This window comes from Procambarus clarkii, chromosome 31 (genome assembly GCF_040958095.1).
Source record: "Procambarus clarkii isolate CNS0578487 chromosome 31, FALCON_Pclarkii_2.0, whole genome shotgun sequence".
NCBI lineage: Eukaryota > Metazoa > Arthropoda > Malacostraca > Decapoda > Cambaridae > Procambarus > Procambarus clarkii.
In genome coordinates this window covers 12,724,886-12,869,064 of record NC_091180.1, presented here as the reverse complement: position 1 = coordinate 12,869,064, position 144,179 = coordinate 12,724,886, and the positions used below count along the sequence as shown (strand labels likewise).

The 144,179-nt window shown below is 43.5% G+C and overlaps 2 protein-coding genes across 2 annotated transcripts; both read right to left on the bottom strand.

The window, feature by feature from the left end:
- Positions 1-12,506: 12,506 nt before the first annotated feature.
- On the bottom strand, positions 12,507-14,159 carry LOC138370178 (zinc finger protein 99-like). Its single transcript, XM_069334167.1, has one exon. The coding sequence runs from the start codon at positions 14,157-14,159 to the stop codon at positions 12,507-12,509; it is 1,653 nt and encodes a 550-aa protein (XP_069190268.1).
- Positions 14,160-44,365: 30,206 nt separating this feature from the next.
- Cand1 (Cullin-associated and neddylation-dissociated 1) lies at positions 44,366-120,698 on the bottom strand. The gene is made up of 20 exons (XM_045743059.2): positions 120,549-120,698; positions 107,998-108,167; positions 106,914-107,127; positions 101,397-101,689; positions 100,316-100,478; positions 97,187-97,336; positions 95,004-95,112; positions 92,398-92,537; positions 91,470-91,630; positions 89,461-89,666; positions 85,413-85,567; positions 80,110-80,370; positions 64,288-64,456; positions 58,524-58,660; positions 55,252-55,412; positions 53,531-53,729; positions 52,761-53,018; positions 51,299-51,487; positions 50,912-51,156; positions 44,366-45,848 (listed from the first exon to the last, which is right to left on the bottom strand). Exons 1-20 carry the CDS (start codon positions 120,588-120,590, stop codon positions 45,578-45,580), a joined length of 3,693 nt encoding a protein of 1,230 aa, XP_045599015.1. The 5' UTR covers positions 120,591-120,698; the 3' UTR covers positions 44,366-45,577.
- Between the last annotated feature and the right edge of the window lie 23,481 nt (positions 120,699-144,179).

The window sequence follows — 144,179 nt, the reverse complement described above, 5'->3', positions numbered from 1 at the left end:
ACCACAGAGGAGGGAGGGGAGCCAGGGGAAGGAGTCAGAGAGGCCAAAGGAGGAGCAAGGTCGGGGCCCAATGCAGCTGAGGCTACAGAGCCCGGTCTTCCAAGACAGGCCGACTCGGGGGCTTGGTCGCCCACCCCACGAGCCTGAGAAGGTAAAGCAGAAACAGTCAAAACGGGTTATCATCACTACGAAAAGGAATATTCATTCACGAACGTGCCCCCACACCCACCATGGAGCCACAATTAGAGGCAGGACACCCAATAAGAAGCTATCGCCGATCTTGCCGGGGCCCCCGCCAGGGGTGCATCGTGAGTATACGCCCCACAAATGCCACCTTAAGAACCGTGAGTCCGTCGAGAGCGGGTTCAGTGACGAAAGGAGGATTGACAATAAAAGGGTCCCCTTGCTCGAGACGTTGGGTACTACAGTTCTACAGGTGCAAGAGTATGCCTCCTCAAACACCCGAGCGCCAAAACAAAAGGTTGAAAGAATAATCAAAACGGGCAAAAGGTTGGCAGGAAATGACAATGTGATAGGAGAAGCGGGGGAGAAAAATGAAACACGAGTAAAATGAAAAGGGGCCTGGCAAAATTGGTAAAGGCAAGTAAGTAATTATCAAAAGAAGGCACCAAACCGGGAAGGCTATGTAGCACCATCAAATACGCAAAATAATCAGAGGGCGCTAAATATCACCAAGGATGCCAATACGAGAACAAAAACGCATAAGGCGAACGATATCAAAAGTATCCGAGTCACCAAGAATTCTATCGAGGGACAGGTGACCGCGAGGGGCGGTCGGAAAGCAAGACACATGCTCGTCCTGGAAGTCAGGACATTCAAGAAGGACATGCACGACCGTAAGAGGGACAATGCAACTAGGACAATAAGGAGCAGGGCGGCGCTCCATCAAGTGACCATGGGTTAAGCGAGTATGGCCAATACGCAACCTCGCCAGAGCTGTTTCCCACCGCCGGTTACGGTGGAAGGAGGACGGCCATGAGGAAACACAACATTTAAGAGTACGTAGCTTGTTACCAGTAACAGACAACCAAGAAGCCTGCCAACGGGTAAGGACTGAGGAATGGAAAACCGGGTAAAAGTCGGAATACGGAATGCCTTTACGAGAGATGGGACAAGAGCGGACAGCTTCCTTGGCGGCAGCATCCACACGCTCATTTAAAGACACACCAATATGGCTGGGAACCCAACAAAACTCAACCGACTTAAATTTACTGTGAACGAGAAACAGCCAATGCTGGATCTCGACAACTACTGGATGAACCGGATTAAAGGACCCGAGAGCCATGAGGGCACTACGAGAGTCAACAACAACCACAAAGGAAGACTGACAACGAGAAAGCAGGAGACGAAGAGCATAGAGAATAGCATAAAGTTCCGCTGTAAAGATGCTAGTCTCCGGAGGCAAGCGACACATATAAGTGCGATCAGGAAAAACAACAGAGTAGCCAACACCGGCCGCTGACTTAGACCCATCGGTGAAGACAGAAACGGAGCGGGAGTGAGAAGAAAAGTGCTTGAGGAAAAGGCGTTTTAGAACCTTAGGAGGGGTAAAAGCTTTAGTGATACGGGTCAAGGATGTACAAAACCGCGGAATAGGGACCCTCCACGGGGGCAAAGAAGGAACAACACGAGGAGAAACATCAGAAATACGAACGGAAAGAGAATCCTGTAGGCGAGATAACCGGACAGAAAGAGGGAGGTGGTGAAGAGGAACAGGAACCGCAGGAGGGGTAAAAGTTAAAGCACGACAGAGGCGAGAGGAAGGATGTTGCAAGGACCGCGCAAGATAGCGAAGACAGTAGCGATCACGGCGGTCCTGGAGAGATAGGAAGCCAGTGTCAACATACAAGCTAAGGATGGGAGTCGAACGAAAGGCACCAGAACTGAGGCGCAACCCAGTATGGTGCAAAGCATCAAGACGGCGAAGAGTAGAAGGAGAAGCAGACGAGTAAGCAGGGCAACCATAATCGAGCTTAGACAGGACGAGAGAGGAATGTAAAGCAAGGAGAGTGCGCCTATCTGCCCCCCAAGAAGTATGGGACAAGACCCGAAGGAGGGTAAGGGCCTTGGAGCACTCAACACGGAGGTAAGAGATATGGGGAGACCAAGACAAACGAGTGACAAGGAATAACCCCAAAAGCTTCGCGGAATCTTTGTATTCAAGGGGATGACCATAAAGTGACAAAGAGGGACGAAGAACAACCCGTTTCCGCGTAAAAGTCATGGCACAAGTCTTAGATGTAGAGAACTTGAAGCCATGACCTGTGGCCCAAGACGACACGGCATCAATTGCAAGTTGAAGCCGGCGTTGAAGGAGAGGCGAATCATCACCCTGACAACTAAGGGTAAGATCATCGACATAGAGAGTGGAGAAGACACCAGAAGGAAGAGAGGAAAGAAGACCATTGAGGGCAACCAGAAAAAAAGAGTAGTGCTCAGAACACTACCCTGGGGCACACCTTCGTATTGCTGAAAAGAGGGAGAGAGAGCGGTACCAAGGCGCACCCGAAAGAAACGACGAGAGAGGAAGCTGCGGAGAAAGAGAGGGAGATGACCACGAAGGCCAAAAGAATGAAGTTGAGATAGGATATGATAACGCCAATTAATTGGTGTCGTAAGCCTTTTCTAGGTCAAAAAGGACGGCAACAACGGAGGTCTTCGCAGCAAAAGCAGTACGAATATAGACCTCCAAGTTCACCAGGACATCTGTCGTGCTGCGGCACTTGCGGAAACCAAATTGAGAAGGGGAGAGGAGGTGATGGTGTTCCAGGAACCACATCAGACGAACGTTAACCATACGTTCAAAGAGTTTGCAGACACAACTTGTGAGAGCAATAGGGCGAAAGTCCTTAGGGGAAGTACCCAGAGACCCCGGATTGCGAACAGGGAGGACAACGGCATCGAGCCAGTCCTCAGGGACTGACGACGACTCCCAGATCCGATTATACAGACTCAGTAAATACTGAGACGTGCTCGGAGGGAGATGGCGAAGCATCTCATAATGAATACCATCGGAGCCCGCCGCCGTAGAACCGCAGAGGGCCAGGGCAGAACGAAGTTCAGAGAGAGAGAAGGGATCATTATAGGGAAGCTGAAGATGAGTGCAGAAATCTAAAGGACGAGACTCAAGGACAGGTTTACGAAGAAGGAAAGATTGGGGAAGATGAAGACCAGAGCTAACAGAAGAAAAGTGGGAACCCAGTTCGGAAGCGACCTGCAACAGGTCCGCCACAAGAGTATCATGGAGGTGAAGGACCGGTGAAACATCGGGAACGAACTTACCCGCTATCTTGCGGATACGCTTCCAGATCTGGGCCAGAGGGGTTTCGGACGTAATTGTTGAGACATAAGATGCCCAACATTCACGTTTAGCCGTACGGATGGCCCTACGGGCCACCGCACTCGCTTTCCGAAAGAAAAGAAAAGAATCGGTCGTCTGCCGACGGCGGTGCCTCTTCCAGGCTGCACGCTTACAGCGGACAGCCCGAGCACAGTCCGCATTCCACCAGGGAACGCACTTCCGTGGACCCCGAGAGGAAGAGCGAGGAATAGAGCGGAGGGCAGCGTTGAAGACAGTGTCATGAAAAAGGAGGAGAGCGCGAGAGAGAGGCAGAAGGGAGAGGTCAGAGAGAGCAGCACTGAGGGTAAATAGGGTCCAGTCTGCCTTAGCAAACTGCCACCTAGGGAAAGAGAGGGAAGGGCGAAAAGAGAAAAAGGAAACAAGGATGGGGAAATGATCACTTTCATAGAGGTCATCAAGAACCTGCCACGTGAAATCTAAGTAAAGAGAAGAAGAGCAGAGAGAAAGATCAAGACAAGAAAGGGTGCGAGTCCGAGAGTCCAAATGAGTGGGCTCACCAGAATTCAGAGGAGACAGGGAAGAAGAGAGGAGAAACGGCTCAAGGAGGCGACCCCGGGTATTCGTCAGAACGTCACCCCAAAGAGAATGACGACAATTGAAGTCACCCAGCAGGAGCACAGGCTCCGGCAAGGAGTCTAGGAGGTGTTTCAAATCAGGAAGAGAGAGCGGGACACTCGGGGGGAGATAAATGGAACAAACTGTGTACCATTTCCCCACAAAGATACGAGCAGCAGAACAATGGAGAGGCGAAGGAAAAAGTAAAGGAACAAAGGGAACATCAGCCCGAATCAAGAGAGCAGAAGAATTAGAAGCCCCAGCAATGGCTGAAGGGGGGGGGGAGAGAAAGGAATAGCCACGAAAACGACCAGGACGAGCACCAAGCATTGGCTCCTGGAGACAGACACAAAGGGGCGAAAACCGCGAAATCAAAAGTTGGAGTTCGAGGAAATTGGCGTAATAACCTCGAACGTTCCATTGAAGAATGGACAATGACGAGAAGAGAAAGGACAAAAACAGAGAACAAGGAAGAAACAAAGGCGAAAGAGCAACAGAGCACGTTAAAGAATATCAGGGTCGGGATCAGGGTCAGCAAAGTCAGGGTTAGGGGGCATGGGTAAACTGAGCAAAGACAGAGGGAAGGAAACGGGAGAACAGATCAGAGGTGGGCGGGCAGGGTCCGGAGGAGAAAGAGGAGGAGACAACGGAGAGGAGCAGTCAAGGACAGCAGCAGGAAGAGGGGGAGTAGAAAGAGGGGAGCGCACCCCAGCAAGAGCAGCAACCGAAAGGGAAGCAGGGGCCAAAGAAACCTCCATAGCAGGAACAGGGGGCGCAAGCACTGAAACGGGAGGGGAAGGAGCAACAGAGCCAGAAGAAGGAGCTGAGGAAGAAAGCGAAGCCTTCTTACCCGCCGGGGAAGAGGAAGGAGAGGAGCCAGGCTTACGCTTCTGACTTAAAGAGACCGGTGTCCCAGCAACTACGTACCGGGCAACGGATTCCAGTGTCTCAACAGGAGAAGCCGAACGAGAGCACACACGACGGCCGTTAGGAGAGCGATGGACATCCGCCCGCACCGACAGGCGGCGGGGAGAGCCGATAGATGGAGGAAGAGGATGGGAAGGAGGATCGGAGGGGGACGAGGAAGGAGACACAGAAGACACGACAGACCGGGTAGAAGGAAGGGGAACCCCAGACAGAGGACCAGGAGGAGGATCCTTCGGGAGAGAACCCAAAGGGACAGAGGAGGGGGCAGTGGGCGCATCAGGGTCCAAGGCCTGGAAACGGTTGTGAGTCTGAGGAAGGCGGGAAGGACGAGGAGAGGAAGAGCGCAACACGCGAGCATAAGAGATATTAGCATAAGGCGGGAGCCGGCGAACCTGGCGCCTCGCCTCAGGAAAAGATAAACGCTCCCGGTGCTTCAAGTTGAGGACGGCTGCCTCAAGCTTGTAATGGACACACGCACGGGAGAAGGTAGGATGGGCCTCACCGCAGTTGAGGCAACGAGCCTGGGGAGAAGCGCACTCCGACTTAGAGTGACCTTCGCCACCACACAAAGGACAGAGAGAGACAGTCCCGGAGCAGCGGAGGGCACCATGCCCAAACCTCCAGCACTTGTTGCAGAGCCGAGGAGAAGGAATGTACTCCTGGACAGAGCACCTGGCACCAGCAAGAATGACAGAGGGTGGAAGGGTCCTACCATCAAAGGTAATCTTCACAACCCGGAGGGGTTGACGGCGACTACCACGAGGGGGACGAGTAAACGTGTCCACCTGGAGAATAGAATGGCCCTGGGCAGCGAGGATATGTCGAATATCGTCGTGGCAGTCGCGTAGGTCCCGAACACCGGTCGCAACATGGGGCGGGAGCAAAATAGTGCCAACACTGGCATTCAACTGAACGTTCTTCGAGACCCGAACGGGGGTCTCGCCAAGGCAGGATAAGGCAGCCAAGCGGGAAGCAGCATCCTGAGAAGGAGCAGCAACGACACGCGTACCGAGACGAGTGGGGTTAAAAGTAATGGAGGCATCCACGGAATCAATGAGATGTCGATGAAGGGAGAAATCGTCAGGAGGCGCAGAATCAAGAGGGAGGAGATCAAAATATTTGGCCCACGAAGCGGGACCAAACAAGGCTTGATAGGTAGCAGAACTGGAAGGAATCGAGCGAGGGCGGCCGTGACGAGAACGGCGGTGAGAACCCCCAGAGAGAGAGGGGTTAAAAGGCGCAGTAGTTACAACTAGAGAAGGAGCCGCGCCAGGGGATGAGGTAGTCACCACCGGGGGCTTGGGGCTCGACCCAACCACAGAGGAGGGAGGGGAGCCAGGGGAAGGAGTCAGAGAGGCCAAAGGAGGAGCAAGGTCGGGGCCCAATGCAGCGGAGGCTACAGAGCCCGGTCTTCCAATACGGACCGACTCGGGGGCTTGGTCGCCCACCCCACGAGCCTGAAAAGGTGAGCCAGAAGCAGCCGAAACAGGGGTTATCATCTTGACGAAATTACGAATTCACTCACGAATGTGCCCCCACACCCACCATGGAGCCACAATTAGAGGCAGGACACCCAACAAGAAGCTATCGCCGATCTTGTCGGGGCCTCCTAGGGGTGCGTCGTGAGTATACGCCCCACAAACGCCACCTTAAGAAACCGACAGTCCGTCGAGATCGGGTTCAGTGACGAAGTGGGGATTGACAATAAAAGGTTCCCCTCGCTCTCGACGTCGGGTACTGCAGTTCTACGGGTGCAAGAGTATGCCTCCTCAAGCACTCGGGCGTCAAAGTAGAAGAAGTCCAAGGGAAGAACCAGAACGAGCAAAAGGTCGGCAGGAAACGGCAAGCAGATAGGAGAAGAGGGGGGAGAAAAACGAAACAGAAGGAAAAGGAAAAGATGCCCAGCAGAATTGGAGAGGACGGCAGCAGGAGCACAAGGCTAGAAAAAAAAGGACAGAGGACTGTCCCAAGGAGCATCACACTCCGGCAGCCGCCCACTAAGCCCCCAGACGGCGACAACGAGCTGAGCGGGGAGGGGGACTTTATAGGAAAACGTTAAATCCTAAATATATTTTTATTCTTACACTTGAAATATTGTATACTTTGCTCTCTCCATCGTACTTCTTCACCTGCTGGCAAGTGGTGCGGTGTGATTGCAGATGGTGTTCATTACTAGGTGAGCTGGCAGGTGGTGCTCACTGCTAGATGACCTGCTGTTCACCTAGCAGTAAATAGGTACCTGGGAGCTAGTTAATTGTTGTGAGGATGTATATCCTAAGACTCTGTATACAATGTTCACAATAGAACAATGTATAAACATTTCATGGTATACAACACATTGAGAAAGAATGAAGGTTAGATCCAAAAATTAGTTTTTTAATACACTTACACATTTATTGGGTTTTACCTTCACCTTCATTCAAGCACTAGGGTATTAAAATGAGTTTTTCCATTATTATTTAAATATTATTATTATTATTATTAACAGGAGGATGGGGGTGAGGGTATTGGTTCACATGTCCACATTCCAATGCCCCCTTCCCAGGGCTGGGGGTGCGGGGCCGTACAATAAACTACACACCTCCAGTGGTAGCTTGTCGAAGGCGGAAGAGTAGCTTAGGCTGTTTCTCATGATAATTAGTGATGGCTCTTATTTTGATTATGGGTTCATAATCCAGTTAAGCATTTATTCTTAATTTATATTACAATGCTGGTAAAATACACTTCTTGATGATGAGTATGGAGTGCAAATGAACTCATTGTGTATCCTATACTCACAGGATGAGTATAGGGTACACAATGAACTACCACTCACATGATGGGTTTGGGTTGCATAAGAAACTATCGCACAGAGGATGAGTATGGAGAGCAAAGTAAATAAAGATTCACACGATGAGAAAGGGTTGCACAATGTCCTATGACTCTCAGGATGAGTATGAGGTACAATAAACTACAGGTCACAGGATAAGTATGGGTTGCACAATAAATTGCCACAGAGGATGAGTATGGGGTGCACAAACTACTGGTAACAGGATGAGTATGGGTTACACAATAAATTACCACACAGAGGATGAGTATGGGGTGCACATAAATAAAGACTCACAGGATGAATATGGGGTGCACAATAAATTACCACACAGAGGATGAGTATGGGGTGCACGTATATAAAGACTCACAGGATGAGTATGGAGTGCACGTAAATAAAGACTCATAGGATGAGTATGGGATACACAATAAACTACTACTCACAGGACGAGTCTATGACATTCGTGCTCTGTATCAGGGTAACTAAAATACAACTCTGTTTCCAAAATAAATACTTTAATGACAAATATCTGCAAATATATTTTATGTTTCCAATTTTCTGATGATATAGAACATATCATATATATATATATATATATATATATATATATATATATATATATATATATATATATATATATATATATATATATATAAATAAGCCTATGCTTGGTTAAACCACAAGTGAAGATTAACAATCTTTGGACAACACCCACCAGTGGGCCTCGAACCCAGAAAGCACAACTACCTTCCAGTAGCTGCCATAACTAATACGCCTTAACCCACTACACCATCAGACCCTTAAAAGAAGTAGAGACTTCGAGATATATATACACCTCAAATATCTCCACTTCCAAGGGCACTAGACAAGTGAGAGGTTACTATGCGTTTTTCATCAAGCCACTGTTAATGTGGAAGAACTCGTGTCCATGCTATAAGCCTATACTTGCTTAAACCACAAGTGAAGATTAAAGTGATGGTGTAGTGGGTTAAGGCGCACTAGTTATGGCAGCTACTGGAAGGTAGTTGTGCTTTCTGGGTTCGAGGCCAATGGTGGGTGTTGTCCAAAGATATTATATATATATATATATATATTAGTATATTTTGGTAGCAGTCTTTCCTGTAGACATATATTATTAAATATGACCGAAAAAGTAAGATTAATAATTCTAACACGAATTTTCTCAATCTTTCGTACATTTCTTTTCACTGCTGGAGGTAAATCAAAAATCAATTCTCCAAAATTCATTTTTATTTCTAGTCTGACGCGACACGAGCGCGTTTCGTAAAACTTATTACATTTTCAAAGACTTTAGTTCACAAATACACAACTGAATAGAACTTACGCATCTCCGATTTTATATCTACATTTGAGTGAGGTGGAAGGGGTGATGTGGCATTAACACAAGACAGAACAAGATGTGGTATTAATAGGGTATTAATTTCATCAACACAAGACAGAACAAGAGTATTAATAGGGTATTAATTTCATCAACACAAGACAGAACACGAAACAATGGATATTGAATAGAAGTGTTTGTAGAAAGCCTATTGGTCCATATTTCTTGATGCTTCTATATTGGAGCGGAGTCTTGAGGTGGGTAGAATATAGTTGTGCATTAATTGGCTGTTGATTGCTGGTGTTGACTTCTTGATGTGTAGTGCCTCGCAAACGTCAAGCCGCCTGCTATTCCTATGTTTGCTAAGGAAACAAACATAGGAATGTGCCTAAATGCCAACAGCGACTGCCCAGACAGGTACAAGAGGAGTGTTGTTAACGCATATGTCGACCGTGCTCTCAGCCACAGCTCAGAATGGAAGCAAGTCGACGAAGAACTCTGTAGGGTAAGGCAGGTCCTAGTCAATAACGGCTTCTCCAATGGTTTCGTCGAAGACATCATAAGAAGGAAAGTGAAAAGCCATGCAACCTCTGAAGAGACAACTAACACAACACCTATGCCCCCTATTAGACTATTTTACAGGAACTTCTTTTCCACAGCTCATTAAACGGAGGAAAGGGTCCTGAAAGATATTGTTAATAGAAACGTTATCCCTACAGACAAAAATCAGAGGATACAACTGACGATTTACTATAAAACCAGAAAAACGGCCAGCCTACTCATGAGAAACTCTCCAGACACAAAACAGAACGCTTTAAAAGAGACTAACGTCGTCTATGCCTTCAAATGCCCTCTTGGGGACTGTAAGCTCCAAAAAACCCAGTATATAGGCAAGACAACAACATCTCTTTCTAGGCGTTTAACGATGCATAAGCAACAGGGCTCCATTAAGGAACATATAATCTCTTCCCACAACCAAACCATCGCCAGAGAAATCCTAGTAAACAACACAGAAATCATCGATAGATACAGCGATAGCAGGCAGCTTGACGTTTGCGAGGCACTACACATCAAGAAGTCAACACCAGCAATCAACAGCCAATTAATGCACAACTATATTCTACCCACCTCAAGACTCCGCTCCAATATAGAAGCATCAAGAAATATGGACCAATAGGCTTTCTACAAACACTTCTATTCAATATCCATTGTTTCGTGTTCTGTCTTGTGTTGATGAAATTAATACCCTATTAATACTCTTGTTCTGTCTTGTGTTGATGAAATTAATACCCTATTAATACCACATCTTGTTCTGTCTTGTGTTAATGCCACATCACCCCTTCCACCTCACTCAAATGTAGATATAAAATCGGAGATGCGTAAGTTCTATTCAGTTGTGTATTTGTGAACTAAAGTCTTTGAAAATGTAATAAGTTTTACGAAACGCGCTCGTGTCGCGTCAGACTAGAAATAAAAATGAATTTTGGAGAATTGATTTTTGATTTACCTCCAGCAGTGAAAAGAAATGTACGAAAGATTGAGAAAATTCGTGTTAGAATTATTAATCTTACTTTTTCGGTGATATTTATTAATATTAATATTAATATATATATATATATATATATATATATATATATATATATATATATATATATATATATAATATTATATATATATATATATATATATATATATATATATATATATATATATATATATATATATATATATATATATATATATATATATATATATAGGGGGTCAATGTATCTCTCTGAATTACATAATTTTTCAGAATTGTGACGCCTGTATTGCCCGCCTGGCAGAACACTGATGCAGTGTAAGTTTTCATGTGTCCGGACACCGGCGATGGTGTGGTATTGGCTATTTATTTAACCATATCATGGCTTTCATTTAAGATATATTTTCCTTGAAATGTAGTCACAGTATCGTCTACATTTGTGTTTATGCTGACATATAGACCTTTAATGTTACTTTGCATATATGCAAATGAATTACACAATTGATTGGCTTGTTTGCAGGCCTTCACACTCCCCGAGGTAGCCATCACGTAACTTTAAAAAGGCATATATCTTCACTTTCACTTTAGTTATATTTATGCTAAAGTATTAACATGCAGCTTATATTTCTATCTTTATTATGACATGGAAAACTTCGTTTATTACAATGTCTAGATTAAATTAGCATTGATCTTCGAAAGATCATAGTTCCCATCAATAGGGAAAGCGTTGGCCAAGGCCAAGAAACCTTGTTTAAAATATGAATGTTTTTCCTCTCTAATAAGATATAATCTCTATGATGGATTCACAAAAACTATTTTATCTCTGCCTTTCTGATAACATATACAAATATAAGTTTTATTTGTTAATCTCTATTAATTAAGCAATATATCTTGCACCAAGTGAAGCCTATATCTTGCACCAAGTGTAGCCACTATAGGTGTGAAGTGAAGACGTGAAGCCACTATATAGTAAGCTTCAGTGTTCAATGAACGAAAAGGACATGAGTAGTTTAAGTAGTGAACACATACAAACAAATACCGTTAGTATCTATATAACAAAATGATTGTCCTGTAGAATTGATTTAACTTCCACACACATTATTTTAAATAAATATTAAATGTTTTGTGGCTATTTATGAAAGATATTATTACAAATACCCATTCTACTTGTTAATATCATTACTGTAATTAAATTTGCGACAATTTGAGCAAAGAAGTGTGACGACTGGATCACTATGTACAGGAGGCTGATATGGCAGCAAACACTCTCCCAGCGACCATATATCTTGGATAAGTCACTTGGACCGTCGACTTCCTATGGCGTCACCTGCTACATATTTACTTCTAATTTCAATATGAAATTACATTATTTCAGCGTAAAAATAGGTTTGATCATGTTCTATGTGCAGCACCAACATTACAGTAAGTAAATATACCACATTTCTTCATTACTTACGTAATGCTAGGAGGATTTGGGTAGATTTGAGTATATTTGGATAATTCTACGGACCGATCTGTCCAGGGTCAGAGCTCGGCTATTATAAAAGTACATGTATTTTCACTTTGAATTTAAATATGCCCATAGTAAGGCATTTAAAATGAAGCTTATATTTCTATCTTTCTTGTGACATATAAAATTCTTACGTTTATTAAGGAATCTGCGTGAAATAGGGATTGTTCTGAGATGAATGCTGCGAGTTTCGAGCTTGACGAATGATGAAAATGCCACTTTTATACAACTACAAATATCTTTGGTTTTACTTAAAATATTTGTCTGGTAGAGGTTTTACATATACATCGCGCTTCTGTCTTTCTTCTGACTAATAAATAATTTTGGTTCAATAAGTTATCAAGATGTTTTCAACAATATTCTTTCGGAGTTCGTCTACTCCAACATGGGTGACCATTTTGAAAACACGATACATGGATTAACCCATCCCATAGTTGGGTCAGTTTCCATTATGGTTCAGAACAATTAGACGGACACCTCATGAGGTTTGTGACCCGAGTGCACTAACATGTGACGCTTCACATTTCCAAGATGCCTGAATCTCCTCCCACACTCTGGACACTCATGAGGTTTATGACCTGAGTGCACTAACATGTGATGCTTCATACTGTAAAGATGACTGAATCTCCTCCTACACTCTGGACACTCATGAAGTTTGTGACCTGAGTGCACTAACATGTGACGCTTCATATATCCAAGAAGACTGAATCTCTTCCCACACTCTGGACACTCATGAGGTTCATGACCTGAATGAACTAACACATGACCTATTAGAGTTCTACGGTCTTTATATTTTTTGCCACACTCAGCACATTCAAAAGGTTTTTTATCTGTATGCACCATCCTGTGTCTCTTCATATATTCAAGAAGACTGAATCTCTTCCCACACTCTGGACACTCATGAGGTTCATGACCTGAATGAACTAACAAATGACCTATTAGAGTTTTACGTTTTTTATATTTTTTGCCACACACAGCACATTCAAAAGGTTTTTTATCCATATGCAGTATCCTGTGTTTCTTCATATATCTAAGAAAACCGAATCTCTTCCCACACTCTGGACACTCATGAGGTTTAATACCTGAATGCACTAATAAGTGAGTCTTCATATATCCAAGACGACTGAATCTCTTCCCACACTCTGGACATTCATGAGGTTTGTCACCTGAATGCACTAATATGTGATGTAATATTTCTTCACGTCTTTTAAATTTTTTGCCACACTCAGCACACTCAAAAGGTCTTTTATCCGTATGCACTATCCTGTGTTTCTTCATATATCCAAGAAAACTGAATCTCTTCCCACACTCTGGACACTCATGAGGTTTATGACCTGAATGTCTTTTATCCGTATGCACTATCCTGTGTCTCTTCATATTTCCAAGTTGACTGAATCTCTTCCCACACTCTGGACACTCATGAGGTTTATGACCTGAATGTCTTTTATCCGTATGCACTATCCTGTGTCTCTTCATATTTCCAAGTTGACTGAATCTCTTCCCACACTCTGGACACTCATGAGGTTTATGACCTGAATGCACTACTAACATGTGAGTCTTCATATTTCCAAGGCGATTGAATATCTTCCCACACTCTGGACACTCATGAGGTTTGTCACCTGAATGCACTAATATGTGATGTACTATATTATCACGGCTTTTAAATTTTTTACCACACTCAGCACATTCAAAAGGTCTTTTATCCGTATGCACTATCCTGTGTTTCTTCATATTTCCAAGTTTACTGAATCTCTTCCCACACTCTGGACACTCATGAGATTTATGACCTGAATGCACTAACATGTGACGCTTCATATATCCAAGACTGAATCTCTTCCCACACTCTGGACACTCATGAGGTTCATGACCTGAATGAACTAACACATGACCTATTAGAGTTTTACGCGTTTTATATTTTTTGCCACACTCAGCACATTCAAAAGGTTTTTTATCCGTATGCACCATCCTGTGTTTCTTCATATATCCAAGAACACTGAATCTCTTCCCACACTCTGGACACTCATGAGGTTTATGACCTGAATGCACTAACATGTGAGTCTTCATATTTCCAAGGCGATTGAATATCTTCCCACACTGAGGGCACTGGTGAGTCTTCATCTTTATGATAGCTGCAGTTTGTGTGAATTTTCTTCTCCTGATGATGGTTAACCGTCAACGTTGACGGTTAGGCACGACTTTGAGTGTTGTTTAAGTTAGACTTGATGTGGGCACTTGGCGGTCAATGGTGGTGCTTCTTCTTTATGATAGATGCAGTTTGTGTGAAGGTTTTATGCTCCTGCCTGTTCACTGCCGACAAAATGGCGCCCGAGTCCCGACGCTCATACAAGTGTTCCAATGTTTCTTCCATATATCTTATTTTTCCTTCTTCATATATTTGGCTTGTAATTGGATTTCTTCATTGATCAGTATTAATTTTGCTCATCATCTCCAATGAAACACTGTACTTGTAACTCTCTCTTATTCATAATACCATACGATTATATACTTTTTGAAGGAATCAGTTCTCTCCAGGTGGATGGGATACAAGTATTATCGTACACAAGACGATTGTCCTGCGGATTTTGGAACCTATTCAAATTCAAATGTTTATTTAGGTAAAATACATACATACAAGGGTGATACAAAAATTGATGAATTATAGATAAAGCTAGTACATACAATGCCTAAAGCCATTATTACGCAAAGCGTTTCGGGCAGGAAAAACACTAAAGACTAAAACTTAATACTAATTGAGATTAAAGTATAAAATGTGTTGAGAAAATATAAAAAATAAAAAATGGCAGAAAAAAGCAAAAATACAATTTGGTCGACAGACAGCATTGTTTAAAAATAACAGACATGCGTTGACATTAAAGGGGTAAGGTAGGTTACAGGGAGTTAATTTATTTATTTATTTATTTATTTATGCATATACAAGAATGTACATAAGGAATGTGAGGATACAATTATGGTAATTACAGTCTTGTAAAGCCACTAGCACGCGCAGCGTTTCGGGCAGGTCCTTAATCTAAGAAAATTTTAAGGAGGTAAATACTTGCAAAATTTATAGACAAAAAAATGATAACAGATTACATGGAATGAAAAAAAAAAAAAGATGAGAGAAAATTATAGGTACAGTATATTAAAGCACATAGGTAGCTATGATTGATTGCAATGACAGCTTAAAATGGTAGTTGACAACAAATTGGTAGGCACAATACAGCAGAAACAATATAAGATTGATTGCAATGACAGCTTGAATGGTAGTTGACAAAAATTGGTAGTCACAATACAGCATATGGCTAGCACATAAAAGAAGACAGCAATGAACACAATGATAAGGTTGTTTGATATTACATAAAAATTAGGAGATTGGGTACCACTAGGTACAGAGCAAATTTAAAGCTCAGTGTAGGAAACTAAATAGATGAAGTTAGGTACTTTTTGGTTTTGCTTTTAAATAAGGCAAAAGTTTTACAGTTTTTCAATTCACTAGGGAGTGAGTTCCATAGACTAGGTCCCTTAATTTGCATAGAGTGTTTACACAGATTAAGTTTGACCCTGGGGATATCAAAGAGATATTTATTTCTGGTGTGGTGATAATGGGTCCTATTACATCTGTCCAGGGAGAGTTTCAGAGCATGGTTTGCATTTAAGAACAGGGTTTTGTAAATGTAGTTGACACAAGAGAATGTGTGGAGGGAGTTAATATTTAGCAAGTTTAGAGATTTAAACAAGGGAGCTGAGTGTTGTCTGAAAGCAGAGTTAGTTATTATTCTGATAGCAGATTTTTGCTGTGTGATGATGGGCTTAAGGTGGTTTGCAGTGGTAGACCCCCATGCACAGATACCATAATTAAGATAGGGGTAGATTAGTGCATAATATAGTGAGAGGAGAGCAGAGTTAGGAACATAATATCTGATTTTGGAGAGTATACCAACTGTCTTAGAGACTTTCTTAGTTATGTGTTGAATGTGGGTGCTGAAATTGAGTCTCTTGTCTAGGAATAGGCCAAGAAACTTGCCATCATTTTTATTACTGATGTTAATGTTGTCTATCTGTAGCTGAATTGCATTTGATGATTTGCTTCAAAATAAGATGTAGTAAGTCTTTTCGATGTTTAATGTTAGTTTGTTCGTTGACATCCATAAGTGGACTTTTTTTAATTCATTATTCACAACATTATTTAGTGTATGTGGGTTGAGGTTTGAGTAGATAAGGGTAGTATCGTCAGCAAACAATATAGGTTTGAGAATATTAGAGACATTAGGCAGATCGTTTATATATATAAGAAATAGAAGAGGTCCTAAGATGCTGCCCTGTGGCACTCCAACGGTAATTGGTAGAGCAAAGAAGTTGTATCATTGATGGTTACATATTGGTGTCTGTCACTAAGATAGGATCGGATGTAGTCAAGGGCAAGGCCTCGGATTCCATAATGCTGGAGTTTAAATAAGAGGTAGTTGTGATTAACAGTATCAAAGGCTTTTCTTAGGTCAATGAAGAGTCCAATCGGAAACTCATTTTTGTCAAGGGCTGAGTAGATAATGTCAAGGAGACTAATGATTGCATCATTGGTACTCTTTTGGGACCGGAAGCCAAACTGGCAGGGGCTGAGTATGTCGAATTTTACGAGGTAGGAATAGAGCTGTTTGTAAATAATTTTTTCAAATATTTTTGATAGAATGGGTAGATTTGATATTGGTCTATAATTGTTTATGTCCGCCGGATTGCCTCCTTTATGGACTGGCGTTACTCTTGCTTTTTTGAGGATATCAGGGAAGGTGTGATACTCTATAGATTTGTTGAACAGTAGTGCTATGGGTGGGGCAAGGGCATGGGAGGCTCTCTTGTACACAATGGACGGAATTTCACTGGTGTTCCCTGCCTTGGTTTTTAGAGAGTGTATGATGGACACAACATCTGCCGGGCTGATTGGTGAAAGGAGAAGAGAGTTTGGATAGCTGCCTGAGAGATATGTGTTAATATGTGTCTGAGTCTGTGGGATTTTACTGGCAAGATTAGCACCAACCGATGAAAAGAAACTATTAAATTCATTTGCCATTTCTAAATCAGTTGACGGTATATCCCCATCCTTGTAGAGTTTTATTTGGTTATGTGAGTGTTGTTTAGTTCCTAGGATACTAGAGATAGTTTTCCAAGTGTTTTTCATGTTACCTTTTGCTTCATTGAATCTATTCACATAATATGCAAGTTTTGCCTTTCTTATGATACTGGTAAGCATTGATGAGTACCTTTTAGCTACTTCCCTTGAAACTAGGCCAATCCTAACTTTCTTTTCATATTCATGTTTCTTGTTGATTGAGTTGAGAATGCCATTTGTGAGCCATGGATTGTTTAATCTTTTGTCAGTTATTTGCTTTGTAAGAAGGGGACAATGAAGGTTGTAGAGGCTTAGAGTTTTGGAGAGGAAGAGGTTAGCTAATGAATTTATATCATGGGTATTATTGAATTCAGAATCCCAGTTAATATTGTGAAGTGCCTCTGTAAGATTGTCTAAAGCTGATTCACTGTGTAGCCTAAATGAAAATTTCTTGCTTTTTGGTGGTGTTATGTCCATGTTCGCTATGAGAAAGGTAGGATAGTGGTCAGTTGTTCTGTCGTAGATTATACCAGATACAAGGGGAGCTGTTATGTTTGTCCATATGTGGTCCAAGGTAGTGGCTGATGTTTGAGTGACTCGGGTAGGTTTGGTGATAGTGGGGATTAGCATACAGGAGTTCATGCTGTTAAGGAAATAGTCAACTTGAGAGCAGTTTTGTTGACCCAGGTCAATATTAAAGTCTCCTCCCAGAATGATGTGGTTTTTGTTGAGATTGTTGTTTATAATAAGATTCCTTAGGTTGTCTGAGAAAGAAGCTATGTTAGTATTAGGAAATCTATAGATGGCTCCAATAGTCAAAGAGGATTTAAGGGATTTAATTGTAAACTGAGCAAAAGTATATTCACAGTAGTCATCTCTGTCACTAATAACACTGTTGCAGATAAATGTATCTCGGTAATATATAGCTGTGCCACCACCTTTTTTATTAGGCCTACAGTTATGAATGGCTTTATAACCAGCTAAGTTGTAGAGTTGGGTATAGTCTTTATTTAGCCAAGTTTCTGTTAAAATAATGAACGATAGGTTAGTACCTAGTGCTGTGAGTAGTGCATTTAAATCGTCAAAATGTTTACCAAGTGATCTAACATTTTGGTTATAAACTGATAGATAGGTGCTATTTTGGAGTTTGTTTTTAGCCTGGTGTGCTGTGAAATACTTACAATAATGATGATCAATGTGCTGGTTGGTATAGATATGAGACAGAAGATTTTGATCAGGATCAATATCAGTGTGCATAGAGATGCAGAGGGATCACGATACAAGATACACGATAAAGCAAAACACAAGAATAAAAGCAGATACAATAAAATAGTAACAATTTAGAAGTAAAATAAAGATCCAATAGATAGCCAGGGAGGACACAGAAGTTACATAAAATAAAACACAAAAAATCAGTAGAGACTGACAATATAAATGTAAAATAAAAAATAATAAGAAAAATAATAATAATCATAAAAAAATGATCTTGAAGATAATTAGCTTAGTAATGGTTAATTAACAGGGTAATAAAAAGCCCTAGGTTTAGTGACAAGGGGATTAACTAAGAACAAATAATTAAGAGTATAAAACAGGCAAAGATGACAAACAAAAAATAAAGTAAAAATTAAAATAAAAATAAAAATAAACACCTTTGGAAAGGAAAGGCAGAGCTTAAGTACACTTTGGTTGTATGTGAGACTACAAATTATGTTCTGGTTATTCAGCTGATATCCCACAGTCATCCAGGAAAGAAGTGAGGTGTGCCTCAGTGGTTATGACATAAGTTTTTCCAGAGTCAGTCTTCCTAGCTATTATTTTACCATCGCGCACAAAACAATGTTAATTAGGTAGTGCTTAGTTTTTATCTTAAACTGAGAGAGGTACAGTCTTTAACATGGTTGGGAAGGTCATTCCACATTCTGAGTCCCTTGATTTGTAGAGCATTTCTAGTTTGATTATCTCGAACTCTTGGAATATCATAAAGGTATTTGTTTCTGGTGTGGTGGACATGGGTTCTGTTACAGCCTTCAATGAAGCTTTTAAGGTCAAGATTGGCATTACATTTCAGCGTTTCATATATATATATATTTTTTTTTTTAAATTTTGTGAGGGTACCACCTCTGGTGCCAATGTGGGGACCCATAGCCTCGGAGAAGAAAATAAAAAGTATTCATATATATATATATATATATATATATATATATATATATATATATATATATATAGATGAGCTCCTCAGGTCAATATTCAGGAAGGCGCTCAACCTAGATTTAGATGACAGTCAGTGGGACCAAGCAACACTACCAGTGAGATTTGGAGGGATAGGCATACGAAAGGCAACTGAGGTAGCACTTCCAGCATTCTTATCCTCATGTACAGCAGCCAACGAATTGGTAGGGCAGATCCTACCAGAGCGTATGAGAGAGACAGCGGGAACTCATGATCAAACGTTCATCGAAGCAGCCAGACAATGGGACACCATTGCACACCCTCAACCCCGACCACAAGTCCCAAAAGACCACAAGCAGGCCCACTGGGATAGCGCCATAATGGAAAAGACTGTCACAGCAATGATTGACAATGCTGATGCTGAAAACAAAGCCCGCCTCCTAGCGGTAACAGCACCCCACGCCGGGGATTTTCTATTTGCTGTGCCCAATGCAGCCCTGGGAACTCGCCTCAGTCATGACGCTCTCCGCATTGGAGTTGCCCTTCGCCTTGCCGCCCCGATCCTCACCGAACATAGGTGCATCTGCGGAACTGCGATGGCAGACCAATATGGTCGTCATGGTCTGGTATGTCGTAAATCACAGGGTAAAATTGCAAGACATGAAGAAGTCAACGACATCATCAAGAGGAGCCTCGCCACAGCCCGCTGCCCGGCACAAAGAGAACCACACTTATCCAGACCTAACGACCCTCAGAAGCGCCCTGATGGGGTCACCTTGCTACCTTGGAAGGATGGTAAGCAAGTGGTATGGGACTACACGTGCGCTGCCACACTGGCCAGTACCTACCTCCACTACAGCACACGTGAAAGCGGTGGTGCTGCTTCTTTCAGGGAATCGCAGAAAATTATTAAATACAGAGGTCTAGCACACTGCTACAGCTTTGTTCCGATCGGCTCGGAGACCCTCGGTTCGTGGGGAAAATGTGCATTGAAGTTCCTGAAGGAATTGGGGGACAAATTGATCAGCGCTACAAAAGACCAGAGAGCAAAAAGTTTCTTGTTCCAGCGCCTCAGTGTTGCGATTCAGAGGGGAAATGCCTGTTGCGTCTTGGGCACTAGTCCAACTTCAGAGGAATTCGAAGAAGTGTTTGACTTGCAACAATGATCGAACCCGTCTGTGACATTCATCAATGTTTCCCATTGTTGTGTTCTTCAAGAGATCCATAACCTTTAAGCACCTTTTTGCATTATTATTTTTGTATCAACCCATGTATATCTTGTAACCATCAAATGCATAATAAAGCACAAAAAATATTCAAGGAAGGGGGTGGTAGGAGAAAAGCACACAGAAACTGTATTGGAGGGGATCTAAACATTCCCTCTAATGCGTTATGCGTGGTTTCCTCCGAGGCTATGGGTCCCCCTTCTTCCAGCTAGAGGTGGTACTCCCTTCCTATATATATATATATATATATATATATATATATATATATATATGAATGAAAACTCACACCCCAGAAGTGACTCGAACCCATACTCCCAGGAGCAAAGCAACTGGTAACTACAGGGCGCCTTAATCCACTTGGATTAAGGCGCCCTGTAGTTACCAGTTGCTTTGCTCCTGGGAGTATGGGTTCGAGTCACTTCTGGGGTGTGAGTTTTCATTCGCATATAGTCCTGGGGACCATTCAGGCTTGTTCGCATATATATATATTGTGACGATAATCTCCTTCAAGAGATTGAGCCTGCTCTTCCCTCCACAATTACGTCGTTGTGGTTATATAAAACGACTACGGAAGACATGTCCAACAACGACAACAACACCAGCAAGGCTTGCCAGGGTGAGCAAAAACGTATGCAGCCAGCCACCTGTTCGAACCCAAACCACCAAACTACATGTTGATCGCTGCCGGCTCCGCTGATTGGTCGCCGGTCTGGCTGCACCTGCACTCGCCCCCCCATACTACTTGATGTCTGGGGTCGCCCCAACCTCGGACTTCAGAATATTCAGTGCTCTCGTTGTCACCACTCCTCCCGGCTAGACGCTAGCGTGTACTGAGAGAAGTGGTGGCTTAAAGCCAATATTCCAGCTCCTCCCATTTACTTTTGTATTGCACTTCTTGTTATTTTGCCTTAACGTAACTTTTCATTGTGTCATCTAATTATTCTTATTATTTTGATTGATTTTATTATAAGAATTTGTTTGTGCATTTTATTCATGTTTTGATTTAATTAACGTAATTAAAATTTCATTGTTAAAGTTTACTTGTGTTTTGTGTGTCTTCTCCTTACCTTACCACAGACGAAGTTCCAGTTTTTTCTATTTTTTTTTATAACTATGTGACGAGGCCATACCCCTAGCCTTAAACAGCCGAACACCAACGCGTTACCGTCACAAGTTATATGGGGGCCTGTCCTAGGAGCTTCACTCAGGTACTGGTGCCAAGTGGTAATTTATGGTAAGCGTATTTAACTTTGTTAACGTAGCTTTACTATTTTTCATTCAATTTCATTTTTTATAAGGTGCGGTGTATTGTGCATTACGAGAGTAACATATAGTGAAGGTGAGACAACTTTGGATTACGTGGTGACTGTAGGCCGCAGTCATACTCTTAATTGGTCATCTCTCCCTCCGTGTTATTACTCGTGTTTACCATCTATGTCCCTTGAATATTTCTCATTCTGACAGATCATCATATTGGTACCCTGGTACTGTGGTCTGCCCCGGGTCAAGAGTACCCAATCTTCTGCAATCTGACTGTAGGAGGACAAAGAGGGCCATAGTTCCTCTAGCTCGAACTTTAGTTGCTGAATTGGGACCTCAGCAGCAGTTCTCGTCACCAGTTGAGACCTCGCACCCCTACACGTCAGTCAGAGATGATGATACATACAACGGTAGGGAATTAGCTTATTTTTTCAGAGCACAAAAGTTCGCTAATTCTGTAAGTATCATATTAAATTCAGTAGGAAAAACTTGCTTTATGTCCTATAGAGACTTGGCAAGGTATGCCTACATCCTTCGACTACCAATTTTACTTTTGAAGCATTTAACTGTTTCATTTGTTTTCGAAACTTTGTTTCATTTGTTAGTAGGATTTTCTTGCCCTTATTCTCTTACATGAGTACCGGGTACAAGATTTCCTGCGCCCTTGATTTAATTTAATCATTTAACATCTTTTACTTAACTTTAATTGTTAAAGATCACACAGGATAGGTACCAGTTGCCACGTTGTCCTGTTTCTGACATTCACTATTGAATATTCGTGTACCTTTATTTGCTAATTTCACCATGTTTCGTCTCCAAGCTTTCCGTACAAATCCAGCAGGTGAAATAGGGACTTTAAGTCGTGCCAAGAGGACTGAATTACAAACTCTTGCACATGAGTATCAACTAGAAGTTCCCTACCAAGCCAACAAAAATGACCTACACAACCTGTTGCTGGATTACTATTAAGAGCAAGGTAAGATAGACTCTGAAACTCATGAAACTTACTATATTGCAGGAAAAACTGATTTGGCAACGATGAAACTCCAATTGGAACTGGCCAAGATTGAACGTGAGCAGCAAAGGGAAGCCCGCGAACAGCAAAGGGAAGCAGCTGCTTTGAGGGAAGAACAAGAACGAGAAATCACCCTCAGAGAACGTGAAGCTGCCTTGAGGAGAGAAGAACATGAACGTGGACTCGCCCTCCAGGAACGTGAGGTTGCACTACTCCAGGAGCGGGAACGAGTACAGCTTGAAACCAAACGACGCGAGTTGGAGATGCAACGCGAACATGACAAGCAACAAGCGACTCTGGCTCTAGAGTGTCGTCAACGCGAAATCGCCTTGGAAACTTCCCACTTCACTCAACGCCAACAAGCTACTGCCAATCTTCCCGTCAGTTTTAATATATCACATGCAAGTAAGTTAATGCCATCCTTTGTAGAAGCAGAAGTTGATGTGTTTTTCACCACCTTTGAAACCCTTGCTAATCAACTCAGTTGGCCTGTCGACCAATGGGCCACACTTCTCAGAGTCCATCTTACAGGTAGAGCTGCAGTCACACTCAGTACTTTGGCGTCTGAGAATGACTACCACACTCTGAAACAAGCAGTGTTAGACGCCTACCTCCTCTCTACTGAAAGTTATAGAAGGAAATTCCGTGACCACCTGAAGGCAAGTACCACTACCTTCCTTGAGTTTGCTAACACGAAACGGAGGTATTTCATGAAATGGCTGGAAGCAGCACATGTCTCTACTTTTGCAGAACTCGTCAACCTGATGCTTGTTGAAGAATTCTTGAGACGTGTGCCACCTCCTGTCCGCCTCTACTTAGCAGATAAAGAAGAAACCGACTACCTGAAGTGTGCTAAGTCGGCTGACACTTACAGCCTCATCCACCGGCTGACACCTGAACCATCCTCCAGTAAGAAGTCGTGGTACAGTTACGAGAAGGTGAGCCCCGATCAAGCTGGTTCACAACTGTACTGCAAGTATTGTAGACTCTATGGACATACCATAGACAAGTGTGGTAAGTCTCAATACAAGGGAACCACTGACCAACAAAGACCCAAACCAACTCCTCCTAAGTCCGGTAAGCCTGTGATGAATGTTGGTGTTAATGTTAATGATCTTTCTCTTTTCAGTAACCACCTGTATACTGGAACTGTCTCTGCCAACGGTTCAAATCCGGAGGGACGTTTCAAATTGAAGATCTTGAGGGACACAGCGGCTCTACAATCGATCATCTTGAAGTCGGCTGTGCCCAACATAGTCTACACCGGGGAAACAGTCTTCATCACTGACCTCACTGCTACCACTCCATACCCTCTCGCCAGAGTCCACCTGGATTGTCCCTACGTGAACAGAGAAGTCCAAGTCGCCGTCAGGGAAAAGCCTTTTCCCATGCCTGGAGTGCAACTTCTCCTAGGCAACGACTTGGCAGAAGACCTGCAACCGACCAACCTGATCGTCATGGACAAACCCCAGGTGTGTAACTCTGTGCCAATGAACCCTATTCTTGAGTATGTTCCAGCAGAGGTTCAAGAGAGTGATGAAGTTTCTCCTCCGGTTCTCGTGACCACCCGTGCACAAGCCGCACGTCCACAGCCAGCTGACTCTACTGCTACCGCTGTCCCTCAAGACCCTCAGAAACTCCCCCCGCATCTGACCAAGTTGGAGTTCCGTAAGTTGCAGAGGGAAGATCTTACTTTAACACCATTGTTTTTCCAGGCTGAGACTCAACCCGACAGTATTCCTGGGTTCTTCCTAGAGAACGACTTGCTCTACCGCAGATATAGACCCAGTAAACTGAAGGAGGAGGACGATTGGGCCAACATCGAACAACTAGTGATTCCCACCAGCCTGCGGCCCACTATTCTACACCTGGCCCACGGAGCATTCTCCCACTACGGCTTCAACAAGACTTACCATGGGATTCGTCAAGACTACTACTGGCCAGGTATGGTAAACAACGTCAAACAGTACGTAAAACAGTGTCATACATGTCAGATGGCAGGCAAACCGAACGTCTCCATTCCCAGAGCACCACTGATTCCCATACAGGTGCCTGCGGAACCTTTCCACAGACTCATAATAGACTGTGTTGGTCCTTTACCTCGGACCAGTTCAGGTAACGCCTACATCCTAACCATCCTGTGTCCTACCACCAGATTTCCCATAGCAGTTCCAGTGAAGAACATCACGGCTGCTACGGTTATCAAACATCTATTGAAGATCTTCACTCAATACGGATTTCCCAGGGAGATTCAAAGTGACTGTGGCACCAACTTCACCAGTGATCTCTTCAAAAGGACACTGGAGGAGTTCAACATCAAACAGGTATTGTCCAGCCCCTATCATCCTGCTTCACAGGGTTCTCTTGAACGTAGTCATCAGACCATCAAAGCACTCTTGAAAAAGTTTTGTAGTGAAACCTCGAAGGATTGGGACAAGCAGATTGACCTTATAATGTGTATTTTCAGAAGTCTCCCCAATGAGTCCCTAGGAGTATCTCCTTATGAGATGCTCTACGGCCGTAAGTGCCGTACTCCCCTTAAGGCTTTCAAAGACTCTCTCAGAGATGCCACCTTCAGTGAGCATCAGAATGTGCCCCAGTTTCTTCAAAACCTTCAGCACATTCTAGAGAGAGTCCACCGCTTTGCCCATGATAATCTATTGAAAGCCCAGGTGAGAATGAAGACTCATTACGACCAGACCAGCAAAGTAAGAAAATTCAAGCCGGGAGACTTCGTCCTTGCCTATTTTCCTATCCCAGGTTCACCTTTACAAAACAAATTTTCAGGACCCTACTGTGTCAAAGAGTGCAGAAGCAACAACACTTACGTCATAGAGACTCGAGATAGGCGGCGGAAGACCCAGCTGTGCCACGTCAACCTCCTGAAGCAATATAATGGTACTCCTCCCACTGTCTTGACTAACTATTCCACATTCACAGAACCCTACATCCACAGTGAGACCTTCCCAGCTTCTTCTCCCAAAAGCACTGACAAGGAGTCGGCGCTTTCTAATTCTGAAATCCTTAATGATCTTCCCAAATGCTTTCAGGATAATAATCGTGCTCCTATGCCCTCTTCTAATTCCACTCTCACCTCGTCAGATAAGCCCTTCATCCTCCATGTCGACGCCAATGGTACCGACGATGGTGGTGTCGTGATGCAGCAACGAGGCGAGAAGAATACACCTGTCAGCGACTACTGCTACAAGGAACGACGGAACAATTGGCAAGGAGCTACTCTTCCTCATCCTGAAGCTTCAGCACTTCACTCCACCCCTGAAAAGTGCTCGGTCCACCATCAACACGGACCACACCACCCTACACCTCCTGCAGCACGCCCCCTTCTCATCTCAACGTCTTCTACTATGGGCTTGCTAACTGCAGAAATTCAACCTGGAGACACGCTATACCAAGAGTCTGACAACATCTTAGCCCCTGATCTCTCCAGAGTTTATGAAGTAGAAGCGACTCCATCCATTACTCCACCACATAACGACGTACTTCTTCCAGAACCGCAGGCTTCGGGGGAGAGTTGTGACGATAATCTCCTTCAAGAGATTGAGCCTGCTCTTCCCTCCACAATTACGTCGTTGTGGTTATATAAAACGACTATGGAAGATATGTCCAACAACGACAACAACACCAGCAAGGCTTGCCAGGGTGAGCAAAAACGTATGCAGCCAGCCACCTGTTCGAACCCAAACCACCAAACTACATGTTGATCGCTGCCGGCTCCGCTGATTGGTCGCCGGTCTGGCTGCACCTGCACTCGCCCCCCCATACTACTTGATGTCTGGGGTCGCCCCAACCTCGGACTTCAGAATATTCAGTGCTCTCGTTGTCACCACTCCTCCCGGCTAGACGCTAGCGTGTACTGAGAGAAGTGGTGGCTTAAAGCCAATATTCCAGCTCCTCCCATTTACTTTTGTATTGCACTTCTTGTTATTTTGCCTTAACGTAACTTTTCATTGTGTCATCTAATTATTCTTATTATTTTGATTTTATTATAAGAATTTGTTTGTGCATTTTATTCATGTTTTGATTTAATTAACGTAATTAAAATTTCATTGTTAAAGTTTACTTGTGTTTTGTGTGTCTTCTCCTTACCTTACCACAGACGAAGTTCCAGTTTTTTCTATTTTTTTTTATAACTATGTGACGAGGCCATACCCCTAGCCTTAAACAGCCGAACACCAACGCGTTACCGTCACAATATATATATATATATATATATATATATATATATATATATATATATATATATATATGTCGTACCTAGTAGCCAGAACGCACTTCTCAGCCTACTATTCAAGGCCCGATTTGCCTAATAAGCCAAGTTTTCCTGAATTAATATATTTTCTCTAATTTTTTTCTTATGAAATGATAAAGCTACCCATTTCATTACGTATGAGGTCAAGTTTTTTTATTGGAGTTAAAATTAACGTAGATATATGACCGAACCTAACCAACCCTACCTTACCTAACCTAACCTATCTTCATAGGTTAGGTTAGGTAGCCGAAAAAGTTAGGTTAGGTTAGGTAGGTTAGATAGTCGAAAAATAATTAATTCATGAAAACTTGGCTTATTAGGCAAATTGGGCCTTGCATAGTAGGCTGAGAAGTGCATTCTGGCTACTAGGTACGACATATATATATATATATATATATATATATATATGTATATGTCGTACCTAGTAGCCAGAATGCACTTCTCAGCCTACTATGCAATGCCCGATTTGCCTAATAAGCCAAGTTTTCATGAAATAATTGTTTTTCGACTACCTAACCTACCTAACCTAACCTAACTTTTTTGGCTACCTAACCTAACCTATAAAGATAGGTTAGGTTAGGTTAGGTAGGGTTGGTTAGGTTCGGTCATATATCTACGTTAATTTTAACTAAAATAAAAAAAATTGACGTCATACATTATGAAATGGGTAGTTTTATCATTTCATAAGAAAAAAATTAGAGAAAATATATTAATTCAGGAAAACTTGGCTTATTAGGCAAATCGGGCCTTGTATAGTAGGCTGAGAAGTGCGTTCTGGCTACTAGGTACGACATATATATATATATATATATATATATATATATATATATATATATATATATATATATATATATATATATATATATATATATTGTGACGGTAACGCGTTGGTGTTCGGCTGTTTAAGGCTAGGGGTATGGCCTCGTCACATAGTTATAAAAAAAAAATAGAAAAACTGGAACTTCGTCTGTGGTAAGGTAAGGAGAAGACACACAAAACACAAGTAAATTTTAACCATGAAATTTTAATTACGTTAAAGAAATAAAACATGAATAAAATGCACAAACAAATTCGTATAATAAAATCAATCAATCAAAATAATAAGAATAATTAAATGACACAATGAAAAGTTACGTTAAGATAAAATAACGAAGTGCAACACAAAATAAAGGGAAGGTGCTGGAATATTGGCTTTAAGCTACCACCTCTCTCGCTAACGTCTAGCCGGGAGGAGTGATAACCACGAAAGCACTGAATATTCTGAGGTCTGAGGTCGTGGCGACCCCAGACATCAAGTAGTATGGGGGGGCGAGTGCAGGTGCAGCCAGACCGGCGACCAATCAGCGGAGCCGGTAGCGATCAACAGGTTGTTTGGCGGTTTGAGTCTGAACAGGTGTCTCTGGCTGCAACGTTTTGCGCTCTGGCAAACCTTGGAGATGTTGTTGTCGTTGTTGGACATTTCTTCCATAGTAGTTTTATATAATTTCGACGACGTAATTGTGGAGGGAAGAGCAGGCTCAATCTCTTGAAGGAGATTATCGTCACAATATATATATATATATATATATATATATATATATATATATATATATATATATATATATATATATATATATATATATATATATATACTGTACATATATATATATATATATATATATATATATATATATATATATATATATATATATATACATATGTCGTACCTAATAGCCAGAACGCACTTCTGAGCCTACTATGCAAGGCCCGATTTGCCTAATAAGCCAAGTTTTCATGAAATAATTGTTTTTCGACTACCTAACCTACCTAACCTAGCTTTTTCGGCTACCTAACCTAACCTAACCTATAAAGAAAGGTTAGGTTAAGTTAGGTAGGGTTGGTTAGGTTCGGTCATATATCTACGTTAATTTTAACTCCAATAAAAAAAAAAATGACCTCATACATAATGAAATGGGTAGCTTTATCATTTCGTAAGAAAAAAATTAGAGAAAATATATTAATTCAGGAAAACTTGGCTTATTAGGCAAATTGGGCCATGCATAGTAGGCTGAGAAGTGCATTCTGGCTACTAGGTACGACATATATATATATATATATATATATATATATATATATATATATATATATATATATATATATATATCGTACCTAGTAGCCAGAATGCACTTCTCAGCCTACTATGCATGGCCCAATTTGCCTAATAAGCCAAGTTTTCATGAATTAATTATTTTTCGACTATCTAACCTACCTAACCTAACCTAACTTTTTCGGCTACCTAACCTAACTTATGAAGATAGGTTAGGTTAGGTAGGGTTGGTTAGGTTCGGTCATATATCTACGTTAATTTTAACTCCAATAAAAAAAAATTGACCTCATACATAATGAAATGGGTAGCTTTATCATTTCATAAGAAAAAAAAGAGAGAAAATATATTAATTCATGAAAACTTGGCTTATTATGCAAATCGGGCCTTGCATAGTAGGCTGAGAAGTGAGTTCTGGCTACTAGGTACGACATATATATATATATATATATGTCGTACCTAGTAGCCAGAACTCACTTTTTGGCCTACTATTCAAGGCCCGATTTGCCTAATAAGCCAAGTTTTCCTGAATTAATATATTTTCTCTAATTTTTTTCTTATGAAATGATAAATCAACCCATTTCATTATGTATGAGGTCAATTTTTTTTTATTGGAGTTAAAATTAACGTAGATATATGACCGAACCTAACCAACCCTACCTAACCTAACCTAACCTATCTTTATAGGTTAGGTTTGGTTAGGTAGCCGAAAAAGTTAGGTTAGGTTAGGTTAGGTAGGTTATGTAGTCGAAAAACAATTAATTCATGAAAACTTGGCTTATTAGGCAAATCGGGCCTTGCATAGTAGGCTGAGAAGTGCGTTCTGGCTACTAGGTACGACATATATATATATATATATATATATATATATATATATATATGTCGTACCTAGTAGCCAGAACGCACTTCTCAGCCTAATATGCAAGGCCCGATTTGCCTAATTAGCCAAGTTTTCATGATTTAATTGTTTTTCGACTACCTAACCTACCTAACCTAACCTAACCTAACTTTTTCGGCTACCTAACCAAACCTAACCTATAAAGATAGGTTAGGTTAGGTTAGGTAGGGTTGGTTAGGTTCGGTCATATATCTAGGTTAATTTTAACTCAAATAAAAAAAATTTACCTCATACATAATGAAATGGGTAGCTTTATCATTTCATAAAAAAAAATTAGAAAAAATATATTAATTCAGGAAAACTTGGCTTATTAGGCAAATCGGGCCTTGAATAGTAGGCCAAAAAGTGCGTTCTGGCTACTAGGTACGACATATATATATATATATATATATATATATATATATATATATATATATATATATATATATATATATATAAATGGAAATGTTTTGGTGAAATGCTATGCCCAAGATTACCATCCGAGTTGCCGTCGGGGAAGTGGCTCAAATAGCCTTGGCTATCACTTCCTTTTGACGGCCGTGATGGTCAAGTGGATTAAGGCGCCCTGTAGTTACCAGTTGCGTTGCTCCTGGGAGTATGGGTTCGAGTCACTTCTGGGGTGTGAGTTTTCATTCGCATATAGTCCTGGGGACCATTCAGGCTTGTTCGCATTTGTGTTCCTCACGTGTGCCCCAAAGAATGAGGTGATTTGGTGAAATGCTATGCCCAAGATTACCATCCGAGTTGCCGGCGGGGAAGTGGCTCAAATAGCTTCGGCTATCACTTCCTTTGTCCGGCCGTGATGGTCAAGCGGATTAAGGCGCCCTGTAGTTACCAGTTGCGTTGCTCCTGGGAGTATGGGTTCGAGTCACTTCTGGGGTGTGAGTTTTCAGTCTCATATAGTCCTGGGGACCATTCAGGCTTGTTCGCATTTGTGTTCCTCACGTGTGCCCCAAAGAAAAGAACACTGTTTCCCAAAAACGGTGGGTTTTCTGAGTGGAAGAAAACGTATGTCTGGAAGCCGACTTTAACCGCCCCAAGCTGCGCGCGCATTGACCCGAGGTTATATAAACCGGGACGGAGACGGCGTGGGCCCCTTTCCCCAAGCCAGCAGCTGCTCTTACATAACGCCCACCCTCCTCCCGGGATCCTCTGCATCCCCTGTTTTAATTTTGAAAGGGACGGCCCACAGATGTGCTCAAGGGGCACTTGCTCTAGCATGCTAAACATTTGCTGTATCTTTGGGGGTGCTCCGCCGGAACCCCCAAAGTGATAAGCCTGCAGATAGCTAAGAAATATTCCCATGAATTGTAATTAGTCTAATTAATGCAACTTTCATTTACTACCTATGGATGTAGTTATTAATTGTAATTGATCTCTACTTTATCATTAAGGATTATTCATTATAATTATTCCTTAATACTTTATTGTTATGCACTAGTCAATAATTATTTATCATTCATCCAAATTAGCTATTGGATTCATTAAAATAATTGCTTATCATTATACTATTTGTTATTATTATTATTTATTATATAATAATAATTTTATCCATTAATTTGTTATTTATTAATTTATATAATAAATTAATTTATTATATATTAATTTTATATATTAATTTATTATTCATTATAAAATAAACAAGTCCCCAATCTGAGCACGTTTTCTTCCAACCTCAGAAAATGAGGTGATTTGGTGAAATGCTATGCCCAAGATTACCATCCGAGTTGCCGGTGGGGAAGTGGCTCAAATAGCTTCGGCTATCACTTCCTTTGTCCGGCCGTGATGGTCAAGCGGATTAAGGCGCCCTGTAGTTACCAGTTGCGTTGCTCCTGAGAGTATGGGTTCGAGTCACTTCTGGGGTGTGAGTTTTCAGTCGCATATAGTCCTGGGGACTATTCAGGTTTGTTCGCATATTTATATATATATATATATATATATATATATATATATATATATATATATATATATATATATATATATATATATATACATATACATATACATTTTACAAAAAGAAAAAAGATCGACTGCTTGGCTGTTGTCTGTGGTAAAGTAAGGGAAGACACGCAAAGCACATAGTATGAACAATGAAACTTTAATTAACTTAAAAACAAATTATGAATAAGATAATTCCTTGGCTATCTTTTCTACCCTTCACCCCCTTCTCTACCCTTCACCACCTTCTCTACCCTTTACCACCTTCTCTACCCTTCACCACCTTCTCTACCCTTCACCACCTTCTCTACCCTTTACCACCTTCTCTACCCTTTACCCCCTTCTCTACCCTTTACCCCCTTCTCTACCCTTCACCACCTTCTCTACCCTTTACCACCTTCTCTACCCTTTACCACCTTCTCTACCCTTCACCACCTTCTCTACCCTCCACCCCCTTCTCTACCCTTCACCACCTTCTCTACCCTTCACCACCTTCTCTTCCCTTCACCCTCTTCTCTACCCTTCACCCCCTTCTTTACCCTTCACCACTTTCCTTTCCCTTCACCCCCTTCTCTACCCTCCACCATCTTCTCTACCCTTCACCACCTTCTCTACCCTTTACCACCTTCTCAACCCTTCACCACCTTCTCGACCCTTCACCCCCTTCTCTACCCTTCACCACCTTCTCTACCCTCCACCCCCTTCTCTACCCTCCACCCCCTTCTCTACCCTTCACCACCTTCTCTACCCTTCACCACCTTCTCTTCCCTTCACCCTCTTCTCTACCCTTCACCCCCTTCTTTACCCTTCACCACTTTCCTTTCCCTTCACCCCCTTCTCTACCCTCCACCATCTTCTCTACCCTTCACCACCTTCTCTACCTTTTGCCCCCTTCTCTACCCTTCACCACCTTCTCTACCCTTCACCCCCTTCTCTACCCTTCACAACCTTCTCTACCCTTCACCCTTTTCTCTACCCTTCATCACCTTCTCTACCCTTCACCACCTTCTTTTCCCTTCACCCTCTTCTCTACCCTTCACCCCCTTCTTTACCCTTCACCACTTTCCTTTCCCTTCACCCCCTTCTCTACCCTTCACAACCTTCTCTACCCTTCACCACCTTCTCTACCTTTCACCACCTTCTCTACCCTTCACCACCTTCTCTACCCTTCACCACCTTCTCTACCCTTTACCCCCTTTTCTACCCTTCACCCCCTTCTCTACCCTTCACCCCCTTCTCTTCCCTTCACCACCTTCTCTACCCTTCACCACCTTCTCTACCCTTCACCCCCTTCTCTACCCTTCACCCCCTTCTCTACCCTTCACCACCTTCTCTACCCTTCACCACCTTCTCTACCCTTTACCCCCTTTTCTACCCTTCACCCCCTTCTCTACCCTTCACCACCTTCTCTACCCTTCACCACCTTCTCTACCCTTCACCACCTTCTCTACCCTTCACCCCCTTCTCTACCCTTCACCCCCTTCTCTACCCTTCACCCCCTTCTCTACCCTTCACTACCTTCTCTACCCTTCACCAACATCTCTACCCTTCACCATCTTCTCTACCCTTTACCACCTTCTCTACCCTTCACCCTCTTCTCTACCCTTCACACCCTTCTCTACCCTTCACCCCCATCTCTACCCTCCACCACCTTCTCTACCCTTCACCACCTTCTCTACCCTTCACACCCTTCTCTACCCTTCACCCCCATCTCTACCCTCCACCCCCTTCTCTACCCTTCACCCCCTTCTCTCCCCTTCACCACCTTCTCTACCCTTCACCACCTTCTCTACCCTTCACCCCCTTCTCTACCCTTCACCCCCATCTTCCCTTCACCACCTTCTCTACCCTTCACCACCTTCTCTACCCTTCACCCCCTTCTCTACCCTTCACCCCATCTCTACCCTTCACCCCCTTCTCTACCCTTCACCCCTTTTTCTACCCTTCACCACCTTCTCTACCCTTCACCCACTTCTCTACCCTTTACCCCCTTCTCTACCCTTCAACCCCTTCTCTCCCCTTCACCCCCATCTCTACCCTTCACCACCTTCTCTACCCTTCACCCCCCATCTCTACCCTTCACCACCTTCTCTACCCTTCACCATCTTCTCTACCCTTCACCCTCTTCTCTACCCTTCGCCCCCTTCTCTACCCTTCACCACCTTCTCTACCCTTCACCACCTTCTCTTCCCTTCACCATCTTCTCTACCCTTCACCACCTTCTCTACATTTCACCCCCTTCTCTACCCTTCACCACCTTTTGTACCCTTTACACCCTTCTCTACCCTTCACCCCCTTCTCTACCCTTCACCACCTTTTCTACCCTTCAAAACCTTCTCTACCCTTCACCACTTTCTCTACCCTTCACCACCTTCCTTACCCTTCACCACCTTCTCTACCCTTCACCATCTTCTCTACCCTTCTCCACCTTCTCTACCCTTCACCCCCTTCTCTACCCTTCACCATCTTCTCTACCCTTCACCACCTTCTCTACCCTTCACCCCCTTCTCTACCCTTCACCAACTTTTATGTCCTTCACCACCTTCTCTACCGTTCTCCCCCTTCTCTACCCTTCACCCCCTTCTCTACCCTTCACCCCATTCTCTACCCGTCACCACTGTCTTTACCCTTCACCTTCTCTACCCTTCATCACCTTCTCTACCCTTCACCCCCTTCTCTACCCTTCACCCCCTTCTCTACCCTTCACCCCCTTCTCTTGTAACGGGGGGTGGGGGAAATAGCTCTATCTTGTCCATTATTCCACCCCCCAGTTAACTAACGAGGCCGGGGGAAACAGCTCTCTCTAGTCCGTTATCCCGTCCTCAGTTAGCTAACTATTCTAGAGCACCCTCCAGAGTTCCTAAGGCAACCTCTCTCGTTCAACACCTTGTAACCTAGGTATTTGACTACCTAGGTGCTAAGACTACAAGGCGCCGTAACTGGATCAGCTACCCGAAACTCTAGAGAGAACTCTAGAATACAGAATCATTGCCACAAACGTATAAGAGAAAACAAAAGGAAAGAAATGAATAGTGAAGTAATTAGTGAGGGTTTGGGGTGAGAGGTAGGGAAGTGGGAGGAGCGAGGAGGGTCATTAGTTGAAAGTGAGAGTTTAGAGAGGGGTGGAGGGAGAGGTGTAGATAGGTAGAAGGAGAAGAGTAGCTAGTAAAAGTAGAAAGTAGATAGTAGAAGACGAAATGCTGCCACCATCCATTCATGATCATTACATACAAGACAAGGAATGGAACTTGTCTGTATCACAATATTCACCAAAGATGTTATCAAGAGATCATTATTAGTATGGTCCCATCTTTATCATGTACTCATTCTAAACCATGAAACCAGTAACAACAGAGGCTTTCTCACCTCAACTCAAAATCTCTAGGGAACAAAATAAAGTCCATTTAAATAATAAATTCAACAATTATATTTTCCATGATAAGTATCATAACTTAAGCACTCCAATTAAAATGCTAAAGATTAATATTCAAAGTGAGTCATCCTCCAAGAATCTGAGAACACTACAAATGACTGCCCCTGATCTTCACACAACACTTGTAAAACACGACCAAGTCACCTTACTGCTCAACTCACCAAGTGTCTCTGCCTATAGCTGGATAGAGGGGGGGGGGTCTGTAGTTGACAGAGACTCCCGCCCTGCCGGCCGACAGCCTCCCTGCTAGGGCCGTCTCCTCTGCTCTGCTGACTGCCGTTCTGTCTGTTAATGCTTAATGCTCTCGAATCGATAGTTCTCCGAGTATTTATTGGGGAACCTAGTAGCTAACTCCGCCCACAAGTAGATAGCCTCCGGCTTTCTACCAAGCCACTCCTTAAACGTCGGCAAGTTAGAAGGCTACCAGGCTCCAATTAAGAGATTAGTAGAAGCAAGGTGAAATTCGCATGATCTGACCTCAGGTCACTTTGGGTCATTAACGCTTAGAGGTGTGACTTTCCGGTGGACAAACTGGCGCCTTCTCTAATCCGTCTGTGACTCATGTACTCTATGTATGTATTAAACTAAACCAAACACTTATACAGTGTTACACTCTACCCTTCACCCCCTTCTCTACCCTTCACCCCCTTCTCTACCCTTAACCACCTTCTCTACCCTTCACCACCTTCTCTACTCTTCACCACCTTCTCTACCCTTCACCCCCTTCTCTACCCTTCACCCCCTTTTCTACCTTTCATCCCCTTCTCTACCCTTCACTACCTTCTCTACCCTTCACCAACATCTCTACCCTTCACCATCTTCTCTACCCTTCACCATCTTCTCTACCCTTTACCACCTTCTCTACCCTTCACCCTCTTCTCTACCCTTCACACCCTTCTCTACCCTTCACCCCCATCTCTACCCTCCACCACCTTCTCTACCCTTCACCACCTTCTCTACCCTTCACACCCTTCTCTACCCTTCACCCCCATCTCTACCCTCCACCCCCTTCTCTACCCTTCAACCCCTTCTCTCCCCTTCACCACCTTCTCTACCCTTCACCACCTTCTCTACCCTTCACCCCCATCTCTACCCTTCACCACCTTCTCTACCCTTCACCACCTTCTCTACCCTTCACCACCTTCTCTACCCTTCACCCCCATCTGTACCCTTCACCCCCTTCTCTACCCTTCACCCCTTTTTCTACCCTTCACCCCTTTTTCTACCCTTCACCACCTTCTCTACCCTTCACCCCCATCTCTACCCTTCACCACCTTCTCTACCCTTCACCACCTTCTCTATCCTTCACCACCTTCTCTACCCTTCACCCCCTTCTCTACCCTTCACCCCCTTCTCTACCCTTCATCACCTTCCTTACCCTTCACCACCTTCTCTACCCGTCCCAACCTTCTCTACCCTTCACCACCTTCTCTTCCCTTCACCATCTTCTCTACCCTTCAGCACCTTCTCTACCGTTCACCACCTTCTCTACCCTTCACCCCCTTCTCTACCCTAAACCACTTTCTCTACCCTTCACCACTTTCTCCACCCTTCACCACCTTCCCTACCCTACACCCCCTTCTCTACCCTACACCCCCTTCTCTACCCTTCACCCCCTTCTCTACCCTTCACCCCCTTCTCTACCCTTCACCACCTTCTCTACCCTTCACCCCCTCCTCTACCCTTCACCCCCCTTCTCTACCCTTCACCACCTTCTCTACCCTTCACCACCTTCCCTACCCTTCACCACCTTCTCTACCCTTCACCCCCTTCTCTACGCTTCACCCCCTTTTCTACCCTTTACCACCTTCTCTACCCTTCACCCACTTCTCTACCCTTTACCCCCTTCTCTACCCTTCACCCCCATCTCTACCCTTCACCACCTTCTCTACCCTTCACCACCTTCTCTACCCTTCACCATCTTCTCTACCCTTCACCCTTCTCTCTACCCTTCGCCCCCTTCTCTACCCTTCACCACCTTCCTTACCCTTCACCACCTTCTCTTCCCTTCACCATCTTCTCTACCCTAAAGCACCTTCTCTACCCTTCACCACTTTCTCTACCCTTCAAAACCTTCTCTACCCTTCACCCTTCTCTCTACCCTTCGCCCCCTTCTCTACCCTTCACCACCTTCCTTACCCTTCACCACCTTCTCTTCCCTTCACCATCTTCTCTACCCTTCACCACCTTCTCTACACTTCACCCCCTTCTCTACCCTTCACCCTCTTCTCTACCCTAAAGCACCTTCTCTACCCTTCACCACTTTCTCTACCCTTCAAAACCTTCTCTACCCTTCACCACTTTCTCTACCCTTCACCACCTTCCTTACCCTTCACCACCTTCTCTACCCTTCACCATCTTCTCTACCCTTCGACACCTTCTCTACCCTTCACCATCTTCTGTACCCTTCACCACCTTCTCTACCCTTCAACTTTTCTGTCCTTCACCACCTCCTCTACCCTTGACCACCTTCTCTACCCTTCACCCCCTTCTCTACCCTTCACCCCATTCTCTACCCTTCACCCCCTTCTCTACCCTTCACCCCATTCTCTACCCTTCACCCCCTTCTCTACCCTTCACCCCATTCTCTACCCTTCACCATCTTCTCTACCCTTCGACACCTTCTCTACCCTTCACCACCTTCTCTACCCTTCACCATCTTCTGTACCCTTCACCACCTTCTCTACCCTTCACCCCCTTCACCAACTTTTCTGTCCTTCACCACCTTCTCTACCCTTAACCACCTTCTCTACCCTTCACCACCTTCTGTACCCTTCACCCCCTTCTCTACCTTTCACCCCCTTTTCTACCTTTCATCCCCTTGTCTACCCTTCGCTACCTTCGCTACCCTTCACCAACATCTCTACCCTTCACCCCCTTCTCTACCCTTCACCCCTTTTTCTACCCTTCACCACCTTCTCTACCCTTCACCACCTTCTCTACCCTTCACCCCCTTCTCTACCCTTCACCCCCTTCTCTACCCTTCATCACCTTCCTTACCCTTCATCACCTTCCTTACCCTTCACCACCTTCTCTACCCTTCCCAACCTTCTCTACCCTTCACCACCTTCTCTACCCTTCACCATCTTCTCTACCCTTCACCACCTTCTCTACCCTTCACCACCTTCTCTACCCTTCACCCCCCTTCTCTACCCTTCACCCCCTTCTCTACCCTTCACCCCCTTCTCTACCCTTCACCACTTTCTCTACCCTTCACCACCTTCTCTACCCTTCACCACCTTCTCTACCCTTCACACCCTTCTCTACCCTACACCCCCTTCTCTACCCTTCACCACCTTCTCTACCCTTCAACACCTTCTCTACCCTTCACCACCTTCTCTACCCTTCACCCCCTTCTCTACCCTTCACCCCCTTCTCTACCCTTCACCCCCTTCTCTACCCTTCACCACCTTCCCTACCCTTAACCACCTTCTCTACCCTTTACCACCTTCTCTAGCCTTGACCCCCTTCTCTACCCTTCACCACCTTCTCTACCCTTCACCCCCTTCTCTACCCTTCACCCCCTTCTCTACCCTTCACCACCTTCTCTACCCTTCACCACCTTCTCTACCCTTCACCCCCTTCTCTACCCTTCACCCCCTTCTCTACCCTTCACCCCCTTCTCTACCCTTCACCCCCTTCTCTACCCTTCACCACCTTCCCTACCCTTAACCACCTTCTCTACCCTTTACCACCTTCTCTAGCCTTGACCCCCTTCTCTACCCTTCACCACCTTCTCTACCCTTCACCCCCTTCTCTACCCTTCACCCCCTTCTCTACCCTTCACCCCCTTCTCTACCCTTCACCCCCTTCTCTACCCTTCACCACCTTCTCTACCCTTCACCCCCTTCTCTACCCTTCACCCCCTTCTCTACCCTTCACCACCTTCTCTACCCTTCACCCCCTTCTCTACCCTTCACCCCCTTCTCTACCCTTCACCCCCTTCTCTACCCTTCACCCCCTTCTCTACCCTTCACCCCCTTCTCTACCCTTCACCCCCTTCTCTACCCTTCACCCCCTTCTCTACCCTTCACCCCCTTCTCTACCCTTCACCCCCTTCTCTACCCTTCACCACCTTCTCCACTCGTTGCCTATTAGACAAAACCAGCAGACCTCAGCCATGCCCAACAAAACTATCACCTAAAGCAATATTATGAATAAAAACTGCCAGAAACTCTTCAAATATATTAGATTTACATTAAAAAATAAGAAAGATCTACAAGTATATACAAGGTCTAAAAATGTTGAATATCGGATCAGAACAAATTGAAGTCTCAGATTTTCTGTTAAGCTGATTAATAGCGTATTTTGGGCAGCCTTGAACAGAATACATGAAGAACCCCCAGTTAAGGCACGAAGTAATTTACAAGAAAGACAATGTTCCTGAACTTTAAATAGGATATTTTGATTTCATATTGATCTTATTATTACTGCCACACCACACCTGACACTGTATATTGCCCTCATGTTCCTTTAACTAAAACATATATAAATAACTGGCCATCACTTTCCATAATGGTGACTGAGCTCTTGGACCACACTAAAATTTTGCCCATTGGCATACTTTGGATAACATTTCAATGAATATTCCATCTATTGACTTGATTGTGGTACTATTTTATAAATAATTTCCTCTTCCAACACAAAGTGGATGCATTTTCAAAAATTGTATTTAACGCTTTTTTTTTATTCTACTTACAAACAAATAGTAGTTTAGGTGACCAAGGACTGATGATGACACAACCCTGCTGGTGCGAGGTGAGCAACACAGCACCTGGCGGAGCCTTCATGTAAACCACACAAAACGGAGTACTGTACTGTACTATATACACAGTTCACTCAATTTTGCACAAGTGGAACAGAGCTTGATGTAACAAGATACATCAGAGGTGGTCCACAGAGCTTGATGTAACAAGATACATCAGAGGTGGTCCACAGAGCTTGAAGTAACAAGATACATCAGAGGTGGTCCACAGAGCTTGATGTAACAAGATACATCAGAGGTGGTCCACAGAGCTTGAAGTAACAAGATACATCAGAGGTGGTCCACAGAGCTTGATGTAACAAGATACATCAGAGGTGGTCCACAGAGCTTGAAGTAACAAGATACATCAGAGGTGGTCCACAGAGCTTGATGTAACAAGATACATCAGAGGTGGTCCACAGAGCTTGATGTAACAAGATACACCAGAGGTGGTCCACAAAGCTTGATGTAACAAGATACATCAGAGGTGGTCCACAGAGCTTGAAGTAACAAGATACATCAGAGGTGGTCCACAGAGCTTGATGTAACAAGATACATCAGAGGTGGTCCACAGAGCTTGATGTAACAAGATACATCAGAGGTGGTCCACAGAGCTTGAAGTAACAAGATACATCAGAGGTGGTCCACAGAGCTTGATGTAACAAGATACATCAGAGGTGGTCCACAGAGCTTGAAGTAACAAGATACATCAGAGGTGGTCCACAGAGCTTGATGTAACAAGATACATCAGAGGTGGTCCACAGAGCTTGAAGTAACAAGATACATCAGAGGTGGTCCACAGAGCTTGATGTAACAAGATACATCAGAGGTGGTCCACAGAGCTTGATGTAACAAGATACACCAGAGGTGGTCCACAAAGCTTGATGTAACAAGATACATCAGAGGTGGTCCACAGAGCTTGAAGTAACAAGATACATCAGAGGTGGTCCACAGAGCTTGATGTAACAAGATACATCAGAGGTGGTCCACAGAGATTGATGTAACAAGATACATCAGAGGTGGTCCACAGAGCTTGAAGTAACAAGATACATCAGAGGTGGTCCACAGAGCTTGATGTAACAAGATACATCAGAGGTGGTCCACAGAGCTTGATGTAACAAGATACACCAGAGGTGGTCCACAAAGCTTGATGTAACAAGATACATCAGAGGTGGTCCACAGAGCTTGAAGTAACAAGATACATCAGAGGTGGTCCACAGAGCTTGATGTAACAAGATACATCAGAGGTGGTCCACAGAGCTTGATGTAACAAGATACATCAGAGGTGGTCCACAGAGATTTAAGATACAAAATACACCCAGCGGTGGTCCACAGAGATTTAAGATACAAAATACACCCAGCGGTGGTCCACAAAGCTTTATGATACAAAATGCACCCAGCGGTGGTCCACAAAGCTTTATGATACAAAATGCACCCAGCGGTGGTCCACAAAGCTTTATGATACAAAATGCACCCAGCGGTGGTCCACAAAGCTTTATGATACAAAATGCACCCAGCGGTGGTCCACAAAGCTTTATGATACAAAATACACCCAGAGGTGAAGAACTATGCATATCCAAATAAAGCAAAAGCTCACAACTGGATATTTCCAGCAGTACCATATGTCCACCTTAGAAGTACAGTACAGTACAGTAATGCTCTAAGCTCCTCAAACTTATCTTAAGAAAATGTTTAAGGTAAAAACAAAAATTACTACTAAAACATGTAAAAACACTTGAGTAACTTTCCCATTATAACACTGACAACTCCTGACATTAAAACACCTTGTGCTTATACTATCCTTTACTTTATTTATGATAAAATAATAGGGTTAGGTTGCATATATATAAACAATAATATATTCAACGCATTCTGTACAGTTTACACAGCCAAGGAATGAAGGCTGGGTCACTGCTAACACCTCTATATACACAATGATAATGCACCAGGTACAATAGCTGAGGTGGTTTCTCTACAACTGGAGCTCACTCCCTGTAGACACAATTAGGCAAGAACACTATCTATAGTATCATTTATAGATTCCTGCATTAATAAACATTTTATTTATTAACCATTTTACTCTTATTATTTATGAAATAGTAAAGATAGTTTGATATGGTGCAAAAACAGTACAGATCTATAATGCATGACAATGAAAATACTGTAGTGTGATGAAGTCAAAAACACTCTACTGCCCCGATGCCTTACTTCCTCTGGACAGCCCCCATTAAGGGGTGGCCATAACAGAAGTTTATCCACCAGGCTTTATTACTACACAATCTTTCACTCGTTCAAGCAACCTGATGTACTTCCCTGCTCTTATTTTTCATTTACGGACTCACTACTTGATACCTGCTGGGAGGAGTTCTACTCCCCAAGCCCAGCTTGTGGCCAGGCTTGACTTTTGGGAGCTTAGTCAAACAGGCTGTTGCTTGGAAAGGCCCGCAGGCCCCACATATCCATCACAGCCTGGTTGGTCTGGCACTTCTTGAAGAAAACTATGTAGTTTTCTCTTGAAGATGTCCACGGTTGTTCCCGCAATATTTCTTATGCTCGCTGGGAGGATGTTGAACAACCGTGGACCTCTGATGTTTATACAGTGTTCTCTGATTGTACCTATGACACCCCTGCTCCTCACTGGTTCTAGTTTGCATTTTCTTCCATATTGTTCACTCCAGTAAGCTTTTATTTTACTATGTAGATTTGGGACCTGGCTCTCACTTTTCCTTCCAAGATACAGGTCATCGCCTCTTCCATCTGATCCACTTATTTTACCTTTGTACACTCTTCTTAAACAATTCTCCAGCATTCTATTACTGCATCCATGCAACCTTAGTGCATTGTGCTTCACCTATCTCACACACTTCCTCATTATTATACCCATCCCATATACTCATACCATCTACTGCTCTCAAACGAAAAAAAATGACTGCTGGCACTCTTGAGCACGCTGCCATTCTCCCTGCCCAAGCTTCACTGTTGTCTCGGCTTGATGCGAGACATCTCTTCCGTACCTCTCATCATTCCTTCCTTTCTTTATACTTGTCATCTCAACCATTTATCTATTCAACACTTCCTGCTTGTGTTATTGTTAGGCTTGGTTAAGTTCATTTTGGTAAGGTTAACTATGTTAGGTTGTTAAAGTTTGCTTGAGAGCAAATTTGAAAGGGGGCAACTTGACCTATAAACATTCATTCAAAATATATGAATGATACTCTGAGGGTGATCAGTTCTGCCTCCATATATAGTAGTTAATTTGTGTTTTTACTCATTTTCAATACCACAATCATAATTCGCAAGTAGAATATTTTGAGCGATTATCATAATTATGGTAAAGAAAGATACTAGCTCCCTTGTTTAAACAATAATGATGATTATATTCTTCAAATATGTTCTATGGCTGTCTTATAAAACAACTGTAGGAATGATTAGCTTTCACTTTCATCATATAAAATACACTTGTCATATCTAAGGTCAGTTGTATTCATATTTTGCAATAGAACTCAATTATGCTGCGTTACCCTAGTAGACACATCATGTTCTTGCTCATAATCATAAAGAGTGGGCAAACCACGCTTCATTTTGTCTTTAAACTCATCAACTAAAGATGACAAAGTCAGCCTACCAATAAGAAATTGGTAATAATCATGACAATTAACTGGAATGGAAAATGCACAAAATGCCATTCCAATCCAGAAAATTTAAGATGGATGCATCTTGTGAACACACGAGTACAATATTCTATTTTGCCATAGAAAATGTGGATGATGATGACGATGATGACATCCACATCCTGATGAATGTGCGTGATGAATAGAATATCCTGCACAAATATGAGCAGTACTTTGATTTTCCTTGCGTAAGAAGTAGAATCCATCTGTCAAAAACTGCTTACATGACATCATAGCCCATCCAGATTGATACTAGGAGGAATAAATCAAAATACCATAGTAGTTAACTGTCTTCATAATGATGATTCCCCAAGTTCTTGTGGAAGAATGTCTTGAAGTCGACTACTGGTGAGAAGGACCACTCAGTTTGGGTCAGTGGTGTGAAAGTGTAGCAGTGTAAAGTAGATTGTGTACAGTTTCTCCAAACTTAAACTAGAAACAATGTTTAAAATCATAACTTGGGAACTGTGATGAATCTTAGGGCAACAAGCAACCAGAAATAAAACAATACCAGAAAGTTCATACTATATTACAAGTAATAAATGTAGATATAAACAGACCAATTACCAACATCAAACAGAGAAACTGGATGGGAAATTAAGGTCCAAGATACTTTTGAGGATTAAGATGTCAACTTTTGCAAAACAAAAAAAACAGGAAGGAAAAAATTCAGTCATCAGAAATAGATTTACAGTGTGTTTAAAGTTTAAGGATAGCATTTGGGAGCGAGATGAGTGCAGCCAACACAGGAGGTGACACCTGAGTTGTAACTATCATGCTCCAAGTATTTGTCAACATTACTGCAAGTAATGCCCACCATTTTTAGGTATCAACCACTGTTATTGAACTGGTTCACTTTAAATGTTCACATCAGTAAATTTCCTAATCTGAAACGATTTTTTAAGTAAATTAGAATCATTGCTGCCTCATTGAATCTCGTAATTTCGGGCAATAAACCAAGGCAAACGAATACAAAATAAGGATTAATAAAAAGGCTACAGATACATTCTAGCACACAGCAAGCTGGGATCATCACAGGCTTCTTGGTGCTTTATATAGCTTAATTTGCTGTACATCAGCCAACCTGCATCCAAGATGGTATCTAGGAAAGCTCACCTCCAAAGGGCCCGAAAGGTAAATATTTCACACAGAGGAGTTCATATCAGTACTGAAGCTGTCAACTGTACATTTGTCAACTAATTCTTGCTACTAACTTTTTATTTTCATTAATGCATTGTTTTTACATTTTTCCTTCTAGGCCAGAGCTAAGGATTCACCAGGAAGATTTCCAAACAAATGAAGACAATAGGTGGTGAATACTGAAGTTGCCAAATGGCCATAACAACAATGTGGGACTTCACAGTTTTTCAACCAAATCATCTTTTAACAAAATAATTCCTGCTGAATTAGTTCAGGTAATTGTATCACAAGAACAACCTGCTCAGCAAACTGCAAACAGATGCGTCATAAAGATTTATTTATATAACTTGACTCTGCCTTATTCATTGTGAATCCAACATGGACAACACAAGAGAAACATATGCATGTCAACTGTATAAATCATGCAGCATAAATGCACAGTTTCACTCGACCTGGATCCATTTTGACAACATGCATACGGTTTCTCATTCTATTTCAAATTCAAGAGTAACCTTGTATGCACATTTAAATTCAATAAAAGTCTGACCCAGCATCATTAACACCTCACACAAGTTACAGCGTCATTCAACTCAAATCCATCATGGCATCGTGTGTAGGGCAGGCATCCCGCTGGATTGACTCGAAGAGAGATTGTAGTTCTGGAGTAGACTTGATGTGAGCAACAAATTCAGACAACTGGGGATTTTTGTCGGCATCTGGGATGGTGAGGAGAGCCGCAACGGCTCTCATGGCCGACCGCTTCAACTCGTCCTGCTTCTCATATTCCTGCTTAACTGAATTTGCTTTTACCTTAGTTGTCACAGTTGTGCGGAGTGGTTCAACTAATCTCTCAAGTCTGAAACACAAAAATAATATGCATTAGCAAAACTAGGGTGTGGACAAAATTGTGCATAAACAATAAAACAATAAGCCATACCTAAAGTCAAAGAATCTTAAACAAGTACTGTATTAGGCATCTTTCAGTTACGGGAGACCATGGAGTTGCACTCTGGTTGTCAAATCCTGGTGCAGCGTCTAGTGTGACTGATAAGGCCAATCCGAGAATGGCAGTCCATCCCACACTGAGCACAAACGAAGTCTGATTCTGGTCTGTCTTCCTGGCTACCAGATTTCCTTCTCTGTCTCTTTGCCTTCGATTGCTTGGCAAGTGACTCCTTGAACCTGGAGAGCTCCGTGTCGAGAGAGGGAGTTAGAGATTGTGGAGCCTAGGTACACGAAGTTGTGAACGATTTCCAGTTTGTAATCGGAGATGCCACTGTTAGGTGGGGGAGGGGGGGTCCACTCCTTGTCCCAAGACCTGTGTTTTCTTCAGGCTAATGGTGAGTCCGAAAGTTTGACAGGCCTCGCTGAAGAAGGCCACAAGCAGTTGGAGGTCTTCAGCCGAGTGTGCAGTGACTACGGCGTATTCAGCAAAAAGGAAGTCACACAGACACCTCAGCTGAACCTTTGTCTTGGCTCTTAGCCTGGCGAGGTTGAAGAGCTTTCCATTCGACCAAGTCCGAAGGTAGATGCCTTCCATGGCAGATCCAAAGGCGTGCTGCAGCATAACTGTGAAGAAAATCCTTAATAGGGTTGGAGCCAGGACACAGCCCTGCTTTACTTCGCTTCAGATGTCGAAGGCATCTGATGTTAAGCCGTCAAAGACCATGATGCCCTTCATGTTCTCGTGGATGGATCTGGTGATGCTGAGGAGCCTGGGTGGGCATCGATCTTGGGGAGGATCTTGAACAGGCCATCCCTGCTGATGAGATCATAGGCCTTTATCAGATCTATGAAAGCTAAAAAAAATGGCTGCTTCTGTTCCCTGCTTTTCTCCTGCAGTTGTCTGAGGGAAAAGACTATGTCGATGGTGGACCTGTTAGCTCGGAATCCGCATTGTGATTCTGGGTAGATTCTCTCTGTAAGTACTTGGAGCCTCTTCAATGTGACTCGAGCAAACAGTTTTCTGACAATGCTGAGGAGGGAGATGCCGTGGTAATTGTTGCAGCAGCATCTGTCAACTTTATTCTTGTACAGCATGACAATGTTGGCATCCCTCATGTCCTGCAGCACCTCTCCTTCTCTCCAGCAGAGATGGAGGTTTTCATGCAACTCCATGTGTAGGTTACCTTTGAAGCACCTTCAAGGCCTCAGCAGGAATGCCATCACTTCCAGGATCTTTGCCAGAAGCAAGGGAGTCTAAGGCCTCGCTGAGTTCTTCGAGGGTCAGTTTGCTGTCGAGCTCCAGTATCACAGGCAGATACTCAATAGCACTCAGGGCGTCTTCAGTGACCACATTCTCCCTGGCGTATAGCTCGGAGTAGTGCTGAAACTATTACCTAAACAAGTAATCCAGCATTAAGAGGTGGGATCCATGAGGGGAAGTTATTATATAAAGAAGGCACCAAGCCTAGACCATTGTACACAATGGGTGTTACAGGACAATGCACTTGTGACAGTAAGACACGGGTCCACTAAGGGCATATGAGTTAATCATGTGTGACAGTGTGCCCAATAAGTAACTTAGCCAGACACAGTTCCCACCTCATGTATCAGAGACAGGCAGAAGGCCACAGAGATAGGCCACACTTAATGGTTATCTTGAGATGATTTCGGGGCTTATAGCGTCCTCGCGGCCCGGTCCTCGACCAGGCCTCCTTTTTCTTAAACTCCCCCCCCCCCCCCAGGAAACAGCCGGTAGCACCTGTCTAACTCCCAGGTACCTGTTTACTGCTAGGTGAACAGGGGACATCAGAGTGAAAGAAACTCTGCCCATTTATTTCCACCTCCGTCAGGGATCAAACCCGGAACCTTAGGACTAAGAAACCCGAACACTGGCTGCTCAGCCGTCAGGCCCTCTTTTTTTTATTAAAAACAGATGGCGCCCCTGATCAGGCAGTAATTTTTTTATAGCTAATAACCTGAAGACAAACACTGTTGCCAACATCAATAAGCTGTATTGTATCCTCAGTAGTAAATCTGTTCTTATTTCCTGATAATTAAGTTACTATGTTGTATTTTTTTCATGTTGGGAAGTAGCTTCAACTACTTCTCTTCCACTTGCCGACCACCTGTGCCAGGTACAAAAATTTCCTTGCATCACTACAACTCAAATGCACATTCAGTTTCCAAAGATGTCCCCCATGTCCAACGTCTAAATTTAAATAGTCAATCTTATATTTCTTCCATCTCTTGACCATCTTATGTTTCTTCCAGTATTTTGTATATACTGTAGACACACTATTATCCGGGATTAGAACATCCGGAAAACGCCCTTATACGGCCAAAATCGTGACCGGATAAAGTTATCTCAATATCCGGCCAAAATGGCCACGGGAGCCAGATAAAAGCTGGTTTAGCCGGATGAAAAATCGGAGCCGGTTAACTTTCTGCCAATGTTACACTATCCGGACAGTCAGCCGGATAATCATTGAATTGTCCGGATATGAAAGCCATGGGGCGGGCCGTACCGCATTAATCCTGTCTGCCTGTGGCTCGAGACGCATGGTGGAGGAGGGGATGGGGTGGATTGGTGGTGTCGGGAGAGAGGGGAGCGTTGTGCCGACTCCACATCCCCCTTATCCCCCCTGGGTGAATAAGGGGGATGTGGAGCGGCCTATACACTACAGTACAGGAATTACCATTAATTTTAGAATTCATCATAGCCAAAATCAAAAGAACTACTAGTAATAAAAAAATACCATACAAGTTTCCTAAAAACAATTTGCACAGGCTGAAGTTTCCTTCAAAAATATTTTTATTTTTTTTTTTTCCTGCTGGCGGCCTACGTAATGTGCCTCCTTGCCCCGACTGGACCCATCCATGCCTGGTCAAGCCATGTGCTCTTGACCCTCATGTTACACCACAGTGCCGCGCCATTAGTGAAATATTTTTTTAAATAACTTTTTTATTTTCATAGTAACTTTGAACATTTTTGGCCAAGACTATGTCTGGTAGCAGCATGAATCGTTCTAGAGGTGTTAAGAGAAAGAAGGTTGTCCTAACACTTAAGGACAAGTTATATGTTATACAACTTTGTGAAAATGGCCGGTCGACTTCAGGTGTTGCCAAGGAATTTAATATAGGCACTAGTACTGTTTCTGATATAAGAAACAAAAAGAGAACATTCTGAAATACATTTCAACCTGTGAAAGTGAAGGTGCAAGCACTAGCAGAAGGTGTGGTAGAAAGACTGAAAACTTCGATGCATGTACAGCTGGATGAGGCCATGTACAAGTGGTTTCCTCAGCACCGCACAGCTGGCGTGACAATTCGCGACCCAGAAATACAAAATGCTACAAGCAGGTTTGCAGCAAGCCTTGGAATAAAGGATTTCAAAGCGAGTGAAGGGTGGGTTGCTAGGTTCAAAGGGAGGCACAATATTGTGAAGAGGAAAATTATCGGTGAAAAACTGAGTGCAGATGAAAGCAGTGTAGAACCATTTAAACAGTAATTAAGAGCATACATTTTGGCAAATAATTTATATTCTTATCAAATTTATAATGCTGATGAAACTGGGCTGTAATGGAGGAGTTTATCAGAAAAAACTCTAGCAATGAGGAGTGAGGGTTGTGTGCCAGGCCGTAAGGTCAATAAGGACAGGCTGTCGGCCATGATGTGTGCGAATGCCAACGGCACAGACAGAATCACGTGTGCAATTGTTGGCAAATCAAAGAAACAAAGAGCCTTGCAACGTTGCATGGACAAACTGTCAGTCAAATATTATAACTCACAAAATGCATGGTTTACACAGCTCTTTCTTTCCTGGTTTCATGACGTGTTCTGCAGGGAAGTTCGTGCCTATCAAGTTAAGAAACTCAAAGTAAGGCCAAGCAAAGTTCGGGCTTTGCTGCTGCTTGATAATGCGCCTGCCCACCCCAAAATTGACACGTTAACCTCACAAGATGGCAAGATAACGTGTATGGCACTTCCTCCTAACACAACCTCTCTCATCAAACCTATGGATCAGGGAGTTATCTGTGCCACGAAGAGGTTGTACACCAAAAAGATGCTGAACGAAGTTTTGGTGGTTTTGCCTCTTCCGGAAGATATTGAACTCGGTGTGGATAACAGGGCTAAAAAAAACTTGAGAATTTGAAGAACTATACAATCAAGGAAGCCATCTATAACTGGGCCAAGATGTGGAATGAAGTAAAGGAATCGACTTTGAATGACCTGGACTATGATTACTGGACGACGTAACCCCTGGAGGAACTTTTATAACTAAACCAATATCATTGGGGTGGGAAACCCCAAGAGCAATATCTTCAATATTAAAATGTGCATCTGCCCCTAAATCTACACACACACACACACACACACACATACACCTGCTCTGATTCCAGGAGACACTTCCAGTAGTCTCACATGTACAAAATACCATAGAGAGTCATGCACTACTTCTAATGTTATGTTTAAAGTTCACAAGAACTGTTAGAATTTTTTATTCAGAAATAGGAATATATTTTTGTTTTAGAACTATTCCACATAGTACAATATACAAGTTCTCGTTGGAATTTATTCTTTATTCAATTAAAATTAATATAAATTTATGTTACCATCTGATGAGTGCCTCAGCATCCACCTTACAGAACTGCTTCAAAGGTTTTAGAGTATACAGTAATTAATCATTATGTATTTATTCCAAAAAACCGTAATAAGGTTTTAAAAATTTTAAAACCAATATAATGGAGGCTTTTTCTAGATACCACAGAACATTTCATATAGAAACCAAATTGCTGAAATATTAGATATCCCTAATAAGGATACCTAATACGACAACTGGGTATTGGACATCACCTAGAATCGGGGCGTTGGGGTTAAATGTCTACTACAGCTACCCTTCTTTGTATTCAAGATACTGATAAAATCCGACTCATAATGTCCATTTCAAAAACTTTCATGGAAATATTTGCTTACCTTTGTAAGACAGCCTGAGGACACAAGTGAGCCAGCCGAGTCAGCATTAGGTAGGTGAGCATCTTGATGTCGTAGTGGTCCCGCAGACCGCCTTCCACGTGTTCCAAGAATACATAAATATCGACGCGATCTAAACACGTTTCGAGGAGTGTGTACATGCATTCAAATGCAGCCTTACGAATATCTAATCCGTCATCAACAGTGTGTTTAAACGGACCCATTTCTACTTCACGTATCAACTCTTTCTGAGGATGGAAATTTTGTTTTTGAAATCTTTGAACACTCATGTATTCAATAATGCTAAAAAATAATAATAAATTACAACTTGTACATATAATTAACTTTATCTAGTCTAATTATACGTTTGTGATTACACACAGTACTTACCCGAACTTTAGTTTCATTGTAAAGTTGTGGAAGAATAGTGTCGAGGAGGTCACGAACGAGAGAGGGTTTATTGTGGGCTGCCGAGTTAAAGGCAACAAGAGCTACACGGCGAACATTGAGATCGGGATCTTGAAGCGTCGACAAAAAGTCTCCAATACAGTGTCGGAGGAGGCCATCAATAGCTGTGGGCTGAAAGTAGGAAAACCCCCTATCTTAGCTGACAATACAAGAGTAAACATCCCACTACCACAACATATGCAACACACACACTCTCCAGTTACCAGCCATAACATAAAGGCTAAACATATCTTAGCCCCTGGCCTTCACACAATAATCCGGCACATGTGTCAGCTGACTGTCATGTGCCCGGACAGAACACCTGCTACAGTATAGATGCAATTCACTGCAACTATTATGTACTCACACATCATTATTTCCATTTATTAAAAAGCCCTATAAATTTTAACTCACTTATACTAGTAATACTGTATGTCAAATTAGACAGTACATATTAAATATTCTGAAGCAGCATCATTAACCAGAAACAATATCTAATTAACCAGATTAATTTACATAGTCTACATAACCTACCTGCATACTCACCATCATTTGCAATTACCCGAGAATTACTATTTACTAACAAATGAACGATAAAATTTAGACCTATGCCCAACTCCCAAAACCATAAGATTATTCCCCACCCAATAGTCATGATTTCAATTTATAATAAATATAGGGCTGATAATTAACAGCACAATTTGTTTCTAGTAGTTACGTATATTGTGTATATATACGTATTATCGTTACCATCTTTCCAATATACCACTGGGTAGGGAAGCATCAATCCGGAGAACATAGCAAATAATCACGTGTCATGTGTAAGGAAATGCCCATTTCTGAGTGGCCTCAGTAGCTCTAGGATGCATGATCTATAGCAGCAACTGCCATTGCCCCAGTGGTGCTTCCATGGTGCACTGAGGTCCCAGTGGTTCATGATAGCAACTGCCATTACCCCAGTGGTGCTTCCATGGTGCACTGAGGTCCCAGTGGTTCATGATAGCAACTGCCATTACCCCAGTGGTGCTTCCATGGTGCACTGAGGTCCCAGTGGTTCATGATAGCAACTGCCATTACCCCAGTGGTGCTTCCATGGTGCACTGAGGTCCCAGTGGTTCATGATAGCAACTGCCATTACCCCAGTGGTGCTTCCATGGTGCACTGAGGTCCCAGTGGTTCATGATAGCAACTGCCATTACCCCAGTGGTGCTTCCATGGTGCACTGAGGTCCCAGTGGTTCATGATAGTAACTGCCATTACCCCAGTGGTGCTTCCATGGAGCGCCAAGGTCCAAATGGTCTACGTGATAGAAATTTGCTTGGTTTCCACTACAACTGCTCGAAACAATAATTTTAATGTGAGATAATGTAAACAAAGTGACTAAAAGACAAGAGGCAGCTCATACCTGATCTGATATGGTAAATTTGATGGCGGTAACAATTGTGGTTCTCATCATTGGTGAGTCTGTTTTTAACGATTCTTGCAACTTAGGAAGAAGAGCAGATGGGTTTATGAGAGTTAATTTGCCTAAACATTCAGCTACGACATTACGAGTTCCCTCCTCGACGCATTCTGTGTGCCGGAAGAGCTGCGTCCAGATGTCGCTCACAAAACCCTGAAGAACCTTGACACCTTCCACACTCTTGCTTTGTAGGCTAATGATCTGCAAGACATAAGCACTTATATTGTGTGTGAGTTTCTAATCAAACAATAAGATTTATTACTAAGCAATAATAATAATAGAAAAATAAACTATTTTTCTTGGTTACCAATTTGAAGAGCAATTATTAAATTCTCGATAGAAAAGAAGCTCAAGGCAAAAACAGTATACAGCACGGCAAGTTCAAAAATAAGATTAGTTGGGAACTCAACATAATTTACTGCTATGTAGTTTCTGTGATCAAACATTTCGGTAACAATGAAAAATGATGATAGCACGTCGGCGTAGAAAGGCATGCAAACTGTTCCTACAACTTGGCCAGAGTGAGACAGCAGTTTCTCATCCAAGACAAAAATGTGTGCTGAATGCTAACAGTTATGTAGGATGCTAACACAGACAGCCTCACAAGAGAAGCAATCACAAGGGAAGCCGTTAACATTCACACAGATGAAACCAAGAGCTGACAATATACATACATTACGTACATGTCTAGGGTAAAATTACATTACACTTACCTCTTTTAATGAATGCAAGAGAAGATATTGCCTTTTAGGATTAGCTTCTATTTCTGATAAGACAAATGGCAGGTATTCCTGTAAGTTCCCACAACTCAAGTGACCGAGGGCGTAAGAAGCTGCGGATTTAACTTCCTCAGAGGGAGAGCTGAACGATGCAACAACTGCATCTTTCAGCTGGGGGATACTGCTGAGGTCACTGCAAGGAAACAAACATGCTGAGATCATCAATACTTGATAAACATACTAGAAACTTAAATATACCACTGCTCAAGGGTCAAGTTGCCCAGCCAAGTTCCTCTCCATTTCTCTTGTACCGGTCACGCACCATAACAATTTTCTTCACACTTACGTGCTATGTAGTCATAGTAGCTTACCACTTTCTCTTGATAATTACCTTACCCTGCATATGACTTGCCATGTCATCATCTTAACCATCCTCTTCTGTACTACCAAACCTCAAACTCATAATGTGCATCTCCAGTCTGGTCATTTGCAGCCTGGTTGATCAGTCCAGCAACCAGGAGGCCTGGTTGACGACCGGGCCGCGGGGACACTAAGCCCCGGAAGCACCTCAAGGTAGCCTCATCATCCATTTTTAATCCAGCATAACAAAATCATTAATGTACTCCCTCCTCAATCTTACAATCTACTGATTTTTTATCACCTCTCTCCATGATACTTTTCTTACTCAATCCTTCTAAGATCTAAAAATTATTTTCAGATTATAAATTTATACTACTCTAATTCTTGCTTTGTAATTCTTATGTTGCAGTCATATACAAGCATGCACTGCCGCACCACAATCTCCGTTGGTTTCATTTCTTCCCACCAAATTCTAACATGCCTTTCTTTACACTACAAACAAAAAGTTATTAATGCAGCCCAAATATAATTCCTGTGATCTCAGTATTGCGTCAATAACAGTGCTCTCATGAAACATGAAGCCCATCTGTGCACAAAGCTTGCAGACAGTCAAGTGTCCCAAGGTAAACAACATGACTCAGTGCTCTCATGAAACATGAAGCCCATCTGTGCACAAAGCTTGCAGACAGTCAAGTGTCCCAAGGTAAACAACATGACTCAGTGCTCTCATGAAACATGAAGCCCATCTGTGCACAAAGCTTGCAGACAGTCAAGTGTCCCAAGGTAAACAACATGACTCAGTGCTCTCATGAAACATGAAGCCCATCTGTGCACAAAGCTTGCAGACAGTCAAGTGTCCCAAGGTAAACAACATGACTCAGTGCTCTCATGAAACATGAAGCCCATCTGTGCACAAAGCTTGCAGACAGTCCAGTGTCCCAAGGTAAACAACATGACTCAGTGCTCTCATGAAACATGAAGCCCATCTGTGCACAAAGCTTGCAGACAGTCCAGTGTCCCAAGGTAAACAACATGACTCAGTGCTCTCATGAAACATGAAGCCCATCTGTGCACAAAGCTTGCAGACAGTCCAGTGTCCCAAGGTAAACAACATGACTCAGTGCTCTCATGAAACATGAAGCCCATCTGTGCACAAAGCTTGCAGACAGTCAAGTGTCCCAAGGTAAACAACATGACTCGATAATCTTGTCCTGTAGATGACATTTACTTCAGGATGACACTTTTTCTTTTAAATTGGCAGTCATTGCACTATGACAACGTGCAATATTAAACCTGCTTACCACTCCAAAGCTTCATAAAAATAGTGAGGATTAAACTTCTTGATACAAACTTACATATGTTTTCCAATTTCTCCAATGGCAAGAAGAGAGAAGGACTGGACTGTCGGCGACCGAGGATTCGTGACGTCCATCAGGAATCTGTCGACGACACCGACTGCTTCACTAGTGTGCGTGAGGGTAAGAGCTGCCACACACTTAGCCATTGAGTGGTATGCCTGAGGAAATTACTCATACTTCAGTGAATCTTTCTTGGAAGGTATTATCACAAAATTTAGACCAATTCAAAACTGTTTATTCATTTGAAATAACTGACAATGAACATCAATAAAAACATTGACACATTCTATGTTATTCACAAGACGTAACACCTGATTTGTATCTAATGTTTTGAAAAAAAAAAAAAAAAAAAAAAAAAAACTTATAATTCCTACTCGTACACAACTCAAAACTAGTACAGTACGTAAAAATCACTCTTGTACTATATGTCTCTACACACTATTATTAATCACACTCATCTTTTATTACCAATATTATGACTAGAGACATTGGACAAACAAGCAAATACGTTAATAGTCAATCATCTCCCCAATACTGACACAAATCAGCTGGAGAGGCAAATAAAACTACTTTAACACTAAAGGACAAACATAGTTGTGAAGGCATATTGCGGCAGTGAATTCCACAGTCTAGCTATTTTTGCCGAACAAGAGATGAGGTGCTAAGACGCACCTTGAGAGTGCAGAGAGAGAGATTTTGTGTACCAGTAATAAGCAGTCAATACCGGAGTAGTCCCTACTTCCTGGAGTGACCAAAGTGGTCCTAATATTCAAGAGAGAGACATCCCTTGCTAGGAGCTATTGTCCAATGAGCCTGGTGTGGATAGTAAGAAAGTTATTTGAGCCTGTAAATTCAATAAGAAAACACCTTGAGACACACAAACAACCAACAGCAAAAACAATTATGATATAGACTATCCTGACCCTGGTAAGGCTCTGTACCCCATTAGGCTGATCAGAAAGGCTGAGGCCCATGGCATTCGAGGCACTGTTCTTGATTGGATCAAGTCTGGATAAAAGATACAAGTGGCAGCATGTCACTACTGGTGTTTATTTGTCAACATTGGGACCAAGGGTATTTTGGTCCCAATGTTTTTCATAATATATGTCAATGACTTAGATGTTGGCAAGAACAGAAATGTCAGCAGATTTTCACATGACACAAAAGTGGGGCAAATAGTAAACTCGAAAAAAAAAAAATGGATCTCAAGCACAACTAAACCACTGCAGAATGCATAGAAATAGTGGTAGAGGTAGTTCAATGTTGATGAGTGTAAAATCCTGAGCTTGGGAAATGGCAGTAGCAGCAACTATCACATAAACAAGGCAGATTTGTGCAGAGTTGAGAAAGTGAGTGTCAACAATAAATGCACAATGTCCTCCAGTTATATTTAGTCTTCACGAGGCCCCACTTACACCACTGCGTTCAATTTTGTTCATCGTTTTACAAAGTGGACATCAATTTCCGAGAGAAAATTAAACTTATGAATACCAGACCGAACCCTGGTGTACGAAACCTCCCATACGAGGAAACGGTTTGGGATTGCATAGGGGAATACATAATGAAGATCCTTAAATGGATGGCAGCGCCTTGAAACTATAAGATTAAGCAAAAACATATAACAATTGCTATAAGGCAGAGGCTCCCCCCCCCCAAATATCACTAACAGATTCAACTCTCTTCCCAAATGGATGTAATCACTTGCATTGATGAATTGTAGTTAGCTTTGAAAAAAAATAACATAGGGAAGAGAGGGATAGAGCTAGATAAGCACTGCTCAGGATGAGTTAAATGGCCTGCTGTGATGACTCCTATGTCTTATGTTCTTATGTCTACGTAGTCTTATGTTCTTATGTCTATGTAGTCTATGTTCTTATGTCTACGTAGTCTATGTTCTTATGTCTACGTAGTCTTATGTTCTTATGTCTATGTAGTCTTATGTTCTTATGTCTACGTAGCCTTATGTTCTTATGTCTACGTAGTCTTATGTTCTTATGTCTATGTAGTCTATGTTCTTATGTCTACGTAGTCTTATGTTCTTATGTCTACGTAGTCTTATGTTCTTATGTCTACGTAGTCTATGTTCTTATGTCTACGTAGTCTTATGTTCTTATGTCTATGTAGTCTTATGTTCTTATGTCTATGTAGTCTTATGTTCTTATGTCTACGTAGCCTTATGTTCTTATGTCTATGTAGTCTTATGTTCTTATGTCTACGTAGTCTTATGTTCTTATGTCTACGTAGTCTTATGTTCTTATGTCTACGCAGTCTTATGTTCTTATGTCTATGTAGTCTATGTTCTTATGTCTACGTAGTCTATGTTCTTATGTCTATGTAGTCTTATGTTCTTATGTCTACGTAGCCTTATGTTCTTATGTCTACGTAGTCTATGTTCTTATGTCTATGTAGTCTTATGTTCTTATGTCTACGTAGTCTTATGTTCTTATGTCTACGTAGTCTATGTTCTTATGTCTACGTAGTCTATGTTCTTATGTCTACGTAGTCTATGTTCTTATGTCTACGTAGTCTATGTTCTTATGTCTACGTAGTCTATGTTCTTATGTCTACGTAGTCTTATGTTCTTATGTCTACGTAGTCTATGTTCTTATGTCTACGTAGTCTATGTTCTTATGTCTACGTAGTCTATGTTCTTATGTCTACGTAGTCTATGTTCTTATGTCTACGTAGTCTTATGTTCTTATGTCTACGTAGTCTTATGTTCTTATGTCTACATAGTCTTATGTTCTTTTGTCTTTGTAACCTTATGTTCCTATGTCTATCTAGTCTGATGTGTTATCTTGGACTAACAGAAAATGGACATAAACTATTAGAAAGCTTACTTGATCTCAAGCAAGTACAGTTTGCCCAAAATAAATGCACAAACGTGGAAAAAAAATCTGAACTCATCATAATTACACTAACCACACTTTTTTTAAGTTGGCAGGTTAACCTTGTTTCAGACACGTTTCGGCAAAATAAGACCAGGCTACCACACTCATCCCAGAATTGGGATGAGTGTGGTAGCGCATAGCAAACACATATATTAATGAGTTTGGCCGGATATAAATAGGAGCTGCCTTCAATGAGCTTCTGCATTTACCTAAATTCTTGTCTTCATATATCCATTAATAAATTAAAATTCAATCGTGCCAATATGACATTAATTAACCACAAAAATTAAAAAAATTATAAAAGGTCTATAGTGTATTCATCAATTCATATATTTATATTCATCGCCCCAAATAATATTTGTAATAACATTCTCCAACCTGCTTGTGAATATTTGCAGCCTGAGGGGAGACGAGAGGTGCAAGGAGGTGGTTGAGGATGTCCTGGTAGCCGAGACCCTGAACACCCGCACACACTACCGCTTCAAAAAGATCTTGCATAGCTTTCAATGCTCCACCTGAAATAACATCACAGTGTGATAAGTTAACATGATAAAAAAAAATTGAAATATTTTTTGATAAAAACATGATAAAAAAATATCAAAACATTCAATCTGCTTTGAGAAAGTAATGTCATTTTGTTCATTCAATGTATTCTTATGCATCATAGTATGACAGATAGAGAAGACTGAAAAAGAGCATCAGATGTGGCAAAGGTTAGAAACTTCCCCAAAAGAAAAACAAGTTAACATGCAACACGTTATTACACAGAGTACCACTTGTTCGTGCCGAAACCCCCACCCCCACCCAGGAGGGAGAGAGGTCGTCTCAGCCCACCAAGACAACAGCTAGACTGTCAGTTTGGAGGCTGACAAATGGAAACAAAACCTGCCAACCGGGAAGCAGGAAGGGTGCCAGGAAGCCTCCGGGGCTCTATCCAGAAAATGGCCTTTCATTTCATTCAACACTGGTTTTCTGTCGGGGAGTGCCGTTGGCTCCCTGGAGCTAACTACCCAAAGAGCAGGAAAATAGGGACTTACCTGGGAGGCGGCTGCACTGCACAACTCATAACAAAGACGAGACAACTAGCTGAAATCGCCGACCCTAAGCGACACAAGACCGTCGAGTGCCCGGCACACAAACAAGATATCGGGCAGCCAGGACCCTGTTCGATCTCCAAAACCACCATGCCTGAATATCAACCCAATACATATTACCAAACACAGCAGCCAAAGCTGCAAACGTATGAGCATCATGGGTGTGAGGGTAGACCTCATGCTGACTAAACCTGATAACCCTGCGGACGACCTGAGAGACCCAAACCCTGGAACTGGAAACAAGAGAAACCGGCTCAATCCACAGCGCGTCCCAGAACACACAAGCTGAGGCGCGCGGATAATGGCGAAAAGCTGCAACAGGACACAGCACATGATGCACCCTTGGTCATACTAACCAACCAACAATAACCCACGGACCCCTCCGAAAGTCCACCGTCTTGTTCTCCGTCAGAAAAGGAGGAGACGGCTGCAAACAAACGAAAATGTCCACCCGGATCAAAAGAGTAAAAACCTCTGTGCTGGAGGAGAGCATGAAGCTACCCAACTCAATCCCCTGAAGCCAAAGCCAACAAGAACAAAGCTTTCAGGAAAGTCTTGGACAAAAGGGGCCACTACAAACCGAGGGGAAGAGAGAAAATAAAGCACCCGGTCCAAAGACCAGGAAGACTCAAGCGGCGCATGAGCAGGCTGGAGGTAGAAAAAGAGCACGAGAAAGCTTGTGAAACGGAGCCTAAGTGACATCCACTCTGAACACATGCTGGAGTGGCTCCACCAACGCCGCACGATACGAGGCGACAGATTTCGGCATAAGTTGCCTGTCCTGAAAGAGCCAACAAATTAAAGTCAACACAACACGATCCGAGATCAAAGAGAACCAATGCAGGGAAAGAAAATGGCGTAAAGGCCACCAAGAGACTTCATACTGACGCCGAGAAAACCTGCGGTGTCCCTCCACAGATGGGACACCATTAGAGAAGCCACCTGGTCTTACAGAGGGAGATACACCCGCATATCACTATCACAGATGGTGATACACCCGGGTCAGAAACTCCAGACGCGAAGTGAAGAAGAGTAGATCAAACAAGCAAGGAACCTCACTGGTCCAATCTGTTGAAAGAGGCGAAGCCACGGAAAATGCACCAGGGTCAGACACCGAGCAAGCAGCACCTGAAACCAAGGCTGGGCAGGCCACCATGGGGCCAGAAGGAGAACCCTCCCCCAATAGGACTCGAGCTGAGCCCGAACTTTAGCAACAGCTGAACTGGGGGAAAGAGGTACAAATAACCCCACCTCGACCAGTCCTGCCGGAAAATGTAAACAGCGATGGCCGATGCAAGGATGAACCCCACCGACCCTGGCTGGCCTGGTGAGCACTGGGCACAAAGCCCCAGCCGAGAGAAGAGGCATCCATGAACACATCGAGCGAGGCCTCGGGTAGGTGCCTATGCACAGAACTCCAAAAAAAACTGAAGAGGAAGTCAGCGACACAACAGCCGATGTAAAGTCCTAGGGGTCCGAACCCAGCGATCGTAAGAGAAGTGGACGGGATGTCCCTGAAGGAACCAGAACAGCTGCCCAAACCAGATCCGGCATGACGAGTAAACCGGCATGGCGATGTTCAGACTCCCGCACAGCTACTCGAACAACCGATGAGTGTCCCGGGTGCACTCTAAAAACAGCCGAAGACAGGACTGCAGCCGGAGCAACACCGCGGGAGGTAAAGAGAAGGAAGTGGTCCGAGAGTCCCACACAAGACCCAGCCAAGTCCAAACCTGAAAGAGAACCAAATGGGACTTCCTCCAGTTCACCAAGAACCCAAACCCAGCGAGCTGGGAATGAACCAAATCTCTGGTGAGCAGACACATGGACTGTCTAGAAGCTCAGACCAGCCAGTCATTGAGGTAAGCAAGAACCCGAACCCCAAACAGACGCAAACGGGCCACCACGACCAGGGTAAGGCAATTGAACACGTGAGGTGCCAGATTCAAGCCAAATGGAAGGCAACAAAAGCGGTAAGCCTGCCACCCCACAACAAAACCAAGCCAGTCCCTGAACCTCCAGATGAATCGGGACATGCCAATATGCATCCCAGAGGTACAGGGACACCATCCAAGTGCCCAACTCTAAAAACAGCCAGACCTGGGACAGATTGGTCATATGAAAGGAGGGGCAAAAAGCCCAGGGGTTCAGATGGGACAAGTCCAGAATAAACCAAAGGTCCGCACAGTCCCGTTTCGGAACTAGAAACAGGCAGGAAACCCACCTGGGGGATGTCGTCGTTTCGACCACACCTAAATGAACCCAGTCCAGGATGACCCGACAGAGCGCATGGGAAGAGGCCTGCCCCATCAGCCCCAATCCCCCCGAAGAAAGAGGAGCCACACAATGCCACCGCAGGCCGGAGGAAATGACCCGAAATGCCCAGGAATTGGTGGACCAAACGAGAGCAAACAGCGCGAGCCTCCCCCGGTTCCCTGACAAGGCCAACGACCCTTACGAGAATCTGACCGACGCTCAGAGCACAGAGCAATCACTTCATCAACCAGACGTCAACAGGGCAGGAGTCAAATCTGGCTTACGATGACCGAAAGAACCCCGAGCCCAGGTAGGACCACCACAGCCCACCACCCCAGGAGAATCAACAAGTTCGAAAAAGGCCAGCAACTAGACGAAGCCACCTGCAGCAAATGCACCACTGCAGACTCTGCAAACAGCAATGGACAAAACGAGGGTGAAAATTTAAGTGCCAGGATCCAAGCGGATTCCAAAGAGTGGATGAGCACCGCCTGCCAACAAGCGAGGCGTGAAGCGAAGAACAGACACCACTTCCTTCAGAATTGGCTCAAAAAACCTCCACAAGGCAGCCAACTCCCGAGCTGCCGAGGCAAGCACACCAGATGCAGGTCCGGAACCTAGCTCCTCCACATCCTCCTCGAACTAGTCGGAAGAGAGCTCCAGGAGGGAAAAGAATCGCAAGACTGAAGCCGAATGACCCCAGGCGTGCAAATCCTCGGTCACCAGGGACGCGGAAAGGGAGGGAACCTGCACGTGACGCTGCACCTGGCGGATATCACGAGGAAGCACGGGGTACGAACAAGCACCCATTGAGGTGCTCAAACTCGTCCCCAGGTAAACCTGAACGACCTTAGTCAACTCCTGCCAATGCAGCGTGCGGGTCCGACAGAATGTATGCCACACACCCCAACGAAAAGAAATGGCAGTCTGCCAGCCAGGAAGACTCTGGCACCTCGTAATGCACCCAGTAAGGAAAAGAGGAGTCAAACTCAAAAGAAAAACCCTTATCGTGGTGTAATCTGGGTCTCGCAAGCGGTAAGGGAGCCTCCACATCAGGACCCGGAGACAAGCCGTCCTCCAAACCCATCTGCCTCTGGAGAAAGAGCAGAGTCCACTAGAAAAGCAAGGATGAAGGAGCCCCGCTGGCGTGATTCAAAAGTCCCGGAAGGAGAGACAGGCTCGAAATTCCTCTACCGCCAATCTAGAAGAGGCAGTCCCCAAAGCCGCCCGAGTCTCACCAAGAAAACCCTGCCCCAACTCCGAAACCCTCAGACGTTTGAGGACTGGGAGCAGGGGGGAGGGGGGGAGGATGAACCACAGCAGGGGAAGGACTGAGGGGCTCAGACGAAACCTAAGTCGAAAAGACTAAAACCCTTAAAGTCTGGGTCACTATAACCAAAGCGGGGCAGCTGCAGGGCATCCAGAAAGGCAATCAACCTAGCTCGTTGCAGCAACCTAAAGTGCCCATACAATGCTGAAGCTGCCAAATATTAATATCAGTGGACTGGGTGAATTGGAGTACAAGCAAGGAACACCACTCACAGAACTCCAGGTCAAAGGTGTCATTGACCCAACAGGCAGCATATTGGGAGGCAAAAATGGTGAGTGTCACCCTGAGACAAGAGGACAGAGCAACCTTCAAACTCGCACGAAGTGAGGTGGGACTCGGAGGTCTCCTCCATCAGACCAATGAGCCCCAATGGGGGATTCCAGGGCCCCTTAGGCTGACTGCTAAGGGAAGTCCAGGCGAGGTACTGCTAACCAGTTATCCCAGAGCTACCAAGCAAAAACTAAAAGCTGAGCCCCTGTGACGTGTGTAATCACGGGGACCTAGCAGAGGGCCACTAAAATCATACAAGTGGTCCTACAGTCACACCAGCCAGACCCTCACCAAGCAAAACAAAATAAAAGAAAAACCCCACAAAAGCATAACATTTCCAGGGAATCAGAACCGGTCGCTGTGCATATATCAGACAGCTGCATAGTACCTTGCACCCCAGCCAGCTACCCAAGATAAAAAAGGAGTAAGAAAAACTCCAAGGGCAGGCAATCACCGAGCAGCCAAACAACGACACGTAGGTAGCCTCCCAAACAGCCTATGAAAGATAAACCTAAACCACAAGGGCAGTACTTACAGGGCACCTTGGGAACGTGGCCCTAGGTGCATGCAGCCCCAGTACTCTTGTTGTACTCCTGGCTCGCACACCACCACACAGAACAACAACAATGCTATGAACAGCACTGCTCAAAAGGATGGAGTCAGAGTCGATCGACCGCCACCAAACACAACAGCCTCTGAACTGGAGTTGGGTAGCCAGCACGAGGGGGTCTACGGCTTCCCCTTCCCCCTCCCGGGGAGGGGGGAGTTGTGCAGACAGTGGCTGTGGTGACGTCATGCTTGTTTTCGACTGGGGAGTTCTGCTTGCTAGTCCAGCTTTTGGTTTGCAATTTTCAACCAGCTGTAGTTTGTTTTGGAATAGCAGACAGACTGCTTCCAATTTCATGAGGATCTATAGGCCATGGCTCCTCGTGCCTCTCTGAGGGTGCCAGGTTCCGGCGCTGGTCCCTGGTTGGCCTAGAACTCCATTGACTGACTGTTGCCACGGTCTAATATACAGTATACACATCAGCCCAGTATAGCTCCGGGTATCCGAAGGGGCTCTCCACAGAAAAATTAGTTTACCTTGGAATTTTAAGGTTTGAGGGAGGATGGGCTAAAGTTCATGTTACATTTGTTTTACCTAGTGTCACACAGCTACTACTAATACACTAAACTGGCCACTTGGGCTAACCTTGTAGAAGTGGGGATCTGACAAGAGCCATGACATCAGGCATTATGAGCTGCAGGAAATTTGCTAGAGAGGATTTGTGTAGCTTGGCCGTTGATGTAAGGAGAGTGAGGCATAGTTGAGCGATGTGAAGGTCGGATTCGTTGATTAACGGCGGCAACTCGACCAGCACCTGCACATATCATTAAAAACTGATTAATCTCTAAAATTTACATAAGATATTTTCTAAAAGACCTCATGCAATTCTACCCAGATATATAACAAAAAGTTTCACAGGTAGCCGGGTATTGCTTTAACCCTTAAACTGCGCATGGCGTATATATATACGCCCTGAGTAACATGTCCCATGGTGCGCATGGCGTATATATACGCCATAGGGTGCCAGGCCTGATTCAAATGGCCCGCGGCTACACGGGGTTCACAGTAGCTTCCTCAGGGCTCTTGTAAACAGATGCCATTTTAAAAAAAAATCGTGGGCAATATTCTCAAGTGTGAGAGGCACAGTACTGTTGGAGCAACCAAGGCCGGCGCACGCAGCATGAGCGAACAGCATTGATGTTCAGCTTGTGACCACAGCATCGCCGAAAAATGCCAAAATAAATATATAATTGTTATTATTTAGCGATGACAATATTACAGATGACCCATGACTGTGATATAAATAACCAGGGTTGTGATAATAGCAGGATTGTTGTAATAATTAGTGCTGTGGGAGGAGTGATGCTGAGAGACGGAGGGAGACAGCATCATTTACTGACTGTGTGGCCACCTGTTATTGTTTGCATTCACCATACCAGGTCAGTGGTTCTCTATGGTGAACACAAATGTAGATACTTATATATAATGTGTGTATTAGTGTAATAACAGCAAAAGGATTATGCTGGGAGGAGCCATATGGGTGACGGAGGTGACGTCGTCTGCATGATTTGTCTAGCTGTTTAGAGGGTGGCCACTATGCTCTTTGGGCGCACTACAAGCTTAGGTGTACAGTTACGGTGCATAAAACATGTAGATATTTATATATAATATGTGTATATAGGGTAATAACACTGCAAAAGGTATTGTTGGGGGAGAAAGTTTAGTGCGTGTGACCTTGAAAGAGTGAGGGAGCCGCCAGCCGCCATCTGTGTATAGCGACGACTCTTAGTGCCTGAACTAACTATATCAGCTTAGCTGTACAGTTGTGGTGAACAAAATATATACATACTTATATATAACGTCTGTATATAGTGTAATAACACCACAACTGGTATTGTTGGGGGAGAAAGTTTAGTGCGTGTGACCTTGAATGAGTGAGGGAGCCGCCAGCCGCCATCTGTGTATAGCGACGACTCTTAGTGCCTGAACTAACTATATCAGCTTAGCTGTACAGTTGTGGTGAACAAAATATACACATACTTATATATAACGTCTGTATATAGTGTAATAACACCACAACTGGTATTGTTGGGGGAGAAAGTTTAGTGCGTGTGTTGAGGGAGTGGCAGCGAGTGGCTGGCTGGTGTGTGGCGGTAACTCCTAGTTGCTTTTCGACTCTCAATACCAACTAAGTGGTTCGTTATGGTGACCAAAACATGCCAATACTTATATATAACCTGTGTATAGAGTGTAATAGCAGCAAAACTATTTGTTTATAGTTTTATAAACATAATAATTGAATCACTAATATGCACATCATACTTTTGAGTATAGCGATTATTAACCACTTTTATTATATAAATATATTACAATACACACTATTGAATAATATTACTGCAAAAAAACTAAGAAAAAATCAATCGGAGACATTGAAACAATTGGGTAATAATATCTTTGTGGCAACTCCCATCTGTCAACGCGGGTGACGCTGACCGGGTCTGACGACCGCTCTGTCAACGCCCACTTTTTGCCAGACTTCCTCGGTCAATTGCGCCCAAAATATGTCACCTACGATTTTTTTTTTATTTTTTCCGTGCTCAGGGGACACAAATTAACATGTTTAGAAGACGAAAAAAAAATTTTGAATTTTTTTATTTCATGCGCACAGGGGTATAAATGTCCCAAGGACCCCTGAGCAGTGTAAGGGTTAATGGTACATATCCTTCAAAATAGACGAAATAATGAAAAAACCAGCGTTGAATGTAATGAAACGCCATTTTCTGGGTGAGCCCCGGAGGCTCCCTGGAGCTTATCTGGCTAATGTATGTTATATTAGACCGGGACATTAGCTAACGAATTCAGACCTACCAGGGACCAGCGCCAGAACCTGGCTCCTTCAGAGAGGTTTCAGGGAGCAATGGGCCCTGGAAAACCCCTTTGTGGTTGGGGTTTTCCTTATCTGACATCGACCGGGGTTAGGCACCCAGAAAGGTAGGCAAAACAAAACAAACCCCACATAGTAAAAAACTAAAACAAAAAAACATACAGAGAGGTAGAAACTCCCTACAATCCGAAGGAAACAAGCAAACATCACACTTTACTGCCACGATGATCGTCCACGCAGCCCTCCCCTCCCCGAGAGGAGAAGGGGGAGCCCTGGACCTCACTGTGCCGGCTGCCTAGCATCAGTTCAGAAGCTAAGCTTCAACCAACGCGAAAAAACCGCCGACCGGTGGGAGGGAGGGTTGCCAGGAAGTCTCCGGGGCTCACCCAGAAAATGGCGTTTCATTACATTCAACACTGGTTTTCTGTGGGGAGCCCCTACGGATCCCTGGAGCTTCATACCTAAAGAGAAGAAAAAGAAAGGGCTGACCCGGGAGGCGGCCGCCACAAACTCCGCAACAGGCTGCAACCTGCGACCCAAGGCAACAAGAACGCACAGGAGCAGATGCGCGTATAAAGAACAGGCGCCCAGGAACCTGTGCGACCCTCAAATCCTCGCGCCTGAATTAAGCCCTAGACGTCACCAACAGAGCAGCGAAAGCTGCAAACGTCAGAACAGCACGGGTGCAAGAATGGACTGCAGGCTGGAAGACCTAAAAACTCTGCGGACGACCTGGGAGCCCCGAGCCCTGAAACAGGGAATCCGATTAGCCCAAAACACATCCCCAGACACGGTACGCAGGTAACTGCAAAAAAGCGCAACCGGACAACACAGGACGCACCCATGGCCGAACCAATCAAGCATCAATAAGCCAATGGCCCCTCCCCAGTAAGCAGCCGTCTCGACCGTCGCCAGAAGGACGGAGAAAGGCTGCAACGTACAAATCTACCACCAGTACCAAAGAGCAGAAACCTGAACCGAAGGGGCTACCACAAACTGAGGAGAAGATAAGAGGACACCCTGATCAAGGACCAGGATGGCTTAGGCAACGCATGAGCACGCACGCAAACCGGAGCGCCTCTGCCAGCGCCGCACAAAACGAGGTGACAGTAAGAAACATCAAATAACTGTAGTGCTGAAAACCCAAGAAAAGACAAGACAACCCGATGCAAAAGAGAAGACGACCTATAGAGAGCAAGGAAAAGGTTCATAGAAACACCAGGATCATCATACTGTCGCCGAGACGAAGCTCGCAGGTGGGATACCATCAACAAAACCACCTGATCACTGCAGAGATGGTGATACCCACATCAGAAAAACAGACGAGAAGAGTCGAGGAGAAGGCCGAACCAGTCACGTACAGGACCGGTCCGACCTGCCGAAAGAGGCAGAGCCGCAGGAAAACACCCCGGGTTCGGACACCTATCAAGCATCGTCTGAAAATAAAGCTGGGCCGGCCAACAAGGGACCATGAGGACTATTCTCTTGGGAATTGGCTCCAACCGAGCCAGAACCCGAAGCAACAGCTGGACCGTGAGAAGAGGAACGGGTACCCCCACCTCAACCAGTCCTGCCAAAAGGCATCCACTGTGAACGCCTCGCAAGTGGGTAAGAGCACCACATAGAATGGGCGATGCCTAGACTATGCCGACTCGAAGACGTCCATGGCCAGGAGTCCATACGTCCGGCAAAGCCAATGAAACGAGTCGGCGCCGATTGGCCAATCCGTTAACAGAGGAATGAATCGAGACAGGCTGTCTGCCAGGATGTAGGACACACCTCGGACATGAACCTCACAGTTAGCCAAACCCCGATAATCCAGCAAACGAGCCACTCGAAGGGACCAACCCCAAAGGCAAACACCTAAAAGAAACCCTGTGGGTCCGGCAAAGAACCGCCAGAGAACAGTCTGAATGGAGCCGAATGGTAGAGCACCGAGTGACCCAACCCCTCCGAAGCACAAACCAGACAGCCACGAACTCCCAAACCGTGCTGTGAGCCCGACGGACGGACAGACCACACCATCCCCGGCTGACCTGGTGAGCACTGGTCACAAAGCCACAGCCGAGAGATGACCCGTCCGTGAACACATCGAGCGAAGGCCCAGGAAGGTGCCAAGGCTCGGAACCCCGAAAACCCCAAAGAGGAAGCTGGTGAAGCAGCACCAACACAAGATCCCCGGAGGAACAAACCCAACGATTGCAAGAGAGGCGGAAGGGGAAGTCTCCTAAGGAACCAAACAGACGCCAAAGCCAAACCCTACCCTGCGGGCAGACCAGCACATCGAAGTTCAGACTCCCGCACAACTGCTCAAGCAACCCGGGGCCCCTCATGAACAGCCGAAGGCGGGACCACAGCCGCAGCAACACTTCTGGAGGGAGGGACAAGGAGCGGCCCAAGAGCCCTAAACAAGACCCAGCCAGGTCCGAACCTGGGACAGAAACAAATGGAATGGCCTCCATGATCACCAGGAAACCAAACCCAGCGATCTGGAAAGAACCACACACCTGGTGAGCAGACAAGCGGACCGACTGAGAGCCCACACCAGCCAGTAGTCGAGGTAGGCCAGACACCGAATCCCAAACAGACTCAGACAGGGCACCAAGATCCAGTAAAGATGCGTAAATACACCAAGTGCCAATTACAAACAAGGGAAGGCAACAAAAGCGGCAAACCTGAAGCCCCACCACCAACTGTGCCAGTCCCGGAAAACTGAAGAAGAACGTGCCAAGAATTGACCCGGAGGTCCAGGGCCACCATCCAGGCACCCGGCCCCAACAGAAGTCAGACCGGAGACAACAGTCCTCCAATCAGGGCATAGAATCCAGGGCGCAGACTGGAGAAGTCCATAAGAACCGCAGATTCGCCTGGCCCGTGTCTGCATAGAGCAGACGGGAACCCCCAGAAGGATGGGGCGGATCGACCACGTCCAACGCACCCACTAAGATGACATGATGAAGCGCAGGGGAAGAAGCCCACCCTGTCAGCCCTGAACCCCCCCCCAAGGGGGGAGAAGCCGTCCGCCGCCGCTACCAGAGGCCGGAAGACAACCAAAAGTGCCCACTAACTGCAGGACCATGCGAGAGTCAACAGAGCAAGCTGCTCCCCCAGCGCCCCGTCAACAGCGAAGGGAACAGAGTCCCTTCCGAAAGAAAATGTATACATACACATACACACACACATACATATATTATGTACATATACATACATAATATGTACATATACATACATACACATACACGTGTATGTGTATGTATGTATATGTATGGCTGTACATACATATACAGTGTATGTGTATGTACAGCCGTCTTCCAAGCCCTCCGCCCTTAAAGAAAAGGAAGAGTCCAAAAGAAAGGCAGCAAGAAATGGCCGTGGGTAAGACCCAGAAGCCTTGGCAGGAGGAACAGGCTCGAAAACCTCCGTTCCCAACCCAAACAAGGTAGCCCCCCGAAACCGCCCGAGTCTCGGCCCCAACTAAACCCCGCCCGACCCCGAAACCTGAAGACGGTCAGGAGCCAGGAACAGGAAGGGAAAGGGGCGAACAGCATCTAACCAAAACGGGGCGGCCCAGTGGCATCCGAGTGGGAAACCAACCTAGCGTGTTGCAGCAACCTAACCTAGCTTGCAACACGGATGCCGCCTGTACTCTGAACAGTAATAACATCAGAAGAGTACTGAAGAACAAGCAGAGAATATCTCTCGCAAGACTCTGGGTCAAGGTATCAGTGACCCAACAGGCAGCATGATGGAGGTAAAAGTGGCGACTGTCACCTGGAGACAAGGGCACTGCAACCAACGATCCTGTACAAGACGGGTTGGAACCCGGAAGACACATTCGATGGTCCACCGAGCCCCGACAGGGGTTTCCAGGGCCCGTAGGGGTGACAACTACGGGAAGCCCGGGCAAGGTGTTGCTAACCGGTTAAGAAACCGCAAAATAACAAGGAGGTAGAGGACAACATTGAAAACCCCTGTGACATGTACAACCACGGGGGCCTAGCAGAGGGCCACCAAATACTACCAGTGGAACTATAGCCACACTAGGAAGACCCCCACCAAACAAATGAAAATATAAAAAGAAAAACCCCACAAAAGTACACCGTCTCCAGAGGCAACAGGAACCGGTCGCCGCTTAGGTCGTAGGTCGCGCAACACCTTGTCTCCCTAACCAGCTCAATACCAGTCCCTACCCAGGGCCAAACAAGGGCCCCAAGCCCTAGCTGGCCCCAAGGGCGAGGCAAACGCCGAGCAGCAAGAACCTCTACGGAAATGGTTCCCAAATGCCCCAGGGAAGATAACCCTGTCACGCAGGTGTAGTACTCACAGGGCGCTTAGGGAAGGAAACCCCTAAGCGCATGCAGCCCCGGTACTGATGAGGAACACCTGGCCACCGCACAACACAACACACGGCAGTGAACACCACACAAGGCAAACACTGCCTAGGAAACTGAGGCCAGAGAAGCATCTATCCCGGTTGACATTAGCTTACGAACTGATGCTAGGCAGCCGGTGTGGTGAGGTCCGGGGCTCCCCCCCTCCCCTTCTCGAGGCGGGGAGGGCTGCACAGACGATCGGCGCGGCAGTAAAGTGTGATGTTTGCTCGTTTCCTTTGGATTGTAGGGTGTTTCTACCTCTCTGTTCGGTTTTTTGTTTTAGTTTTTACCATGTGGGGATTGTTTTGTTATGCCTACCTTTTTGGGTGCCTAACCCCGGTCGATGGCTGATGAGAAAAACCCCAACTACAAAGGGGTTTTCCAGGGCCATTGCTCCCTGAAACCTCTCTGAAGGGGCCAGGTTCTGGCGCTGGTCCCTAGTAGGTCTAATATAACATACATTAGCCCGATAAGCTCCTGGGAGCCGTAGGGGATCCCCACAGAAAACCAGCGTTGAATGTAATGAAACGCCATTTTCTGGGTGAGACCCGAAGGCTCCCTGGAGCTATACCGGGCTGATGTGTATATATATATTAGACCGTGGCAACAGTCAATCGAAGGAGTTCTAAGCCTACTGGGGACCAAAGCCAGAACCTGGCCCCCTCAAGAGAGGCACGAGGAGCAATGGCGTAAAGACACCCCCGTGTAATTAGAAGCAGTCTTTGTCTGCCGTCTACCAGGTCAGGCACCCAGAAAGGTAGGAATTCCAAAAGAAACTACTGCTGGTCAAATAAATTGCAAACTGAAAGCTGAACTAACAACAGAACTCCCCAATCAAAACCAAGGAAACAAGTATGATGTCACCAGAAATGCTGCGCATCCGTCTGCACCCTCCCCCCCTCCAGGGAGGGGAATGGGGGGAGGGGGAGTCCCAGACCTCCACGCCAGCAACTCTCCTTAGTTCAGAGGCCGAGTATCAAAAAACGTGAAAAACCACCGACCAGAGGAAGAGAGGGATGCCGGGAAACCTCCGGGTCTCACCCAGGAAATGGCGTTTCATTACATTCAACGCTGGTTTTCTGTGGAGAGCCCCTTCGGGTCTCCGGAGTTACCTGACTAAAGACAGAAAAAGAGGGACTTACCCGGGAGGCAGTCGTCACTCGCTCCTCAACTCGAAGCCGAGACAAATGGCTGCAACCTGCGACCCAAGGCTACACACTCCCGAGAAGGCCCAGGAACATAAACAAAATATCGTGCAGCCAGGAACCTGTTCGACCTCCATAAGCCCCGTGCCTGAATGTCAGCCCAGGATATATGCTCAAAAACAGCAGCCAAAGCTGCGAACTTACGAATGTCGTGGGCACTGGGATATAGACCACAGGCTGGCTGGACCGAATAATCCTGCGGACGTCCTGGGAGAACCACACCTAGGAACAGGGAAGAAGGAAAACCAGGTCCACCCAAAGCGTGTCCCCTGCCACGGAGGCCATGGCACGCAGATACCGGCGAAGAGCCGCAACTGGACACAAAACATGATGCACCCCCGGCCGATCCAACCAAGCATCAACAACATAAGGACCCCTTCAGAAAGCAGCAGACTGATTCTTCACCATAAAAGAAGGAGAAGGCTGCAAACGAACGAAACTACCACCAGGACTGAAAAAGCAGAAACCCCTGCGCCGGAGGAGAGCAGGAAGCTCCCCGACCCGACCCCCAGAGGCCAAAGCCCTCAAGAAAAGAGCCTTAGAAAATCAGTCCTGAACCGAGGGGCCCCCACAAACCTAGGAGAAGAGAGAAGAGAGAGCACCTGGTGCAACGACCAGGACGATTAAGGCGGCGCATGAGCAGGCCGGAGGTGAAACAACATCCAAGAACGCTTGTGGAACGGAGCAGAAGAGACATCCACCCCGAAAGCAAGCTGCAGCGGCTCCACCAGCTCTGCACGAAACGAGGCGACAGAAATTGGCACAAGATGAGTCCTGAAACAACTAAGAGAGAAAGGACAAAACAACCCAATCAGATCCGAAGACAACCTACGGATAGACAAAAATTTGCTGAAAGGACCGCCAGGAAATTTCATACTGCCGCTTAGACGAAACTCACAGGTGGGACACCATCAACTAAGCCACCTGATCACAATACAAGTAATTACCTAAGTGTAATTACCTAAGTGTAGTTACAGGATGAGAGCTACGCTCGTGGTGTCCCGTCTTCCCAGCACTCTTTGTCATATAACGCTTTGAAACTACTGACGGTCTTGGCCTCCACCACCTTCTCACTTAACTTGTTCCAACCGTCTACCACTCTATTTGCGAAGGTGAATTTTCTTATATTTCTTCGGCATCTGTGTTTAGCTAGTTTAAATCTATGGCCTCTTGTTCTTGAAGTTCCAGGTCTCAGGAAGTCTTCCCTGTCGATTTTATCAATTCCTGTTACTATTTTGTACGTAGTGATCATATCACCTCTTTTTCTTCTGTCTTCTAGTTTTGGCATATTTAATGCTTCTAACCTCTCCTCGTAGCTCTTGCCCTTCAGTTCTGGGAGCCACTTAGTAGCATGTCTTTGCACCTTTTCCAGTTTGTTGATGTGCTTCTTAAGATATGGGCACCACACAACAGCTGCATATTCTAGCTTTGGCCTAACAAAAGTCATGAACAACTTCTTTAGTATATCGCCATCCATGTATTTAAATGCAATTCTGAAGTTAGAAAGCATTGCATAGGCTCCTTGCACAATATTCTTAATGTGGTCCTCAGGTGATAGTTTTCTATCTAGAACCACTCCTAGATCTCTTTCTTTATCAGAATTCTTTAAAGATTTCTCACATAATATATAGGTTGTGTGGGGTCTATGTTCTCCTATTCCACATTCCATAACATGACATTTATTAACATTAAATTCCATTTGCCAAGTGGTGCTCCATATACTTATTTTGTCCAGGTCTTCTTGAAGGGCATGACAATCATCTAAATTTCTTATCCTTCCTATTATCTTAGCATCATCAGCAAACAAACAAACAAGTGGTGATACACCCGCGTCAGAGATGCTTGACGCGATGAGTGGAGAAGATCGAACCAGCCATGTAACGGACCGGACCGATCTGCTGAAAGAGGCGGAGCCGCGGGAAGACTCTTGTGAAGACTCTTCTTGATCGGACATCGAGCAAGAAGCGCCTGAAACCAAGGCTGGCCCGGCCACCAAGGAGCCAACAGGATTACTCTCCCTTGGCAAGTCTCCAACCGAGCCAGGATCCAGAGCAATAACCGGACCAGAGGGGAGGTACAGGCAGCTCCGCCTCGACCAGTCCAGCCGAAAGGCATCGAGCCTGATGGCCTTGCAGTCTGGGAGGGGCGCCACATAAACTGGAAGACGCCTCGACCACGCCAATGCGAATAGGTTCACCTCTGGGTGCCCGTACGTCCAGCAGAGCCAACTTTAATGAGTCGGCGTCGACCGTCCATTCCGTGGAAAGGGGAATGAACCGAAACAGGCCGTCCGCCAGGACATTTGACACCCCCTGAACATGAACCGCCAGGAGAGCCAAACTCCGAAAACTCAGCAGACGAGTCACCCGAAGCGACAAGACCTAAAGAACCAAGGACTGCATCAAACCCCTGCGGTTCAGGCAATGAATCACCGGGGATCAGTCCAAATGGAGCCGGATCATTGCTCCTCGAGCGACCCAAATCCTCTGAAGCGAATGCCACCCCGCCACAAACTCCCTCGCCATGCTGTGAGATCGAAGGACGGACCCCCACAGACCCTGGCCGGCCAGGTGAGCACTTGTCACAAAACCCCAGCCAGGAGACAAGGCATCCGTTAACACATCGAGCGTGGGCTCGGGGGAGGCACCACGGCACAGAACCCCGAAAAACCCGCAGAGGAAGCCAGCGACGCAGCAGCCGACACAAGGATCCCGGGTCCGACCCCCATCAATCGTGAGGGCAGCAGAAGGGACGACCCTGAAGAAACCAGAACATTCGCCTAAACCGGATCCGCCCTGATGGGTAGACCAGCACAGCGAAGTTCAGGCTCCCGCACAGCGCTCGAACAACCGACGTGTGACCCAGGTGCCCTCCAAAAACAGCTGGAAGCGGGACCGCAGCTGAAAAAGCGTTGCAGGAGGGAGAGACAAGGAAGTAGTCCGAGAGTCCCACACCAGACCCAGCCAAGTCCGCACCTGAGAGGGAACCAAAAGGAACTTCCTTCAGATCACCACGAACCCGAACCCAGCGAGCTGGGAAAAAACTATATCCCTGGTGAGCAGACACGCGAACTGGCTGGGAGCCCACACCAGCCAGTCGTCGAGGTAAACCAGAACCTGAACCCCTAACAGAAGAAAACAGGTTACCATGATCCTGTAAGGCAGGTGAACACTGGAGGTGCCAAATTCAAGCCGAATGGAAGGCAATGAAAGCGGTAAGCTTGTCGCCCCATGACAAAACCGAGCCAGTCACTGAACCCCGGATGAATCGGAATGCATACAATAAAATAATACAACCAAAACGGGTCCCGGAAGACCTAAGACATCAGCCGGACCTGAGACAGTGGTCATCCGAAAAGAGGGGCAAAACTCCCCGGGATTCAGACTAGACAAGTCCAGTATGAATCACAGATCTGCACAGTCCCGTTTCGGAACTGAAAACAGGTGGAACCCACCTGAGTTGGTGGTTGTCGTTTCAACCACACCCAAGTGAACCCACCCCCGGATGACCTGACAGAGCACAGGAGAAGAGGCCCGCCCTGCCAGCCCCGATCCCCCCCGAAGGAGGAGCGACCCAATGCCACCACAGGTCGGAGGAAACGACCCGAAATGCCACGAATCGTGGGACCAGGGGAGAGCAAACAGCACAAGCCTCCCTCCTATCGCCCCATCAACGGGGCAACCTGCAAAAGGGCCAACGACTCCTACGAGAGCCCAACAGATGCGTAGAGCAATCACTGCTCCTACCAGAACGCCGACGGCTCCAGAAGAGGTGCTGGCCCCGAATCTGGCACTACTGGCTTATGATGACCGAAGGAACCCCGAGACAAAAACAGCAACGGACAAAAAGGTGATGAAAATCTAAGAGCCAGGGCCCAAGACGATTCCAAAATTTGGACGAGCACCACCTGTCAGCACGCGAGGCGAGAAGCGAAGAACAGACGCTGCCTCCCTCAGAAACGGCGCATACAACTTCACCAAAGCAGCCGGCGCCCGAGTTGCCGAAGCAAGCACACCAGACCCTGGCCCGGAACCCAACTCCTCCACATCCAGCACGAGACAGTCCGAAGACAGCTCCAGCAGGGAAAAGAAGAGCAAGAATCGAAGCCAAGTGCCCACAGGAGCACAAGTCCTCGGCTACCAGGGATGCTTAAAGGGAACCTGCACGTGAAGCTGCATCTGGCCGACATCATAAGGAAGGATGGGAGCGAACTAGCACACCTTGAGGTGCTCCAACTCGCCCCCCCCCCCCTAGAAAACCTAAATGACCGTAAGCAAATTTCGCCATTCAAGTGCGCATTCCGACAGGACGAATGCCAAGCCCCCCCAAAGAAGAAACGGCAGTCTGCCAGCCAGGAAGACTCCGGCACTTTGTAACGCACCCAATAAAGAAAAGAGGAGCCAAACTCAAAATGAAGGCTTCATTATCGAGGCGTACTCCGGGTCTCGCAGGAGGTAAACCGCAAGGGGCCTCCCACACCTTCCTCGGTAGGATGTGGGAAGCCAAAAAACCTCCAGAAGGAGGGAACCGAAAAACCCAAGGGAACTCGGACCCGAGCCCGGGGAGGAGTCGAACTTGTAACAAAAACGTACAGGGAGGGGGAAAGGAAAAAACCCTCCCCCTGTAACAACAAGCCCTGCACTGAGGGTACCAAACACCCAAGCAGGGACAAGTGGGGTTTAGACCCCCCCAAGTCAACTCCTCCTCAGCCCCGGAATCCTCCACGTCAAGACCCGGGGCCGAACCGTCCTCCAAACCCTCTGCCTTTGGAGAAAAAGCAGAGTCCACCAGAAAAGCAGGGATGAAAGGGGGCCCGCTGGAGTGGCCCAAAAGCTTCGGCAGGAGGACCAGGCTCGAATGCCTACGCCGCTGATCCGGAAGGGGCAATCTCCAAAGCCACCCGAGTCTCACTACAGTATAATTCAGCAGGGCAGCTGCAGGGCATCCGGAAAGGCGACCAACCTCGCACGTTGCTGCAACTTAAACCGTGCATGCAACGCTAAAACTGCCTGCATCCAAATATAAGTCTCAGTGGACTGGGTGAATGGAGTACAAGCAAAGAACCCCACTCGCAGGACTCCGGGTCATAGGTGTCACTGACCCCAACAAGCAGCAAGGCGGAGGCAGATGGTGAATGTTACCCCAAAACAGGGGGACAGAGCAACCTTCAAACTCGCACAAGGTGAGGTGGAACTCAGAGGTCTCCTACATTGGACCATTGAGCCCCAATGGGGTTTTCCAGGGCCCCTAGGCCGACTGCTAAGGGAAGCCCAGGCGAGGTACTGCTAACCGGTTATCCCAGAGCTACCAAGCAAACAATCTAAAAGCTGAACCCCTGCGATGTGTGCAAGCACAGGGACCTAGTGGAGGGCCACCAAAAACTTACCTGTGGTCCTACCGCCACACCTGGCAGACCCCAACCAGGCAAAACAAAAAGAAAAGAAAAACCCCGCAAAAGCAGAACGTCTCCAGGAGTACAGAACCGGTCGTTATGCATATATCAGACAGCTGCACAGTACCTCGCTGCCAGTGACGAAACTACCTCCTAACCCAAGGGGAAACAGGAGTAAGAACCAACCCAGCTGAATCCCCAAGGGCGGGCAATCACTTAGCAGCGACAGAACGACACGGAGGTAGCTGCTCCTGAACGGCTCATAGAAGATAACCCAGAAGCTGCAAAGGCAGTACTTACAGGACACCTAGGGAAGGCGGCCCTAAGTGCATGCAGCCCTAGTACTCTTGTGTTACGTCTGGCTCACACACAATGAAAACATAGCAACACCACCGCACTGCACAAAGAGTGGAGCGAGAGCGATTGACTGTCACCAACACAACAGCCTCTTGAACTGAGGAGAGTTGCCCGCATGGAGGTCCGAGACCCCCCCCTCCTGTGGAGGGGGAGGGGGTTGCGCAGACGGATGCGCGGCATTTCTGGTGACATCATACTTGCTTTCTTGGTTTTGATTGGGAGTTCTGTTGCTAGTTCGGCTTTCAGTTTGCAATTTATTTGACCAGCAGTAGTTTCTTTTGGAATTCCTACCTTTCTGGGTGCCTGACCTGGTAGACGGCAGACAAAGACTGCTTCTAATTACACGGGGGGTGTCTTTAGGCCATTGCTCCTCGTGCCTCTCTTCAGGGGGCCAGGTTCTGGCTCTGGTTCCCAGTAGGCTTAGAATTCCTTCGATTGACTGTTGCCACAGTCTAATATATATACATCAGCCCGGTATAGCTCCGGGGAGCCGAAGGGGCTCTTCACAGAAAAGCATTATGACTCATCAACTATACTCTGAGAAAATACTGACCACGTACAATGGGTTCGAACCCAAATACCTGAACTCTTTAGTGACCCACTACCAGCTGGACCATAATGCCCAAGGTGTAAGTTCAGGTACAAAGGTTTGATCCCATCATACAGCTTCAATATAGTCTCATAAGATATATCACACAATCGCGATTTCATTGTGCAAGTACACACACACACACACACACACACACTGTGTGTGTGTGTGTGTGTGTGTGCGTGCGTGCGTGCGTGCGTGCGTGCGTGCGTGCGTGCGTGTGTGTGTGTGTGTGTGTGCGCGCGCCAAAAGTACCGATTAGAAAGCACAGAAAATTACCAAAGGTAAAGACTTCACAACATTCATTAGATACACCTAATCTTTCTCAAGAGCTGTGTTCAGATGTGTCACACAAAACTAGTACTGTCACACTAGAAACACATCCGCAGCAGTACTTTACTCTTTTCACGGACAAGATGTAGAGGAAACTACATAAGAATGAAGGTAACTGCAGAAGGCCTATTGGCCCATACGGGCAGCTCCTATTTATATCCACCCAATCCCATTCATATATATATTTAACCTAAGCTCGAAACAATCAAGGGATCCTGCTTCTATTATGTTATGCAGTAATTGGTTCCACAAATCAACAACCCTGATACCGAACTAGTATTTACCCAGATTTTTCCTAAATCTAAACTTATCCAATTTATACTCATTGCTTCATGTTATGTCTTGTGTTGGTACTTTTAATACCCTATTAATATCCCATTTGTTATATCCATTCATCCACTTGTACACCTCTATCATGTCACCACTAATTCTTTGCCTTTCCAGAGAATGTAATATAAGCTTTGTGAATCTTTCTTCATATGACAGATTTCTAATTTGCAGGACTAACTTTGTCATCGTATGCTGGACATGTTCAAGTGAATTTATATCCATTCTATAGTACGGCAACCAAAACTGAACTGCATAATCTAAATGGGGCCTAACCAGAGCAAGATATAGCAGAACAACACCAGGTGACTTGTTACTAACGCTTCGATAAATAAATCCCAGTGTCCTATTTACCTTATTACGAACATTTATAAATTTTTTTTTTTAATTCTTACTAATCATGACTCCCACATCCCTCTTGCTGTCCAACTTCACAATCTCAACACCATCTAGCTCGTACCTTGTAACTCTATCATCATTATCTAGCCTCAAAACCTTATATATGTCAGCATTAAACTGCATCTGCCAATCTTTTGACCATTTCAAAACCCTATTTAGATTGTCTTGAAGTGATAGCAAGTTTTTTCCGTGTTTATTACCCTCCAGATTTTTGTATCATCGGCAAATTTGCAAATACTGCTTCTCAAACTTGAATTTAAATCATTTATATATATTATGAATAACAGAGGTCCCAGAGCAGAGCCTTAAGGCACTCCACTTACAACATTTTCCCACTCTGACTTACTCTACTCTACATCAAATACCACAGCAAATAATCAATCATCTATTCCAACTAAGCAAACTACAGTCCTTTCATCCAGTTCTCTACATAGTATAGCTTACAAGTAAACAATACAATTCAATTTTCTACACAAAATATGGTTCACAAGTGTACAAGCTACTGTACCTCATCCATTTTCTACACGATATGGCTCATAATTACACAACAGTGTGTTAACAGGGATAGACAAAAAAAATACAAATTAAATCTATATAAATATCTTTACCTTGTCAAGCATCTGCGGACTGAGAGACGAGGAATAATTAGTGACTAGCGTATCTAGGAGCGTCAACGTTGCTAACTTTAATGCCCTCTGATTCTTGCGTAAGAATGAGGCTAATACTGGCAGAGCATCACCAAGGATTGGCCTCAGGTCAATACGGAGAGGAGAAGCTGCCACCTTGGTCAGGGCCTTAACTGTAGTGAGGCGAGTGATCTCGTTCCGTAATCGGTCCAAGAAGATAGGTAGACAAGTCCCAAGTTCACCCTGAGAAAGACAGTTTACATACAATTCCTATTACAAAATAAGAGCTAAACAGTTTACAAAAAAATTATAATGATTACAAAAATACAGTAAAAATAACTGTACTTAAATTACATTCAAACATATTCATTACAGTTTCTCACTTTCATGGGGTGAGGAGGCATCTGCTTGGAGATAAAAAAAAATAAATAAACTATATAACAAAATGTTATATATACTAAGAAGTATCCCTTGTCCATTCATTATATCCTTCACACTACAAGATATAATATAATGGATAAATAAGCACTACCACACATCAGCAGCCATCCACAACAACAACCTACTGCTTCGCAAGACCCGGTGTACAGTACTCCTTGTGAACTGTCCTATTCATTGCAGAAATCCATCCATCATCATCATCAAGGCTAATGGGGGGAACCTTCAACAAGCTGCTGGCTTTCTGTCCTCGGCGAGGCCACTAGTTTTAGTGGCTCTTGGGTAAAATTCAGGTAAATTCCCTTCTTACAAACTGCTACCTCTCGTGCTCAATCACCATATCCGCCTACCTACCCGACATTCTTCTTCTCCTCCTATCATTAAAATCATTTAAATACACTTCAATCACCAGTCTTATCAACACCCATTTGTTCAACAAAGCCAAATCATCTCGGCACGCTCTCCTCAACCTTTCACTCTATTAACTTTTGCATTCCTTGTCTCTTGATGACATTTTCATTCCTAGGGTGATCTTTTCTTCCAACACCCACACATGCTTCTCAGATTGTCCTTTCTGCTGCTTTAACTTGATTTTCAGGTTCATACCCCACTATAGTCCGGCAGAGATGTGCGAGACTCAGCGCCTCCACACCTTCATGTTACTACACCTCACTCCATTTATTCCTATGTATAACACTACATTTATTTATAATATTTTTGCCTATTTCAAATGTAGGAAAAATTCAAGGCCAAGTAATTTTGCAATATTCAACTTAAAACGCATTTTCTGAATTGTTGTACAATTGTATTTGCAAATATTTATATTTAGTTATACATTTACAAAGTTTAGTCATGGAAGAGTAACCAGCATTCAGAATGACCATCCTTAAAAGGCTAAATGACTGCTGTAACAAGGATAAAAATTTTGCTATGCCAATTAGCCAAAATAAATATTTAGGACAACTATGCACACTTTTCAAAAACAATCTCCTACTCACACTCGAGGATAGCGTCGTTCTCAGCATCAAACAGAAACAGGTAACAGTCCCTGACAGACCAGAATTTAGCAGGGAAGAACCGAGAACCAAAAATATGTACACAGAGCAGGATAGCTGCAGAACAGCAGGTCAAGAACAAGGAGCATAAGCAAAGTTCCAGCCAAAGATGATGAACAGTCATGTACAGAAGAACATGGCAGAGAAAGATCATGTGATGACATTAACAAGAGAGGGAAAAGTGCCAATGGAAAATGAGAGGTTTGTGTGGGGAAAAGAACAAGAGGCTTCAGGTCTATAATACAGAACCAGAGTGGAGACTGAAGATGGGACACAACTAAGGTCAAGCAGCAACATTGGAACACTGATGAGGCAGTCAAGAAACACACGGGATAAAACAGCAACATAAGAACAAAGAAACGGGTTACTGTAATTGTAAAAAGCCTTCTGACGTGAGCAAGGCAGCTTCTATTTATAACCAACCAAACTCACCTACATAAATACAGTACCTTCCCTATGCCTGAAAAATACAGCAATCCCAGATCTATGTTACCCAGTAATCTCTCAGAAATCAACAACCCTATTTCTGAACAAAAATTTATCCAAATTTGTTTTAAATTTAAACTTGTATATTTATAGCACCTCGATATACGTGCTGATATATTTAGCACCTCGATCCAACCAAAGCAGGAAGGTCAGACTAAATACCACCACAGTTCATGAAGGAGACTGCCAGGTACCTGCTTGATACCTGTTTGATGGGGTTCTGGAAGTTGTTCTACTTCCTAAGCCTGGCCCAAGGCCAGGTTTAACTTGTGAGAGTTTGGTCCACCAGGTTGTTGCTTGGAGCGACCCGCAGGCCCACATACCCACCACAGGCCGGTTAGTCTGGCACTTTTTTTTTTTTTTTTAGAAAACAATCTAGTTTTCTCTTGAAGATGTCCACGGTTGTTCTACTGTACTTGTACCGTAGAACAAGTAAATCCAATAAGATTTATATGTAAATCCAATATTCCAGAAAAGGAGGGAAGACAGATGGCACTATACACCAGTATTACTAACAGACATTCTGTGCAAAGTACTGAGAAAATAACCAAAATGAGATTGAAGAAGCTAAAGGAGAGGACAAACTAGAGGGGAAAATTCATGCTTGTCAATTTTAAGTTGAACGGCAATAACCGAATGGTGGCCAGAGAAACAACACTCACAAGACTACATTTCCCACAGTTTTAGAAAGCATTTACTATTGTCCTTCACAAAAGCCTAGTATAAGAGGCAATGAGAGATAACTTAAAGAAGCTAAACTTGGGTAAAAAGAGTATCTGACAATAAATAAAAAGGTTACATTCAGAGAGGTGTTAAGCCGGAGCAAAGGTAGACATCGGAAACACGAGTCAGAGATGTAAGAAAGTGCTCCTATATAATAGAGGTGGCAACAAGCGGAATGAACTATGAACAATAGTAGTGGAAGCTTCCTTTAGGGTATTATACAGGGTAATAATGCTGAAAGGCCCACACTATATACAACCCATTCTCGCACTTTCCTATAGTCAATATTGACTTATTAAATACGTGCATATGTGACATACTAATTTATTGTGAATATTTTAGTTTACCTTGAAAAGCTTCATAGAAAACACCGACCTTACCTAACCTTCTTTGTATGTTAAGATAAGCATCTTATTGCTTCGTAATTACAATTATTACTTAACCTATACCTATAATTGGTTCAGTAATAATTGTAATTACGAACCAATAAGATGCTTATCTTAACATACTAAAAAGGTTAGGTAAGGTCGGTGTTTTCTATGAAGCTTTTCAAGGTAAACTAAAATATTCACAATAAATTAGTATGCCACATATGCACTTATTTAATAAGTCAATATTGACTTAAAGAAAGTGCAAGAACGGGTTGCTATATATAGCATATACTCTGTTGGTCCGGGAAACCAGAAAACTGCAAGAAAATGTTCAAGTGCCGTTAGTATGATAAACAGTGGAATGAGCTCGAGGTAGAATTGCCGTCATTCACAGCTTCAATAGCAAGTATGAGTTCTGGAAGCTCAGGTGGTATGAATTCACCAGGTACAACAGTTATGAGCTGAGGTTCTACAGCTAGCTCCCCTCTGTGGACACAGCTAAGAAAACACACAGGAAGCTAAATTTACAAGTTCTAGATGGATGAAAAATGCACAGCACTTTACTGTACTATTTGTATCAATGTTCTCTCATCTTTCAAACTCACACTTAGTGTTCTAACAATACCTAGTACCATTTACAGCCTTATAAAAAAAAATTCTTTGAGACAACTTGTAGAAGAATCCTAAACATACAAAGATTATACCATTAATAAATGATGATTAGACATGATTACCCAAATGAGTGAGAATTGAATTAACAGATGCTAGAATGAGGAAGTGGGAACATGTTGATCAGTTTCTGATGACTGCCATTCCTCTTACATATGGACCAATTAAAGCAAGAAATAACCTCACATCTTGCAGGGTCGGCATTTGATCCCCGTTAATCCAATTGGTTAGGCACCATTCCTTCACTCCGTCCTCAAATCCCAGCTCATTAGACTGTCTTATATCCTTTCCAATGCAATATAATAGTCCTTACTTAGTAGCATCTACAGGGAGCAATATTTGGCACTTTCTATTGATAATTAACTTAACAATATCGGTAACTTTGGACCGGACTCGCGTCCATTATTTTTCTCCCGAGTCCTAACTTTGGACCGGACTTGCGTCCACTACAAAAAATATTTGTATAAAATTCATTTTTTATCCAATCGACCTCGGGATAGTATCAAAATAAGCGCCTTTAGATTGCGCACAATTTGATACCAAAATGAAAGATATAACATGAAACTTGATGTCCGAACACTTGAAAGATTATAAATAGGCTTTTAGTCAAAATATTAAAATATTTGTTAAAATTCTATTTATTGTCCTATTATCTTGGGACTAGTTTTAAAATGCTCGCCTTTATGTCGCGAACAATTTGATACCAAAATGAAAGATGTAACACAAAAATTTATGTCAGAACACTGGAAAGATATAAATAATTTTGTGATGATGAGCGTCCAGAATTAAAATATTTGTTAAAATTCCAGTTATTGTTCTATTAATGTGGGACTAGTTTTAAAATACGAACCTTTTTATTGTGAACAATTTGATACCAAAATGAAAGACGTAACACGAAATTTAATGTTATCAAATTGAACGAGTATACACATTAGGTTGCAGTGTACAAATTGGTGCTCGTTCACGGGTAACTTTAGGCTTTTCTGCGGGGAGGCACTCCAAGCTTTTGTACATTATATTCATACACATCTGTAGAGAATTTAATTGCGAACACAATGATACCAAAACGAGCGATGTAGCACGAGAATTAAGGTGAGAAAAATGGAACGAGTATGCACATGTTACTGATTTTGTGCGCTCATGGGTAACTTTTGCCGACTTTAGGCTTTGCTGTTGGGAGTCACGCCAGGCTTTTGGACATTATATTTATACACACACCTGTAGGGAATTTAATTGAGAACACAATGATACCAAAACGAGCGACGTAGCACGAGAATTAAGGTGAGAAAGCTGAAACGAGTATACACATTTAGGTGTCACCGCACGCTCGCCCGCACGCTCGGCGCATGACCTCTAAGCTGACCGCGCGCCTGCCCGGTGCGCGATAGTGTTAATAGGCACTTAAAACATCCACAGGTATGTGGACTCTTGAGGCTATATTTATGAACAAGGCTCTCAATTCAGAATGCATCACAAGGTATGAGTCAATAGTCATATAACAAATGCTGACCCCACATCAAGTACACACATCCTGCACACTTACCTGTAAGTGGTCACCAAGGTGCGAGATGATCTGTCCCATGCAAGCAATGGCGCGTTCCTTCACTTCCTGGTCCAGATCCGCGGCCCGTAATCTTGCTAACGTGCAATGATACAGGTCACCCGTGTACGGAGTGAAGTCAAACGACGACGCCAAATCTAGTGTAACACAAAATATAGTGTAAAACAAATTTAGTGTAATACAGAATATAAAATCAGCTCTAACAATAATAAACTATGAACAAGGCATTGTTTGATTAATGTACGTAGAACACAACACACCACAAAAGAAAATAGCTAGTCCTAACAAATTTTATCCTAGGAGCTTAGAGAATGTTAAAAGTGAAATTGTGACACCTTCGACCATCCAAATTCAAGAGCAATGTGAAAAGATAGGACGACGTGAAATTATATGGGTAAAAGGGATGTTAGTCTGGAGGAATGTATTGACTTAGCTAGACATTTATTGTAGTATTATACCAAGAAAACTACCTTTCTACCAAGCAATGTATCGAGCTTCCTGACTAACTATGGATGAATATATCGAACTATTTATGGAAGAATGTATCGAGCTAGCAGACTTCCTATGGAGGAGTATCAAACCAGCAGACTACCTACAGAGGTGTATCAAACTAGTGGACCACCTATGGTGTCAGGAGGATTTCTATGGAGGAATATATCAAGACAGCTGACTAGGTATGGGGAAATGTATCAAGCTGTATTGATAATGTATAATGTATCAATATGTATTGAGCTGCCTATTGTATGACCTTATTACCCAAAACAGATAAGACTAACACCATTCTGAATTTGTCATTTTTCTGGATTTCTCAATAGGCCAGTTAACACTTTCGCGCTTTATATTAGAGATAACTCGTCACTGGTTTTTCTTACGATTCCGCATAACTGCCTACTTTTCTCGTCAATCGAAAAAATATTTCTATAAATTCCATTTTTTAACCGAAATGGATGGGGATACTTTTGTTTTGTAGAGAATTTATTTGCGAATTTTTTGGTACCAGAATGAATATTATATCACATAAACTTCTATGAGTAAAAAAAAAATACACAAAGTATGTTTGGGGGTGTGGCGAGCGTGTGGCAGTGGGTTCCCTTTAGCCGTTGATATATCCAACACGTGGGAAATATTTGTATGTGTTATGTATATGTCTGTGTAGGGAATTTTACTGCGATCACTGTCATACAAATTATAAAATGTTTCAACAAGTATAAACATGACAAACATCAAACGAACGAAAACAATGCGTTCGTTTCTGCCGCGAACGCATACTGAGCGACGTGGTTCTATATTTGGCGCTTCTCTTACACATGCTTTGTACCAATGTTATATAGTTCATCTTATAGAAAATTTTATTGCGAACACATTGGTATAAAAAAGAAATACGTACATAGAAAAGTAGGGTCAGGAAACGTATAAACTTTCCAAGCATGATTTCCCCCCTGTGTTTTCGCCAGTGCGCTCGCGGCTAACTACTCTCCACTTCACACACTCTTGCGGGTGGGCAATTACCTATATTAAACATTCATATGCATATGTCCGTGTAGAGAATTTTATTGCGATTCCAATGATACCAAAATTAGCGATGTAGGACAACTGTAGGCTTCGCAACCATTAAGAAAGTGGAAACATTTTGTTGCTGTTTGGCGCTCTCGGCAAGTGATCTGCATAGTTTTTTATTTGGTGTTGATACTCCTTATGCTTGGGCGGCATTTTATAGGTATGCTCTTATAGACAATTTCATTGCGAACACAGTGATACCAAATTTAAATACGTGCGCCTTCAATTATTGTCAGGACAGTCAAAAGAGTGTACACTTTTTCGGTCTTACCGCGTAGGCGCGCGAAGTGCCGAAAGCATCTGGGGTATTGTTTTTTTTTTGAGCGCCGAGAGCGCGAAAGTGTTAACTTCATATTTAAAAATCAATTATGTTAGTTACAGAGATGAAGTATGTAACAGAATATGCAACATATGCTAATTATATCATCAGTACATCATCAGTGTTTGTAAAGATTTTTGTACAGCAGAGGGACAGTACATGGTAGTACATTACCCCCATGTTCAACTGTTATGACCCAGGTATTTCCTGGTCCTGGTATTTCCTGGTTCCTAATTATGACAATTATAAAGCTTTTGTTCTATTAGTAAATTGACATATTTTAGGATTAATCATTATCAATATCAGGAAGTTATATTTCATCTTGTCAATTACATTCTTTGCTATTGTATTGTAGTGTGTCAGCCTGATATTTTGAGAAGTTACTGTATGCATAAATTTACTGTATTATACAATCACGAGTTGGTCAGTGGAGCGGTGTTTGCATCCAATGTAATATACTGGTAAAATAGGTAAGTTTTTTTATTTGCCTAATTTGCAGTAGTTTAACAGGCCTAAAAGAAACGATACTACTGCATTTCTATGAGCCTTACTACTAGCATGATGCTATAACAATCACCAAGAGTTACATATCCTTGCAGCATCACAATTGTCATAGCTACAAGGATAACTTAATCCAAATGCCACAACATCTGTTACATAAAACATCAAACTGAGATGCCTGATATTGCCCACAAGCAATATCAGTTAATTTTTAAATTTTCTTAATATTGTTGATTTCCTATTTGAATAAAAAGTTATGCATTTAGTAGTGCTGATGCCTTGCTTACCTCTAGGAATACCCCTTCTAAGGGTATCCAGAACAGGTAAACCTCCCAGATGCCCATCTCAGTGTATGAAGGAGTGCTTGGAGCTAAGTTTAAGATTACTTGCCAGAGACTTTAAACATAGCACCATGCTTGGAGGAATTTTTGAACATAGCACCAAGCTTGGGGACAATTTTGAACATAGCACCATGCTTGGGGGCAATTTTGAACATGGCATTATGCACATAAAAACAGATGATAGTGCAGAAGGCCTATGAAACCACGAGAGGCAGCCGACACCTAAACAAACTCACTCACATACACTTCTAACTACATGCTTGAAATAATCCAACAATCCCACACCTATTATTACCTGGGAAGTTACTCCATATGTCAACAGCCCTATTTATAACCCATTAATTACCAAGGATTATTTAGAATCTAAAAATATCCACTTATCCCATTCACCTGGGCACTAGGAAACTCGAACCATGGACCCCACACGTGTAAGGCCTAAGCTCTTTCATTTATTTCTCCATTTATTCTATTGGCCAATTCCACAGAGTATTCATGCTGCTCTATGATGCTGGCATGTTTTATTTCCACATGCTCAGCTTTCCCCCCTAGGTTGAAGCTGTCTATATTTCCTTCTTTCTAACAGTACCTCGGGGACGTATCACGGTTTCTAAAGTCACACATAATATATTTCAAAATAATAATAAGTAATATAGGAATCAGGTAATGACATTCTAGTCCGAGATAACTAGATCACGTGTGCTCGAGGCATTTATTTGATTACAGCGGGGGCTCTCATCATGTACATAAGAACCTAAGAAATAGCTTAATTACTATGAAGGTTGGTCACATTGTAACAGTTCAACTCAGTTCAACAATTATGAAGTGTTCATGAAATGTTCCTGGTGAACATTTGTGGCCGTGGGATGTGGTAGTTAGAATTGTTTACACAGGTGGGCAAAAGAGAGGCCGGGAGACTAACCCATTAACGTAATGCTCTTAAGATCTTCCCCAGTTAACAGTGCAGTTTGGCATAGGAAAAACAAAATACCAGTTATTTACAAAAGTAGCAGCAAGCATGGGCAATCAGAATTGGGGAAAGGGGGCTGTTGATTATTCCTTCATGTGTGTAGGTAAATAGGTATAGCTGTATGTTAAGTATTAACATAATTCATTATGTTAATTATGTTAAAGTATTAACTATTATAGTGCTGTCACATCTAACAAATTGACATCTTAGTATTATTAATATTATATTGTATGTTAATTAAGATAAAGACATTCAACGTGTCATGTGTCAACACAAAGAAGCAACTCATCTTGCAACTTGCCACACACACACACACACAGAGGATTGATACTACACGTGTCATACCTAGGGGTCTGATGACCTTGACAATCTGCTGCAGCACAAGTAGCGCCTCGGCTGTGATCTTGTAAAATGGATCGGCTACGCACGTCACCACCGGAGGCAGTAGCTCACCAATGTGAGGATGAAACACTTCCCCACTGTGGTGTATTAACAAGCAATGCACGAAGGCCAACGTGTCGATCTTCATATTACTGCTGCTGTTCTTATCACTAGGGAAGAAATAAACTTAGATACAACAAACAATCTAGAGATCAAAATCAAATAATTTTGATACATCCTGAACAAGTATCAACTTGCAATTTGATTATGGTTATGGGTATATCATAATGTTATACAAGTTTCACCTCCAACGTTTGAGTATATTATGCAAATATTACATTACACTTATCAAATTTAAAAATCTGAAAACTACGTAAAGGTGAGGCTAATAGGCACAATGCATTCAGAAATTTATAGCAACTGTGAATGCAGCTTAAAATTCCAAGAGGTTTCACATCCTAAATGACAAAAATTTATCAGTCAACAAAATATTTGTATTCTGCATGGACACTGAACATGTAAATTTACCCACATTACTGTTTTGATAATTTGCTTAGTACTTCTAGTATTTACTGTTTCCTTGTATTAATTACTTGCATATCTTCTATCTTTGTCATTTAGAGTGCTGTTCTGTATAATAAAGTAGCATAAATTGACTTAGAACATGGAAATAAATGTAAAAAATGTGATGTTACTTTGTCTCGTCTGTAATACCACCTGAGCCCAAGTTCTACTCTCTAACACCATTCTCAAATTTCTTGCACACAAAATAGAACTTTCCGATCTCTGTTATTTTCAAATTAGAAAACGAATTCTATCCTTTTCTTTATGATGAAGTAGCAAAAGTTGATTGGCACAATATATTTAACCCCTAGGCAGCGACTATTGTCTCTTGACAATCTTCAGGGTAATGCGGTTATCGTCATGTGACGATTTAAACAATCATCATCTTAGCTTTACCTGAATGATAGTACGTAATATGGATATAATAGGTCTATGTGGATGTAATGGAGTTTACCTTGACTCATGATAAAAATCCTGCTACCATTTCATGGGTATGAATGCAGTTATTGTCATGAATGTTACTAGGGGAAATGTGCTCATCCTCATATGACAATTTAGACAATTATTGTCTGGTTTTACATGAAATGTAAAACCAGATAATAACTCTGTGGATATAAACAAAGAAAAACATGCGATACAGTAAAACAATCAGTTAAACATCCGAGGATAAAATAACAAGCGTCAGCCAAGTCGAGCACCGGGTGTTGACAAGTGACAGATGCAGCCATGCAGAGCACTTCCACCCAGCAAAACTAAACTTTCACTTATTTTCGTGTTTTTCTTTCATTTTGAATATAAATTGCAAAGGTGTTCTCCAGAGGTGCTATGATAAACTTTTTTGTATTTTTTTTTTTAATATTTTGCATATAGACGATATGACAATTTTGTTCATAGGTGCTGTTCAAGGGTAAAGACTGGCCAAGAGGAAGACAAGTACAGTAGACGGGCATCACCACATGCTCAGTGTGTGCCCATGATTTACACTTGAACTTTGTAATGTTATTTCCTGATTCCTGTGTTAAACTATTTTTTTAAACTTTTATCTGATGCGTGTTACCTGAATACCCGGGGTGGGAAAACTGCCTAAAAAACAAAAACACAAAACTGAATTTAAGCAAAACAGGAAAATGATTCCTTTTATTTTTTACCATAAATAAAACAAATAGGATTGAACTCTAATATTCAAACAAGAGAGAACTGCAAATTTTACCCAAGCAATAAATGAGTTACCCAAGTATGAAGCAAAACCATTATCAAAAAAATTAAATGCTACCCGTGCAACAAAGAGAACCACGTTACCAAACAAACGCTCCAACACTTTCGCAGGAAACACTTTACCAATTAAAATTACCAACACTTATTGAAACAGGACATGGAGCCATTGCCTAAGAAAGACTCAAAACACTTACCCAAGTGAGAACTGAATGCCAGGAATAAGCACAGGTATGTGATGAGTCAGAGCTCCAGGATACACTTGTACCAACTCTGTCAGCAGCGCAAAACATCCCTGACGGGTCTTGATGCTCTTCTCTCTCATTTGTCTGTGAACAGACTTCACCAAAGCTGGCACCTGCATAGGAACAGGAGAGTGCCCTCAACAGTCAGTAATTGACTCATAATACTGTACATGAAAATTAAACAGGAATACCTTTATGCAAGAATATGGCATCAATATCTTTTAGGGGCAAATATAATAAATTATAGTAACTCTACATTATTGATGAAGGACTCAAAATGAGCAGAAGGATGAGATAACAGTAGTATACAGACAATGAGTCACAACAACGTGGCTGAAGATATGATGACCAAACCACACATCAGAAGATGGAGAAACAACGATGTCTCAGTCCATCCTGGACCATTATCAAGTCGCATGTGGACACATGACATGATAATGGTCCAAAACGGACCAAAATGTCGTTTCTCCATCTTCTGATGTATGGTTTGGTCAACAGATAACAGTTGCATTTAAAAACTACAAACTCTCCCACAATGCTGAGGCATAAATTATTAATAAGCAGCTTCTATTTAACTCACCAACTTAGAATTATTGAGCAATTTCACTCTGAACCATTGCCTCCAGTTTGCTCCCACTTAGTATTAAACTAAACAATAATTTAATTGAGTTTTTGTTTATATCTGAAAATGCACTAACGGTGATACTAAACTCCCTGGCCCTCGAGTCATGGCCCTTGACATCGAAATTAACACTTGTCATAAACTGACAGAATCAATGACAGAACATTTGAAAAACTAAATAATGCCCAATAGTCCTCCAGAAAATAATTATAGATGCAGACCCTAGCAGAATAATAACTACAAGAGAAGCGTTCCTACCTGTTGCTTTAGCATGGAGATGGTACCTTCTTCCTGCTCCATGGCATCTGGGTCAAGGCTGAGGCTGAGGGATGGCCGAGTCTGACGCAAGAGAGCCATATACGCATGGAAGATGTCCACCTTCACATTTTCTTCTCGCTCTGAACCCAGAGGACCACATAAAAGTTTTATTAATAAACTCACGCACTGTAAAATGCCTTCATGCAGTGTTATGATCTCAGCCTGCAGGAGAAACGAGTCTCCCTTCTTGAGAGTTATTCAGCAAGCCAGACCTAATTAGAAGGTCTAGAAAGTATTGAGGTGATAACGCATATGTAAAATAGTTGGTTGGATATGTGTAACAGTTTGAGATTATGGGCAATGCAGAAGAAAATAGATAAATGACTGGCTAGGAGATGTGGACATTTTGCTGGAGGCGTGAGGCTCGCTTCCGGAGGACCTTGACCTCACTTGAGTGCCAGACATCGCAGGGGGAAGCCGCGCTCCGTTGAGCTCCCGTCAGAAGGGAACCCCTAGTGATATATCTCTAAGAGAAGAGAAGTGTGCAGACGTGCCAGCTGTGGAATCGAGCTGGGGACGTGTGGTCTCAAGTCGTGGACGATAATTAGTGAATATTAAGCCGCCCGGAGGCATTATTGTGGGCCGTGGGAGCGCCCTGACCAGACGCCGTCAGAGGGAAAGCGCCCTCGACCAATTAATCTGTGGTAAGCACGATATACGCCAGTTCTTAGTGATCACTTGTAGTTGGTCGTGTGCCCAGCGACAGTAGCGATGTTTATTTATAAGTTAGACATATTTTAATAAGGCAGAAAGCCTGAAATAAGAGAGTGGAGAGGGAGGAACACGGAGCGACGTCCGTCCCCTCTGAGCGCTGGCGGACGACTGAGGGAGCCCGGCTCCGGATGGAGGAAGACCCTCCCAGTGAGTGAGGACCGCCGCCAGGCGAGGTGGAGTATGGACCCGCCCAAAACGGGGGAGTCCACTCCACTGTATGTAGAGGACAGATAGAGGTTTGAGGCAAGCATATTGTGTGGTTATTTTTGTTTATGTGTTAAAGGGGAACATTTTATTGGAACGTCGATGGGTTGCAGGTTTGTCTCTTTGGGGAAGAAGTTGCTGAGAACTTCGAAGCCAGCAGATGAAGTAGCTGATGAGACTCCAAGGTAGTGGAGCAGAGGACCTCGAGCTGTGAGGAGAAGCAGCAATGAAGAGGAGTGTCACTTGCTTCTGTAGAGGTGGTGTAGCAGCCAAGAGAGCTGTGGAAGAACCTAACAGAAGGGTGAAGCACCGTAGTTGCACAAGGAAACTTCATGATAGCAGCCTGGAGGAGCTGCAGAGGATCCTGGTAGTGAAGCCCGGCAAAACCTAAAGATATTAGGGTAGTGAACTTCCAGAGGTGGAAGGGGAAGTTCTGGTGGATTACTAGTAGGGAGTTGATAATGTTTGGTTGTCATTAGCGTGCAAGACGCAGTGAGAGGTGAGTGACTGTTGGCATCCTTATGTCAAGGAGTTTTTTTATATTGAAGTATCAATGAACATTTATACTGGTATATGTTATTGCATTCAAATGCTGGTTTTCTATATATATATATGTTATCTTGCTGATGGTGCAACAGTGTGTAGGCTTGACCAACTTGAGGAGGTTAATAGTATCAGGTGGTGAACCAGGAGATAGGATACCACTTGATAAGCTGATAATAGAGTTCTGATGGTATTGGAGTGCAACCTGATTTGGATATTATAGAGTATAGGATTCATTATTATTATATGTGTGTATGTATCGTGTATGTGCTTTGTTCAGTAAATGTGTCACAATTTGCTGGTGTTTGCCCTTGTCCTAGTGAGGCTTCCCAGGAGGTAGTAAAGAAGGAGAGAGAGAGAGGAAGAACCATGAACCACTGCTGTGGACAGGGTAGGAGGTAATACTGGTAAGTCATAGGGGGATTGAGGAGATCATATCTCATAAGGAGAGAGTGGGGAGTCACAGCGGCTCGAGTGGGTGTGTGCACGTGACAACGAGGCTAAGTGTTGGAGCCGCATCCCCTGAACGTGTGACGTTGAGCCCTCTCCAAGAGCCAGAAGCGCCAAGGGTGATCTCCTAGTATAAGCACTCTGCCGAGTTGTGGGTTGGGTTGTCCATAGAGAAGGATCAACGACGACAACACCAACCAACCCACAGTCTATATGATAGCAGTTAATCCTAATATAAAAATAAAAAATGTTCAATAAAATAAATTTAACAATTGCCTATGGAAGGGCACTGCTGTGGATGAGTGTGGTGATACTTATTGGAATATGATGTGTGGCTTGTGTCATAAATAAACAAGTGCTACTTTTCTAATAGCTATAATATTCTTTATGATGTTGCCCATTTTATGCCAGTTGTTGCCTCCTCAACCAAAAGTGGGAAATTGGATGATGATGATGATATAAAGAACATACTATTGATTAAAAAGCAATGTTAATTGGTTTAATATTTATTGACTCCATCCAGAGTACTGTAGCTTTTATTTAGTCTCTTATAAACATTGCCTTTGTCCTTTTGAATGTCCTTATCATATATATTCAGAACAAAATCAAACTCTTCTGTCAAGTGATGTACAAACCTTTAAACCTGGTAATGAGCTGAGGAGACACTGTCTTGTAAAATTCAATCAGCATCTCGTGTCTGGTTGAGATTACGGCTTCCAAGCACTTTGCTGATGAGCGACGTACCTGAGCAGACAAAATTTTTTATTAGGCATTGGTTTCTGACAATTCTCTGGTAAATGCATCAGGGTACCAATCTGGATAAATTCAAATATAAGTCACTGTGGTAATATTGCTTTTTCCTGATTGCACTTGCATACAACATTACTAATATGCATAAGGCAGATGCTCCACAAAGCAGGCAGAATCCAGCAAAATACGCGAGCAAGTGTACAGGGCCTGGGTTGTACAGTCAAGTAAGGGTCCTGGGGTGGTCCCTCCTCAAACTAGCTACACCGGGACCTCATCTACATTGGTCATAGGACTCTCCTCAATGCAACATGTACCACTTTAAGGGACTCTCTTTTTATAGATTAGGGATTAATCGGTAGTTTGTTGCTTAAGACACCGGGGCTGAAGGCTTAAGTGCGAGTAGTGTCAGTATTTAGATGTGGTTCAATGAAACACAGCATGTACCTGGACTGTACCAGGAAGGAGCTCTGGGAGTTCTACTTCCCAAGCCCGATAAGGGGGGAGGGGGGGCCAGGCTTAACTAGCATAAGCAATACAACGGGTGTTTGAGTTATTCTAGAATGGTGTCAGCAAAGCTATTACCACATTAGAAAGATCTGGGATGCCTCATTATTTAATGATAGTCCACTCGTGGAAAAAACCTCTCTTAACAAGGTTGACAACGAATCCCTAATATGGCTTTCCAAATGATGCCAGTATGCAAAAATGACACAGGAGTTTCAGTCAGGATACTGCAGCAATAATCATGCACAAGAGAGCAACAATGACACTGTCAGTGGCACATATAATAATCATACACACTGACAGCACACAATAACTGTGTGTGTGTGTGGTCTATGTGAAGCTCACATTCTCTGACAGTTGTCATGTCATGAATACACTCTCATTCACTGACAGTTGTCGTGTCGTGATACCACACTGATAAACAGGTATACGCCACTGGGTATGTCATGGTTTCCACCTATGCCCGTTGCAGGTGCTGAGGTGAGAAGTGCGGGCTGACTACTTCGATCAACACTCGGAAGGATGACAACAATAAAATCAGACCTTGCACATACGGCAAGGTTGGCCCTCTAACATTCACTCATGCCATCCATTATGGTATGAGTGACATCACTCATACATACCATTATGGAATGCATTAGGCAGTGATGTGGTGGAGGCTGACTCCATACACAGTTTCAAATGTAGCTATGATAGAGCCCAGAAGGCTCAGGAATCTGTACATCAGTTGATTCACAGTTGAGAGGCTAGACCAAGGAGCCAGAGCTCAACCCTTGCAAGCACAATTAGGCGAGTACAAGCAGAGATTCCGAAGTGCTCCAACATCTGGTTCCAGCCATCGCAGCGCTCCAATTGATTTTCTTGTTATGCTGCATATATCACGTTAAGTGTCATTTCTTTTGTGCAACTATTCTTATTACTATTGTCCATATTCCTGTTACTATTGCCAATATTTCTGTTACTACTGACACTATTCCTGTCTGTTACTACTGACACTATTCCTGTTACTACTTACACTATTCCTGTTACTACTGACACTATTCCTGTTACTACTGACACTATTCCTGTCTGTTACTACTGACACTATTCCTGTTACTACTGACACTATTCCTGTTACTACTGACACTATTCCTGTTACTACTGACACTATTCCTGTTACTACTGACACTATTCCTGTTACTACTGACACTATTCCTGTTACTACTGACACTATTCCTGTTACTACTGACACTATTCCTGTTACTACTGACACTATTCCTGTTACTATTGACACCATTCTTGTTGTTCATCACACTATTACTGTATTGTTACATTCAACAAACATTTACTTTAACAATTCATATTTTCAAATGAGTCTACTTGCTCCAAAGGTTGTGTGTATAAAGCAGTCATCATTATTACTCTCAAAAACTTGGTGAAATACAGAGTCTACCAGCAACATAAACCCAATAGACCACAAAGTATAACAAAACACACATGTATATATATATATATACACCATCTTCTAACTCTACCAATCTCCCACCAAAAGAAATGGAAATAAAACACTAAGAAAGAAACTCGCCTTCCACGACATGTCGTCGTCGTCAGAATATTCATCATCCTCCTCGCCGTCGTCGTCTTCGTCCATGTCCATCTGACCTTCGTCATCTTCGTAGTCGTCGTAATTGTAGTTGGGGTCGTGTGTAATATACTTGAGGCACATTTCAACTATCTGAAATTATCAAACCAAAACATCTCAGACCAGATCTTCAATGGTTGTCAACTTCCATTTCAAAATCGTAACCAACAGAATATCGATTTTATAGAAGGAAGCGTTCCTGGTATAAAATACTGTACTCACTGGAGTACACCTGGAGTGGGTTCATGAGTTTTATTACTTCCCAAGCCCGGTGTGTACCATATACTTTACACAGAGTGCAAGCTGGAAAACTACAGTATTTCCAGAAGTCACAAAATACTATAATACAAAGCCCTTAGGGAGAGATTGAGCCTATCTTAAAAATATATCACCAAATGTCAAATATTTCTTCGCCTTTCCACGTAAATATCAAATCCTGCATTAGTAAAGCATCCCCCTTCTTCTCATTCTTGTGGCCTCTTTTTAAAAATTTGGATACGTGAAAATCTGAAGGATGAAGTTTACAAATCAGTTGGACCAAAAGTCCTCCTTTCTAACTTCACAGGCTTCCCAGTCTATTGATTTTAAATTAAAGTCACCAAACATCATTAATCATGATTTATCTTCACCTGCTGTTAACCCTTAGACAGTGGTTATCATCAATATGCTGATTCTCAGGGTAAAGAAGTTATCGTCATATTACGATTTAAACAAGTATTGTCTGGGTTTAGTATGTATGATGCAAATAATGATATAACAGCTCTCCGTGGACGTATTGCAGTTTACCTTGACCTATGAAAAAAAAATTAATGGTTACATTCCACTGTGAATGAGGTTATCGTCATGAATGTTACTTGGTGAATGCGGTCATCGTATAAAATTCCATCATAATTACATGATATGCACACTAATGATGTTCATATGGTTTTCACAACTCGGTATGGTTGTACCAGGTAAAACCATATACCTGTACCAGGTATACCAGGTAAAACAATCATCAATTGAACAATTATCATGCGGTATGTGTAATAGGTGACTGTCGTCATTTGCGGGAGGCACACTGGAGTACACCTTTCTTTCAATCAGCACTCTCCCCGATATGGTGCCAATTAAGACGTATGTCATTGCCCGGAGTCCAACATCATTGTATATTATGTTCATAACCTTTTCAGTACTCTATATGGCTGTAATGGAGTATACTGTACCAGATAAACCAATCATCAATTGAAACAGTATCACATTTGATGTGATTTATCAGGTTATTCAACACACACCCTTGTAAATAAAGAGGAACAAGTGATAAACAATCAGAAAAACATCTAAAGGGTAACACAGGAGTCGTGTCTGGCATACCTCAGTGTTAGCAAAGTCGGGCATTGTGTGTTGACAGACGCCAGACCACACAGCCAGACCGCAAAATTTCACAGTGCCACCACCAAGTACTGTATAATGATAAATATTTACTTATTTTCATGTTATTCTTACATTTTGAATACAAATTAATATTTCTATGATGGAATTTTTTTTTGTAATCACTTTAATTTTTTGCGCATATGCAGGAATGATCATTTTGCTATAACCGCTGTCCAAGGAATAATATAAAACAGAATCTTTCTTGATTATAAAACCTTCTCTTTTGTCATCTAGCTCTTCTCATGTCCATATGTACAGTAGGCAGTAATGTTTATCAGTTTATCATCCCGACTGCAGAACTCTAGTGCCACAATGTCGACTTCTCGATACAGATTGAACAATTAATAATTAATTAGTTCTCTTACTAAAGGTAAGAGAACAATTAATTCTCTTACCTTTAGTCGTTCCTTTTCCAGGGCAGCAATACCTTCACCTTTTCTCATTTTTCTGTCATCAGCAAATGATTAGCTTCTTGTGAATAACACCTCGTTTGATGCTTTATCTTCCAGTTTTATCTCTGCTAGTCAACAATATCTGGCATCTTACGCTTTATTATAACCCTTAACTAAAGTGTTTTACCTCATCCATCTATGTTTGAACTTTGCAAAAGCAGGCTGCATTGTTTTTACGGTATCATGGTGTAGTGGTTTAGGGCGCTATCTTGTAAGTACCATGTGAGCGGGTTCAAATTTTCCTTATGGCCCCTCCTGATTTTCACACTAATACATCATGTCAATGTAATTTCATTGTGCATTTGATGAGAGGTAAAGCGTAGGTGTTGAACTATTTGACCACAAGCCACAGAGCACGGGGGGATGTGTGTGAAACCCCTGGTTTGAGTTCCAGTTGGGAGCCTCAAGACCCCTTGTGGATTCAGCTGAATCCCAGGTTGCATTGCTTTTACTGAGTCAAGGTGTAGTACTTTAGGGTTATCTTGAGGTTATCTCGAGATGATTTCGGGGATTTTTAGTGTCCCCGCGGCCCGGTCCTCGACCAGGCCTCCACCCCCAGGAAGCAGCCCGTGACAGCTGACTAACACCCAGGTACCTATTTACTGCTAGGTAACAGGGCATAGGGTGAAAGAAACTCTGCCCATTGTTTCTCACCGGCGCCTGGGATCGAACCCAGGACCACAGGATCACAAGTCCAGCGTGCTGTCCGCTCGGCCGACCGGCTCCCTTGCAGGTTTATATTCTCCTCCTCGTGGCTCCTACTGATTTTATCATCAATACATCACATTAATGTGATTTAATCGATCTGTGCAATCTCCAAGGTGGTACCAGAGGCCATACATATTCTTCAGTGCAGAGGTTAGCACAGTAGACTTCTAACTGATTGTACCCGTTGTTCAATTCCTAAGATTGAGGGGATGTTTGAGCACATTTCCTCAAATCTGATGCTTCTGTTCACCGAGCAATAAATACCAGTAAGTACCTGGGAGTTGGTCAATGTTATGAGATGCATCCTGGAAAAGGCGTCGTTAACCTAAGGTGACCTCAATAAACCCAGGGGTCCTTGCCCCCGACATTGGGAAACCCTACCATGGGTGGATGATGATTGATATCTTCAGGGCAGCAGAGTGAAATCCTCTATATACATTATATATAAACAGTGAGAAGACACCAATCTCCAAGAGGATGTGCAAGCAACCATACATACTGTGGGTAGATGATGAGTGATTTCCTTAGGGCAGCGGAGTGTGAAGGCTTCGCACGCAGAAATGCAATACTCGCGCAGTTCATCATCATCCACCGCAACATACTGAACAATCAGCGGCATCACGCGCTCCAAGTACTCTCCAAACCTGTGACCTGCCTGCCGACTGCAACCATTATCAAACGTTATTGAATCCATTAGTGGCAAAAGGAAAAAAAGTATCTTTCACAATTACATTTAATAAACTATATTATTATAAAGTGCCCCCACAGAACCATCCACTGGCTTTTCCCTTCAAAATACAGACAGAGTGATAGGTACAATACTGTACTGAAATTTTAGGAGCCATCAGTACACCTGGTACATCAGCTACGAGGCAAGATTTTGCAGATTGATCTTGCTGCCTGTAGGCTCAACTAGGCAAGCACAGGTTTCTTGTAATCACAATGACTCACAAAGCAAAGAAAAATAAAACTTATCTAGAATTGCTAAACCACAACAATTCATAACAAGAGAGATAACAAATTTATAAATCAACACAAATATTTTGCATTGCCTAGAGGTAAGGAGGCATAAGAGACAAAAAAAAAAATGCATTGTGTAGGAAAAATGGCTTAGGTCTTAAGGCAATAGTCACGTGGGTGAAGCAAGTGATGTGGGGGGGTCAACCAGGAGGCCAGGTCAACACTGACCTGCAACGGCACTCACTCCTTCAACAATCACAAGGAAACCAAGGGATAAAAAGGTAGCTGAGCAAGCCAAGTCCAGAGATGTGGGATGGTACTGTGCACCGAGGCAAGAGATATAGGATTGTACAGTGTATCAACGCTAGAGATATGAGGTGCAGGGTAGTAGTGAATCAAGAGACACACATTATAAATAGCCTGAACATTTGGAGAGGATGGTTCATAAGATGCTTGTAAAGAATGTTCAATAACTGATAACCTGCAACACAAAGAAAAGCAGCAGATTACATTATTTACAAGAAGGTTTTCGGAACTACATAATGGGCATAGATTGAAAAATCATATTTACACAGGTCTGCAAAAGTGATCAAGCAGCATACAAATTCCACAAATCCTACCTAATTGCCGCGATACACTGGATATACGTTCTCGTGGTAGACATTGACGAGTTCTTAGCTAGTTCATCAATCAAAAAATCCATAAGTCTTGCATATATCTGCGGCGAACATGACACCACCAGGTGACTAAGGGCAACTATTGTACGCTTTCTGACGGCGAGACGGGGCGAAGCCAGCTGTGGTAGCAGCGCATCTAATATATTAGGATGGAAGGAGATAAGAAGAGAGCCGAAGCGCGCTAGAAGGTCACCCAAGATGTCTAGAGCCTCCAGTTGGACACTTACATCTTCTTGCTGAGGAAGATATAACACACATCACAATTTTGTCACAAACTGCAGTTTAATAGTTACCTACAGACTGGATGATATATATATACCATTATTTTGTCAAGTGTACTATACACTAAAAGACAAAATATATTTACATACCATAAGGCACTAACTATTATACTTAAATGATATAACACGTTATAAAACTTAGAAAATTAATATATATATTGTATACAAATACTGTATTTACAATACAACAACTAACAAATCTACAAGTTTACAATCATAACCACATTTAAAAACTATTTCTTAACAAGTGTGATGAGGCTAAACATTAATAACTCCATATACAAGGATAATTTGTTACAAATACCATTACGCATCATTGAGATGTTACCATTATCCTGTTTCCCACTCTCGTGGGGTAGGAGACATTAGCCAAGAGAAAGCAAAGAGTGAATACTGTATAGTGAAAGGTTACAGCAATTTAAAAAATATTACTCATATATTCAGTACATTATTTACACTATTGCAGCAGCACAGATAAGCACCACCACACTCCAGCAGTCATCCACAGCACCACCACACTCCGGCTGTCATCCACAGTACCACCACACTCCAGCTGTCATCCACAGCACCACCACACTCTGGCTGTCATCCACAGCACCACCACACTCTGGCTGTCATCCACAGCACCACCACACTCCAGCTGTCATCCACAGCACCACCACACTCCAGCAGTCATCCACAGCACCACCACACTCCAGCTGTCATCCACAGCACCACCACACTCCAGCTGTCATCCACAGCACCACCACACTCCAGCTGTCTTCCACAGCACCACCACACTCCAGCTGTCATCCACAGCACCACCACACTCCAGCAGTCATCCACAGCACCACCACACTCCAGCAGTCATCCACAGCACCACCACACTCCAGCTGTCATCCACAGCACCACCACTCTGGCCGTCATCCACAGCACCACCACACTCTGGCTGTCATCCACAGCACCACCACTCTGGCTGTCATCCACAGCACCACCACACTCTGGCTGTCATCCACAGCACCACCACACTCCAGCTGTCATCCACAGCACCACCACACTCCAGCAGTCATCCACAGCACCACCACACTCTGGCTGTCATCCACAGCACCACCACACTCCGGCTGTCATCCACAGCACCACCACATTCTGGCTGTCATCCACAGCACCACCACACTCCAGCAGTCATCCACAGCACCACCACACTCCGGCTGTCATCCACAGCACCACCACACTCTGGCTGTCATCCACAGCACCACCACACTCTGGCTGTCATCCACAGCACCACCACACACTGGCTGTCATCCACAGCACCACCACACTCTGGCTGTCATCCACAGCACCACCACACTCTGGCTGTCATCCACAGCACCACCACACTCTGGCTGTCATCCACAGCACCACCACACTCTGGCTGTCATCCACAGCACCACCACACTCCGGCTGTCATCCACAGCACCACCACACTCTGGCTGTCATCCACAGCACCACCACACTCCGGCTGTCATCCACAGCACCACCACACTCTGGCTGTCATCCACAGCACCACCACACTCTGGCTGTCATCCACAGCACCACCACACTCCGGCTGTCATCCACAGCACCACCACACTCCAGCAGTCATCCACAGCACCACCACACTCTGGCTGTCATCCACAGCACCACCACACTCCGGCTGTCATCCACAGCACCACCACTCTGGCTGTCATCCACAGTACCACCACACTCTGGCTGTCATCCACAGCACCACCACTCTGGCTGTCATCCACAGCACCACCACACTCTGGCTGTCATCCACAGCACCACTACACTCTGGCTGTCATCCACAGCACCACCACACTCCGGCTGTCATCCACAGCACCACCACACTCCGGCTGTCATCCACAGCACCACCACACTCTGGCTGTCATCCACAGCACCACCACACTCCAGCAGTCATCCACAGCACCACCACTCTGGCTGTCATCCACAGCACCACCACACTCCAGCAGTCATCCACAGCACCTCCACTCTGGCTGTCATCCACAGCACCACCACACTCTGGCTGTCATCCACAGCACCACCACACTCCAGCTGTCATCCACAGCACCACCACACTCCAGCAGTCATCCACAGCACCACCACACTCTGGCTGTCATCCACAGCACCACCACACTCCGGCTGTCATCCACAGCACCACCACATTCTGGCTGTCATCCACAGCACCACCACACTCCAGCAGTCATCCACAGCACCACCACATTCTGGCTGTCATCCACAGCACCACCACACTCTAGCTGTCATCCACAGCACCACCACACTCTGGCTGTCATCCACAGCACCACCACACACTGGCTGTCATCCACAGCACCACCACACTCTGGCTGTCATCCACAGCACCACCACACTCTGGCTGTCATCCACAGCACCACCACACTCCGGCTGTCTTCCACAGCACCACCACACTCTGGCTGTCATCCACAGCACCACCACACTCTGGCTGTCATCCACAGCACCACCACACTCTGGCTGTCATCCACAGCACCACCACACTCCGGCTGTCATCCACAGCACCACCACACTCTGGCTGTCATCCACAGCACCACCACACTCCAGCAGTCATCCACAGCACCACCACACTCTGGCTGTCATCCACAGCACCACCACACTCCGGCTGTCATCCACAGCACCACCACTCTGGCTGTCATCCACAGTACCACCACACTCTGGCTGTCATCCACAGCACCACCACTCTGGCTGTCATCCACAGCACCACCACTCTGGCTGTCATCCACAGCACCACCACACTCTGGCTGTCATCCACAGCACCACCACACTCCGGCTGTCATCCACAGCACCACCACACTCCGGCTGTCATCCACAGCACCACCACACTCCAGCAGTCATCCACAGCACCACCACACTCTGGCTGTCATCCACAGCACCACCACACTCTGGCTGTCATCCACAGCACCACCACACTCTGGCTGTCATCCACAGCACCACCACACTCCGGCTGTCATCCACAGCACCACCACACTCCAGCAGTCATCCACAGCACCACCACACTCTGGCTGTCATCCACAGCACCACCACACTCTGGCTGTCATCCACAGCACCACCACACTCTGGCTGTCATCCACAGCACCACCACACTCTGGCTGTCATCCACAGCACCACCACACTCTGGCTGTCATCCACAGCACCACCACACTCCGGCTGTCATCCACAGCACCACCACACTCTGGCTGTCATCCACAGCACCACCACACTCCAGCAGTCATCCACAGCACCACCACACTCTGGCTGTCATCCACAGCACCACCACACTCCGGCTGTCATCCACAGCACCGCCACACTCCGGCTGTCATCCACAGCACCACCACACTCCGGCTGTCATCCACAGCACCACCACACTCTGGCTGTCATCCACAGCACCACCACACTCCAGCTGTCATCCACAGCACCACCACACTCCGGCTGTCATCCACAGCACCACCACACCACTTCATAGTGATCAGGAATACAGCGCTCCTCATAAATGATCTTATACAGTACATATACATACATACATACACTCCTTCCTAACAATGGCTGCCTCCCAATTTTGTTCCTTACCATGTATCATGTGTTGCTCACACTCATCCCCTAACACCCTGTTAAGGGTGCCCCTGTGAGGGGCGAGGTCTCAGATTGGCGAGATGTCACCTGTGGAGTCCCACAGGATTCAGTCCTTGGACCCATGTTTCCTATACTGCATATGTAAATGATCTTCCAGATGATATAGAATCATTCCTCTCATTGTTTGCTGATGATGCAATTATGAGGAGGCTTAAGACGGAGGAAGATAGTATGAGGCTACAAGATGACCTAAACAGACTGAATGAATGGTCCAACAAATGGCTATTAAGGTTCAGCCCGAGTAAATGTAAGGTAATGAAACTAGGCAGTGGAAACAGGAGACCAGACACAGGATACTGAATGGGGGAGGAAGTCCTTCATGAAACAGATAGAGAGAAAGATCTGAGAGTTAATATCACACCAACCCTGTCTCCTGAAGCCCACATCAAAAGAATAACATCTGCAGCATATGCGAGGCTGGCTAACATCAAAACTGCCTTCAGGAACTCCCCCCACCCCCCCGGTTGAACTACTGACCCCACCAAGGATGCAACCCCATAACAAGCTGACTAACTCCTAAGAAGTACCTACTCACTGCTCAGTGAACTATATTCATGTCATCCAGTTTTCTTCCCATCTTCCACCATACCTTTTGTTTTGTTCATAGTTACACTTAATCCTTACAATGAAGTCCATCACCGTGTGTTTCCTAAGACTATTGTGGTTATTGCCAAGTGACTATTTTCATTATAAATGCCCCTTTGTACATTATGTTAATATGCCTATAATAGCCCTTATATGAATGTAATGGACATTTTGAAATTTTGGAAGCTGGATCAGCACATGAGAAATCATTTCATAAAGTACCTGTGGGGAATGCATTCCTGATATCATTACAGCACTATATTTACCTAGACCAACACTTAAGGTTAACTGAGTTACTGAACTAATAATGCATGTAGAGGACAGCATCCCAGACACGCCACACTACCCACTCCAACTCACATCTGAGCCGAGACATTCAACATTACTGTAAAGAGCTATCTAATATTTGTGAGAGAGAGCACTACAGTGAACCAACACTGTGCAAGGCAACAGTAAATGGGGTGTGTGTACTCCAGGCCATGTTCGACTCTAAATATTACAGGATATCCATATAACGTTGACAAAAATATCATGTCATAGGAGCTTTACTTTGGATATTTCACCAACTAGTGTTCCCCTTTCCTCACTGCATATATCTAAATTAAAAAATATTGAATTTAAGGCTGACACAAATTAATTCCAAATGGAGAATCAGCATGTGCAACATTGCTTGATAGGTTCAGGCTGGGTAGTTGACAAAGATGGGCAGTTACCGACCATGTAAATTTTTTGAATAATTTTGGCTGTGGTATAAGCCACATCATGCAACAATTCAATGTTTGGCTATGTGTGAAAGAGGATGGGGAAAACCATTAAAGCAGGAACATACATGTGCATCAAGTTTACAGCTAGTAAGTAGCAAAGAACTGGATCTGCCAAGATGGTAGCTAACTCCACAAACAATTGCAAGTACAGTACAGAGTTAAGAAGTGCGTAACATTAAACACAGCAAACCAACCCTGACAATAGCCTCTGATAATCTGTCGGTAACTCTCTTGCAGATGTTGGCCACTAGCGCTGTCGATGATGCCGGAAGTTCATTTATGACAGTCTTAAGGGCCAATGAGGACATGTCTCGTAGCTGCTCCCGTTCACTCACCATGTGGTCGCACAATGACTCCACGATAGAATACACATGGAACTCTTTCACTTTGTTTACCAATGGCCCCAAACTGAAATATTACAAAAAATATACATTTAATTTTCCAATTATGCATTTTAAAAAAATGAAATAATTATTAGATCATCTAACCAATTTCTATATTTCCTATGTTAAATGTCAGGAAATACAGTATCTTATATGGAGAATTGGCATCAGGAAAGAGGCCCACCAGAAGGCCCCAGCAACAGTTCAAAGACGATTGCAAACACAACCTCAAGCAGCTGAACATCAACATCGACACTTGGAAGGCAGCAGCTGCGGACAGATCAGCCTGGAGATGCAAAGTGCAGAAGGGACTCCAGCAATTCGAGAGCAAACTGAAGATTCAGGCGGAGGAAAAAAGACTTCAGGGAAAGTCTCAACAACTGACGGATGCAGCCGCTTTGGCGTTTATCTGCACTTGCTTTGGTTGGGACTGCCGTTCTCGGGTTAGTCTTAACAGCCACAGCAGACTTACACCCAACCAGACTTACACCCAACCAGACACACAGGACACAACTCCATAATCCCATGGGATTGACAGATGCCTACTACTACAATATCATATGTTTACTTAACCAGCTACAATGCTGCATTTTCATGGACTGTAGAGTACTATAATAAATTACTGTACTGTACTTTAAATGTGCAATTCTTAAATAGAAACATTTCTAGCTCCTTCAGCAAGCATACACAAAATGGTACAGTATTCATTTTTTGAAATTGACTTTATATTGGCCACACAAATGGGTTAAACAAACACATTACATGAGTTAGCTGGACACTTATAAACAGGAACTGACTGCCTTGCACGGGCCAATAGACTCCGCAGTTTCACATATTCATGTCTTTTTAAACACTATTTCAGTAATGAGGATAGTAACACGTAAACAACACTCACCACTTGACAGCCAGGTTCTGCACCTCCCCGTTCTTATCCTCCAATAACCTGAGCAACATTCTGACAACTTTGCGCTCGGAGTCATCATCTAACTTGATTGAATCTTTTTGTAATTCTGTCATCAAATCATTTGTGGCCATAAAACGATAATCTTTGTCTGTGCTGGTCATCTGCAAAATAATACATACAAAATAACTTTATATTCCAAATCTGCACACACAAAAAACACTGCACCAAGGGACAGTATTGAAGCCACACAGTGCACCATGGGTCTGTATTCAAGCCACACAGTGCACCATGGGGACTGTATTCAAGCCACACAGTGCACCATGGGACTGTATTCAAGCCACACCGTGCACCATGGGTCTGTATTCAAGCCACACAGTGCACCATGGGTCTGTATTCAAGCCACACAGTGCACCATGGGACTGTATTCAAACCACACAGTGCGCCATGGAACTGTATTCAAGCCACACAGTGCACCATGGAACTGTATTCAAGCCACACAGTGCACCATGGAACTGTATTCAAACCACACAGTGCGCCATGGGACTGTATTCAAGCCACACAGTGCACCATGGGGGACTGTATTCAAGCCACACCGTGCACCATGGGTCTGTATTCAAGCCACACCGTGCACCATGGAACTGTATTCAAACCACACAGTGCGCCATGGGACTGTATTCAAGCCACACAGTGCACCAGGGGACTGTATTCAAGCCACACCGTGCACCATGGGGACTGTATTCAAGCCACACCGTGCACCATGGGGACTGTATTCAAGCCACACAGTGCACCATGGGGACTGTATTCAAGCCACACAGTGCACAATGGGGACTGTATTCAAGCCACACAGTGCACCAGGGGACTGTATTCAAGCAGTATAGGCCAGTATCATATCATTATCAGTGACAAGATCACAACTAAAAATATTTTGAGCATTAAGACTAGTGATAGCTAATGATCCAAATTCAACTCAAAACACAATACAAATTATATCACACATGGTGAAAGTAACTTGGTCATACCAACGATATCTTGTTGCCCAGCTGTTACCTAAAGGTAAATCATGACACTCTAAGCAAGATCAATAGTACTGTCATAATAGTACTGTCATATGAATACATTCAGGTTTATGACCAGATTGAGTGAAGTATAAATAGTAAAGACTTGTAATGCTTTGTCATTAATACAGCATTGACAATGTATAAAAAACCAGCGTTGAATGTAATGAAACGCCATTTTCTGATTATTATCAGCCTGGAGCTATCCAGGCTGATATTGCTAATGTCAGACTTTGGCATCAGTCATGTGTATGGAGTTCTTTAGGCCTACCAGGGACCACGAGCCAAAACCTCGCACCCTTCAAAGAAGCACGATGAGCAATGGCCTTTAGAAATCCCTGTGTGGTTGGAAGCATTCTATGTCTCCCATCGACCGGGAACAGGTACCCAGAAAGGTAAGCATCCCAAAACAAACCCCTATTGGTAACCCAAGGTAACCCAAGACCCTAGTTCTGAGGCTGGACATCAAAGCACACGAAAAACCGCCAACCGGAGGGAGGGAGGGTTGCCGGAGAGCCTCCGGGTCTCACCCAGAAAATGGTGTTTTATTAATGTACATTCAATGCTAGTTTTCTGGGGGAAGCCCTGTCAGCTCCCCGGAGCTACCTACCTAAAGACGAAAACAAGAGGGACCTACCCAGAAGGCGTATGTCACTCACTCCCCAACGCCACACTCACAACCCAAGGCCACATGGGCCCGACAAGGCCGAGGAACTTCAACGAAGGAAAGCGTAGCCAACCTACGAACGTTGTGGGCATGAGGATAGACTGCAGGCTGGGTGGACCGAACCACCCCACAGATGACCCGAGAGAACCGCACCCTGGAACAGGTTAAAAGGGCAACCGAAGCAACCCAAAGCGTGACCCCGGTCACAGCAGTCATGGCACGCAAAGAACGGGGAAGCACCGCCACCGAACACAACACATGATGCACCCCCGGCCAGACCAACCAAGCATCAACAACTCAAGGACCCCTCCGGAAAGCTGCGGTGGCAGTTTTCGCCAGAAAAGAAGATGGCTGCAAGCGAACAAACCTATCATGAGAACCAAAAGAGCAGAAACCCTGGCCCCGAAGGAGAGCATGAAGCACTCCAACCCGATGCCTAGCGCATCAGCCTCAGAACTGGGGTCTTGGGTAGCCGGCGCGAGAGTCAGGGGCTCCCCCTTCTCCCTCCAGGGGAGGGGGGGAAGCTGCGCAGACGGCAGCGTGGCGACTTGGTGACGTCATGCTCGTTAGCTCGTTTTTGTTAGGGAAATTAATGGACTAAGTCCATTAATTTGGCATTAATTAAGTAGCAATTTCTTAACCAGAATAGGGGTTTGTTTTGGGATGCTTACCTTTCTGGGTGCCTGACCCGGTCAATGGGAGACATAGAATGCTTCCAACCACACGGGGGTTTCTATATACCATTGCTCCTTGTGCATTTCTGAGGGAGCCAGGTTCTGGCTCGTGGTGCTCGTGGTCACGTGGTCCTCAGTAGGCCTAAAGAACTCCATACGCCAACGTCTAACATTAGCCATATCAGCCTGGATAGCTCCAGGGAGCCAAAGGGGCTCCCCCCAGAAAATGTCATTTAATATAGCATTGACAATGCAATAACTCTTGAGGAGACATCACCACCACATACAAAATTCTCAAGGGAATTGACAGGATAGACAAGGATGGATTATTTAACATGGGGAGTTACATGCACAAGGGGACACAGGCGGAAGCTGAGTACCCAAATGAGCCACAGACATTAGAAAGTACTGAGTAGTTAGTAAATGAAATGCACTAGGAAGTGATGTGGTGGAGGCAGACTCTATACAGTTTCAAATGTAGATATGATGGAGCTCAAGAAGTTCAGGAATCTGTACACCAGTTGATTGACAGTTGAGATACAGGACCAAAGAGCCAAAGCTCAATCCCCGCAAGCACAACTAGATGAGTACATATATACATACATACAAACGGATGGACGTACATACATACATATATACTGTACATACATTACATTACATTCATACATACATACCTACCTACCATGGCTGCCTGTTCCCCAACACAATGAATTATTATTTAATATTATAACTAATGAATTTTTTTCTTAAACAGAATCAAAGTGTAAGCATCTGCAAATGCTTTGTTCTTTTATGCAACAAAGATACAGGCTGCTTCGTGCCTCGGACAGATTTTAAAACATACCTAACCCACCCCCAGACTAACCTAATGATAGTTTTTAATAATTATAAAATGAGTTGTATAAACACCCAAGTACAGTCTAACTCTAAACATATAATACGACGTTAACCCAAATATAAAAGCCTAACAAACAGTAATTTTCACTTTGATCGTTAATGGTCTCAACAACATTACCCAGCTACAACTACCATTCTGAAGACATTGTTGCCAAGCACACAGCTAGTCTATCAAAAATGCATCACAGGTGCTGGGAACACATCACAACACCCCACAACACACACCCCAACATCGAGCCTTGGACCATCACCTGTATGAGTGTCCACACACATCACAACACCCCTCAACACACCCCAGCCTCGTGCCTCGGACCATCACCCATATGAGTGCATCCACACACCCCCACAACACCCCACAACACACATCCCAGCCTCGTGCCTTGGACCATCACCAGTATGAGTGCCCACACACACATCACAACACACACCCCAGTCTCGTGCCTCGGACCATCAGCTGCACGAGTGCCCACACACCCCACAACACCCCATAACACACATTCCAGCCTCGTGCCTCGGACCATCAGCTGTATGAGTGCCCACACACCCCACAACACACATCCCAGCCTCGTGCCTCGGACCATCACCCGTGTGAGTGCCCACACACCCCACAACACCCCATAACACACATTCCAGCTTCGTGCCTTGGACCATCAGCTGCATGAGTACCCACACACCCCACAACACACACCTACAGACAAAGTTAGAGAAGATTCAGAGGTATGTCACCAGACTAGTCCCAGAACTGAGAGGTGAGAGCTAGTAGGAAAGGCTAAGGGAGCTGAACTTCATGTCCCTGGAAAACAGAAGAGTAATGAGGAAGAGACATGATAACCACCTACAAAATTCTCTGGGGAATTGACAGGGTTATTTTGAGATCTTGAGGTTATCTTCAGATGATTTCGGGGCTTAGCATCCCCGCAGCCTGGTCCTCGACTAGGCCTCCTTTTTCTGTTATACATCCCCAGGAAGCAGACCATAGCAGCTGTCTAACTTCCAGCTACCTATTTACTGCTAGGTGAACAAAGGCATCAGGTTATCTTGAGGTTATCTTGAGATGATTTCGGGGCTTTTTAGTGTCCCCGCGGCCCAGTCCTCGACCAGGCCTCCACCCCCAGGAAGCAGCCCGTGACAGCTGACTAACTCCCAGGTACCTATTTACTGCTAGGTAACAGGGGCATTCAGGGTGAAAGAAACTTTGCCCATTTGTTTCTGCCTCGTGCGGGAATCGAACCCGCGCCACAGAATTACGAGTCCTGCGTGCTATCCACCAGGCTACGAGGCCCCTTTGGGGCCTCGTAGGGAGGCCCCAAAGGGAGCCTCGTAGGGAGCTTTCTCTTGGGGCCTCAGGGTGAAAGAAACTCTGCCCATTTGGTTCCGCCTCCGCCAGGGATCAAACCCGGAACCTTAGGACTACGAATCCCGAGCCCTGTCCACACAGCCGTCAAAGACAAACTCTTTAGCACGGGTGGAACCCGAACAAGGGGGGACAGGTGGAAACTTACCCAAAAAAGTACCCAAATGAGCCACAGAGACATTAGAAAAATTATTTCAGTATCAGAGTAGTTAACAAATGGAATGCATTAACCCTTACACTGCTACAGCCTGGGCTGTAAATGAGGGTATAAGCTGGGGCTGGGCAAAAAAATATTCGAATTATGTGAAATTTAATATTAAATGTTAGACATACTGGTATCTCCTACTTATTTGCTTTGGCATCATGAAACTTTCATCAAAATATTTTCAAAAATGTATTTTAGACAATTTTTTTTAAAAAGAAGAATGTTTTCTTGATAAGGAGAACAGCTCCTATTAACTGGAACTGAGGGATAATGCAATAATAAAGAGAGCAAGCACCTGTACGATGCACAAAGAATAGTAGTAAGAATTGTCCACAAAGTGGATATGAAGCTGCTGCCTTTATAGCATTGCTGAGTAATACATAACACCACCAATAATAATAAGTATGTTATTATGCTTTATTTTGATATATATATATCATATAAATACATTGCTCAATGTTAATAACTGTTACTTTTTTTACCAATATCTAAAAAATATTTGTTTTAAGGGGATTTTTTTTTTTTTGGTCTCCTTTGCTTATTATCTGATTTTGTTGTAACCTCTACATCCTGGAGAGTGCATATCCGACCCTAAAAATGTGAACATCGAATGAAATTGGTCAACAAATAAATCGATCACACCTGGCAGAACTTGGGACTTTGATTTTTTTCTTTTCTTTTCTTTTGCAAATTTTTTACAGATCTCAAACTCTATTTTCTTTCTCTCTTTAGGTTGTTTTGATGATTAAGGACAAGATTAGGGCTTTATCACTTATATATAAAGCATGATCTTTATACCCTAAATCATTATAATTTTCCCTATTTTTTTTTTTGGGTGCTATTTTTCTTGACTTCATTCCAACACACATTGACCTACAACTTTTCACATATTCAAGTATGGTACGGTTAATAAACAATGCCAAACAATGTTTATTAATTAAAACATACAAGTAAATAAATGAATTAGAACTACCTTATTCATTGTCTATAACTTCAACTTCAATTATCTCTAAAACTAGAATTTCAACTCTGAGTCAGCTTAAAAAAAAATCCAGTTTCTGACCAATTCTCATAATGTTTACATTTAGTTTGCACGGCTGTCTGTTCTACAATCCTATTAGAATGGATTTTTCATAAACCCTAAACGTTAGGAGTTATACATTTTTTTGTCTAAATTTGGCACATATTTCAAATGCCACAGTGACATTTTTTTACAGCAAACTAAACTGAAAACATATATTCTAAATCTATTAAAATGAAGATTATACGCTATTCTGAGAGCATAACACCAAATGAACAATTGGTGTTATTTAATATTTTTGCAGCAGATTTGAAAATCTGAAGATTTCAATACTCAATTTTATACTTTTTTTATTTTCTTATTTTTCAAGTTACGTTTGTGATCATTTAGACATAGTTGCAGGATTTGCCAGTAGATTACGCACACAAAATTTGAAAGCATTTTAGCAAGTTTGAGAAATTGAACTTATAGTACCATCAGGTCCTGTTGTATATGTATGCCATGCACAGTTTAAGGGTTAAGCAGTGATGTGGTGGAGGCAGACTCCATACACAGTTTCAAGTGTAGATATGATAGAGCCCAGTAGGCTCAGGAACCTGTACACCAGTTGAATGATGGTTGAGAGGCGGGACCAAAGAGTCAAAGCTCAACCCCCGCAAGCACAATTAGGCAAGAACATTCCAGCCTCAAGCTGCAGACCATCACCGTATGAGTGTCCACACATCACAACACCCCACAACACACATCCCAGTCTCAAGCATAAGAACAAAGGTAACTGCAGAAGGCCTATTGGCCCATGCGAGGTAGTTCCTATTTATAACCACCTAATCCCACTCATATACATGTCCAACCCACGCTTGAAACAATCGAGGGACCCCACCTCCACCACGTTACGTGGTAATTTGTTCCACAAATCAACAACTCTGTTAGTGAACCTGTATTTACCCAAGTCATTTCTAAATCTAAACTTATTTAATTTATAGACATTATTTCGTGTTCTGTCTTGTGTTGATACTTTTAATACCCTATTAATATCCCCTTTGTTATGTCCATTCATCCACTTGTAAACTTCTATCATGTCACCCCTAACTCTTCGCCTTTCCAGTGAATGCAATTTAAGCTTTGTTAATCTTTCTTCACATGAGAGATTTCTAATTTCGGGAATTAACTGTCATCCTACGCTGGACATGTTCAAGTGAATTTATATCCATTCTATAGTACAGCAACCAAAACTGAGCTGCATAATCTAAGTGGGGCCTAACCAGAGCAAGATATAGCTGAAGAACAACACCAGGTGTCTTGTTACTAACACTTTGATTAATAAATCCCAGTGTCCTATTTGCCTTATTACAAACATTCATGCATTGATCCCTTGGTTTTAAATTCTTACTAATCATAACTCCCAGATCCCTTTCGCAATCCGACTTCGCAATCTCAACACCATTCAGCTCGTATCTTGTAACTATCATCATTACCTAGCCTCAGAACTTTACATTTATCAGCATTAAACTGCATCTGCCAATCTTTTGACTATTTCAAAACCCTATTTAGATCAACTTGAAGTGATAGCGAGTCGTCTTCCGTGTTAATTTCCCTCCCGATTTTGGTATCATCGGCAAATTTGCAAATGTTGCTACTCAAACCTGAATCTAAATCATTTATATATATTATAAACAACAGAGGTCCCAGGACAGAGCCTTGAGGCACTCCACTTACATTATCCCACTCTGACTTAACCCCATTTATACTAACTCAGTTTTCTTTGGAATAGCCATGCCCTAATCCAACTTAATATAGCACCCCCAATACCATAAGCCTCTTATTTTTTTAATCAGTCTTTCATGTGGCACTGTATCAAAAGCTTTGCTAAAGTCAAGGTACTTTATGGTACTATGCTGGAATAAAAAGATAGCAAATTTGTTAAACATGAACGGCCTTTTGTAAAACCATGATGCGACTCATTTATTAATTTAAGTTTTTCAATACGAAGACAAATTGTATTTGCAATTATCGATTCAAGTAACTTTCCCACAATAGACGTTAGGCTAATTTGCCGATAGTTTGATGCAAGTGATCTATCTCCTTTCTTAAAAATTGGTACCACATTAGCAACCTTCCATGACTCTGGCACTCTGCCTGACTCTATTGATTTATTAAATATGGTAGACAGTGGCTCCCAAAGCTCCTCTTTGCATTCTTTAAGGGGGCGTTATTCGGGTATATTAAAGTTGTTATTTAGTGTGAATCATTATTTTTGACTAGTTGTATATGAAAAGGGCTACAATTGTTCGAAGTTTCAGCACTGTAGCCTAAATAGTAAGGGAGATTTTTAATTTTTTTATTTTTTTCAACGAATTTTACACATTTTCAAGTGTAAATTTACAACCACACCTTTCAGATATAATCATTCTATGACACTTTTCTGACACATTAACATATAATAAAGGATCTCTAGCAAAAGATTTTCCAAAAGTCTTTAGTTTTCCTAATACAAATAGTCTAAGTTCCCCCCAAAATTATGCAAATACATCATGTTTATTGCTATTATAAAGTCAATAAAGAACTCAAGATAAAAACATTTGCAAACGATTTTAGAAACATAAAATTTATATATAATGTGTAAGTTTCATGTAAATTGCATAAAAAATGAAAAAGATATTCATGTTCAAGTAACAAACTTTCAAGTAAGTAAAAAATAAAGTCTAAGGTGTTGCCCTCTGTGGCTGAAGTTGACATCAACCAATTTCCTCCAAAATTGGCACCCTTACAGATAGGCTTACGTGCAGTCAGGTGTACAAGTTTCATGCAAATCGCCCCATAAACAAAAGAGAGAGATAAAATTAAAAAAAAAAAAAAGTAAAATTTGACTTTTTTTTTAACTAAATTTTTTATTAATAAAACTAATTATAATTTGTTTTTAATATATGCTATTGTGATACCTGTGAGTCATAGACATGATTTCAGTTGACATTTTTGTTTGATAATCTTTTTTGACCATTTTTGAAAATTTTTGACACAATTCAATATTTTTTTTCATCCTTCCTATTTATGCTACGATGCTGAGACTTGGACTAAATGAAACCCTTTTCATATACAACTTATCAAAAAAGTTTGATTGAAATTGAACGAGTTTTCATTTTTTGCATATTTTGTGAATAACGCCCCCTTAAGCACCCTGGCAAACACTTCATCCGGCCCTGGGGATTTGTTTCGTTTGAGTTTTATTATTTGTTTAATTACATCCTCCCTAGTAACTGCTAAACTAGTCAACCTGTCCTCGTCCCCACCCACATAGACTTGTTCGGCTGAAGGCATATTATTAAGCTCTTCTTTAGTAAATACAGATATAAAATATTTCTTACAAATACTACTCATCTCCTCGTCATTATCCGTTATTTGACCTGTCTCAGTTTTTAATGGACCTATCCTTTCCCCAGTCTTTGCTCGATATAACTGAAAAAAAACTTTAGGATTTGTCTTTGCTTGCCCTGCTATGCAAACTTCATAGTTTCTTTTTGCTTTCCTTATCTCTTTTTTAACATTTCTAACCAGTTGTAAAAATTCCTGCTCTAAACTGATTTCCCCATTCTAAATCCTTTTGTACCACGCTCTTTTTTTATCTATAAGGTTCTTCTGATCCTTTGTTATCCACTTTGGGTCATTAGTATTCGATCTATTCAATTTGTATGGTATACTACGTTCCTGTGCTCTGCTTAGAATATTTTTAAATAAGTGATATTTTGAATCCACATCGAAATCCCCTTTTACGTCACCAATCGCTGGGCTCATGTCTCGCTTCAAGACTGGCCCACCCCCCAAGCCCATGACTTTCCAATCTATTTGACCCAAAAAGATTCTTAGGCAACTGAAATCAGCTTTTCAAAAATCTGGCACTTTAATTAACAAAATTTTCTCTTACAGATCTATTCCATTCTATGCTAAATCTTATTTCTTTCTGATCACTGTTCCCTAGCTCACTCCCTATTTCGATGTCATTAATTTGTGTGTCCCTGTTAGTTAACGCTAAATCTAAAATATTATTTTAGCCCGAAATAAAAAATATTATTATCTGCCCGAAACGCTTTGCGTAATAGTGGCTTTAGGCATTGTATGTACTAGCTCTATCTATAAATCTATCCATTTTTGTAAAATCTCTTGTATGTATGTACCTTACCTGAATAAACATTATTTATTATTTTCCCGCATTGGTTCCATAATGTGTTGACTAAGAAAGCAATCGTCAATTAATTATAGAAAATATGCTTTATTATTCCCTGTTCTATTAGACCAATTTATTCCACTAAAATTAAAGTCACCCATGACACAAATACTGCTAGATCTAGATGCTCTAGATATTTCATCCCATAAGTGCATTACTTCCATCCTAAGTTTGGTGGCCTGTATATAACTCCTATTAAAAGATTATTTGTCCTTTCGTTTAATTCTATCCAAATAGTTTCTGTATGTGGCTCAGTTTTGATTCCCTCTAAGACTACATTTCAAATTTTCGCTAACATACTGTATATGGCTACTCCCCCCTCCTCGTCTAATATATCTGTGTGAAACAGTTTAAATCCATTTATTTGATATTCACCTAATAGTTCCCTATTTTCTACATTCATCCACGTTTCGGTAAGTGCAATAATATCAATTCTTTCTGTGCAGACAAGAGCATTTAAATTGTTTGTTTCTTAGACTTCTACTGTTAATGTAATATACTCTACAACCTGTTCTCGCACTTTCTTACAGTCAATATTGACTTATTTAATACGTGCATATGTGACATACTAAACATACTAGTTTACCTTGAAAAGCTTCATAGAAAACACCAACCTTACCTAACCTCCTTAGTATGTTAAGATAAGCATCTTATTGCTTCGTAATTACAATTATTACTTAACCTATACCTATAAAAGGTATATACCTATTATAGGTATAACCTATACCTATAATAGGTTAAGTAATAATTGTAATTACGAAGCAGTAAGATGCTTATCTTAACATACTGTACTAAGAAAGTTAGGTAAGGTCGGTGTTTTCTATGAAGCTTTTCAAGGTAAACTAGTATGTTTAGTATGTCACATATGCACATATTTAATAAGTCAATATTGACTATACGAAAGTGCAAGAACGGGTTGTACCCTAAGTGCACTGTTATTTTGAGGCCCTTCTCTTTCCCTTATCATTTTTGCCAATTTGTTTCTCCCACAAACACATACTTTTATTACCTCCTTCCTCCATATCTATTCCCATACCACTATCTACTAACAGTTTAAACCCAAACAAACGCCTCCAACTACTGGTTTCAACGAGTTCGCAACAACAACAACCTCAGCCCTCGATAGATGCACCCCATCTTGAGCATACATTCCATTTCTTCCATAGAAGTGTTCCCAGTTATCTATGAAAGATATTGCAAATCAAATTTGATTTGCAATATCTTTCCAGCCGGCAATTGACACCAAGTGCCCTCGACAACCATTCATTTCCAACTCCCTTTCTTGGAAGAATGCTACATATGAGCAGGATTCCTTCCTTGCTCCTAATTCTATGGCTGTTTTAAACCTCTGGTAAGCTTCAGCCCATCACCCATATGAGTGTCCACACACATCACAACACACCCCAGCCTCGAGCCTCAGACCATCACCCATATGAGTGTCCACACACATCACAACACACCCCAGCCTCGAGCCTCAGACCATCACCCGTATGAGTGTCTACACACATCACAACACACCCCAGCCTCGAGCCTCAGACCATCACCCGTATGAGTGTCCACACACATCACAACACACCCCAGCCTCGAGCCTCAGACCATCACCCGTATGAGTGTCTACACATATCACAACACACCCCAGCCTCGAGCCTCAGACCATCACCCGTATGAGTGTCCACACACATCACAACACACCCCAGCCTCGAGCCTCAGACCATTACCCATGAGTGTCCACACACATCACAACACACCCCAGCCTCGAGCCTCAGACCATTACCCATGAGTGTCCACACACATCACAACACACCCCAGCCTCGAGCCTCAGACCATCACCCATATGAGTGTCCACACACATCACAACACACCCCAGCCTCGAGCCTCAGACCATCACCCATATGAGTGTCCACACACATCACAACACACCCCAGCCTCGAGCCTCAGACCATCACCCATATGAGTGTCCACACACATCACAACACACCCCAGCCTCGAGCCTCAGACCACCACCCATATGAGTGTCCACACACATCACAACACACCCCAGCCTCGAGCCTCAGACCATCACCCATATGAATGTCCACACACATCACAACACCCCACAACACACTCCCAGCCTCGAGCCTCAGAACAATATGTCCCTAAATCCAAGAGGACACCTTCCAGACTTGCTCCAGCTCTGGGGTCCAGCCTCTACCTTCCCCTGCTCCACACCCCCCCCCCCCCCCCTTCCCCTCCCTCCTCCACTCCCACTCCCTCCTCCTCCACACTCCATAACCCAAGCTAAAAATAGGAGTAAAATAGAGAGATGGTGGCCAGTTGCCGTGACAATATCAGCCAAACACAGTCTTGCCTCCCGACCTCCCTGCCTGACCCACTGTCAAACACACGCCCATATCTCCCTCCCACAGTGGTAATTCTTCCGCAGTTCTTCGTGCCGCACTTCCCAGGCTCACCTTCTCCAGAAGATTGGCGATGTGGTAGGAAACACTCGCCATTTTCGCGGTTTGTGTGGGGAAATATCGCCGAGATCTCACGGGCTCTGTCCGACCTCCTCCTCGATGCCGATGACACGCATTTCCCAACGGTGATGGCGATCGCTACATTTATGTCATTTACTGCCGTCTTCGGCCGCTTTCTAACGATTATTGCAATCAATGGCGTGTGTTTGGATATATTTTATTGTTCCAGTGGCTGCTATTTGGTAGAGGTATAATATTTTTGTAAGTGCATTTCTTAATTGATCACAACCAAATAACAAACAGCTGTGATTGGCTGCTGAGAATGGCGCCAACTTTGAAATATACCATCTCGCATATATGACTTGTCCAGCATAACAACACAGACAAGGCAGCTAAATCTACATGCTAGGAACCTGAAATTGAGGTGGATATGGGCATTCCAATCCCTGCTGTAAAAGCCGCAACATTTCAGAAAATTAGGGAAGATGAAGAGCAGTCACTGACACACAAAGGCCAGAAAGCACGAGTATAAAGAGTTATGACATGTTTAGAACCGAGATTTATATGTACGGGGCAGCATGAAACATCCACTAGACAGTCGACAGTGTGATGTTGTAATTGCCAGAATTAGGATGGGATATCAATATCTATGACTGGTGGCTGCAGGTAATGAATCCCCCAATAGTAAACATCCCAATTGTAAACTATGTGAATAAGAGCTGGGACATACTCTCCAACACTATATATGTGATTGCCCTGTTATAAGTGACTTCAGACCTAATGGTATGAGGTACTTTGAGCTCTGTAATTATTTCATACACTCAGGAATATTGGAAGATATTATTGTGCAGTTCCCAGATTTTGCTAGTGGAGAGTAACAGATCATTAGCCTTACATTTTTATGTTCTCACCTGAATTTTAGTCATAGTTGATTTATTTGTATTGAGGCTGGTATTTTCTCCCCAGATTCCATGTATGACTAACCACCCTGTGAGATGGAAAAGGGGGAACCATGTTCCCCAACGTTTTCTCTTTTTTTTTTATTCCTTTTTCTAACACAATTTATATTTTAATCCCAGTTACTATTAAGTTTTAGTCTAAGTGTTTTCCCCCCACACCTTGCCCGAAACGCTAAGCGTATTAGTGGCTTTAGGTTTTGTATTTACTAGCTCTAGCTATAAATACAACATTATGTTTGTTAATTCATCATCTATGTATGTACTTTTCTGAATAAAAAATTTAATTTAATTTTAATTTTAATGGTTGAACCTATAGTTAGTTCTTGATCCCCATTGTGTAATATCTCATATAAAATAGGGTAGCAGCACATTGCTGTAATTACCTAAGTGTAGTTACAGGATGAGAGCTACGCTCGTGGTGTCCCGTCTTCCCAGCACTCTTTGTCATATAACGCTTTGAAAGTACTGACGGTCTTGGCCGCCACCACCTTCTCACCTAACTTGTTCCAACCGTGTACCACTCTGTTTGCGAAAGTGAATTTTCTTATATTTCTTCGGCATCTGTGTTTAGCTAGTTTAAATCTATGACCTCTTGTTCTTCAAGTTCCAGGTCTCAGGAAATCTTCCCTATCGATTTTATCAATTCCTGTTACTATTTTGTATGTAGTGATCATATCACCTCTTTTTCTTCTGTCTTCCAGTTTTGGCATATTTAATGCTTCTAACCTCTCCTCGTAGCTCTTGCCCTTCAGTTCTGGAAGCCACTTAGTAGCATGTCTTTGCACCTTTTCCAGTTTGTTGATGTGCTTCTTAAGAAAAGGGCACCACACAACAGCTGCATATTCTAGCTTTGGCCTAACAAAAGTCATGAACAATTTCTGTAGTGTATCGCCATCCATGTATTTAAAAGCAATTCTGAAGTTAGAAAGCATTGCATAGGCTCCTTGAACAATATTCTTTATGTGGTCCTTAGGTGATAGTTTTCTATCTAGAACCACCCCTAGATCTCTTTCGTTCTCAGAACTCTCGTTCTCTCAATATCAGAATTCTTTAAAGATTTCTCACATAATATATAGGTTGTGTGGGGTTTATGTTCTCCTATTCCACATTCCATAACATAGCATTTATTAACATTAAATTCCATTTGCCAAGCGGTGTTCCATATACTTATTTTGTCCAGGTCATCTTGAAGGGCATGACAATCATCTTAGTTTCTTATCCTTCCTATTATCTTAGCATCGTCAGCAAACATGTTCATATAATTTTGTATACCAACTGGTAGATCATTTATGTAGACAATAAACATCACTGGTGCAAGAACTGAACCCTGTGGTACTCCACTTGTGACATTTCTCCAGTCCGACACATTGCCGCTGATCACCGCCCTCATTTTTCTATCAGTCAGAAAAATTTTCATCCATGTTAGAAGCTTACCTGTCACCCATCCAATATTTTCCAGTTTCCAGAACAACCTCTTATGTGGAACTCTGTCGAAAGCCTTTTTTAGGTGTATACCTAATTTTGCTAATTAAAAATAAAGGTATCTCTCTTCCTCCGCGCTCTACGCATAAGCGACCCTCAGTTACTTGATTCTGAAATTTCCTTTATCTACAAATCTTTCTCTCGCCTTGGTTAACCTTCACATTTTATCGACTGTTCTCAAGCTAAACGAAATTTCTTTTATCCTAAATCTGCTTCCAACACTAGTAGCACTGTGCTCTGTCTTCCCTTCATATCTGAAGTGAAAAATTCAAATTCAAATGTTTATTCAGGTAAAGTACATACATAGAAGGGGTGATACAAATATTGGTGAATTTAAAGATAGAGCTAGTACAAACAATGCCTAAAGCCACTATTACGCAAAGCGTTTCGGGCAGGAAAAACACAAAAGACTAAAACTTAATACTAATTGAGATTAAAGTATAAAATGTGTTGAGAAAATATACAATAAAAAAGGGGGGAACATGGCAGAAAAACAGCAAAAATACAATTTGGTCGACAAACAGCATTGCTTAAAAATAACAGACATGGGTTGAACATTATACAATACAATACAATACAATACAATTTTATTTAGGTAAGGTACATACATACAATAAATTTTTACAAGGATTGGTAGACTTAAAGGTAGAGCTAGTACATACAATGCCTAAAGCCACTATTACGCAAAGCGTTTCGGGCATGATAAACTTAAATGACAAGCTTAATACTAATTGAGCATAATGAGTAGAATGAAAACAAGAAATGAAAACATAGATGAAAAAGCAGCACAAATACAATTATGTCGACAAACAGCGCTCTTTAAAGAAAAAAACAGACATTGGTTGACAATAGAAGGGTAAGGTAGGTTACAGGGAATTTATTAGGTATAGCTTCGCTTTTAACTTAAACTGGTTGAGAGAGGTACAGTCTTTAACATGGTTGGGAAGGTCATTCCACATTCTGGGCCCCTTGATTTGTAGAGCATTTCTAGTTTGATTAAGTCGTACTCTAGGAATATCAAAAACTGTATTTATTTCTGGTGTGGTGCTCATGGGTTCTGTTACAACCTTCTACGAAGCTTTTGAGATCAGGATTGGCATTATAGTTTAGCGTTTTATATATGTATAATACACATGAGAGAATGTGAAGAGACTTAATGTCTAACATATTCAGAGATTTGAGTAGGGGTACCGAGTGATGTCTGGGGCCAGAATTGGATATTGTCCTAATAGCAGCTTTGTGTTGAGTAATTAGAGGACGTAAGTGATTTTGGGTAGTAGAGCCCCAAGCACAAATACCATAGTTGAGATATGGATAGATAAGGGAGTAATAGAGAGTCACCAGGGCAGGGCGTGGTACATAATATCTGATCTTAGAAAGAATGCCCACAGTTTTTGAAACTTTTTTTGATATGTTTAGTATGTGTCCCTGGAAATTCAGCTTGTGGTCAATGAGAATGCCAAGGAATTTGCCATCTAATTTGTTACAAATTTGGGTATTGTTTATTTTGAGATTTATTTGATTAGAGGATTTATTGCCAAACAGAATATAGAAGGTTTTGTCAATGTTAAGGGTGAGTTTGTTGGCAGTTAGCCACAGATGGACTTTATTTAGCTCAGTATTTACTGTGGCATTTAGAGCAAGGGGATCAGGACTGGAGTAAATGAAGGTTGTGTCGTCAGCAAATAGAATAGGTTTGAGGTGTTGTGAGGCATTTGGAAGGTCATTAATGTAGATGAGAAAGAGGAGAGGGCCAAGTATGCTGCCCTGGGGAACACCAATGTTGATGGGTAGGGTGGGAGAAATTGTATTATTCACAGAAACATATTGGAGCCTGTCAGTAAGGTAGGATTTGAGGTATTGTAGGGAGTGTCCTCTGACTCCATAATGATGTAATTTAAGAAGAAGGTTTTGGTGGTTGACAGTGTCAAAAGCTTTACGCAGGTCCACAAACAACCCAACAGGGAACTCATTTTTATCAAGAGCTGTATGAATCGAGTTAAGCATACTAATAAGTGCATCGTTAGTGCTTTTTTGGGTCTGAAGCCATATTGGCAAGGGCTAAGTATATTGAGTTTGGCTAGATATGAGTAAAGCTGCTTATAGATTAGTTTTTCAAAAATTTTTGACAAGTTTGGCAGGATAGATATAGGTCTGTAGTTGTTAACATCTGTGAGATCACCACATTTGTGGACAGGCGTTACTCTCGCTTTTTTTAGAATATCTTCGAAGGTTTGGAGTTCAAGTGACTTGTTGAAGAGCAAAGCAATAGCAGGGGCTAAAGATCTGGAGGCTTTTTTGTAAATTAAAGTTGGTATCTCCTCAAGGGCACCAGACTTGGTTTTAAGGGAAAGGATTATCTCATTGACGTCAGTGGAATTAATAGGCTTTAGGTACAGAGACTGTGGATAGTTACCTGAAAGATAGTCCTTAATGTCTGTACTGGAAGATGGAATATCATTTGCAAGGGATGAACCAATGGAAGAGAAGAACCTATTGAACTCAATAGCAGAATCAGAGGCTGAAAGCTGACCATCGTTATTAGACAGGAGAGTCGGTTTGTTATTTAAAGACTTCTTTGATCCCAATATTTGAGAAATTGTTCTCCAAGTTTGTTTAATGTTGCTCTTTATTTGGGTAAATTTATCTTCGTAGTACTTAGTTTTGGCTCGTCTAATTATCTTAGACAGCAATAATAAGTAATTCTTTGAGAATTCTTTGGAGACAATTCCTAACCTATACTTCTTCTCAAGGTCATGTTTTTTATTAATAGATTTAAGTATTCCCTTTGTAAGCCAGGGATTGTTAAGCCTTTTGGTTGTGACTTGTTTTGTAAGCATAGGACAGTGGGTATTATAAAGGCTAAGAGTTTTTTGAAGAAAAGATTGCACTGCTAGGTTGATGTCCTCTATGTTACCTAATTCGGACTCCCAGTTGACATTATCAGCAGCAGTTATAAAATTGTTTAAAGCAGTTTCATTGTGTAGTCTAAAACGTATCACTCTTGACTCAAGAGGTGGTTTGCTAATGTTAGTTAAGAGAAATGTGGGGTAATGATCTGTAGTGCTATCGGTGATTATACCTGAAGTAAGCGGAGAGGTTATGTTTGTCCAGATGTGATCTAGCGTCGTGGCAGTGCTATCAGTGATTCTAGTAGGTCTAGTGATTAAGGGTATGAGGAAGCAGGAATTCATACAGTTGAGGAAGCTAACAGCAGTGGGGTGTTCAGGCTCAGGTTATAGGGGTAAGGTAGGTTACAGGGAGTTAATTAGGTAGTGCTTAGTTTTTATCTTAAACTGGTTGAGAGAGGTACAGTTTTTAACATGGTTGGGAAGGTCATTCCACATTCTGGGTCCCTTGATTTGTAGAGCATTTCTAGTTTGATTAAGTCGCACTCTTGGAATATCAAAAAGGTATTTGTTTGTGGTGTGGTGCTCATGGGTTCTGTTACAACCTTCTAGGAAGCTTTTGAGGTCAGGATTGGCATTACAGTTCAGCGTAAAATATATATATATATATATATATATATATATATATATATATATATATATATATATATATATACATATATATATATATATATATATATATATATATATATATATATATATATATATATATATATATATATATATATATATATATATATATCAGTGACTTAATATCTAACATATTCAGAGATTTGTCCTACTAGCAGCTTTGTGTTGAGTAATTAGAGGACGTAAATGATTTTGAGTAGTAGAACCCCAAGCACAAATACCATAGTTGAGATAAGGATAGATGAGGGAGTAATAGAGCGTCACCAGGGCAGGGCGAGGTACATAATATCTGATCTTAGAAAGAATGCCAACAGTTTTTGAAACTTTTTTTTATATATTTAGAATGTGTCCCTGGAAATTCAGCTTCTGGTCAATGAGAACGCCAAGGAATTTGCCATCTATTTTGTTACAAATTTGGGTATTATTTATCCTGAGATTTATTTGATTAGAGGATTTATTGCCAAACCGAATATAGAAAGTTTTGTCAGTGTTAAGGGTAAGTTTGTTGGCAGTTAGCCAAAGATGGACATTATTTAGCTCAGTATTCACTGTGACATTTAGAGCAAGGGGGTCAGGACTGGAGTAAATGAAGGTTGTGTCGTCAGCAAATAGAATTGGTTTGAGGTGTTGGGAGGCATTTGGAAGGTCATTAATGTAGATGAGAAAGAGGAGAGGGACAAGTATGCTGCCCTGAGGAACACCAATGTTGATGGGTAGGGTGGGAGAAATTGAATTATTCACAGAAACATACTGGAGCCTGTCAGTAAGGTAAGACTTAATGTTCTGCAGGGAGTGTCCTCTGACTCCATAATGTTGTAATTTAAGAAGAAGGTTTTGGTGGTTGACAGTGTCAAAAGCCTTACGCAGGTCCACAAATAACCCAACAGGGAACTCATTTTTATCAAGAGCTGAATGTATCAAGTTAATCATACTAATAAGTGCATCGTTAGTGCTTTTTTTGGGTCTGAAGCCATATTGGCAAGAGCTAAGTATATTGTGTTTGGCTAGATAAGAGTAAAGCTGCTTGTAGATTAGTTTTTCAAATATTTTTGACAAGTTTGGCAGGATAGATATAGGTCTGTCGTTGTTAACATCTGTGAGATCACCACATTTGTGGACAGGGGTTACTCTCGCTTTTTTTTAGAATATCTGGAAAAGTTTGGAGTTCAAGTGACTTGTTGAAGAGCAAAGCAATAGCAGGGGCTAAATATCTGGAGGCTTTTTTGTAAATTAAAGTTGGTATCTCCTCAAGGGCACCAGACTTGGTTTTAAGGGAAAGGATTATCTCATTAACATCAGTGGAATTTGCAGGCGTTAGGTACAGAGACTGTGGACAATTACCTGTAAGATAGTCCTGAACATCAGTACTGGAAGATGGAATATCATTTGCAAGGGATGACCCAATGGAAGAGAAGAACCTATTGAACTCAATATCAGTATCAGAGGCTGTAAGCTGACCATCGTTATTGGACAAGAGTATTGGTTTGTTATTTATAATCTTCTTTGATCCCAATATTTGTGAAATTGTGCTCCACTTTACTACTTCCAAAACTTTTACTAACACCTATCGTCTTCTTGACATAAAGCTCACCTTTCGACAAACTAACACTCTTTGTAGCAATAATAATATTCAGGCTCCTCCATCTAAAAAACAAAGGATGAGAGACAGTCCACATTCATGGAGAGCACTCCAGGAACACCGAACGGCTGCAACAATCACTACGGAAGCAGAACAATCCCCAACATGAGCAGAAACAGGAACATCAAGGGAAACGGCACCCCAGGCACCCGCTCTAATGACACAGGCCTCAGTTACAGTAGCACCACAGCAAGCATCTGCACCAGACACTGAACTTGAAGAGAACGAAGAGCTGGAAGTCACCTCCATCCACCCAGTACCCGCAGTCATACCAGGCAAAGTAGACAGAAGCAAACCCTGTTACTGCCTCTTTATTCCCCAGGGTGTAATCTTCAATGGCAACAGCAATACTAGGAAAACCCTGGCCATAGAATGCAACCGCCGCATCTCCAACAGGAACAAAACCATATAATGTTCGTCCACTATGCCACAGTGGAGCGATACATAGACCTCTCCATTCTGAACATAAATCACATCGACCCAGTCTTCAGGGCAGAAAAGATGGTACAAATCGACTTCTCTACCGCAGTCGAAGACCCAGAAGGAACTCCGATGCCAAAGTTGGCACTCGGATATTTCAAGCGAAAATATAACATCATACCACCATAGTCACTACCGAATCCCAGTTAAAAGAACGAACAGGTCAAACAACATCATAGGGAAGACGCCTCCTACAAGCAGTCTCCGTGGTGTAGTGGTAAGACACTCGCCTGGCATTCCGCGAGCGCTATGTCATGGGTTCGTATCCTGGCCGGGGAGGATTTACTGCGCGCAATTCCTTAACTGTAGCCTCTGTTTAACGCAACAGTAAAATGTGTACTTGGATGAAAAAACGATTCTTCGCGGCAGGGGATCGTATTCCAGGGACCGTAGGATTAAGGACTTGCCCGAAACGCTACGCGTACTACTGACTGTACAAGAATGTAACAACTCTTGTATATATCTCAAAAAAAAAAAAAAAAAAAAAGCCAGACAGAACCTCTCAACTGAACCAGGACGACATCACACCGCCTCGCTACTAGCCTCCTGCCGCTTAAGAAGACCTCAAGCTACAGGCTTAGACCGAAAAAAATATCTCCAATCCGCGGTGGAGAGGCCACTGAACTTTCAAGCCTCCTCTCACCACATCCAGATCCTCTACGAAGAATTTCAACGCCCCATCCTTCCTCCCACCACCCTTGCCAAGTTCTTTGGTATTAAAAGCTCAAGCTCGTAGCAGTCTACTTCACACTGCTCCTCCTGCTTCTACTGCTGCTGGTGTGCTCACCTAGTTGTACTCACCTAGTTGTGTTTGCGGGGGTTGAGCTCTGGCTCTTTGTTCCCACCTCTCAACTGTCAATCAACTGGTTGGTGTACAGATTCCTGAGCCTATTGGGCTCTATCATATCTACATTTGAAACTGTGTATGGAGTCAGCCTCCACCACAACACTACTTAATGCATTCCATTTGTTAACTACTCTGACACTGAAAAAAATCTTTCTAACGTCTTTGTGGCTCATCTGGGTACTAAGTTTCCACCTGTGTCCCCTTGTTCGTGTTCCACCCGCGCTAAAGAGTTTGTCTTTGTCCACCCTGTCAATTCCCCTGTGAATTTTGTAGGTGGTTATCATGTCTCTCCTTACTCTTCTGTTTTCCAGGGTTGTGAGGTTCAGCTCCCTTAGCCTTTCCTCGTAACTCATTTCTCTCGGTTCTGGTGGCATACCTCTGAATCTTCTCTAACTTCGTCTTGTGTTTAACTAGGTATGGAGTCCAGGCTGGAGCTGCATACTCCAGGATTGGTCTTACATAAGTGGTATACAGAGTCTTGAACGATTCCTTACACAACCTGTCTACTCTATTTCCTGTTCGTCTTGTCCTCTCCAATACTTTGATGAAACTGGCCCTACACTTAATAAGGAACACAAAAGAAGTGTTAAGTGACTACACAGTGAATCAGCTTTAGGCAATCTTTCTAATGCACTTCACAATATTAACTGGGAATCTGAATTTAATAATTCACAGGATATAAACTCATCAACTAACCTCTTTCTCTCCAAAACTCTAAGCCTCTACAACACTCACTGTCCCCTCCTTACCAAACAAGTAACTGATAAAAGAAAAAATAACCCGTGGCTCACAAGTGGCATAATCAAATCAATCAACAAAAAACATGAATATGAAAAGAAATTTAGGTTTGGCCTAGTTACAAAGGAAGTAGTTAAGAGGTACTCATCAGTGCTTACCAGTATCATAAGAAAAGCTAAACTTTCATATTATGAGACTAGATTCAAAGAAGCAAAAGGCAGCATGAAAAGCACATGGAAAACCATCTCTAATATCCTAGGAACTAAACAACACTCCCACAACCAGATAACACTCTCTAAGGATGGCCTTACACCGTCATCTGATTTAGAAATGGCGAATGAATTTAATAGCTTCTTTTCATCGGTTGGTGCTAACCTTGCCAGTAAAATCCCACAGACTCAGACACATATCAACACATATCTCTCAGGCAGCTATCCAAACTCTTCTCCTCTCACCAGTCAGCCCGACAGATGTTGTGTCCATCATACACTCACTAAAAACCATAGCTGGGAACATCAGTGAAATACCATCCATTATATACAAGAGCGCCTCCCACGCCCTTGTCCCACCTATAGCTCTGCTGTTCAACAAATCCTTTGAGTGTCATACCTTCCCTGATATCCTTAAAAAAGCAAGAGTAACACCAGTTCATAAAGGAGGTAATCCGGCAGACATAAACAATTATAGACCAATATCACACCTACCCATACTATCAAAAATATTTGAAAAAATTATCTACAGACAGCTTTACTCCTACCTCGTAAAATTTGACATTCTTAGCCCCTGTCAGTTTGGCTTCCGCTCCCAAAAGAGTACCATCGATGCAATTATTAGTCTCCTTGATATAATTTACTCAGCCTTTGACAAAAATGAGTTTCCGATTGGACTCTTCATTGACCTGAGAAAGGCCTTTGATACTGTTAATCACAATTACCTCTTACGTAAACTCCATCATTATGGAATTCGAGGCCATACACTGGACTATATCCAATCCTATCTTAGTGATAGACACCAATGTGTAGCCATCAATAATATAATCTCTCCCACTCTACCAATAACCGTTGGAGTGCCACAGGGCAGCATTTTGGGACCTCTCTTATTTCTTATTTACATCAATGATCTGCCTAACGTCTCTAACATTCTGAAACCTATTTTGTTTGTTGATGATACTACCCTCATCTACTCTAACCCCAACCCACATACACTAAATAATGTTGTTAATAATGAACTAAAAAAAGTCCACTTATGGATGTCAACTATGATGTTGTCAGAACCTTTGATGTAGAAGAGCTCCAGGTTGAAATTCTGCAGATACAAAGCCCATCGTAGAAGTTTTTTATTTTTTTTTATTTTTACATGCAAAGCATGCAATTTAAATACAATAAAAACAACAAGAATACAGAACAGAACAAAATAAAACAATAGACCACCGGCCAGAAGGACCGACAGCAAAGCACAACAAAACACTAACACGATAAATGCATAGAAAAATACAGCATACAACAAGGCACAAAACATAATACAATGGCAAACTAGCAATCACAGTAACATCACAAAACAAAACCTTCATAAAACAAAACATACATAAGAGGCATAACAGGAAACATAACAGGAAATCACAATACATTCCAAACAAAACACAAAGAACAAACACGTGCAACAGGTAAAGCAATATAAAAACACCAGGTCAAACGTACAGCACAGAAACAATACAGGAATAAAAACACTCACACAAACAAAGGGCGAGGCCAAAATAAACAATGATAATAAACAAGCAAACCATGCAAACCAGAAAACAAAACAGGTACAAACACAACAACATACATGCACTGGCCTGAAGGACCGAGAATAAAACACTACATAAAGCACATCAAGAAACAGAACAAGGCACTTCGCTCAGCACCCAACTAGCCTACAGTAACATGAAATCAGCGTACATATTTGCCCGGGAACATATCCGGTGGAAACCGCACATTGAACGCCTCCCAAAGCAGCCACGTTGTCCAGGAGGCGTGACCTATCACCGGGCGCGCCATGCGAACCGGAATCTCGGAAACAAACACCCGTAGACGTGGAACCCACACGGTGTCCCTCCAGACGCCAGTAGCCGCCACCCGATCCCATACACCCGGAACCCGACCACCAGAAAAGTCCTCCGTCTGAGCAAGCAGCAGGAACTCGGCAACCCGGGCCTCCAGGTCTTCAAGGCACAACACCACAGGAGGGGGCTCGACAGAGGGCTCAACAGAGGGCCCACCACAGGGGCACCAGCGGCCACGGGCACACCACCAGACGACTGCAGGGTTTCACGGCGGTGCGTATCCTTACGTAAAGTCACCACACCCCACTGCGGAGAGCCCCAGGGCGAGGAAGACACAGGAGACACACCCGAGACACGGGCATCAGCACCAGCAGGCACATGAACCTCCGCCACCACCAATGACTCAGCCGGATCCACGCCGTCAACACCTGAAGACCCACAGTCACTAAAGTCCCCAACATCAGCCCAGGCCGTAGACGAACGCTTGGAACGTTTGGGCTCCCCCCGGATATCGTCAGAGCCGGAAGCAGATCCAGAGGCACGGGCACCACTAGTCGGACGAACCGACGCCCGACGCAGAACGGCAGCAGCCTCTACCACAAGGGGAACCACAACAGGAGGCTCTGCAGCCACCCCATCACCCAGCACAGACGGCGAGGGTGCAGGGACCAGGACAGACGCAGCAAAGGAAGAACCGGAAGACGAGGGGCTCGAGCAGACGGCAGACGATAGAGGCTCAGGGACACCAGCTGGCACAGGCTGAGCACTAGGTGAGGACACAACCACCGGAGGAGAGGCGACAACAACAGGGGGCGCAACAGGCGGAGCAACAGCTGAAACAGAGGGCACCTCATCAGCCGAAGAGACGTCCACATCCACCGAATCATCCCCCACAGGAAGTGGCGGAAAATCCTCCTCACTGAAGAGATTCACTGGTGCAACGGCAGGCGCAGAACAGGCAGCAGCCTGATGGCCCAAAAGACCACAACGATAACACGTCCGCGGCTGGCGGGCGTAAAACACCCGAACGTTGTACCCCATAAGGCGCACAGAGGACGGAATATCCGCCCGGAGTCTCATGTCCAGGGTGCGAATGTGAGACCTCACACCCTTAAGAGGACTAGAAGACACCACGTTCACCCTCACACTAACTACTGCGCCAAACCGGCCGAAATACCGCCGTAGCAGACCCTCTGGAAACTCCAAGGGAGCCCCATGCACACTGATGTAAGTGCACCACTTCTATCAGAGAGGGTTACAGTGCCCGCACCATCCGGCAGGGGTAATGTCCGCCCCTCGTATCGCCGGAGAAAATCGCGATACGCCACCTCCTCTGTGAACTTCACAATCGCCCTACGGGCCGTTACCAACTCGACACCATAAATCGCAAACACAGGGACAGAGAGCATCTCACAAGCCAGCGCAATCTCCGGGTAACCAGCCCGCACAGAGAACTCTAGTCCCACAGACTGAGCCCGGACGACAGGAGGTAGAGAGACCCCCATCGTAACGCCACGTCAGCACAGCGCGGGCAGAGACACCACCCTCAACCGGCCGAACTGGCAAACAACACCAACTCAAGCCCATCGTAGAAGTCGTTGATTGGTGAATTGGGCTTGCTGCAAGAAGTGTAGGGGATTGTGGTCCGAGTAGATGGTGGTAGACCGAGCACCTTGCAGGCATGATTCAAAGTGCTGCAAGTTCAGGACGATGGAGCGCTGTAATTCTTCTGGTGTGGTTTTAACTTGTAGCTGTAGTAGCTAACAGTTAGAACATCCTCGTGTAACACTGTAAAAGTGTTTGGTTTAGGTTAATACATACATAGAGTACATGAGTCACAGACAAGGATCGGAGAGGCGCCAGTTGTCTGCCTGAGATCTCACACCTCTAACCGTTAACGACCCCAAGTGACCTGAGGTCAGATCATGAGAATTTCACCTTGCTTCCGCTAAGCGTATAATTGGAGCCGGGTAGCCTTCAAACATGCCGACGTTTAAGGAGTGGCTTGGTAGTGCCGGAGGCTATCTACTTGTGGGCGGAGTTAGCTACTAGGTTCCCCAATATAAACTCGGAGAGCTATCGAGCATGAAGCAATAGGAGACCGGCCAGCGGAGCAGAGCAGAGGCCAGCCGTCGAGATAGGCCGTCACCAGACGGGGGGTGACGCTGCCTGAAAATTGCAGACCCCCCCCTCTCTATTCAACTTAGACTCAGTCCTCGGTGAGTGAACATTTAGGTGACTTGGTCGTGTTTACATATGTTGTGTGATGATCAGGGGCAGTCAAGTTGTAGGGTTCTCGAATTCTTGGATGATGACTCACTTTGCATATTAAACTGGAACATTTTAATTGAATTGCTAAATTATGATACTTCATGTGAAATATAATTATGAATTTATTATTTAAATTGTGTTTAACTTTGTTCCCTAGAGATTTTGAGTTGAGGTGAGAAAGCCTCTGTAGTTACTGGTTTCATGGTTTAGAATGAGTACATGATAAAGATGGGACCATACTAATAATGATCTCTTGATAACATCTTTTGAGAATTTTGTGATACAGACAAGTTCCATTCCTTGTCTTGTATGTAATGATCATGAATGGATGGTGGCAGCATTTCGTCTTCTACTATCTACTCTTCTACTTCTACTATCTACTCTTCTCCTTCTACCTATCTACACCTCTCCCTCCACCCCTCTCTAAACTCTCACTTTCAACTAATGACCCTCCTCGCCCCTCCCACCTCTCTGCCTCTCACCCCAAACCCTCACTAATTACTTCACATTTCATTTCTTTCCTCTCGTTTTCTCTTATACGTTTGTGGCAATGATTCTGTATTCTAGAGTTCTCTCTAGAGTTTCGGGTAACTGATCAAGTGACGGCGCCTTGTAGTCTTAGCACCTAGGTTGTCGAATACCTAGGTTACAAGGTGTTGAACCAGAGAGGTTGCCTTAGGAACTCTGGGAGTGCTCTAGAATAGTTGGCTAACTGGGGACGGGATAACGGACTAGAGAGAGCTGTTTCCCCCGGCCTCGTTAGTTAACTGGGGGGTGGAATAATGGACAAGATAGAGCCATTTCCCCCACCCCCCGTTACAATGTTGGCAGCGGTGTTGAACAATGTTGTAGGTAGTTGGTGTTCTTTTAACATTGTTCAGTCCCACGTATCTTTTTGCCGCTCAGGCGCTATCAGGGAGATCTTGACAGGTGTTTTACTTTCGCGAATTAGCGAACTTTTTTCAGGTTAGGAGATAGTGATTCTCTGGTGTTGTGTTTAGTGATTTTGTGAGTTTTGTGGTGTTCAGGGAATGTTTACCAGAACTTGCGTGGGTAGTGATTAATGTTAGTGATAAGATTTGGCGATTTGGGAACCTAGCGGTTGGTGGGTAGTGCAGGTCAGCTGAGTGTGACAGGTGACCTCGCATGTCCCAGGGGGACACCCAGCCACCGCTGGTCTCCAGGTCAGTGGGGAGTGGCAGGTGTAGTTCTTAAGTAGTTTAAGTGTGGTTCTGCTCAGATTATTGCGATCGACTGTTTTACTCCATTTGAACGCAATAACCCGAGGTGTACTGGTATTGTACAGCATGCTAGGGGGAGGCTTAGTATGTCAGTAGACTTCACGTTGGGGACGCTCGACGTTAGATAGTCTGGTCACAGGGGGTGGCAACAGTTTGGAGTTGTTGACCGGCGGAGATGCTAGGGAGACACTCTGGGTCACGTAGGTGGCTGTAGGTTAAGGGTGGGAGTAACGTTTAATTATGTACTTAAGATTAGGAACGGTACAGTTAAGTTAGGCTAGCGTTTTGTCTATTAGTGTTGATTTTTTTTTGTGTGACAAGTTAAAAGTAGTGATGACCTTATTCTCTCTTCTCTAACTTTACTCTGTTACTGTCTTATGTTCCACCAAGTCAATATCATTCAGAGTTAATTGGATTATTTTTAAAAAAATTTAAGTGTAGTTGTTGCCAGGAGGAGAGCGGTATAACTGGACTGTGTAAACCCTATACAAACTACAGGGTCACACAACAGCATGGAACACGGGTATTGTCGCCTTTATGTTCAATTCACAGGTGGGAGCCAGAGGAGAGGCGCGACGCATATACAGAAGAGGGAGACGGCTGCTGTGTACCACACTCAGGGGCGTTTATCACCACCACCACGACCAGCCCACTACCTGGAGGTCATGGCTCCACCACCATCACCACCCCAGGGGACCCCAAGATGCAGCCCTCTCGGTCGGTCAACATTGGTCTACCCATTGGACCCCAAGACGGACGGACCCCAGCGGACCCCCAGTGGACCCCAGGTCGTTCTGCAGACAACCCCAGACGACCCAGTAAAAATGGAAGAGGAGCAACAACGACTCCAGTCTGTCCCACCAACATCGGTCTACCCAGGATGGACCCCAGGACGGACGGACCCCAATGGACCCCAGGTCGCTTGTCAAAGACCCATGGGAGGAGGAAGAGAGAAGAAAGAAGAGAGAAGAAAGAAGAGAGAAGAAGGAAGAGAGAAGAAAGAAGAAAGAAGAAGAAGATAAGACAAGCTGAGTGAGACACGATGCCTCGTGTCCCTTGCTGGTGTCAGCATCATTGCAGGGAGCGTAATTGCAAGACAGGATAGTTTGCCTTAACTGGCCGCCCCTCCTGCAAGCATGTTGCTCTGTTGAGTGATTCATCCTGTGTCGTGCGGACTTGATGTGGCTGTCAGAAGTAGCTCTCTGAAGGAGGCGTGCTGGAGCAACAGGGAGGAAGAAGAGTAGGATGGGATTTCTACTGTTGGCAACTATATGAAGGTCTCGAAACTTGTAGTCCCTATAGCTGTGAAGAACCCCAATATACGTCTCTCATGGTGACTGACGTAGGGCCAATTACAGATCAGCTGGGACAACCGAATTCCACGGTCCTGTGCGCAGTTCAAGTAGTAACGGCTTTCGGGTTGACCAAGGGTTGTTGTGCGTTAACGACGGAGAAGCGACGGAGGCAGTTGTGTTGAAGAAATGTGGTACAGGATTATCTACAAGACCAAGCAGTGACGTCGCCCAGCCAGAGACAATGGACGTCTGTCTATATATTTCATTTTTTAGAGTAGGATGATGTATATTTGTTTAGCTAGGATGTATTCTTTTCGTTAATAAAGTTGTCGCACACAGCTAGCTTGCTTTAGCAGTGTTGCAAAAACTTTATTTTCGGGGAGAAGGGGAGATGTAACACTGTAAAAGTGTTTGGTTTAGGTTAATACATACATAGAGTACATGAGTCACAGACAAGGATCGGAGAGGCGCCAGTTGTCTGCCTGAGATCTCACACCTCTAACCGTTAACGACCCCAAGTGACCTGAGGTCAGATCATGAGAATTTCACCTTGCTTCCGCTAAGCGTATAATTGGAGCCGGGTAGCCTTCAAACATGCCGACGTTTAAGGAGTGGCTTGGTAGTGCCGGAGGCTATCTACTTGTGGGCGGAGTTAGCTACTAGGTTCCCCAATATAAACTCGGAGAGCTATCGAGCATGAAGCAATAGGAGACCGGCCAGCGGAGCAGAGCAGAGGCCAGCCGTCGAGATAGGCCGTCACCAGACGGGGGTGACGCTGCCTGAAAATTGCAGACCCCCCCTCTCTATTCAACTTAGACTCAGTCCTCGGTGAGTGAACATTTAGGTGACTTGGTCGTGTTTACATATGTTGTGTGATGATCAGGGGCAGTCAAGTTGTAGGGTTCTCGAATTCTTGGATGATGACTCACTTTGCATATTAAACTGGAACATTTTAATTGAATTGCTAAATTATGATACTTCATGTGAAATATAATTATGAATTTATTATTTAAATTGTGTTTAACTTTGTTCCCTAGAGATTTTGAGTTGAGGTGAGAAAGCCTCTGTAGTTACTGGTTTCATGGTTTAGAATGAGTACATGATAAAGATGGGACCATACTAATAATGATCTCTTGATAACATCTTTTGAGAATTTTGTGATACAGACAAGTTCCATTCCTTGTCTTGTATGTAATGATCATGAATGGATGGTGGCAGCATTTCGTCTTCTACTATCTACTCTTCTACTTCTACTATCTACTCTTCTCCTTCTACCTATCTACACCTCTCCCTCCACCCCTCTCTAAACTCTCACTTTCAACTAATGACCCTCCTCGCCCCTCCCACCTCTCTGCCTCTCACCCCAAACCCTCACTAATTACTTCACATTTCATTTCTTTCCTCTCGTTTTCTCTTATACGTTTGTGGCAATGATTCTGTATTCTAGAGTTCTCTCTAGAGTTTCGGGTAACTGATCAAGTGACGGCGCCTTGTAGTCTTAGCACCTAGGTTGTCGAATACCTAGGTTACAAGGTGTTGAACCAGAGAGGTTGCCTTAGGAACTCTGGAGGGTGCTCTAGAATAGTTAGCTAACTGGGGACGGGATAACGGACTAGAGAGAGCTGTTTCCCCCGGCCTCGTTAGTTAACTGGGGGGTGGAATAATGGACAAGATAGAGCTATTTTCCCCCACCCCCGTTACACTCGCCTCGTTGTTGCACCAGGACACCCCAAATGCCGGTACCACTGGCGTCGACATGGAGGATGAAAGGCTTCGTGATATCTGTCGAGGCGAGAATAGGATTAGAACAGAGCATGGATTTAAGTTGTTCAAAAGCAATGGTCTGCTGAATGGTCCAATTATACCGTTGCTTGGGGCTGGTTAAAGTGATCAATGGTGTCGCTACCGTACTAAAATTCTTCACAAACCTACGGTAGTAGGAGGCAAGACCAAGGAAGCGCAGGAGCTGCTTCCTGGTGGTAGGCTGTGGGTAATGCTGGATGGCTTGAGCGTGTATGTTTAACGGAGCTAGGCTGCCACTCCCTATCACATGACCAAGATAACGCACTTTACTTTTAGCAAAGGTGGACTTGCCCAAGTTGATGGTGAGGCCGGCTGTCAGGAGCTTGGCAAACAATCGTTGCAGCTGGAACAGATGTTCGTTCCAAGTGTTAGTTGCCATAACGATATCATCCAAGTAGGCGTAGGTGTAATCTAAGCCCTGGATGACGCGGTTGACAGCTCGCTGGAAGGTGGCCGGGGCATTACATAGTCCAAATGGAAGGCGTTCATATCTGTAAAGGCCAAAAGGAGTGGTAAAGGCAGATATTTCCGTAGCTCGCTCCGTCAAACACACTTGGTAGTATCCCTTGAGTAAGTCTAACTTTGATAGATACCGAGCATTACCAATGGCGTCAAGGATGTCATCTATTCTAGGTAATGGGTAAGCATCCTTGATAGTCACAAGATTCAATTTCCGATAATCGGTACACAACCTCACTTTACCTTGCGGTTTCGGCACCAAGATGCAGGGTGAGGCCCAAGGGGACTCACAAGGGGTGGCCAGCCCATGATCCAGGAGGTACTGTACCTCAGCACACATAACTTCCTTTTTGCTCGGGCTGATTCTGTAGAAAGGTTGATGAATCGGCCGGGTGTCAGGGAGTAGCTGGATGTCGTGCTGAACCACATTACACTCCTGTGGATCATCGCTGAACAACTTCTGATGTTCCTTGAAGATTCTGATGAGAGGAGCACTATTACTGTCCTGCAAATAGGTATGAAGATCATTAAGGATTTCGAGTTGGAAGGCACTGACTCAGTGTTAGTGCCTTCGGGAGGAGAAGCAGGGAAGGTCTCACTGTGGAGGTATGGACCTTTAAAGGTGGATAATGATACCAACACAGTAGGGGGAGTACCTTGATACTGCTTCAGGAGGTTGACATGGCACAACTGGGTCTTCCGCCGCCTGTCTGGAGTCTCAAGAACGTAGTTATGGATGTTTCTGCACTCCTTGATGCGGTAAGGTCCTGAAAACTTGTTTTGCAATGGAGAACCTGGGATAGGAAAATATGCCAACACGAAGTCTCCTGGTTTAAATTTCCTTAGGTTTGCTGCGTTGGTCAAATTGAGTCTTCATCCTCTCCTGAGCTTTCAATAGGTTGTCATTAGCAAATTTACGTACTCTCTCTAGAATGTGTTTTAAGTTTTGAAGAAACTGGGGCACATTCTGAGGGTCACTGAAGGTGGCATTACGTAGAGAGTCTTTGAAAGCTTTCAGAGGAGTACGGCACTTACGTCCGTAGAGCATCTCATAAGGAGATACTCCTAGAGACTCATTGGGGAGACCTGAAAATGCACATAATGAGGTCAAGTTGTTTATCCCAGTCCTTCAAGGTTTCATTGCAAAATTTCTTTAGGAGTGCTTTAATAGTCTGATGACTACGTTCAAGAGAACCCTGTGAAGCAGGATGATAGGGGCTGGACAGTACCTGTGTGATGTTGAACTCCTCCAGTGTCTTCTTGAAGAGATCACTGGTGAAGTTGGTGCCACAGTCACTTTGAACCTCTCTTGGAAATCCATACTGGGTGAAGATTTATTTATTTATTTTATTAATTTATTTATATACAAGAAGGTACATTGGGTTTGTGAGAATACATAGCATGGTACAGTAATTGCACTCTTCTAAAGCCACTAGTACGCGCTGCGTTTCGGGCAGGTCCTTAATCTAACAGATAATTTTAAGTAGGCAAATTCTATCAGAATTAATAAAATGATAACAAATACATTGCAAGAAAAAAAAATGAGATGAGAGAGATTAGTAAGTATATTAAAGCACATTGGTATATTAAGCTCTGATTGATTACATTGACAGCTTGATTGGTAATTTAAACAAGATTAATAGACACCATACAGCAGATTGACAGTACATATAAGAAGACAGCAATGATCGCAATGATAAAGATGTTCAGATTGGGTACATAAAGATTGGGAGATTGGGTAGCAATAGATACAGTGCAGTTTTAAAGCAAAAGGTAAAAAACTATGAAGATGAAATTAGGTACTTTTTAGTATTGTTTTTGAATGATGCAAAAGTTGGACAGCTTTTCAATTCAATAGGGAGTGAGTTCCATAGACTGGGTCCCTTTATTTGCATAGAGTGTTTACACAAATTAAGTTTGACTCTGGGAATATCAAAGAGATATTTATTTCTGGTGTGGTGATAATGAGTCCTATTACATCTGTCCAGGGAGAGTTTCAGAGCAGGATTTGCATTTAAGAACAGGGTTTTGTAAATGTAGTTGACACAGGAGAATTTGTGGAGTGAGATTATGTTTAGCATGTTTAGGGAGTTAAACAAGGGGGCTGAGTGTTGTCTGAAACCAGAATTTGTTATTATTCTGATAGCAGATTTTTGCTGGGTAATGATGGACTTGAGGTGGTTTGCAGTGGTTGAACCCCATGCACAGATACCATAGTTAAGATAGGGATAGATTAGTGCATAATATAGAGAGATGAGAGCAGAGTTAGGTACATAATATCTGATTTTGGAGAGTATACCAACTGTTTTAGAGACTTTCTTAGTTATGTGTTGTATGTGGGTACTGAAGTTGAGTCTCTTGTCTAGGAATAGACCAAGAAACTTTCCATCATTTTTATTGCTAATGTTTACATTGTCTATCTGAAGCTGAATTGCATTTGTAGATTTACTTCCAAATAAGATGTAGTAGGTCTTTTCTATGTTAAGTGTTAGTTTGTTGGTTGACATCCATAAGTGGACTTTTTTTTTAGTTCATTATTAACAACATTATTTAGTGTATGTGGGTTGGGGTTAGAGTAGATGAGGGTAGTATCATCAACAAACAAAATAGGTTTCAGAATGTTAGAGACGTTAGGCAGATCATTGATGTAAATAAGAAATAAGAGAGGTCCCAAAATGCTGCCCTGTGGCACTCCAACGGTTATTGGTAGAGTGGGAGAGATTATATTATTGATGGCTACACATTGGTGTCTATCACTAAGATAGGATTGGATATAGTCCAGTGTATGGCCTCGAATTCCATAATGATGGAGTTTACGTATGAGGTAATTGTGATTAACAGTATCAAAGGCCTTTCTCAGGTCAATGAAGAGTCCAATCGGAAACTCATTTTTGTCAAAGGCTGAGTAAATTATATCAAGGAGACTAATAATTGCATCGATGGTACTCTTTTGGGAGCGGAAGCCAAACTGACAGGGGCTAAGAATGTCAAATTTTACGAGGTAGGAGTAAAGCTGTCTGTAGATAATTTTTTCAAATATTTTTGATAGTATGGGTAGGTGTGATATTGGTCTATAATTGTTTATGTCTGCCGGATTACCTCCTTTATGAACTGGTGTTACTCTTGCTTTTTTAAGGATATCAGGGAAGGTATGACACTCAAAGGATTTGTTGAACAGCAGAGCTATAGGTGGGACAAGGGCGTGGGAGGCGCTCTTGTATATAATGGATGGTATTTCACTGATGTTCCCAGCTATGGTTTTTAGTGAGTGTATGATGGACACAACATCTGTCGGGCTGACTGGTGAGAGGAGAAGAGTTTGGATAGCTGCCTGAGAGATATGTGTTGATATGTGTCTGAGTCTGTGGGATTTTACTGGCAAGGTTAGCACCAACCGATGAAAAGAAGCTATTAAATTCATTCGCCATTTCTAAATCAGATGACGGTGTAAGGCCATCCTTAGAGAGTGTTATCTGGTTGTGGGAGTGTTGTTTAGTTCCTAGGATATTAGAGATGGTTTTCCATGTGCTTTTCATGTTGCCTTTTGCTTCTTTGAATCTAGTCTCATAATATGAAAGTTTAGCTTTTCTTATGATACTGGTAAGCACTGATGAGTACCTCTTAACTACTTCCTTTGTAACTAGGCCAAACCTAAATTTCTTTTCATATTCATGTTTTTTGTTGATTGATTTGATTATGCCACTTGTGAGCCACGGGTTATTTTTTCTTTTATCAGTTACTTGTTTGGTAAGGAGGGGACAGTGAGTGTTGTAGAGGCTTAGAGTTTTGGAGAGAAAGAGGTTAGTTGATGAGTTTATATCCTGTGAATTATTAAATTCAGATTCCCAGTTAATATTGTGAAGTGCATTAGAAAGATTGCCTAAAGCTGATTCACTGTGTAGTCACTTAACACTTCTTTTGTGTTCCTTATTAAGTGTAGGGCCAGTTTCATCAAAGTATTGGAGAGGACAAGACGAACAGGAAATAGAGTAGACAGATTGTGTAAGGAATCGTTCAGGACCCTGTATACCACTTATGTAAGACCAATCCTGGAGTATGCAGCTCCAGCCTGGACTCCATACCTAGTTAAACACAAGACGAAGTTAGAGAAGATTCAGAGGTATGCCACCAGAAATGAGAGGAATGAGTTACGAGGAAAGGCTAAGGGAGCTGAACCTCACAACCCTGGAAAACAGAAGAGTAAGGAGAGACATGATAACCACCTACAAAATTCTCAGGGGAATTGACAGGGTGGACAAAGACAAACTCTTTAGCGCGGGTGGAACACGAACAAGGGGACACAGGTGGAAACTTAGTACCCAGATGAGCCACAAAGACGTTAGAAAGATTTTTTTCAGTGTCAGAGTAGTTAACAAATGGAATGCATTAAGTAGTGTTGTGGTGGAGGCAGACTCCATACACAGTTTCAAATGTAGATATGATAGAGCCCAATAGGCTCAGGAATCTGTACACCAGTTGATTGACAGTTGAGAGGCGGGACCAAAGAGCCAGAGCTCAACCCCCGCAAACACAACTAGGTGAGTACACCAGCAGCATTAGAAGCAGGAGGAGCAGTGTGAAGTAGATTGCTACGAGCTTGAGTTTTTAATACCAAAGAACTTGGCAAGGGTGGTGGGAGGAAGGATGGGGCGTTGAAATTCTTCGTAGAGGATCTGGATGTGGTGAGAGGAGGCTTGAAAGTTCAGTGGCCTCTCCACCGCGGATTGGAGATATTTTTTTCGGTCTAAGCCTGTAGCTTGAGGTCTTCTTAAGCGGCAGGAGGCTAGTAGCGAGGCGGTGTGATGTCGTCCTGGTTCAGTTGAGAGGTTCT

What these genes read in the sequence shown, in the direction of transcription:
- Cand1 (XM_045743059.2), bottom strand. Translation starts at nt 120,590, where the DNA reads ATGGCGAGTGTTTCCTACCACATCGCCAATCTTCTGGAGAAG. An exon ending in TCTCCATGCTAAAGCAACAG is followed by an intron (nt 91,631 to 92,397) that starts GTAGGAACGCTT and finishes GTTCCTATGCAG; the next exon opens with GTGCCAGCTTTGGTGAAGTC. An exon ending in CTGCAAATATTCACAAGCAG is followed by an intron (nt 55,413 to 58,523) that starts GTTGGAGAATGT and finishes TAATTTCCTCAG; the next exon opens with GCATACCACTCAATGGCTAA.
- LOC138370178 (XM_069334167.1), bottom strand. Translation starts at nt 14,159, where the DNA reads ATGAAGACTCACCAGTGCCCTCAGTGTGGGAAGATATTCAATCGCCTT.